The 144179-nt window shown below is 42.3% G+C and overlaps 6 protein-coding genes across 7 annotated transcripts; 4 read left to right on the top strand and 2 right to left on the bottom strand.

The window, feature by feature from the left end:
- Positions 1-4818: 4818 nt before the first annotated feature.
- On the top strand, positions 4819-7192 carry tcap (titin-cap (telethonin)). The gene is made up of 2 exons (XM_079521644.1): positions 4819-5195; positions 5721-7192. The coding sequence occupies exons 1-2, from the start codon at positions 5041-5043 to the stop codon at positions 6109-6111; spliced, it is 546 nt and encodes a 181-aa protein (XP_079377770.1). The 5' UTR covers positions 4819-5040; the 3' UTR covers positions 6112-7192.
- A 3026-nt stretch (positions 7193-10218) lies between these two features.
- Positions 10219-33353, bottom strand: LOC306937155 (proline-rich protein 29-like; the record flags this gene model as incomplete). Its single annotated transcript, XM_079520821.1, has 7 exons — positions 10219-10247; positions 10501-10571; positions 11347-11555; positions 11997-12118; positions 14633-14732; positions 15769-15813; positions 33276-33353. The coding sequence occupies 7 exons, from the start codon at positions 33351-33353 to the stop codon at positions 10219-10221; spliced, it is 654 nt and encodes a 217-aa protein (XP_079376947.1).
- A 14-nt stretch (positions 33354-33367) lies between these two features.
- Positions 33368-33697, bottom strand: rprml (reprimo-like; the record flags this gene model as incomplete). The annotated part of the gene is made up of 1 exon (XM_079520820.1): positions 33368-33697. One exon carries the CDS (start codon positions 33695-33697, stop codon positions 33368-33370), a length of 330 nt encoding a protein of 109 aa, XP_079376946.1.
- A 10258-nt stretch (positions 33698-43955) lies between these two features.
- On the top strand, positions 43956-60352 carry LOC306937712 (integrin beta-3-like). Its single transcript, XM_079521623.1, has 15 exons — positions 43956-44086; positions 45086-45171; positions 45419-45620; positions 46399-46651; positions 47014-47176; positions 49953-50114; positions 50217-50312; positions 50413-50502; positions 50661-50795; positions 51422-51851; positions 56435-56657; positions 57005-57105; positions 58465-58584; positions 58907-59073; positions 59189-60352. Exons 1-15 carry the CDS (start codon positions 44020-44022, stop codon positions 59252-59254), a joined length of 2361 nt encoding a protein of 786 aa, XP_079377749.1. The 5' UTR covers positions 43956-44019; the 3' UTR covers positions 59255-60352.
- A 1126-nt stretch (positions 60353-61478) lies between these two features.
- tlk2 (tousled-like kinase 2) lies at positions 61479-83438 on the top strand. 2 transcript variants are annotated; one of them, XM_079521626.1, is made up of 28 exons: positions 61479-61828; positions 62773-62861; positions 64385-64638; positions 64890-64939; positions 65860-65920; positions 66015-66154; positions 66233-66339; positions 66453-66518; positions 69560-69642; positions 71333-71404; positions 71574-71643; positions 71726-71769; positions 71988-72086; positions 72272-72373; positions 73801-73893; positions 74053-74163; positions 74298-74434; positions 74620-74772; positions 74864-74930; positions 75105-75202; positions 75298-75379; positions 75953-76044; positions 76154-76243; positions 77042-77211; positions 77871-78009; positions 78584-78695; positions 78812-78919; positions 82165-83438. In XM_079521626.1, exons 1-28 carry the CDS (start codon positions 61644-61646, stop codon positions 82339-82341), a joined length of 3051 nt encoding a protein of 1016 aa, XP_079377752.1. In that variant the 5' UTR covers positions 61479-61643; the 3' UTR covers positions 82342-83438. The 2 variants fall into 2 exon arrangements, with proteins under 2 accessions (XP_079377752.1, XP_079377751.1); XM_079521625.1 differs by lacking the exons at positions 61479-61828; positions 62773-62861; positions 64385-64638; ... (3 more) ...; positions 66233-66339; positions 66453-66518 and adding an exon at positions 67715-68387 and having other exon boundaries at positions 69552-69642.
- A 6603-nt stretch (positions 83439-90041) lies between these two features.
- mrc2 (mannose receptor, C-type 2) lies at positions 90042-119962 on the top strand (the record flags this gene model as incomplete). The annotated part of the gene is made up of 29 exons (XM_079520819.1): positions 90042-90189; positions 94764-95177; positions 97752-97925; positions 98880-99044; positions 99986-100099; positions 100528-100671; positions 101549-101740; positions 101943-102097; positions 102242-102346; positions 104729-104844; positions 104955-105103; positions 105977-106194; positions 106665-106798; positions 107045-107138; positions 107310-107439; positions 107633-107665; positions 107821-107987; positions 108293-108461; positions 108588-108730; positions 109020-109134; positions 109769-109935; positions 111146-111254; positions 112156-112394; positions 115029-115194; positions 115382-115531; positions 116160-116273; positions 116868-117050; positions 117283-117306; positions 117408-119962. The coding sequence occupies 29 exons, from the start codon at positions 90042-90044 to the stop codon at positions 117626-117628; spliced, it is 4452 nt and encodes a 1483-aa protein (XP_079376945.1). The 3' UTR covers positions 117629-119962.
- Between the last annotated feature and the right edge of the window lie 24217 nt (positions 119963-144179).

Genomic DNA, 144179 nt, shown 5'->3' with positions numbered 1-144179 from the left:
CAATGTCCGTCCGTCCGTCCGTCCGTCCTCACCTATGTGTCCTCACCTATGTGACTATGAGTAGCAGTAGGGGCAAAAGTGGCGCTGTTGTGCCAGAAACAGCCCCCTTTCCACGCCCACTTCCGGTAGATAGTGGTGTCATTTAACATTAGGCATTTACACTTTTTTTCTCTGGAGAATCTAAGTACATTTCCTAATGTTAAAATGTCAAAGACCGATAATAATATGAAGAAAACACAATGGTATAACAACTCAAATAAGTAGAATAAACCTTACCTTTACAAAACGGTATTTTGTGGCTTGTGAAAATACCTCTTTTAACATGGAAGCCTATGGACTGCAAAAGAAAATAACACCACTATCTCCAAAAGGGAAATGCTGTGAGATAGGCCTATTACAGAGAGAGAGAGAGAGAGAGAGTGGCAGGGGGAGAGGGGAGTTGCACCACTCAGTTCACACAGGTGTTATTTTTCATTTTCCCTTGGGGTTCACCTGTGTTGATACTGTAGCTTGTCCCTGTCTTTCCACTTCATTTACTCTGCCACCAACAAATGTAACTTACCACAAGAAATTTCCCTGCCACCTGTCAGGGCCTCAACCGCCCTCTGCTGTCCAACCCCTCCCACTCTCCTTAGCATGCGTTCCTGATAGTGACAGCTCATTTAAATGTCACTTCTCAGCAGCTGTGACAGCGCAGTTACACAACTCCAGGTGCTTCTAGGCCAGCCAATGGGCCTGAAGGATCACTGGCAGAAATCACCTCATCGCTATTCACCTTTATGGCCCTTCTGCAGCCCTGGCCTCGTTTGAATAGCAGAGACATGACTCACAACAGTACTGCTGTCCAGATTGTGCTTGGGTCTCTGTAATGTAATGCAACTTTATGAGTACTAGGGCTGCCTTACTGGGAATCTGTAATAAAAAATAAAATAATACATACACAATTTCCAATTCAGATAACCCTTTGCTCGGTTCAAAGTCGCTTCAATAAACATCTGATCTCACCACTGAAGTATATACTTCACATAGTGACTTAAGTTTCTGAAATGACATTTGTGGTTGCCATGGCTGCATAACATAACTCGGTAACATAACTGAACCGTCTCTTTCTTCCCTCTCCACACACACACACACACACACACACACACACACACACAGAGATAAATGTCACCCTGAATGTGATACTGGAAAGGTGTGGATATGAAGTTGAGATATTGCTGTTCTCAGTCATCAGAGCTTGACAGGTAGATGGAAAAATAACACTGAATATTTGTGTTTGGAATCTAGGACAATGTTTTAGCAGCACAAGAAGGTCAGCCAGTTGGATCCAAAAATGCAAACGAAATGTGAACTGTGAAAGACAAAAAGCCATAGCCAATTAGCCATAACTGCCATAAGTTAAACTGGATGAGCATGTTTATTTGAATGATCAATCAATCAACTGTGTCTGTATAATGTTAATGCGACTGTAGGTCGCAGATTACTATGAAAACCTACAAAACCTGTCAGTCGTTCTGTCACGCCACCATATATGGCCGTCAGTCCCTCACGCTTCAGGACACGTCATGCCACCATATGGCTGCCAGTCCGTCATGCCTAGATCATCAGCCAGATGTGCATATATGGAGCCGGCCTGCAACTCTACATCTGACCTCAAACCCTTAGATCTCCATATATGGAGCTGACCTGTTCTGACATTCCATATGTTGATATTCCCCCACCCGTCCTTCCTCTTCGATGTCTCCCTTTTGACTGCGTGTCCATTAAAAAACTAGATGGGCCTGCCCCAAAGTTATTAGCGCAGCCGGCGAAAACTAGAGTTCTCAACAGGCCTCTACCTTTTCCCTAACTGGACTGGCCCGAGGCCCCGTCTGGCCTTACTAATATTAGCACACATTTTTCGCCCTACCCGTCCCGAAAACGTGAAAAAAACAACAACAAAAAAGTCCATAATGGGCATTCCCAGACCTGTAGTTTCAGCGCGACTTCGCCCTCAGCGACCTCAGTCGCCCTTTAGGAGGTGTGTGTGTGTGTGTGTGTGTGTGTGTGTGTGTGTGTGTGTGTGTGTGTGTGTGTGTGTGTGTGTGTGTGTGTGTGTGTGTGTGTGTGTGTGTGTGTGTGTGTGTGTGTGTGTGTGTGTGTGTGTGTGTGTGTGTGTGTGTGTGTGTGTGTGTTCTCAATGGATTTTTGCTGTCTATATTGATGTGAGTTGATGACATCATTGGCTGATGTGGATGAGTGAGTCAACACTGGCAGTAGCCTCAGACCCGGGCGGTAACGCCACACCGGAAGACTAGCAGCAGTCAGAAGTTATGTATACATGCGCGCGTGCGTGTGTGTGTGTGCGTGCGTGCGGCACACTCGTCACATTCTGTAACATGAGGTGATTATGACCAACATGGTGCTGTCATTGAAGCAATGAATGATTGCTGGAAGAACTGTCACTGCTGCCTGGTAGTGGCATGTTGACGTTGTAAGGTCATTCGATATAAATGACCCCTCATTTCATATTGGAACCAGCTGGTTCACCTGTCAAATTAACTCTGTGATTTACATTTCTATTTTTATTTTTATTTGCTCCTACATAGCTCTGTTTTTGCTTTTTGTTTCATCACACAATTTAATTGAAATTGTCCAACCAAAATATTTTCTCCCTGATTTCAAGTAATAAAGTAAAGTAAACTAAACTATTATAGAGGGTATTCGCAATTTCGCATGCATAAAGTCAGTGGAAAAGTGAGTTTAACGTCATTTAATGCAATCAGAAAGTTGTTTTTTGCAGTCAGCAATAGGCATTCCCGCATAACTTCTCAGTATGATGATGATGTCACACGCATACCCTACCCTCTATAGGCAGGCGGGATTATGGTGCTCCTCAATCAAGGATTATTTAATACATAGGCTTTGGCTGAAGCTCGATGGCCTTGGGTGACAAAAGGATTGGTCGGATTTTGTGTGTGGCATTTTTATGCTTTAATTCAAGTTAGAGACATAACCAAGAGCAAAGATAGAGGAGGGACAAGCGAGACAAGACATGGGGTCATAGAGTTAAGAGTTTGTACGGCAGACTGTTGCAACTGTTCATGTTTGTGGTAGCCGAAGTGGGCAGAAGTGAAGCTACACTCAACGTGCTATTACAATTTGGGTACGATTAGATGCTGCATTCAATCATGATATTATGGCCACCATGAGGCAATTTGAAAAATGTTAGGTTGCCTGTTCACAAACCCACGGGACAAAAACAGTATTCTCATCATGGCCGTCCTGGCCTAGATGAGATAATAAAGTAATTTGAAGCAAACAACGCACCAGATTGGACAGATTCCACAATCTTTATTATACAGTAATTTAAAAAAAAAAAAGTATTATCACCCATAGGTATTTGTCGTTGCCCAGTTTATCCAACTGGGATATTACCTTCACCCCCTTGCAAATAAAGGCAGAGTATGTGATAATAACGTGACACAGTTACGTTTTCACCGCATGCTGAACTGCCACATTGAGCATCTTCAATGCCATGTCAAATATGGATGCAAACTTTGCATCTAAACACGTACAGTTTCTGTTGATGGTTTGGTAAAATTCACAGCTGAGGACAGAGTTTATCCATGCAGGCACAAAGGAACCAATGACAGGATGTCTGGATAATAATCATATTAATACATTACAATGACAAAATTATGGTAGGAGAGGACTGGAGTAAACTACACCAGTATAGGCCGTATTATATGTTTATAATGGGGAATGTTTTAATTTCCAGGAAAATGGTGGGAGGGGTGCATTTTGGTACATTTAGGATTTTAAGGACCAGTGGCCCGGCATATATCAAATACTTTGTGTTATTACCTAGTCTGGATATACTGACCGGCCCTGGCATTTAGCACACTTTTTTTTCTTTTTCTTTTTTTTTAATATTTTTTATCCCACGATTTTGCAACCCATTTTTTCACCCAGTGTCAATTATCTAATGTAATCCTGGGCACTACACTTCGTTTAGCACTCTCTATTGGAAAGGTGTTTGGTAACTCAACTCAACTGATCCATTAATTGATCCGATTTTTTGTGTTGCATAAACACTGTCTGGATCCCTTCTCCACTTCCAAGTAGTTCATATTGGTTCATGTGTTGTGATGATGTTCATTTGCAGTGGTGTTGAAATCCTGCTCTAGTATGCTGTACTGTACAGCATTCCATACATGCTGTACTGTACAGCATTCCATACATGCTGTACAGGGATTTGTGTGGTATGGGGGTATGGTGCGCGCGTGCATGTGAGCGAGAGAGAGTGCAAGAGTGAGTGAGTGAGTGAGAGTGACTGACTGACTGAGTATAATATGCTATTTGTTTGTGAAAAACAAATGAGCTTATATCTTTCCACATTAGTGAGGTGCCACAAGCAGTTCCATGACATGTACATCAAGACCAATATTGTCTATTAAGATTCCTCTTCCAGGAACAAACCCCTTGTGACTGTCAACTTGTTTTCCATAGATTGTCTCTATTTGTGTGTGAAGAGAGTGAGACAGATCCCTTCACCCCTGACTGAACCACCGGTACGAGGCAGCTGAAGTGGAAATTGCTGGGTCCAGTGGTAATAAAGGGGATTGGGGATTACAGTGTGAGTGTCAGGGGATTTTTGGCCCAATTACCCGTAACCCCTCTTCAGTGTGAGTTCCAGATCTTGGGAAATGAGACAGTGGGGGTACTTGGTGTCGGATGTCAGCATGCACTGATAGTAGTGTGACATCGCTGATCGGGAATAGCAACAGGGCGGCTATAAAAGTCACAGATGGACACGGTCCATGACACAGACAGCGGCAGAGAGAAAGAGAGTCTGAACGAGACGAGGAGAGGAGAAAGAGCATCCCTGATTTGCTGGGCACACATCGACAACCACTGACAGGCTGACAGACTGCAGTAATCACACTCAAAGCCAGAGAGAAGCCACTGACTGTCCTGAGAGGAGATAGACGAGCGCGGAGGAAAAAAGCCAGACCAGCGATAAGACTAACTGACAGATCTGTCCACAGCAGCAGAGAGATGATGCCATCAGTGTGTACCATCATGGAGAAGTGCAATGGGGCTGTGGTGGAGGCCCAGCTGGCCTGTACCCTACGAGAGGAGAACAAGGCCCAGAAGGAGAGCTACACTGCCGATTGGCACAGTGTTACCCTAAAGACTGTGCCCCAGGACAGGTGAGCCCTTACTGAGCTATACACAGTAAAATAATTCCTTTTAAGGTAGTGTAAGTGCGATTTTTCTTCTAGTGTGAAAAGGTTAAAGCCCTATATTCTGATAGTAATCATTGCTGAGTGTTTGTTCAGTAACAGGGTTCTCTCCAGCTCTTTAACAGAAAATAGGTTTTGAGGTGGGTTGCCAATGTAATCGTATCAGGATAGAGTACCTATTTATCAGCTTAAATGTTATAATGTTCCAGCGATTCAGAGGCTGGAGCCAGGCTAATTTAACACTTATTAAAACAAACAATTAATACGGTTAGATTGTATGTAGGCTAGTCTGACACATACTGAAGCCTCAATGTACACATGGTCCTCAATTAGATTATTAATTAAATCAGCCCTTTCATCATCAAATTGAAGATTTATTTTTCGGCGGCAATGGTTTGGCTGTTTGTAGAATTCTGAAAGGTATCCAAGGTCTAATCAAGCAAGTGAATCATTCTGAGATGGTATCTTCTTCTCTTTCTCTGATGCTTGCAGGCAGAACATGAACATGAATGACAGCTCTCGTAGGGAAACTCTGGCCCGACAGTGGCAGGTCCGCTCCCTCGTACAGATCTGTCCTTCCGGTGTCTACAGAGTGGGCACTGTGGAGCAGGGTGTTAGAGAACACCAGCTGCTGCCAAAGAGGAACACCCTGCCTCTGCCCATCTTCACCCCCGCAGAGCTGGGTATCAGGCTGGGCCGCGGAGCCGCACACACCGAAGAGGACCTACGGCCCTTCCCCAAGCCGGATGGAGCCTGCCCCGACAAGAGAAGTGTGGATGAGATCACCAGGGACCTTCCACCCGTCAAACCGATTCGCATGGAATTTGCCAAAGCACCAAAAGAACTGGGCCGCTCCATGTCACTGGAAGTACAGAGAGGCTGAAAGCCAAAACAGACGAGAGGGAGGGGAGTTTGAGCGACGACGAGAAGGATAGCACATGGGCTGGGTTATTAAAGGGGCATAGTTTACCAGAAAAGAGCATGAACAGTGTATAGATTTAATTCATAGTGACATTCACCCACAATCCCTATTAATGTTATCTATATCCTAAAATGGGAAGCGGAGTACCAGGGAAGTGTTATGCTTTGCCATTGTCTTTGACATTTGGTGGGCAATGGTATTATTATGACAGGAAGGCATCTCTGTTAAGATGGACCGGCAGACGTGTTGTGGGGTGTGTTCTTTCAGCTGTGCGATGGGCTAATCTCTGCCTGGAAAATATTGCAGCCTGGCTGGCTGGCCGTAAGCCATTGTCATGTCTGCACTCTGCAGCACACTAAATGGCCACCCCTTGACCCCTTCCCCAGCTAGTCATAGACAGGCCAAAATGTGCATTTACTGTAGAACGGCTGTCAAACAGCATTGTATAGAACATTGCATGGAACAGTGCACATAAGCTCAGTTGCAATGTTTATTTTGCATTAAAAAAGTGAAAGTAATGTATCGTAAGGAAAGTGAAGTGTACTTGAAATTATTGTAGTATTATGGTTTATACTTCTACTGTATATGGTGAGGCCATTATGTTCCGATTCAGAATGTCACAAAGAGAAAACTAAGACAAGGACAAGCAGAATGGAGGTGCGAGTGAATAACATGCCTTGGCATTAGTGGTTCACATTCATAACAATAGCTGGTCAGCCTCCAGGAGCACTAGAAGACCTTGACAATCTTTGATCCTTCTAAAGCATTCAGAATGTTCCAGCATGATTGCACCCCCACCATGCCAAGCCAGAGGAGGTGTGTGTGTCTACTGTCTATGTGTGCATGTTTGAGAGAGAGAGAGAGAGAGAGAGAGAGAGAGAGAGAGAGAGAGAGATAGGACTGACACCTCTGATCAGAAGAAGCATCTAATAAAATGACCTTTAGAACTCTACTTTTGAATCAGAAAAAAATGTATTGTAAGTGTGCAGTGTCATTTCAAATATTTTATTTTTCTATGAATAAAAGATAATGTTGAGTTGCATTTCCCTCTGTTTCCTCATTTTCTTTCTGTGAGGCCATAAGTCATAAACATTATATTCATATTATTGATGGATAATCATTAGGCGAGAGAGTGGAGTTCTTAATTGGCCTCTGAAAACCATGAAACAATCCGACTAGCAACCGCTCCCAGCCTAAAAATAAATAAATAAAAAACAGCTTGCTGATGCGCAATCCTGCTGCAATACACCTAGCATTCATCTTTCAAGTGACAACTAGGCTAGGTGTATCACTGCTTAACTTAAGGATTCCTAGACATATTACGATCACAGACTGTTCCTCCTTCTGGATTGGAGGAGGCCCAGACATAAACAGACTATGAGGTGGGTAGCAAAGAGACTGCCAGACCAGACCAGACCAGACGGTACAAGTAGCTTGGTGTCAGTGCTGCATAGGTTGTCTCCAATCATTTGGGTACACGCTGTGAAAACATCTCCCTCCCTCAACGTTACCGCACCCACTTCACCACTTAAAGGAGTCTCTCATTTATTTTTCATATGTTCCTCTCCAACACGTCTCTGTCCAGTGCCCAGAACATGCCGTCCCTGTTTAACCTGATGATGCTTGTCAGTGTCGTGGCGTCGTCTGCTTTCTAAGCAAACAAACAGGATTGGTGAGGTGCTGCTGACCTAAATAAACAAGTATAAAAGCAAAGAAAACATGCAGACACACAGCACAGCACAGCACAGGACAGCACAGCATTATTTGAAACCCCACCTTTCAACCTAGAAAGGTCTTCTTCAGGGAATGATTATGAAACATACAGTTTAACCTGACTAACCTCCTTTCGGTGGTTCTATTAGTTTTTACTTAACTATAAATGCCTTAAATTGTACATATTATACATAGAGGAGTAGAAGTAGGATAAAGTATAACAATAATGGAAATAATGAAGTAAAATAAAAGTACCTGAAATTGTAGTATATGTACAGTTGAGTGAATTGTCTCTTTTTGTTTTTTTTTATCTCTCTCATGTTCATCTGTCTTACCCACCCCTCCTGGCAGAGCATAGTGGTTTTGGTATTAATAGCTGGGTAAACACTGGCATTGCCCTGGAGACAGTAGAGAGACAGACACGTCGGCACGTTCTTCCATGAGCTCTTAATCTGGCTATTATATTAGAGATTTAGGTGTTCATCCTTTGCCCTCTATCTTAAAAAGAACCCACTCACACAACCTTCCGAAACCCCCATGCAGTCACGAGCATAATCTGCAATACAACAAGTTGTCAAAGTTCTGGCAAATGAGCTGAATCCCCCTCGGTGGGCGACCAGGAAGTTAAAATATTAACCACCAGACCTGGATCAAATAGTATCGTAATTACATTTTTGGAATCTGTTTTACTCTCCTTGGGGTACCAAAGGAATGAGTGACTTAAAGAGGATTATTCATAAATGTATCAGAAATCACACCCGTGTGAAGTGAGTGTTGCAACTCCATGTGGGGGTCCCTGGGGCGTCCCCGGAAGTTCCAGACCTATAGGAACGGCCCGGTTCCGACGAGCCGTCCCGCGTCGAAAATGATTGAGAAATGATTGTTACCGTGTGCCACTCAGCAGGCGTTAGATCCCGGGTATGATTATGTCACTCGCATAGCCTCTATTGTTCAAGTTCTAACAAATCCTAAGAATTGGGCCACATTTACACCAGTTCTCCATTTTTTATACCACACATTTCACTGCAATGAAATCCATCTGGTAACTTTACACTATACCGGTACTTCTTTTCCACAACAGCAACCTTGAATTTCACTGTTTTCTCCTGTCATCACCAGTTTGAGTGGTGCATTGACCACTGACCCCCTAATCCGTCTGTGACTCTGTGTTGTATTTAAAGGAGAAATCCAAACCAAAACATGTGTACCCATGAATCAGCCTATATAATCCTGTCCAAACATACATGTTGGCCTTGAATTGTTTCTCCATTTTCCCCACCGCTCCCACAGTAAAATGCAACTATAATGGTAGAAAGCTAGTTGTCTTCATTCTAATGCAGGTATTTTAGTAGCTCCAAACTGTCACCCTCGAGCTGCCATTCATACAGAACAGTGGTAGAATTCTCAACGGGCCTTAATGTTCAGGCCCGTTGAGAATTCTACAGTACCGGGCCCTGGGTACTGTATGAACAGCAGCTCGAGGATGACAAACCTTCTACCATTCTAGCTCCATTTTACTGTGGGAGGGGTGGGGAGAATGGAGAACAGGGGGCATCTATGAAACAATTCAGGATTATAGACTGATTCATGGGTACGTGTTTTGGTCTGGATTTCTCAAGGGTCAGACAACACCACATTACAAAACAATATGTGGTGTTGATCTGCTCGGTATCCCACAGTAAGTCATGCCCTAACCTAGAATGCTTTAAACACCTGTCAGTACCGGAACGCTGTTTAATTACAGCCTATTTTTGTGCTATTGAGTCAATGCTATTGATTGTAACAGGTCTAAATGATGCTAATTTGGACAACTGCATCAGCATTAAAGCACGCACATGAGATTTACAGTATATACTGTAGGCTATGTAGCCTATCTGTCTAGGCTGGTGTTTTCCCCAGAAATATCAACACACATACAAGCCACAGTGTTGTACAAAAGTGTATTATACAAATTACGTGTAGTCAATTAACACAAGAAACTAAGTAAGCAAGAGAGTCTGTTCTCAGTTTTCAACATGGCAAATCACTTGCTGCTCCCCACTGGATGCATTGGGGCATTGCACCTTGGCAAAGATGAGTAGAAACTGGTATAAAATGAAATTATTATTATATACATCTGTTATTAGCTTTCTCTACTTGCTGTAGATTAACATAAAACAGATAAAGTAGACAAAGAGAAAGATCATTTGAAATGGAGGCTAAGTGACTCGATAAGAGTCATGAACGGAAGCAGCTAAATAAACATGGGATTGATGTTCCTACGTATGATGACATCTCTCCCAAGGCAAATGTGCTCATGAAGTATCATCATTACAACAAGGAAAGCAATAATCAGACTCCCATCTCTGTTGCCACTTATCTTCTCTCTGTAGCATTGTAGTACTCTGTGAGGGAATCAATGAGAAAGCATGAGAGATAAAACAAATCTGATGAATGCATTCCTAGGGCTATACACAATCATCTGTGCCATTATCACAGTAACAGCTCCCCAATCAGCGCCCTCTCTCATCACCATAATTGTGATAATCGCTGTTATCAACGTCATTGCCGTTGTCTTTTAATGATGACATTATTAATTAGCGTACCGCTAACTGGTTGTCGGGCGGGTGTCACTGTATGGTGTCGTTACTGTCGTACCTGTTGCAGGTGGGACATCGGCTCTCACTGTCCCTGTGGCACTGGGTGGGGGAGGTGGAGGGACGGCTCGCCTGGATTGCATTACATCACATATGGAAGCAACGATACAATAAATGTCATACCCTTTGACAAATGCACAATGAATGAGTTTCCATTTCCATGTATACAAACCTGCAGTGCTATGTACTATATGCAAGAATAATTGAAAGCCCTCCAGTATTTTGTGTGTGTGTGTGTGTGTGTGTGTGTGTGTGTGTGTGTGTGTGTGTGTGTGTGTGTGTGTGTGTGTGTGTGTGTGTGTGTGTGTGTGTGTGTGTTTTCCAGTGGTGATAAGTGGGAAGTACAAAATGTAAATCTTCTCTTTGGCGAAAGGTGATGTACGATTAATTATCCTGATCCTAAATACTTATAATAATGCTCAACTAGAAACTGAGGTCAATCTCCCACCTTTTGTTGCTATAACATTGTGTGAGAAACAAATTGAAAGGTTAAAAAAAGGTTATTTAGAGTCCGTCATTTGAATTTCCAATGTAGATTTGTTAGCAGCAGCTGTTCTTGCAGCTGTTCTATAGCAACTACCTTGGATTTTGAACTCCCCTGACATATCGGTAGCCGGATATCTCGGATCGTCTGGCAATGCGAAACTATCCTGATCCTTCTTTTGGGGAGACGGTAAAACTGTGACTATCTAGTTGGTTTAAAATAGTATTTAAATTGTATATTGGTTAGGTAAACGAAATCAACAAAGTCTGCCTGGTTGCCATAGTGGTGGCAAAAACCCCCAATATGCTATGAAAATATGTGCTGTATGAAAGATACTACAGTGTGTGCCTGGCTGTGCGTCACCTCTCTCTGTGTGGTGATGCTGAGGGAACCGGCTGCTGGGCTTGATGAATGAGGTCTTGGTAGACTAGTGTAGGTTGTGGGTTTTGGGGGAACCAGGCTGGATAGGACAGGTATGGGGCAGGTTGGTAATGGTGGTAGTGGATCTCCTCATTCTCCTCTGCATCCTCTTGAATCATCACTGGATACCTGGTTACCTGAGCTAGGGAGGGCTGGAAAACAGCCAAACCCAGGCGTAATTTTCACTGCACATAAAAGGCTACTAGGTGGAGAAAGAAAATGTTCGCTTCTCATTCAAATATTAATCTCCTTTCAGCAGCTGTGAATCTAATTAGACTTCATTCAAGGTAGAAAATTAATGGAATGTAAGGAAATACGCCATGCAGGGTCGCCAGGGACCAAAGCAAATGGAGGGGACTCGTTGCCCAATGTTCCAATACGAACGGGAGGAACTAAGTCTAAGTAAGTAAGGAAATACGTTCACATTGAAGACTTTTGAGGAGAACATTCAAAGGGTGTGTTAATTAACTTTTTCAAAGTTTCAGAGCACCTGAATTTCACTTCTACAGTTCAACTTGAGTCCTCAACTGCCTATAGTACTCAAACTGAATCTGAACCTGAACCCTTCAGTCACGGACTGAACTGTACAGTACCTCGTCTGGACCTCTGGGCGGAGGGTTGTTGTACCCAAACAAGCTGAGGGCTGACATGGTCATGTTGTTCATGATGACCTGATGCATCTGGGCATTCTGGATCATCATCAAATCTACGAGGTCTACATGTTGATATGACGCACGCACGCACGCACGCACGCACGCACGCACGCACGCACGCACGCACGCACGCACGCACGCACGCACGCACGCACACACACACACACACACACACACACACACTTTCTTTGTTAGATATACTGGTACACTGAAAATAGAATATTTACATTATCGATTTATATTTATATTGGATGTATACCGTGCAAATTCACTGCTGTGTGTTTTTCCCCTTTTGAAATATCATGGACAGTCATATATGGTGAGTACAGCTGGTTGAGCCAGAGTGCCCCATTTCTTTGATTTCTATCATATTTCCCTAAGGGAATCATTGATGTCATATATCCACTTCATTACGCTGCTCTTATTTCCTCATGTCCCCATGCGACTGGTGTTTAATCAATTTTGGCCTGACCTCGAAATTTAAAAAAAATCTTCTAAATCCTCCAGTTTTCTGAAATAAATATGTTCACGATTTTTCAAAAATAGCAGACCTACAAGCTCGTAGCGCGCCACTATGAGCTTGTAGTTGTAGATCTGCTATTTTTCAATAGCTAAACTATAACATAATGTTTAAAACACCAAAAGGGGTTCGCGTTCAGAATGGGTTAATTCAAAAGGTGATTCAACTTATTTGATGCCAGCCTGAGGTGATGAATTGAATATGAGATGCGGTCTCCATTCTTTAACCTCTCCTTCACTCAATATCTGTTGGGCAGTGACTCACTCTTCTAAATTATTGATTTCCTTATACCCCTTGACTTCAGCTGTTTGTACATATACCGATGAGTGATGCAATAATCAGATGTGATATTTATCCATCTTGTCAGCTGCATGGATAATAGCCATGCAACTATTGTGCAAAATATACGGCAGTGGTTGAAAAAGTACTACATTTTTTTTACTTAATATAATGTAGAAATACTCTGTTACCAGTAAAAGTATTTGGGTAAAAGTAAAAAAGTATTGACATCAAAATATACTTAAAGTACCAAATGTAAAAGTACTCTTTGTGCAGAATATCCCGTTTCACAAGGCATCATGTATTCAATATTTTAGAAAATAGCAGATCTACAAGCTCACAACATGTATGAGCTTGTAAATTGTAGTGGAGTAAAAGTAAAATTGCCTCTGACATGTAGTGGAGTAGAAGTAAAAGTGTTGAAAATTGGAAATACTCAAGGAAAGTAAAAGTACATCAAAATTGTACTTGCAGTAAACTACTTGAGTAAATGTACTTAGTTACTTTGCACCACTGATAGACGGTCTACACACGCTCATAACATGTCACAGTTTTGAGCTTGTAGATCGCCTATTTTAGTTATACAACGAAGGACAAATCAGGTTTAATACAAACGAATGTCCGTTATTGCGAGTCCCTGAAGCAACAGTCAGAGACCAGTACAGGATCATGACCAGATCCTTTCTCAGCAGGATGGGACATGATGTGGTCAGTGGTGGTTGGGCTGTCAACATGCGTTCAGACTAAATATACTGACAATTTCGTCAACAAATACAAACTAGACTAAAATGTTAGGAATGGACTAGTGGACAAGAGGTCCAGTATAAGTCATTTTATACTTGGTTGCATGCTTAAAATAGCAGATCTACAAGCTCATAACGTTGTGAGCTTGTAGATCGGTTATTTTCATTACGACGGCATCAAGGCCCGCCAAAATACAGTTTAGTCGACTAAATCAACTGTAGATTTAGTCGACTAAAATCTTATGATATTTAGTCGACTAAAACTAGACTAACAAAACATTCCAGGTGACTAAAATGTGACTGAAACTAAATGAAAACTATTGAAGAGACTATAATGACTAAAACTAAAATAAAAATTTGCTGCCAAAAACAACACTGGTTCAGATTGCAAGGTCCCTGTATTTTTCAACCTGTAGGCGTAGCCGCGTAGCTAATGAATATTATGCTAAAAACCCTGCTCACATCTGTTAGATGGGCCACTGGCACTGCTGGTAACAATAGAATACCCGGTAGGTCATCATTAATATGTAAATAAATGTTGTGGGGCCCAAAATGGAAAGCAGGTCATCCAGGAAAACATCTTCAAATTGTTGTTAGTTTTGCTGCTGCTGTCTTTGAATGCTAATTGTTATTTTTGCTGACTCCAGTTTCAAATACAATCCCTCATATTGGACTTATTCCAGGAAACATTTCTTTGACAGGATGATATCTTTAAAAGTTCATATCTAAATATGGATGGCTAAGCAAGGATAAGTGGTGCCTGCTGACAAATTTAGACACATGCGCGCGCACGCACACGCACACACGTCTCACACACACACACACACACACACACACACACACACAGTGACAGAGTGTGCATGCGTGTGTGCGTGCCTATGTGCACATACACACTCTGTGGAGCCAAGAGTGCAGCATAAATAATAAATCTAGTGTGCATGCATGCAAACTTATAATGTGACAGACAGGAAAGAATAACTAGGATTGTGAAATCCTGAGATTTAGTGTGCGTGTGCAGTGACAGCCTGCCATACCTTCCTTGACATGACCACTAGTCCTAATGGAGGGAGCAGAGCCGGGAGCCATCATGGCTGCTGGGAGCATCTGCAAAATAGTGGTGGGTTGTTGGAGAGCCTGGGGAGACACATGGAGGGACTGTCATGAGCGTCTCTGCCTGTCGTCGGCACAATGCCAGGAAATCTACCTGTCCTACTGAACCTATATAAACTCATCCCAAAAACCATTGAGTAATTAACATAGTGATTAAAGCTAAATCATATCATAGAATAGTTTGTATTTCAGACAGTGACACAGGAGTCAATATAATAGGCAGGCTAATAGGCTATACATTTACCTTTTATCGCACCCATGTTACCTGTTGAGCTGACAGATAATAACATGTCATATCCAAGCTAAAATAATGAACAAGCAGTACTTACAGAACATGTTTGCATGCTGTGGGTTTCGTGTGGCTGTAAGTGTGGGTAAGTAACTTCAGTCCATGCCATTATAGCCTACCTATCTAAAAAGCTAAGCTGTTATGATTATTGGTGACATGTTATTTACTGTCACCATGGTATTAATCAAAGAGACGCTCGCAGGTTGCTATGGGTTGCAGGTGCAAACAACAAACACCTCTCTCTCTCTCTCTCTCTCTCTCTCTCTCTCTCTCTGTAGGTGAGAGCTTTCAGGTTTGTAATGTAAATTTTTCCCTTTTCATTTTTCATGTAAGGATTTGCCTACTTTCCATGGAGAGAAAAAGAAAGCTTGTTATAAGTAGAATTATATATGGATGTCAGGCCCTGTCACATCAAGCTCTTGTCATGGCCCTGTCACAGGCCTGTCACCCGTCACCCTAGTAACATGTTACCACATAACATGGTAACATGTTACCTGTCACAGGGATGTCATGGTCAGTCATAGGGCCTGAACGCCAGTGACAGGCCTTGACATACCTGTGACAGGGCTGTGACAGGGTTGTGACAGGGCTGTGACAGGGTTGTGACAGGGCTGTGACAGTCTGTCACAGACCTGTCACAGGGATCTCAAGCCTTGTCATAGCCCTGTGACGTGATACTGGCCAAGATACTGATAGTGATGTGACGCTGCTACATAAATGTGTGAAAGAGTTTATTTCCTGTCCATGTATGCAGTATTGAAAGAAACTTACTTGGTTGGTGATAACAAAAGGAATACATTTTGTCAGGAATCCTCCCTAGACCTGGGCCCTTCAGTTCACGCCCCCTTGCATTCCTAGTAATCAGTCTAGCCAATTGCCTGTTTCTACTCACCTGCTGTCTGTTGCTCTCTAATTAGTTAGGCTATATATTTGAGTGAGCTTCAACATCACCATTTGTCAGTTTGTTGCCATCTTCTGTTCCAGCCTGAACCACCACCCGTTTTCCTGTTTGTTCCTGATTGAGACATTGACCGCCTGTTTTTTTTTTTAATTTAGCCTTATGTTGCCTTGCCCTTGGCTTGCCTGCCTTGTTTTGCCTTTTGATTACATACCTAGGCTATGGTATTGACTTTTGTTCTGCTTTTTGGAATCTAAGTAAAGAATGAGTTAACTGTATTCTGCCTCTTGCCTGCAAGGCCATAAAGGCTAGATGGCTCAAGGCGGAATCTCTGACGTAGTTCACCCGGCGGCCATCTTACTTCGGGGCTACAGTATGTTCTATGGCAGCTCAAACAAAAACAGTCATAGCTCGCTCAAATCTTGACGGATCTTAACGGGTTGGTTTATTACAAACGTTGTCAACGTGGCTATGATTCAGAACGCTTATCTGTTTGGCAGGTGGTGTGATTAATTACCCAGCACCTATCGCAAGGCACCTGCCAATTGTGTGACCCAAACTTTTGTGTTTCCCTGGTCAATTGGTGATGACGTCTGCGATAAACAGGACGTATTCGTAAAATCAGTCCATCGATCATTCCGGGCCCCTTTGCCCGGAGAGAAAGACGTCTGTGTGCATCTCTTGAAAAAGTGGAGATAATTGACTAAATACACGTTTTGTGCCAGAACTTTCACATGGATATAAAACTAGAGGACCATATTTCACTCCACGTCTTTGGAATTATTTAATGGGTGAGTACAAACGGAGCATTTATCTAGGCCGCCAATTTGGAACCCGAACAGAAAGTAAGGACGACCGTTCTATGGCTCATGTATGTGAAATACCGTATACTGTATGAAACAACAAGAGCCGTTCTAGGGCTACTATTTTCTGTGAGATCTGCGCTGCTCAGGTCGTTCACAACCTTGTTGAAGGTACACCGTACTTGTGTTGATGTTTAGGCTAAGGAAGGTATATTTTTTTGTATGTTCTAGTCAGTGCAATTGTGTTTAGAAATAATTGCTGGTGCTGACGGCTGAGTCTTTTTTCCTTTTTTTTGTTTTAAATAATTTAAGTTAGATTCAGCTGTCAGGGCCCACATCTGGGAAAATTTGTGCAGGAGATCAAGTTGCTGCTGTAATCCTTCCTTGATTGGAGACGGCAGCACCACATCATCTGCAACGGTAAGCATTCGACATCTGTGTCTGCTTCGGGGATGCCAGGTGCTGTAGATAGTTCCAATATTTTTCATTAGTGGCAGAAGGTTGGACACAGGCTGCATCCCTGTCTAACCTGCTTTGGGGGGAAAAGTAGGCCTATGTGTGTTTTCTCAACAGTGCATTTGTTGTTAATGTACATTGATTTCATGATGTCATAGGTTTTTCCTCTAATAGTCAGGGAATATTATCAGAATAATGTCAAATCTGGGAATACATTTATTACCAAGAATTTTCTTCACCAATGTGTTTCTAAAGGTGTCTACTAACATATCCCATATAGGTTTCTATTCAACCACCCTAGGGGAATTTTTGACAGCTGCTGTGGTACATCAACATTCAGCCATAGCCACTCATCACATTTGTGATGACAGCTGTGGTCGTTTTTAGCCCAAAGAGTGTTTTTCGTGCAAAACTAGTTTGGCCACAGACCCCCTCGTTTTGCCATAGCCACTTGTCCAAATGTGCCTAAAGGTGCTGACACATTTGTGATGACTGCTATGGCCGTTTTTAGCCCAAGGAGTGTTTTTTGTGCAAAACTAATGCTTGGAATGGATTCAGAATCATGAAAACCCTATAGTTTGACATGTCACATGTTACTTAAAGCATAATGAAATTAGAACATTTTGCCTTATAATGGTTGTTGATGTACAGTACCCCAACTTTCAGCAGCTGTCCCCTAGTATATAGGGTGGTTGAATAGAAACCAGATATGTTAGTAGATACCTTTACAAACATTTTGGTGAAGAACATTCTTGGTAAGAAATGTATTCCCAGATTTTATTAATATCCTCTGACTATAATTGGGCGGCGGTGGCTCAGGAGGTAGAGCAGGTCGTCCAATGATCCCTGGGTCGGCGGTTCGAATACCGGCTCCTCCTGTCCACATGTCGAAGTGTCCTTGGGCAAGACACTGAACCCTACATTGCCTCCAATGGGTTGGTCTGTGTGAGCTTTCCACCATTGGTGTGTGAATGTGGGAAGTGAGGACGCTGGCGTCGACTGTTCGCCGCTTCACCTCCCAATGTATGAATGAATGAACCATTGTAAAGCGCTTTGAGCACTTGGAAAAGCGCTATAAAAATGCAATTCATTATAATGCCACTTTCCAACAGTTTATATAGCAGACCCTTGTGTCAAATTGAATGGAACGCTTTTTAGGGTGACAAAGCTCGACAAAGATCTCTCTCTCTCTTTTTCCTTTATTTTTTTTTAGATCAATGATCAATGTTTTGAGTAAGACGTGGTCAAACATAGTAACATGTCCATATTTGGGATAGCCTAGCCGTATACCATGCAGGTGCATGGCCAGTATACTGTTCTTGTCAGCGTGTTCCAAATTAAACTAATAGGCTATGTTAATCTAACTTTCCTATGGTGGAATACACCAATTAGCGTATAGACTCTTTTACTGCTGCCATTGCCTCTCACATCCCCGTGCAGCCCACCTATTTCACTGTCATGTCTCCACACAAAGGCCCATCTGCCCCCATTGCATTTCAAATGGTGTAATTAAAATACGCTGCGCTATAATCTGGGAGGATCGCCTCTATTTATAAAAACCATGCCGTGTGTGGGAAAAATGAAACAAAGGACAACAGCGACGAGAGACTTGAGAGGAAATGTGGGTGATAATCAGCTTGATGGGAGAGAGCAGAATGCCGTGTAGGCTAAATTAATAAACGGTGCATAATTGGCAAAGCAACCAAGAGTTATCCAATCAAGCCCACACACTTTATATGTGGCTGATGAATGTGATTGTTTGTAGCCAATAGACTACCGATAGATAGACTGAGTAGGCTATGTGTGTGGCAATATATAGAGGGTATGTGCATGCATAAAGTGAGTGTCAAATCGAGTGGCAAAGTGAGTTTAACGTTGTTTAACATTGTTTAATGCAATCACTTTTCTGTTTGGATGTATAGGCTGTCAAGGCCAGAAAGTTGTTTTTTTTGCCACTCAGTATGCGTTCCCACATAACTTCCAGGTATGATGATGATGTCATGCGCATACCCTCTATTCGCTGACCATAAATATTAATATGCTTAATGGCATCCAAGAACCTTTCCTTTTGAGCCAAAGAACTGTAGGGTCCAGGCGAATGAGCCTATGATTAAATAATTTGAATTTCTCAGCATCTTCTTGCAACCCCCCCATGCACACACACACTTATTGCACACACACACACACACACACACACACACACACACACACACACACACACACACACACACACGCATACATACAAAGATGGGTGGCGATAGCTTTGACTGAAAGGTTAGTTCATTGCATTAGAGATCATTTATTCATCATGCCCCAGGAGTGCTGATGGAAGGCCACGCTTAAAGAGGCCCAGCAGTCCACTCTTCATCAAAGCTAACACCATTAGCCACATTAGGTGAACCCTCCAATCATGGATGCATTAAAAGCAAACACAGTGCTGTTTTGAAGAATTGAGGCCACCATCAATCTGATGCTGGCTTGGATATTGGTACTAACTACTAAGATGGAGGATTGGAAGTTAAACCTCTCATCATTAGTTCATAAGTCTGACTCACCTCACACCCCCCCCCCCCCCCCCCCCCCCCACACACACACACACACACACATACACCCCCACACACCCCTCCCTTCTTTTTTTGCCCCTCAACCCTTGCGGCATGAGCTCAAGAACATGGCCATTACCTTTCCTAGTTCCTATGGCAACGCCACCCTGCTCCTGCAGCCTTTATGTGGAGGTTGCAATGTGTGTGTGTGTGGTGGTGGTGGTGGGGGCGGGCGGCATGCGTGTCTGCCAAGATGCACTCTAGGGTTTGTTTGGATAATGTCAGCAAAGAGTATCATCAATTTATTAAAAGTTTAATTTTGTCCTCCTCGCCTCCCTCTCACTCTCTCCGCCTCTCATAAGAAAAACATGCATTGCCTGAGTGAGCATAGATTAGATGCACGACAACCGTACAAAATGAAATGTAACAAATTTGTGTCTGTTTGATATTTCTTCCTTATTTACCCTAGCCCTGCATCTGAATACTAATGCGTCTCTGGATAGGAAGTAGGAACAATGAACATATAACACACATATAACAAATTAACAATAGATCAGTCTTCTCCACAGCGGCCAATAATGGTAACAGACAGACAGACAGACAGACAGACGTCAACTTTTATGAAGTTGGGCACTGAATGGTGGGACTGATGGTGAGTCTCTCATAGAGACAGTAAGAGGAAGACAGATAGAGCCTGTTCTCTCTGTCTTTATTCTTCTCCTCTACTCCCCGAGGATAGTGGCTGACTGACAGATGTCCCCCTCCTCCCCCAAGCCTCATCCCTCCCCCCAACTGTGCCTTTAGTTGGGTGCAGTAACCCACCACCATCCTGTGCCAATTAACACATCTGTCCTTGCCCGCTGAGTTCCTTAATCCATTGAGACCTGGAACGCATCCATGTCACGTTAGCGTTTAACCACATTAACCATTAACCCATTTTGGGGCGGGAACCCGTTTTGGTGTTTTAAACATTGTTATAATTTAGCTATTGAAAAATAGCAGATCTACAAGCTCATAGCGCGCCACCGAGTGGCGCGCTATGAACTTGTAGGTCTGCTATTTTTTTTAAATCGTTAAAATGTGCCTCAAATCTTTCCGAAAATTGTCATGATTTAGAAAACTTTTTTTTTTTTTTAATTTCGACGTCAGGCCTGAATGGGTTAATGCAATGGGTTAACTAGTAAGCCACAGGCACCAATTGTGTATTTAATGTGGTTGAGGAGAGTGAACAAGTGGACACTGTGGGGGCGGGTTAGGTGGCGAGGGGGGGTTGTGGGTGGGTGGGGCACGGTTGTCACAGGCAACGGTGCATGTGGATAGATCGAACACAGCTATATCCTCATGAGTAAATGTTACTTCCTGTCAGCGCTGGTGGATATTCATTACAGGTTATTTTTGTTTGAAATCAATTGGATGAAATGCCCTGGTTCTCCTGAGAGGACGCAGTCATTAGAGGAAGCAACTTTAATGCCAGTTGTCTCAGACAGGCCAAACTCCCACTCTTTGACGCCTGCTCGCTTTCCGTTTCTCATAGGCTTGATTGGTCCCATGGTGATAGGTTCTTCTATTTACAGCAGCGAAGATGGAGACATTGTTTTATCTACTTCTACGAGAGTTTTTATCCTACTCTTTTTTTGACAATGACTGATAACCCAAACTCTCTTCTTCCACTTATCTGACATCTCCAGCACCACACTTCCATCCCCCTCCTTCCTTTGAGTGTAAATCTGTGTACATACAGGTGTGATGTTGACCTGAAAATGATCCTTGGCTAAATACAGAAACATAGGTGAAAGTTGGTTCATTGCAGTGTATGACTGCCCATCCCTCACAAATAGATTAGATTAGATTTAACCTCACCGCCGAAGGCCTGCACAGAAAATGAGATTTGGCAATATCATGCTCCATCTTAAACTTTCATTTGGTTAGTGTTGTCTGATAATTACATTTGGAATAGTGTACGATTTCCCCAATGAGAGGTTGGGCACAGGGTAAAGATGATATCAATAGTGAGTCATGGACTAATTTACCTCTGGTATATTTTTCTTCCTAGCCCAAAGGCACCGTCTAGAATCAGGCTAAAGTGCCACCTGTGTTACAACTGTCAGCTCTAGGGGTTTTCTTTAATGTTCCACTGGACTGAAGGCATAATTTACCTCTGAATATTTCACTGGGCTCTTACACAGGCATACAATTGTATCAGAGATAAACTTGCAAACTCAGTGAGTCTGTCTATATTAAACCACACTTGATGCCCTCAGAAAAAAGTCCTCTAAACTCCTTGTGCAGAGGAGGAGTCTTATTCATTCTCCAAGAGATGAATAAGACACAGGAAAATCGTTTCCCGTTTCCTTTCATTCGCAAGATTTAGTCTATGTTGTCTGCAATGTGTCCATTTCATTTGTTCCTTTTCTTACTTTCCTGTCTCACAGGAGTCACAGCAGTGCAGCTTCAACCAAACACCACATGCAATTATCACAGTGGCTGTCTTGTTCTTGAACTTACTCCACATTCATACATAATTTAACGGTAAACATTTTATGTGTTTGTACTGTGTGATTTCAAATGGGTTTTTGGCTAATGGGTGTCGGAGAAAGAAGATCTCCTGGGAACACAGAAAAAAAGCCAAGATGAATGAATATTCTGCTATAGAATTAGGACCCACTGACAGGTTAAGACGCATAAAACGCAATGTAGACACAGGCTCTAAATGAAAGTCTGCAGTGTTTGTGTGTGAGTGTTTGCCATGTGTCTGTCAAAGTCTCTCAACTCGTTAGAGCCAGCTTACATCAGAGACTCCCTGTTGTTTTATGTTCCTTCACAAGGCCTTACTTAGCTCAGATCCTCTGCAGGTTTTCTAGATATTGCATAACCCTTCCAAAAAGAAGATTGGAGATGCCGCTTCAATTATGCTCAAAAGTATAATTCACCTAACGAGATTATACAGACTTTTACCCTCTTAAAAACTTTATGAAAGTCATTGATGAAACATACAAATTCTCCAATCACACAGTATAAAATGCTGTATGGTAAACTATTCACTGGACAGGTTTACCTGTAATCATTTTGAAAGGGAAGAAACATGGGGAAAAGATAACGGGTTAATGTTAGTTGAAAAGCAAACAATTAATCAACTATGGCTAGCTAATCTTATAGGGCAACTTGCAATGGGTCTGGTCTACAAGATACACTACACCACAAAGACACCCATGTGTACCAAACTACTTCCAAAACATCAACGCCGTCCACAACACCAGAGGGAGCTCCACTAATCACGTTCAACCCAGATTTGGCTCAAACAAGGCATTCAACTGCAATTCAAAACTGGCCACAGTAAAAGGTCAAAGCCAGGATATGGAACAGAGGATTTGGAGAGAGTTGTTGATTACGGTGTCTATACCTTCTTGACATGAGGCCTCCTACACCAGACTGGGGCATAGTATTCAGCTGCAGAGAAGACCAGGGCTTAGTCAAGTGTATTGGCGGAAGCTCCCCAGGTCGTACCAGCGAGACATCGGATATGTCACCTTGATGTCACCTTGGCCCTCACATCTTCAAGTTCAAGGTTGTACTTTATTGTTACATCTTGTGTACAGGTACATAAGAGTACAACTTATTTTTGCTTGGCTTCCAAACAAAAAGGACAGCTCTATCCAAGCATACCCAGAGGTATTTTGGGACTTGGTGGAACTCCAGACGAACTCCAGGCGCTTGTACTTTTCCATGAAGCATTGTTGAAAACATGTTTTGGGGACATTTACACTTTTTTTCAGTGAATGCAGCAGGAGAAATGCAACGCATCAGAGTCAGACCCAAATTGGATCCAGCAGTTTTACCAGATCGGTACCTTTCAGACTCTCTCCATTAATTAATTTTGCCTGATTGAGGGGTCGATTTTGCATTTGACATGATCAAGGCTCCAAACGTTGGACTAGAGGTGGAGAGAAACAGGGTAGCTCAGTGATGCTCACTTGTGCCTAATTAACCCTTGCCCTTCAATAAGGCCTTAGTTGTCCAGATACTCCTACCCAAATTATAACAACAGAATTTTTCATATTCATTCGTCTCCCGTTAATTAGATGAATTGTTGTGGCCTTCCCCATGTCCCTGAAAAATACTGACATGTTGCGCTTGCACAGCAGGTCTAAACCTCTACTAGGCCAACAGAGAGCCCCTAGCTGGCACTTCCACTCTCTTCACAGTTAGCATCTTTGCAATCCAAATAAATAATGTCTCTAACCTGTGTGGCAGCTGGGAGTTTAAAAAGACATCCCTCCCTTATGCATGCCTCCCCATCTGGAACAATGAATATGCACTCTTGGTACTTTACTTATTTACTTAATCCTCCCTTCCCTGTGGAAAATAAGGCTGTGACTATCAGCTTCCATCTGGTCTTATCCTGTAGTGTAGACAACTAGAGCATAATACTACTCTGGGTAAACCTCCCCATAACTAGTCGACAACCATTTGGTCGATCGGTCGGTCTGTCGGACAGACAGACAGTACAATTATTTTGTATGACGTCTATTACTTCTATTATTGTTATTTGTTTGGCTTTGGCGTTGACTTAATTTCTCTTCTTTCTTAATACTTTCCCCGCCGAAAAACGTAACCTACGTTAATCATTAGTCTCGGCAAGCGCCAATAAACGCAAGTTACGTTTATTCACTCACATTAGCTTCGGATGGCTATCTGTTGTTAGCCATTACACTGGACTGAGCCATCTTGATTTGCGCGTGCACGTACGCGCACACACGTACGTTTTTAGTCTCTTTTATCTCCAATTCCCCACGGAACGGGCAGACACACGGACTGAGTGCAAATCATAGGCTAATAGGCTATACTCACCCCATGCCTTCGGCCTGGTGGAGACAATAATATAGTTATGTTTTGTTCTAACTAAAAAACATAAAATAAATAATTAAATAACTAAAATGAATAATTAAAACCAGTGTTGGGCAAGTTAATCTACATGTAGCTGACCCAACACTGCTCAGTAGGGTTACCTCAGGGGTACCTGAGACTGAGAGCCCCTCCTGCTAGTTCACTAGACTCCAGGGCATCGGGTGCAGAAACGAGTTGCATGTTTTGAGAAAAAACAATTCTTTGCAGCGACGGGTTCATTGCTGGGATGATTTTGCACTGGGAAAACCAATCAGAGGCGCTAAGAATCTGGATTGTGATCTCAAAAAAGGATGTGAACTTGTGAAGACATAAATTGTGCCTGATCGTTTCCCTTGTCATTCTTATGAAAGACTTTTATACCAGCCCTAAAATAAAATGACCCGCACACCGTCTGCACTTGCACAATAGGGACAATTTTATTTATGGTCACATAGACCTTCAGATGCCTGAAGAAGGTCTTTGTGACCGAAATTGTGTCCCTATTGTGCAAGTGCAGACAGTGTGTGGCCCAGTGTGGGTAATTTAGTTTTATTCTCTACCCCTGATCCATGCCTATGCACCCGTCTCTGAGCCGATCACGACTTTGTTTCCTGTGAACCAGGCCAGCCCTAAAATAAATTGTTCTATTATATCATTGTATATGTCAATGATAAGAATAGATAAACTCCAAGTGGAAATAATCTGAAGTATGGCTTATTGTTTACAGAATGGCCTCTAGTTTTAAGATGGTAAACTTAACATATTCAGCCAATACTACCCAGCATTAGCCTGGCTAATAAGCCAGACCGAATCAGCCGTTGGCAAAATAAAAATTGCCTGCCGGCGGATACCACACGACAGTGTGATTTGAGTCTGGCTTATTAGCCAGGCTAACCCAGCATTCCACACAGTCGCTACGGAGTAGCATCACTGCTATCTCCCGTCAGGATTCCAAAATATAAGGTCTCAGCCCACCACTGTGGATATGGCATTCCTGACGTGGCTAATGAGTTTGACCAACAAACAGATCATATACAATGGTAAAATATAATGCAATAAATGCCTAGACAGGGATGAATTCGATTTTTGCTAGGTTGCAAATCCAGTCTAGTGAGAATCAGCAGATTCTGAAATGATCTGTACGCATGCATAGGTGCGTGGAAATTACCGGCCTAGCTATTTTTGGAGTGGGCTGGCTCTAGACCGGATGGCACAGGTTAAAGGGATATTTCACTTTCAAATTTTCTTGTGGTCATTTAACTCAATTTAACGTCTACTCATTCTTTTGGGCGCACCCCAGAGTGTTTTTAAGTTGCTTCATTCAGTATTTAGATATTTGTTATTCATTTTATCAGACATGCCACCTTGCTATACAAACCCATTGTAACTTCAAACTCCATTATAACCATGTTAGATTCATCGAAAACACACCAACAACCGTATTAAAACCGTTTTTTAATATTAAAAATAAATAAAGTTATTGAAAAAAACATGTTGTTTAACTTATAAAAGTAAGCAATCAGGAATTGATGCAGTTTTGAAGAGTGAATCGTGTGTATACTGTATACAGTATGTGATTATATTATTTCCATTCCTATACTTTGCCATTGCTGTCCCTGCGGCATCATCTCCTTTGAATAAGATGCAACCCCCATAGATCTGACTTGAATCAGAGAGAGAAAAGCCACTTAAATCATCGCAGGACATTGTTGCTTCCGCACAGAAAGTGAGTTTTTTTTTATACTAGATGTTGTCTCCGTCCCCTTCCACTGCACCTCAATACTATAATGTATTATTTTCGCTGTGTTGTCTCTTGGGATTTTTTGTTTGTTTGTTTGTTTGCTTGTTTTTTTTCTGTAAAGTGTGAAATGCCAATGCTGTTAAATCACCATTATTTCTGTCATGTTTTCTCAGCTCCTGCTCAATTCAATACAGTCGCTGCATGTGGTACGTCTTTGTTGTAAAAGGTCAGTGGTGACTGCTTGACAATGAATTATTGGAGGGCTACTTCAACATAGTATGGAGGGCTACTTCAACATAGTATGGAGGGCTACTTCAACATAGTATGGAGGGCTACTTCAACATAGTATGGAGGGCTACTTCAACATAGTATGGAGGGCTACTTCAACATAGTATGGAGGGCTACTTCAACTTAGTATGGAGGGCTACTTCAACATAGTATGGAGGGCTACTTCAACATAGTATGGAGGGCTACTTCAACATAGTATGGAGGGCTACTTCAACATAGTATGGAGGGCTACTTCAACATAGTATGGAGGGCTACTTCAACATAGTATGGAGGCTACTTCAACATAGTATGGAGGGCTACTTCAACATAGTATGGAGGGCTACTTCAACATAGTATGGAGGGCTACTTCAACTTAGTATGGAGGGCTACTTCAACATAGTATGGAGGGCTACTTCAACATAGTATGGAGGGCTACTTCAACTTAGTATGGAGGGCTACTTCAACATAGTATGGAGGGCTACTTCAACATAGTATGGAGGGCTACTTCAACATAGTATGGAGGGCTACTTCAACATAGTATGGAGGGCTACTTCAACATAGTATGGAGGGCTACTTCAACTTAGTATGGAGGGCTACTTCAACATAGTATGGAGGGCTACTTCAACATAGTATGGAGGGCTACTTCAACATAGTATGGAGGGCTACTTCAACATAGTATGGAGGGCTACTTCAACATAGTATGGAGGGCTACTTCAACTTAGTATGGAGGGCTACTTCAACTTAGTATGGAGGGCTACTTCAACATAGTATGGAGGGCTACTTCAACTTAGTATGGAGGGCTACTTCAACTTAGTATGGAGGGCTACTTCAACTTAGTATGGAGGGCTACTTCAACATAGTATGGAGGGCTACTTCAACATAGTATAGAGGGCTACTTCAACATAGTATAGAGGGCTACTTCAACGTAGTATGCAGGGCTATGGAGGCTACTTCAACATAGTATGGAGGGCTACTTCAACTTAGTATGGAGGGCTATGGAGGCTACTTCAACATAGTATGGAGGGCTACTTCAACTTAGTATGGAGGGCTATGGAGGCTACTTCAACATAGTATGGAGGGCTATGGAGGCTACTTCAACATAGTATGGAGGGCTACTTCAACAGAATATGGAGGGCTACTTAATAATAATAATAATAATAAAACTTTATTTATATAGCACTTTTTTAAACAAAGTTACAAAGTGCTTTGAACAGTCAGACAACAATAACAGAATACATCACAGGTGCAAAAGAAATAACAATAGAATAGAAAATGCAAAATAACAAACACAGATACAAATCAGGGAGATGCAAAGGCTATTCTATAAAAATGGGTCTTTAGGAGGGTTTTAAAATGTGTTAGAGACTGGGTTAGTCTCAGCTCCTCTGGTAGGCTATTCCAGAGCCTTGGGGCCTTAACCACAAAAGCCCGATCCCCTTTAGTGACCAGTTTAGCCTTATGGGTCACCTTCAGTAGACCCTGACCCGATGACCTTAAGGTACGTGGCGGCACATACAATTCTACCATGTTACATAAGTAGCTAGGCGCTAGACTATTAAGAGCTTTAAAAGTTAATAATAAAATCTTAAAATCAATTCGAAAGGATACTGGCAGCCAGTGAAGTGCAGCTAAAACCGGAGTTATGTGTTCATATCTCCTGGTGCCTGTGATGAGCCTAGCGGCCGCATTTTGTACCAGCTGTAGGCGGTGAATGAGGTTTTGACTGAGACCAGAATACAGGGCATTGCAGTAATCCAAGCGAGAATAGACCAGGGCATTGACAACAGTTTTGAGGTTATCCGAAGAGAGGAAAGATTTGATCTTGTAGATGTTTCTGAGGTGCATAAAGCAAGTCTGTACTACCTTTTTTATTTGGGATTCAAAACGGAGTTCCGAGTCAAACTGGACACCCAGGTTTCTCGCAACAGAGGTCACATTTGATGCCAGGGGGCCACCTGTCTATGAAGGTGGTGTTTGAACTGAGAGGACCAAAAATAACTTCAACTTAGTATGGAGGCTACTTCAACTTAGCATGGAGGGCTATGGAGGCTACTTCAACATAGTATGGAGGGCTACTTCAACTTAGTATGGAGGGCTATGGAGGCTACTTCAACATAGTATGGAGGGCTACTTCAACATAGTATGGAGGGCTACTTCAACATAATATGATGGAGGGCTACTTCAACTTAGTATGGAGGGCTACTTCAACATACTATGGAGGGCTATGGAGGCTACTTCAACATAGTATGGAGGGCTATGGAGGCTACTTCAACATAGTATGGAGGGCTACTTCAACATACTATGGAGGGCTACTTCAACATACTATTGAGGGCTATGGAGGCTACTTCAACATAGTATGGAGGGCTATGGAGGCTACTTCAACATAGTATGGAGGGCCGAAGGGCTACTTCAACATACTATGGAGGGCTATGGAGGCTACTTCAACTTAGTATGGAGGGCTACTTCAACATAGTATGGAGGGCTACTTCAACTTAGTATGGAGGGCTATGGAGGCTACTTCAACATAGTACTATGGAGGACTATGGAGGCTACTTCAACTTAGTATGGAGGGCTATGGAGGCTACTTCAACATAGTATGGAGGGCTACTTCAACATAGTATGGAGGGCTACTTCAACTTAGTATGGAGGGCTACTTCAACATAATATGATGGAGGGCTACTTCAACTTAGTATGGAGGGCTACTTCAACATACTATGGAGGGCTATGGAGGCTACTTCAACATAGTATGGAGGGCTACTTCAACATACTATGGAGGGCTATGGAGGCTACTTCAACATAGTATGGAGGGCTATGGAGGCTACTTCAACATAGTATGGAGGGCTATGGAGGCTACTTCAACATAGTATGGAGGGCTATGGAGGCTACTTCAACATACTATGGAGGGCTATGGAGGCTACTTCAACTTAGTATGGAGGGCTACTTCAACATACTATGGAGGGCTATGGAGGCTACTTCAACATAGTATGGAGGGCTATGGAGGCTACTTCAACATAGTATGGAGGGCTACTTCAACTTAGTATGGAGGGCTATGGAGGCTACTTCAACATACTATGGAGGGCTACTTCAACATACTATTGAGGGCTATGGAGGCTACTTCAACATAGTATGGAGGGCTATGGAGGCTACTTCAACATAGTATGGAGGGCTATGGAGGCTACTTCAACATACTATGGAGGGCTATGGAGGCTACTTCAACTTAGTATGGATGGCTATGGAGGCTACTTCAACATAGTATGGAGGGCTACTTCAACTTAGTATGGAGGGCTACTTCAACTTAGTATGGAGGGCTACTTCAACATACTATGGAGGGCTACTTCAACATACTATGGAGGGCTACTCCAACATACTATGGAGGCTACTTCAACTTAGTATGGAGGGCTACTTCAACATACTATGGAGGGCTACTTCAACATACTATGGAGGGCTATGGCGGCTACTTCAACTTAGTATGGAGGGATATGGAGGCTACTTCAACATTCTATGGAGGGCTATGGAGGCTACTTCAACAACGCAAGGTTACATAACATGTACATGTTGCTCAGGGGAGAAGGGTTAACATCCGTGATGCACCACACCACTGCACGTTTCTTAATTTGTTTCTTTGTTTCCTAACTTAACTTGACTCCTCTTAAACATACTTAGTGGACTTATTACCATTGATTGCATCACAATTTATGTTCGACTAGTCATCATATTTCAATTGTTGAGCAGTCAATCAATCAATCTCTGCTAACCTTGCATCCCTGTTAATCCTTCATCCTTTAGGGGAGTGGCTTTCGGTAGGACAGGTCCAGTTTTTATTGTTTGTTTACCACCATGAATAACAATGTTTGGATTATTCACTCCTCTCCTCCTTGTTTCATTTTAACAATGCAGGACAATGTGTGTTTTTGTTTCAATATAATATAAATAGAAGAAATGGTCATACATCTGTGGTCATGTAGTAATTACTGTATGTACATTGCATCAATATGCACCCTCACAGTTTGCCTGACAATAATGGGTCTCTGGTTGTTGTAAAAAAAATAAAAATAACAATTATTAAGTGCAGTAGCTAATATGTTCTGTGTACTTTTTTCTGATGGAGTCAAATTAAACTATGTGTTTGTGTATGTGCACATGGCAAGTGAACGCATGGGTGTGTTTGGAAAGATGGCTACATCTACCCCAGCTGGCCAGCTCTCCTAACAAGTACTGAAATAATAATGAGAACATTCGTTGCTTCTGAGTAGGTTGAATGAGAGGGACAGGGAAGGAGGGCAGAAAGCAGCAGAGGTACACAATTAAATCCAGAGTGTTCATTTAACTAAGAGTGTATGCATGGTAAATCTTTACACTGTATATAGAACATTTAAGTGAGAAACTGTGGCATATTCAGATTTGTTTTTGTTCATAAACTTATTTATTTAGGCCTATTTAGCACAATCTAGTTTGATTTATTTGCTCATACATTCTGTTTAGTTTCTTTGCTCATTATCTGTAGTTGCTCATCCGTTGTTGCTTCTTTAATCATATCTTTAGTTTATTTCTATATTGTTTATTTGCTCATATACATTTTTTTAATCATAGACTACAGGCTATTGTTTATTTGCTCATAGTCTATTTATGTTTTGCTCATCATAGTCTGTATAGTTTTTTGCATTTAGCCTCTATTTGTATCGTTTTTGCTTGTCTCTATAGGTTTGCTATATAGTCTCTAATTTCCATTACCTCATATTCTTCTTTTAACTCAGTCTTGCTTTTGTTTGTTTTACTCATAATTCCCAAGTGTTTTATTTATTTATTTTTTTAGCTCTGAACAATGACAGCAGTTTGGTATAGATTTTGAAAAAGGTGTATTGTACAGTCAGACCATGTAATGAGAACAAGTTCCTTCTCACTTGACAGATGTCCTTGTGTCAGCTTTGTATGACACACACATGCAAAGTGGTAAAATAAAATGGATTTCTGTGGAACCTGTAATAAACCTAGCCCCCCTGGGAAGTGCGGATGCAAGGGTCCTTCTTGATTACATTCACTAAGTCCTTAGAGAGTTCAGCTCAAAAGCTCTAAAATCCAATAATACCCGCATCAAGACCGGGAAAGCATCTGTGTAATTTTAGATATAATCCATATTTTAATACTTTAGCTATTCAAAAATAGCAGATATACAAGCTCATATAGCGAGTCACTTTAGCTTGTAGATCTGCTATTGTAGGAAAAATCATGAAAATGTGTGTACATTTTTAATGCAAACCTTTTAAACTCAATCTTTTCGTATTTCGTATTTCAAAGGTATTTTGAGATCGGGATCGGTGGCCAAATAAATAGAACTTGAGAACCACTGTTTTTCAGAAAACTGTTAGGATTTAGAAGACATTTGTAGAATCGACCTCAGATTTGAATGGGTTAATAACGTATTCCAGCCATCACACTCCTCAACAACAAATTGCTTAGCAATATAGTTCTACAGTACTTACAACTTTCGGAGTATAAAATGAACACTGATATTTACTATAGCTAAATGGAAGACATGTGTTCTAAAATTTGTGTTGATTAGATCCACATGCAGGTATCAGGTTTACGCTGATATGAATGAGATCATTCAGAGGACAAGACATACATGTATGTCTTGTGTCGTCTTTATATAGTCTGAACAAGACAATAAGGTGGATATGCCATGCAATATATATTTGCACTCAAGGGAGTGTGGATAGGCTTTGTTTCTTGTATGCATTTACATGCGTATACATTTTGAATCAGCCACATCTGTCACTGTCAGTGTCATTCAGTCAATGTGGAGAGGTTTTAAATGTCACTTTTGTTGGGGAGGGGGGGTCCAGGGATAACATCTAAAATGTTGGTTATACTGTTTCAGATTAATAAAACTAATAGAAAACGTTTTTTTTTAAATGAAATAGCCTACATTTTAAATTAAAGTGTGAACGAAATAAAAAAGCCCAAAACGGCAAATATGTTTTATTGACGGACCTATATGTGAATTATGCATTCTTAGTATGTAATGGTGCTATTGTTACAATTAACAGATGAGATGACAAAATGTTATAATGTCAATATTTATTAATAGCACAGCATTTTCTTCAAGTTTTCTTGGTACAAAAATCATGCATGCAGCATTTGGTGATTTCTGAAGTGCAAAACTGGTCCAAAGGATCCTCTCACATAGAAAGTTGGACTGAAGCAAGCATGCTGAACAGAAACACTCCAAGAAGCAAAGGTGGAGTTAGTTGATAAACGTGCAACATTCCAGAACTTTGAATGCAGTTATTGTACTGTACATCAGGGGGGAAAGAAATTTGATCAAGAAAAATACTATTTGTTGGAGGATATTCTCCGCACCCATCATCAACTCTACTGATAGAAACGAAACCGCACACAGTCATGCTTTTTGACAGTTCAGTTTTTAAAACATTCATTAATAACTATTTAAAAAATATCAAAATAATTTTAGGTAAACAACGTGTAAACATCTTCGTTACTTTGTTCTGGTTGGCAACAATACATTCATTCAAAAATGTACATATCAAATTCAACCCCATGCCATGAGTAAACAATTGCTGGTTCTTTACGCACAAACTTTACGCACACACGTTGGTCGTTTGACCACTTTGTTGTGGTCATTTCTTGGAAGTCAGTGTAACAATTTGCATATCTTCTTTGCTCACCAAGACGCAGACACCGTATTTGATGCGTGGTGCATGCATGCATGGAGACTCGTGCAACATGTGCCGCTCTCCATCCATGTCCGATGCCTGGTCTATCTGAGTCCGATAATCACCGCCTCCACGTCTTTGGAAGGCCTCCGGTCCGTCACTAGAAAGTTAATCATACTCTCCGATTTGATCATCAGGTTGCAGCCGAGGAAGAAAATGCCGAACACGACAGTCAGCGAGAGCACGCACAGCACCGCGATCTGCACCACGCGCGACACAAAGAGTTTCCGCTCGTCCGGCGGCAGAACGAGCGAGCCGCCGTCGCTGGTCGCCACATCCGTGCCGTTGCAGCAAGTCACCAGAGTGCCGGCGAGAGTTTGACTCCCGTTTAGGATCGCACCCTGAGTGTAGTTCAAGAGGAGAGAGATGTTCATGCTTCCTCGTGGGTGGTCAGCAGCAGCAGCAGCACCAAAGTGCGCGGTTCCAAAAAGCACTCACCACAAAGTACAAACCCTGGATAACTGCAAGCAAAACTTTGCGTCATGTGACTGTCCAAACATGAAACATCCAGCAAGTAAAAGGGTATTAAGCGTGTGTGCGTGTCGATGCTCTTTGGCTAATCCCTAAGCAAAGTACAAACCAAATGCCTCGGGTTCTTATTTTGCATTCTGCTTTTATACCAAATGAAGAAATGTTTACTGCTCAGTCACTGTCCACTTTTCTTAGGCTTCAATGTGTCTCCGACAGTCTAGACGGCGCAAATCGTGTCTCCATGCCATGCCTGCCTTAGCCTATAATAAGAGTGCACCTGTGCTGTGCTCGCTCTTGTGCGCGCTATTGTGCCAAGTCTCTGGTGCGTTTTAAAGTGATGATGGGTTCCCCGTGGACCACACCATCGCTCAGCGCAAGGGGAGGTATAGCCAGGATATACATTTATTGATCCTATATATACGACTTTCTTGTTATATAGAAGAAACAGCATTCTATTTTAAAAACTCACAAGTGTTCCTGTGATATGCCATTCGCCAAAGTTAATTTAGCCAAACTAATTAAGACATCATTGTTATAGGCTACAAACTTAATAAAACGTATTATATTAAACAATAGACCATTAGACTCAATAAGGCTATAGATTCTATTTTTAACACGATAGAATGTGTGATAGAATGTGTGACAAAAACAACATAGGCTTTCTCTCTAGGCTGAATAATAATGAGTTTCATACATTCATCACATCAAAGATATTTATAACTGTTGAAACATGCTCTGGAATCTGTCTGCATGTAGGCGGCAGGCCTAGATTTAATCATGAAGATTGGCTAAATTGCCTAAATATAGCCACAAAATGGCAATTTGGGGGTGAAGGCAAGCACCACCAAAGTTGAAAGCTGCGAGGCTGTAAATGTTTGATAGTTGCTGATACCTATAGTATAGCCTTTTTTTTTGTTCATGACGCTCGTTCATTTATTGCCAGATTTGTTGCAGGCCACATCCTTTTTGAGAGATATGTTTTGATCAATTCCAAAACAATGTTGGGGACATAACAGATTTATAATATCCAAGCAAGTTGTTGTTTTTGAGAAACTGGCATGGACTTTTGTTGCGACCACAGGTCGCATTATATGGAATCGTGCATTTCCGTCAGTTGTTTGTTTTGTTGGTAACAACCCTGTACAGTATATGGTCATGCTTTGTGACATCACGTGATGTCATCAATATTAAGCCCATATAGAGATCCCTGATCTCATCAATATTGTCCAGCAACTCTACATCTGACCTCAAACCTTAGATCTCCATATGGAGCTGACCTGTTCTGACATTCCATATGTTGATCCTTCCCCATCCATCCTAACTCTTCGATGTCTCCCTTTTGACTGATACCGTCATTTTAAACCCTAGACTGGCCTGCCCCAAAGTTATTAGTGCAGCCGCTCCCGGCAGCCGGCGAAAACTAGAGTTCTCAGCAGGCCTGAAGATTAAAGCCCGGCCCTACCTGGGCCCTCGCATTGCAATGCATTGCATTGGAGTATATGGGCTTTAGAGTGACAAACGAGTTACATGAACCATGTGACCACGCTGTTTTATTTTTTATTTTTTATAAAGAATATTTATTGGTTTTAACAAATTTAAGGACAACAAACAGACATTACACAAGAACATAATAACAAACAACAAAAGAAAATAAATAAAATAAAATAAAAACAGCTCAGGCACAACACCATTATAAATAAAAAAGATTGAATATACAAAGACATGGCAAGAACAATGAACCATAATGACAATAAGTGGCTTTTGAGTTTTGATAGACTCCCATTCAGGAAATACATCCATACAGTATATAAATACATATACTAAAAAGGCAGACAATACAGTTATCATAGGCACCAAATCATTACAATAAGAGCAGACCCATGCATACTCCACTCAAAGGCGGCAACCGCCCACCCTCAGTTGAATGAAACGTTCGGTTAGATAGCCCATAGCCTACTGCAAGTTTTGTGGTGATCATGCGAACATTCCTTGAATTTGGTCTATTCGTGTGCTGAGCCATGCCCTTTTGAAGTTTATTGGGCATTTTGAGTGTTTGACTTAATACTTCATTAGGCAGAAATGCAAACAGCATTTGGGCTAAAAGGATAACACAAAAAAGTCCTGGGGACTTGTTTCCATTGTGGTCCTATATGTAAACAAGTCCCCAGGACATTTTTGTTCTATAATATACAATATAGGCTACTAAACTAAATAACATAAGCTGTATGTAAGTTTTGGTAAGCTTTAAGCTTGGGTATCTCCTATTGAATAGGAGATTCCCTCCCTCTGGGTTCAAATCCCAGGTGTTACACTTGGTCCAGAAAATGTGGGTGGTTAGTCTGTAAAACGTATCCTTTAAAAATAAAAAGAATGTATTCGCACAATAAAAACAGTAGAAAAAGGTAACATTATTAAAAGATAAAAATAAGTGCAGGTGAAGAAAAGAAACCCATAAAGGGCTTATACATGGTTCTCACCTAAAATAAACAAATAAACACCACAGCCGTATTCAAATGTGTAAGATATAAAATAAAAATAATACAAATCACAATTATGCACAGGGCGTATATTACGCCATATATAATCAAGAAAATCTCACACACTTATGTTGGCACGGCTGTGGCCCCTTAGTAAAGGTTTTTGGAATACGGTTATTGCCACACTGTCTGTTATTCTGGAGGAGGAAATACCACAATATCCACTAGTCTGTCTTTTAAGCACTAAGGTAGAACATATACCACACCATATCACTTAAACAATACATTATTACATTAGATTCAGTTAAATGCACCATTATGATGAACTGGAAAGAGCGCAAGCCAAACTGATTCGGTAGTGGATGAAGGACTTTTTGAACTTGTTGACTATGGAGCGGGCAGCATCGACCCTCTCGGAATATGACCATGGAGAGAACGATGGACCCTGGACTTCTAGATCATATTTGGAGAACAGACTATATGCCTGAACCACACTAACCTCTCCCTGCAGGAAATAAAAACGTCTGGGTTTCCGAGGCTACACTAACCTAACCTAGCCTGGCTTGGCCAGCCTCATAGCGGGGATTCACTGAACATCAGTGAACCCTCGCTATAAGTCTGGCCGCGCCAGGCTAACACTAACCCATACTGCACCCCCCTCACCCCCACCTCTCAATTGTTTTGGGTGATGTCTGTAACGAGTTGTATGTATCTGTATTGTGTATGAGATCGTAGATCTTTGTTTTGTAATGTTTTGTTTTGTTTGTTTTTAGGGTTGTGAATATGTCAGTGTTAAAATTTGAATTAAAACATTATATGGTAGAAGCAAGTGGAGGGGCTTGATTCATGAGGCTGGCCCTCAATCTATGTTTAAAGTTACAGAGTGAAGATGAGGAGTTGGCAATACGTATGTGTGTATTCCAGAGTAAAGAACCTCTGTCTTTAATCGAGAACTGGCTATGAGTGGTACGGCTAAAGGAAGGATGGAGATTGTCGGATTGTCTAGTATTGTAATCATGAACTTAAGAGTATATTTTTTGAATGGTGTAGGTCAGGAAGCATAAATCCTATCCTGTAAATCAGCCGATTGGTGTCATAATTAGTTGTGGGGACTGCCCTTAAGTCAGAACTTAGTTAGTCGTTAGTCCGACCTGTGCTGCAGGTTTCAAATCACCCGCGGCTTAATTCAGGTCTCATGACAGTACATTAACAAACCATATAACAATTATCTTTTTTAATATCTGTTATCAATATAAATGTATTCTCTCTCAGATCAGGATTCTCCATTTGATTAAGTTTTCAGCTTTCCTCCTGAATCAAACCACACAGTATTATGCTACTTCCTACAATGTCTGACACAATGTACCATTTACATTTCTAGACATTCTTGCAACAGTCCATAACATTCCCCTAAAATTTCCTTTGGGCTCAAGAAAGTCTGTCTGTCTCAATCCACCCAGCATCCGTCCGTCAGTCTGTCTGTCCGTCCATCCGTACTGTATATTGATCATGGAAATCTGTACTTCAGTGCGTAGTTATGACATGTGTACAGTACTTTATGAGGTAGTGCACTTGCCGCTAAAGAAAGTTTAATGTGTGCACCCACAACCTTTGTCATTCTAGTGGTGCGAGGAACATTCCTTTGCATTGAGGACAAAGGCTGAACTGCAAAATTCTCCCCTTTGCTTACCATTTACCATACAGTTCCTTTGACAGTAATAGCAAGAAAATGTCATGAGGTCAGAGAAGCAAAGATGACCTTTAAACAATCTACAGGTCCTGCGGTGAAGTTGATAATAATAATCTTGCCTATAAAACTGAAGTCTCGGACAACACAACTGTAATATCTTACAGAAATATTCTGGGCTAGCAACTTGATAGTTAAATTAGAAAATGTAATAATGAATACTGTGTACAATTAATTATACATAATGTACACTGAAAATGTAATACTAATAATTATGTTTGTGAAACAATACATTAGATACTGTCTCTGTCTGTTATAATATGTCTGATATACACTTATTGCATTAAATAGATGTCATGTGAACTATGAATATTGCAGTGACAATTTATACAACATTCTAATTTTGCAATGATAAATTTATAAAAATCTATCTATAAAACAATTAACCCTTGTTTTGGAAATCCTTCACTAGACTTGACAGGAAAGCCCACCAGATTCTAAGCTTCTGTTTGTCCACAAACAACAGTGTAATTCAATTTTAATGCTCCTGATGCCTCTGTAAGCAGCTTTCAACCACCAACTGAGAAATGCACAAACAAAGATTAGCTCTATACACAAATACTTCTCCTGAGTGCATTATCAGTTCTTTTTCAGATCCTTTAAAAATGTATTAGTTCTATAACGGGGGGTGCTCTTGAGTCAACATTGAGTAAGACGTGAAGTTGCGAGCTCTGCATAACATGTAATCAATTGTAATCATGTAATCAATAGGCTACTAGAATGGCACAAAACCATTTTTCTGCAACATTTGTATTGTATATTTGGATTGTTACTCAGCCTAAACTATGACCTTCAAGAAAGGCAGACGTCAGACTACAAGCACCACGGTCCACAGCGTTGAGGCCTGCTTCACCAGGTGCACCAACTGAATACCTGGCCTCGAGTGATAAGGGCAACGTACGGCCTGGGGTCGCGGCTGCAGCTCTCGCGACGGAGGATTTCAAGTGTGAGTTACTCAAATCTCTCTGCTCAGACTTTGTTGAGTTGATGCAAAAGGAAATGACGCCGCTTCGAAAGGAGGTTAATGCAATCAAGACAGGAGTTGAAGAGTTTAAGACGAAGATGAATACTAATTTGGCCAAATTACGCAATAACCTCGGTGAAGCAGAGAAGAGCTGGTCAGCCTGCTCTGATGACGTCACAGGGCTGCTGCATTGAGGTTAAACGGTTGAGTACTTTGACTGAATCCTTGCAGAATAAATGTGCTGATTTAGATTCTAGGTCTAAACGTAACAACGTAAGGATCGTGGAGGTCCCTAAGGACCCACAGCATAGCTCTCCTCTCTTTGTTCAGAACTTCTACAGAAAGCATTCCAGTTTGATGAGGCTGTGATGGTGGACCGCCCACATACAGTAGGACCCTCCAGCCGGCACCAAAGCCAGGTCAGCCGCCAATAGGACCATCATAGCACGCCATACTGACTGTGCTGAAATACTGCGTCTTGCCAAGGTACATCACCTGGCTATTGAAAGTGCAAATTAACTGGCAGTACAGAAGGCCAAAGCAGAAATGACCAGGCTCATCAAGGAAGAGCTCATACGATTACAAAATTCGTACCAGCCAACCAGCAAGGGCCGATACAAAGTGTTGTAGAGGAAGAAATGTAGACCCAGGGCACGTCTTCAGCTGTCACCCGTTACTTGCAATTTGTCAGTGGATATTTTAACATATTTTAGCATTTTTAATTGTGTCCCCTCATTTACCACACTTTTGTTTATTTTGGGCATTTTCTTATTTCTTAGTTACTTTCTTCCCAGCATCAGTTGAATTGTCAATCATTTACTTGATTGTGAATTATTTTTGAGTAATTTCTCACAGACATCTCTAAAAGTAAGCCTGGACAATGTTTCCTCCAAGTCACCTCCAAGTCACCAAATAAAGCCAAGTGTTGATAAGGAAATAAACATGGTCTTTACTGAATCAATATTATTGTTATTAGGGATGTCGTGATCATGTTTTTTTGCTCCCGATCCGATTCCGATCATTTGATTTTGAGTATCTGCCAATAACGATTTTTCCCGATCCGATATTTATGTTTTTATAGAACATTTATGCCATAGAATAATAATAATAAATAGAATAATTATATTAGCTTTTGGAAGCAGTTAATTAATAGGCAGTGCCACAGTGTGTAAATCACACTGCGGCAACTTCTACGTTTTCAACTTAGAAGTTGGGATTTCTAAAAGCGCCTTGTCTGAGGACCTTAAGGTGCGCTGTGGGACATAGGGCTTGAGTAGGTCAGAGATGTAGGATGGGGCCAGATCAGAGATGGCCTTAAGTTAAAAGTTATTAATTATATTTTAAAATCAATTCTAAAGGTGATTGGGAGCCAATGCAGGGATGCCAGGATTTGTGAGATGTGGTCGTATTTTCTTGTACCGGTCAGGACTCGGGCAGCAGCATTCTGAACTACCGGTAGTTGTAGACGTTTGATGGATTTGTTGGAGAGATGAGTACAGGGAGTTGCAGTAATCGAGACATGAATAAATTATGGCATGGATTACTTTAGTTAAGTCAGGGGTGGATAGGAAGGGCTTGATTTTGGGGCAAGAGAGACCAGGTTTTGCGCCAACTTGGCTGACCTGTACTTTCCTTGAACTGTACCCATTCTGCAAACTGCTAATACAATTTTCAATCAATCAATCAATCAATCAATGGTCAATGCAAATATTTAACGGAACAAGAAACCAGTCCAGAGCAGCTAAAACGTCTGTGTTTTCTCCTCTTGGTCCTGGTTAATAGCTGAGCTGGCAAGTTTTGAAGGAGCTGAAGTCTCTAAGAAGTGCATTGTGCATTGTCAAGTCGACTTAAAATAAAGGCACAGTTTTCCAGCATCTTTAGATGTGGGACTTGTTATGAATAAGATTACATGTTATTATCTAATTATATAAGATAATTTCCCCAGAATATTAAACAGCATTTTTTTTTTCTTTTATAGGGCCGAGTAGAATTTCAGCTTCTTCCTTGTTTATATGAGGACATATATGGAGATACTTATAGACGTGAATACGTGTCCCTGACTTGTTCCTAAGCAACAGTAGACCCGTGAGCATAGTAACAGATGGTTGGTGAAGTTATTTTGGTTTAGAGAAGAAGGAGGGAGGGAGACACAAGGCGCCTCGACTGAGGATATGGGAAAATGCTTCCACTTAGCATGAGGGAATTGGCAGCCTAGCAACACTAACTAAGTGAAGACATCCCCTAGCAACAGGGCGGTGGTGTTTGGCCCCGCCCCTCCTAACCCCTGCCTCCACTTGTTTCCAGGGACTCCATCCATAAGGCATGACATCATCTGGACACACAGACCCCTTCAACTAAACGCCTTCATCCTATCCTGTCCGGTGGGGACGCACCTCCTCAGAACTTTCTCCAGTTCCAATTAGTCTAACAGATTCCTCTTAATAACATCTCTTTCTTTAGCCGATCAAAGCGCACAATGGAGTGTCAGAACAGTGAGCGGAACAGCTAGTCCTTTCTCGATCTCTCTCCCTTTGCATGTGTGTATGCATGCATGCACATGCTAATGCTGAACTGAACGGTGACAGTGGCAAGGGGGGAGTGACAGATAAAGGAAGATAGTTTTAAGAAATAGGACAGAGTGTTCTTTTAGATTTTAAACGGTAGTTACTGTAAGCACAAACTGTTGAGGCAGTAGATGGAGGTCCCGTTTTGTCTTCAAGGGGTTTGTCACCAATGAGACTATTAATCACAGAGAGGCAAATACAGTCCTTAATTACACACTGCCAGATTCCAGGGACACACCTCCACAGCAGAGCACCACACTATACCACAGCACCCCACCACAGCACTCATCCATCAGTCGTGTGTGTGTGTGTGTGTGTGTGTGTGTGTGTGTGTGTGTGTGTGTGTGTGTGTGTGTGTGTGTGTGTGTGTGTGTGTGTGTGTGTGTGTGTGTGTGTGCGTGTGCGTGTGCGTGCGTGCGCGTGTGCGTGCGTGTGATTACTTGTTTATATATTCAGGTAGTGATCATACATTTTCTGTATCTATTTAGAAGTAACACCAACTCTTGTGTCATGCCATTACAAATGCCGTCATCCTCCTTTGCTTCCTAACTAACTAGGATTATCTCAGTAACAGATCTCTGACTCTGTCTCAATTGTTATTTCTTTCTCAACTGACTACATTCAGACAATTTGCCTCATTAGCTGCCTCCCTGTTGTTCTGTGTTGCCAGCTCTCATTGTAATGTTTCACAGCAGGCTGCACAGCATGATGTAGCTATCCTTGCTATATGCACTTTATTGAAAAAACAATTGGTGAGGAAATGAAATAAATATTTGCCTGAGGAGCCTGAGAATCTGAGAGCCAATCCAATGGGAAAGCATCACAACACAGATACCGGACGTCCCACACAAGAGAGGATCGGGCATAAGCCTACCTCAGACAGATACTCACATCCCCACTTGACCCCTTCCACCTCCATACCACTCTTCAGATGATCTGCATTAATTCAAAACCATCGAGCTTATGGGGTTGAGCTGGGCCTGGTTATCAAAATGGCAAGTTGGCGGCGAGTCATGAATGATTGCATTGTCAGACATAGTGAGAAGCTCGAAGGACCACAAATAGATCGGAAACACGGGTCAAGGCCTCCCTCCTGTCACCCTCCCTCCAGCCTCCCCCATCCATCCTATTCACAGTCTTAATTGGCTGCCATCTGACCTAGACTGCAGTTCTTTACTCGGCACATCCAGCCACATGCCCTGTCCAAAATGCCATTGTTCATGGGGGTGGAAGCTTCAAAAGGCAACAGGGGAGTCAGAACTGAAGTAACAATCATTAACAAAGATGCCAATACTGCTGTGTGTGTGCGTATGTGTGTCAGTGTGTGCATGGGGCTTAATTTGTCCGTGGGGTATACATTCTCTACCTAAACTAAACGAATTAGCAATCAGAGCTTAATACTACTGAAATAGCCGAGTATCAGCTTGTCTTCTTTGTTCTCATTTTTTGTCATTTGTACTCCACAATTCCTGAACACTGGAGACAGTAGCTTAGCAACCAACTAGAGAATGACAGAAAGAGTTGGAAAGAGGGAGGATAATGATTCAATAAATGGTCAAATACAGAGATCAGAAGCATTGCCTGCTATGCCTACCTCTGCCCCCTCACCACCACCCGGGTCTATTTCTGCACAGCGATGTCCAGACAGAAATGGGAGCGGTGAATTTAAATGGATATGATCTTTTTCTTTTGCTCCCTTTTCATTTCATCTGCTTTCATGACCCATCATGACTTTATTTATTTTTTCCTGTTTTAAAAGCCACTACTACCATGGGACTTCTATCACTCAATTAAAGAGTGGAACTGCTTCAGACACATATATTGACATGTCCTGCCTAGACTGGTTCTCATGTCTGTCAGTTTTCAACAAAAGTGATTGAATCTGACAAGGAAATGGTCCCTGATCACAATTTTGCAGCCACTGTCCACATTTGTCCACTAGAGGGACTTCCAATACTACTTACCTGAATTTGAGACATCTACATCCTTATTGCAAGCTGGCAGCTCTCTTGATACAACTCTGTCAGACAGTCTGTCTGTCTGTCTGTCTGTCTGTCTGTCTGTCTGAGAATCTGACAAAGGTTTTAGTTGGGTCTAAACTCTAAAATGATATTAAACTAAAGCCTGATTTATCGCATTGCTTAGTAAAATAAATTACTGTCATTTGAGAATAAACATTTATTTATGTATTAATGAATTAATTAATTGATTAATCAATCAATCAATCAATCAATCAATCAATCAATCAATCAATTAATGGCACAATAATCCTCTGAATAAAATTAAGGGGTTAATTTCCAAACGGATAGGCAAGGCTATAGGGCTAGGGCTAGGCTATGACCCAATCATGTATCCACAGGCGGTACATGGATTTTGCAACTTGCAAGAATGATCAGAGGTAAATTGTGGTGTGGCAACTTCAGCAGAGTCAGAACATCCGACGCACAACAGGCAGGAGAGTTGTGTTCCAGCCATGGGAACTTTATTAGACAGACTAGTTATATTGACGATATTATTATCAGTTGCTTCAAATGCTTTCGGTAAGTGGGATTTTATTCTTTCGGTTGTGATAAAATAAAAAATAAATAAAAAACTTTTGTGCGAATGTATCTAGGCAGGCTACTAAAAACTTTTAAACGGTGAAGTATTAGCTGCAGACTGCTATTATAGCCCAAGTTTATGTTTATGTTTATGTATGTTTCTTTATCGTTTACAAAAACGTTGTGAGTACAAGATTTATCCTCTTCGCTAATCTCGCTAACTTTTTTTCGTATTACCTTATAAGGGAGTGAAAATACACGGGATCTGTAGACAGACTATCCCACTTGTTTGCCCCATGGGACACACCTATTAGCCTGCTGCACATGCGTTGCACCGACAACACATTCTGTTTTGGGAATCATATCATAGGCTACAATGGAGTATAGCTTATGAAAATGAACTCTTACAATTACTTAGGGTTAGGGTTAGGTTAGGACATTCCCTTGGTCATGGGCTACTATAATTGGTTGTATAAATTGCATTTAAGTATTTATTTAAATGTCTGCTCTTGCAAGGCTCTTATGGCAGAGGTTCTCAAATTAGGGTCTGGGGACCCATGGTGGGTCTCCAGCAAAATGCATTTTAATTTCACTATTATTTCACTGGCTAGAAGTAGAAAATGCAGACTCGCCCCACCTACACATACTACAGTAAGATAACTGTCATAAATGGAATTTTACAACAAAATTCTCTAATGGGGGTCCTCCCTGGCACAAACATTTCAAATGGGGGTCCACAGTTTGTTAAGAGAACCCTCCTTGTGCGGAACATTATTTTGTGACCTGCTTTATCTGTTGATCTAAACAGGATTTCTCAGTCAAAGACTAAGGAAACCTCAAATGAAATGTGGTTAATGGATGACATGCAAAGTGCTGCTTGTCTAAATGCTAGTCTAAAACACTAAAGGAGAAGTAGTTATTAAATTATTATGGGTTGTTAATGCATTATCTTTGTGTTTTCATGTTTATTATGCTATGTTATGTTTGTGTTTATCTCAGGCTCCAACATCTGTACATCAAGAGGAGTGAGCAATTGTCGTCAATGTTTGGCTATTCACCCTAGTTGTGCTTGGTGCTCTCAGGAGGTGAGAATATCATGCACGCACACACACGCACGCACGCACGCACACACATGTCCAGGCTGTACCTCGTTCTTAGCTCAGCGTTGCGTGTTTGAACATGACCCCCCTGCAACATTCCATACTGTTGCTTTCTCCTTTATCCATTACACACCTTACCTTCTCCGCTTCCATTGAACTTAATTAAGATGTAATGTGTGTCATTGCTGATAATGCTGTGCCAACATGACCTGGCTGTGTTTCATGGGTGCAGGAGTTGGGAAAGGGGGGCTCCAGTGTGTCGCGCTGTGACCTGAAGCAGAACCTGCTGGATGGGGGCTGTGCTGCCACGGCCGTGGAGTTTCCCCTCAGTTCCCTGAATGTCCAGAAGGACACGCCTCTGAGTGACAAGGCTTCGGGGACAGCTCATGTCACTCAGATTAGGCCTCAGAAGGTCCACATGGTGCTGAGACCAGGTACCAGACACTGCACGGCACGCACGGACGCACACGCATGATGCACGCACGCACGCACACACGCACACACACACACACACACACACACACACACACACACACACACACACACACACACACACACACACACACACACACACACACACACACACACACACACACACTTAGCAGCTCCTGCCTTGTTTGAACAGTTTTTAGTGGGCGCATAAGTCTATTATGAGTGAGAACGGCACTTCCATATTCTAGTGGGCGAGTCCTACTGGGAATGTTAAAAAGCAACGTGACAGCAGAGTCCTGTGGCAGGGGTGCATACGTTGGTTAGACATACTAACAGTGACAGGCTTTAGTCCGACAACACCTTCGCTCCCGACATGCATGGCAGGTTAAAAATAACCTGTGGCAGGTTAAAACTAACCCGTGGCTCCCGACATGCGCAGCAGGTTAAAACTAACCTGTGGCAGGTTAAAACTAACACGTGGCTCCTGACATGCGCAGCAGGTTAAAACTAACCCGTGGCAGGTTAAAACTAACCCGTGGTAGGTTAAAACTAACCTGTGGCTTCCTGCGAGGTTAGGTTTAGGGTTTGGGTTTTGGGTAGGGTGTCGGACTAATGCCTGTCGGACTGACGTTGGACCAAACACATGCACCTTCGCCCCCAACTCGTCATTGTATTACGACCTGAGAGTGACAATTTGTTGATCATAACTCTAATTTTAATCTTTAATTGTAGCTATAACATGTTATTTTACCATTTTCCTCATTGTTATTTCTTTCTCAGATGATGCCAGGCATTTCACTGTGTCAGTGAAGCAGGTTGAGGATTACCCAGTAGATCTCTACTATCTGATGGACCTTTCTTTCTCTATGAAGGATGACTTGGTTAGTCTTCGCACCTTGGGCAAAGGGCTGGCTGCAGCCATGGCCAAGAAAACAAGTAACCTGCGCATGGGCTTTGGAGCCTTTGTAGACAAACCTGTGTCACCATACATGTACCTCGCCCCTAAGGAAGCAGTCACAAACCCTTGCTATGGGTAGGTGTTGATCATGTTTCACACATTATGTAGAGTAGGAGTAGGAGGAGGATTTGAATACTAGATTTCATAATATCCTGGCCACTGCAAATGATCATTAAAATTGGCTAATGGGAGGGCGGGCCGGCCGGAAGACCACGGTCGCATCACTCTGACTCAGACATAAACAAACCGATACACCCATACAGGTATATGCAGGACCATGGCTACTTCACTACTGTAATTTCCAACCATGACACATTTTTATCTCAAATTATATTTTCATTATGATCATTATGCATTTATGTGGAGACTATTCTATTCAATCTATCTATGATGTATAGATATTTCACCACCATACATACCCCTGTCTCTTTGTATAGAATTTCGACTACATGCAGGGCTCAGTTTGGATTCAAGCATGTGCTGTCACTGACAGAGAAGGTGGAACGCTTCACTGAGGAGGTGAACAAGGAGCAGATATCCAGAAACAGAGATACACCAGAGGGTGGCTTTGATGCTGTCATGCAGGCAGTGGTGTGCAAGGTATGAAAATGTGTGCATGCAGAGTTGCACATGAATTGCGCAGTACATTCACACTTAAATGCTCATGTATTCATATTCACAAATAAGCAAAACAGATTTGTGCACTTGCACACAGTGTTATCATTTCTGCGTGTTATATGGCAGGTAAAAGTTTGCCATCCAGATGCCAACATTTTTGGAACTACAGTATGTTGCAGACAGCAACCTTTCGCACTACGTTAACATTTTGCATACTATGTTGATGCCAAAGGCAACTGTCTGCATGCTATGTTGATGCCAGAAGAATGCAGATGTGTACACTATTCCAAATAAGGTAACCTTCTTAAGGTTAGGTAAGGTGGTGTATTGTTATGCCTAGTCTCATGTTGCCTCAGATCAGACTTACATCTGGCAAAAATAAATTCATTGAATGGGCTTGGATAGTGGAGAAAATCAGCACTAACAAGCCTAACTGCTTTGAAAACCAATCCAGATACCGTCCCAGTAAATTAAACTACTGATGCACAAACTTGAACACATCATCAGTGTTGTAAACCTAGAATCGTTGGGTGTTTCTGGGTCTTACAACATACACCTACTGTCTCTTGCGACACTAAGAGGCTTCAGGTGCTGTGGGCGTCCGGGCCTGGCTCCTCCTTCGTCTGACCAGAAGTCCTGGCAGAATCCTTCTGTGCGGCAAACAGCACACATCTCAGCCTCGGCACCATACGAGGCTGATTTTAAACCCTCTTTACAGGTTTTACTGCAATCTGTAGCTTTTGGTTCCTTCTCACGGAGGAAGTGGTTTGGGCTGCCAACCATCACCACCAGCCCCAGATTCTCAGATTCTCAGCCCCAGATCTCTCCGTCCGTCCTCTGTCTCTCCAGATGTCACCACACTCTTCGTGGTCGTCACGTCACCCAGTCCCTCATATGTCCAGCTTTCCGGGTTTGTGTAAACACAAATATTGGCTTGTGATTGGCTGGTCACCCTATAGCGATGATTTGATTGGCTGAGCAAAGTACATATTGAAGATAAAAATGAGGGCCGAAAAGTGAAGACGGATTTTGTGATTGGCCAGAATAAGATGATGTATGATGATAAGAGCGCCCCTCACTTCACACAGGTGTGAATCTTTGAGGGGCGCTAGCCACTCCTATGTCCAGCTTTTAGTGTGCGTGCACAAATTTGTCCTACACAAACATTAAATTCCCATTGACAATGAAGGGACAATTTTACGTCATAGTGTAAACACAAACATTGCGTAAGACAAACATTGATATGTTGTATATATAGGAGTCTTTCAACTCTCAAGTCAACTCAAGTCCGTAGGAAGTCGGCGATGATGATGTACGATGATAAGAGCGCCCCTCACTTCACACGGGTGTGATTTTTTAAATCTCTGAATTGTTCCACCCAGTTGTAGCCCATTCATTGAATTCAGATGTACAGTACCAGATGTATCAGTAGGCGAGATCTCTGAACGTCTGGCTACATGAGACTAGCTAATGGTTAAAGTAAGGGTTTGGGTTGGGACAAGGTTTACAGTAGGTGGACTACCACGTAATCTTCATTCCATCTGCAAATTATCTGCATTCCTTCAGCGTCAACATGGAATGCAAAAGGCGAGGGAGTCAGCATGTGTGCACCAAAGGTACAGTACAGTACCTGCCCAAGTTGCAGCTTAGGGCAACTCACAGTGGTTCCCAAACTTTTCAGCCCGTGACCCAAAACAGAAATTAGATATTCGCCCGGAACCCAAACTAGTGAAAATAGCCGATCTACAAGCTCACAACGCGCCACGCTGTTACTTCTTAAATATTTGTTCTAATTTATGGAATTTCTTAGATTTTTCTTTTATTTCTTCATGACATCAGTGGGATTTTTTTTAAATTGTAATAACAATTACAATTCAAATGTAGGAAACAAAAACTAAGGGTGCCCATAACAATGTGTCCATGACCCACACATGTTGGGAAACTTTTGGAAACAGTGAACTAGAGAGGTTCATGCTCTGAATGGAGTGCATTGCAGCTCCGCCAGGCTGTCTGGTTCAGTGCCAAATCAACCCCTCCGATGGCCCTGGCGCTACACCAAATCAAAAGGCCCCATGCACACGCGCAAAAGTGATTTGCGTGCAGCCGTGCACGTAACACAATCAAGAACGACACTAGTCAGTGAATGGACACGTTCAGCGCACCGCCAGCACTATCGCCGCTGCTCCCAATAGAGTTATAAGGCTGCTCCCCGACGCTGGATCTGCTATTTTTTAATGTACTCCCACCGAGTGGTTAAGAAACTGTTTGACAAAAACACTAGCTGGGGTTCCTCCATTCCTGTGTTGCGTTACATTGAAATCGGTAACCTATGAATACGGTTTCGACGGAAGCAACAGCTGTACCTATTTAAATTAGTCATCATCAGGGCCATGTAAACTGCGGGCCCTGACGCTTAAACTCCAGTAAATTCCATTGTTAATCCGGGCCTGGTCCATATCATATCTTTGATTTATGAAGTATTTTCACATGATTTCAGGCTGATCCGCCTGCTATTAATTTCCATAATAAAATGGAAGCTACATCTTTAAAATGATACTAAACATAAGGTTAATGTGTGGAGGTACTGGCAACGTCTACAAGAAATGTGACACTGATCGGTGATCGGCCCAGCGTTTGTGAGATTAGCTCCGGACAGATTAGCCACCAGCCCAACTGCCTTTGGGCTGGTGGACATAACTACGGCATGAGAAGAGGCTGCTCATGGTTTTCTCTCATCCCTCTTTTCAATCTCTTTTAGGACCAGATCGGCTGGCGTCCAGATGCATCCCACCTGCTGGTGTTCACCACTGATGCTGATACTCACATTGCACTGGATGGACGCATCGCTGGGCTGGTCCAACCCAATGATGGCCTTTGTCACCTTGATAGCAACAGCAACTATAACAAGTCTACTGTGCTGGTCAGGAATGTTTGCCTCAGAAATTCAGAATCCTTTTTTAGGTGTTGTCTTGAATTACTTTTTGAGGACTAACAATGACAACACTTGCTTCTTTCTTCTCAGGACTACCCCTCTCTGGCACTCATGAGTAAGAAAATGTCTGAAAATAATATCAACCTGGTCTTTGCTGTGACCAGCATTATGATGGACCTCTACCAGGTAAAGATGATTTACAGCATGTGTCATAGTATGTGTTATCATTAAGAAAAACAAAATGATCTCTTTGTTCCTGACATGCGTCACTGATCTCTCTGTTCAGAGCTTCAGCCAACTCATTCCAGGCTCAACAGTGGGGACACTCCAGTCCGATTCTGGGAATGTTATTGAACTCATTCAGGAAGCGTATGATGTAAGAAAATCAGAAAATCTTACTCAAAGTAATTGTCTACCTATACATTTCTAGTAAGATTAAATGTACACTACATTGTGGCTACATTTAGCAAAACATTGCTGAATTATTACTTGACAACTTCAGTGACCTCTCACTTATATCATTTGTGTGAACAGAGGATCCGCTCTAAGGTGGAACTGGAGCTGGTGGATGTCCCAGAAGAGCTATCCCTGTCCTTTAACGCATCCTGCCTGGATGGAGTGGTCACCCCGGGGCTCAAGTCCTGCTCTGACCTCAAGATTGGAGACACAGTATGTATCCAAATTATTTTGTTTCTGTTAGCAAACACCTCCGGTGTGTTTATCTTTTTTCTTTTCTTTTTTTTCCTTTCTTTTAGGTAAAAGTGAAGGTGAAATTCGTAACCACCTAACCATAGCTGATCACAAGCTCACATTGTGTCGCATTGCTGTACGCTGCGATCCTCAAGATATGCTATTCTTGAAAATGTTTTGAAAATATCTGGGACGCTAGGCTTAAAGTAGTTAACATTACATACATCCACACAAAACACCCAGAGATCACTAGTCTTGCGTGGCCACTGCTGGCCAGTTAATTTTCAAATGCTTCCGTCATACAGTCTGGAGAACGGAAGCTCTGATCATGAGCAATCGATAAAGCGGAAGTGAAGCCTCCTCCCCACTTCCGTTTCGTCTTTACAGTTGCGCACATTTATCCTAATATGAATAGAAATCATCTATGCATAATATAGCTTTCTGCTTAGCAGAAATGGATATTAAAAAGTTAAATGTAAAGATATTTCTTCCTTGTTCGGATTTCGGGAGGTGTAGTTCAAGACTTTATATAGCATTCGGGGATTGTGGAATAGTTGTTTGGCTACACGAGACTAAGAGATCACAAACACATTTTGTCCTTACAGGTGACATTCAGTGTGGAGGCTCGGCTGCGTGGCTGCCCTAAGGAGAAGAGCCGTACGTTTACTATCAAACCTCGGGGCTTCAAGGATGCCCTGGAGGTCACCGTGGAGTTTGCCTGCGGGTGTAACTGTGAGGCTCAAGCTGAAGCTGATAGCCCCATCTGTAACCAAGGCAATGGAACATATGAATGCGGCGTGTGTCAGTGTCACCAGGGGCGTCTGGGCCCACGCTGTGAATGCGCTCATGGGGATTACAGTCCGTCTGATGACGCTAACTGCAGCCCAAAGTCGGAAAGTCGTGTCTGCAGTGGGAGAGGGGACTGTGTGTGTGGAGAGTGCTCCTGCCATAGAAATGAGTTTGGAGAAGTCTGGGGCAAGTACTGCGAATGTGACGATTTCAACTGCCTGCGCTTCAAAGGGGAACTGTGTTCAGGTGAGCAGATGTTTATAAAAAGGTACCTTGGTACTAAACACTGTCTTGTTCCTATTGAATGACCTTGTATAGAACACTTACAAAATGCAGATGCCAATAAGCAGAGTTGTGTTATTATTATTACCATTGTTTGTACCCAATTCATTCAGACAGTCGCATGATCAACATGAAAACCATCTATTGCAATGATCAATATGAGCATTATATATTATGTGGCTCTGCTCCTGTGATGCAATCTGTGGAAGCATGACACGGTCTCTGAAATCACAACAATCCGGAAGCAGGGCCTAAAGATACATGGATATCACATGGACATCATAGACATATGAACTCCTCATAGGGCAGAACCTAAAGACACTCGGATACTAAAAGAACATATTAAATCTATGTGATCCCACTTTGAATGTCATGCTGACATAGTGAAGACCTAAATGCTACTACAGAAGGAGGCTGGGTAGGTTGAGGGAGTTTAATCACTGAACAGCTGGCAATATCAGTAGCGGCGAGATGGGCTTTTTTCCTTTTTTTAAAACAAATCCTGTGGCAGATTCGTCTGGCTAGTGGCGAGATATGTTGAGCATATTAGAGTGAGTGACCGGTCTGCTTAAATAGTGTAGATTAATCAGGATAATGGCCTCATGTAATTGGAGAGTGTATGAGCATTGGGACTACCACGATGCTCCATGCTCTGTAGAGCCTCTGTACATGCTGTTCAGTGTTAGCATGGAACATGACTCATCCGGCTTCCTTTGCATACGTTTTGTGTGTTGTGTAAATTTCTAAACAAGTATCCGAGTGGAAAACAGCAACTGTTTCTTGTTGCTAGAGCTTTATCTTAATTGGCCTGAAAGAGCCCTATTATTTTCTTGGAAATAGAGGGGCTGAACAAACTAGCGCTGGAAACTGGCGGTGACTTCCTATTGGTCCCCCCACTCCCCTCCTCCTCCCCTCCCCAGTAGGACGCAGCGGATAACACTGACGTCACCACATTTGGAGAGACGCGGCGCCCCTCTGCACTAGCTGTTATTGGTTTAGCGAAATACACCACTGCTATGCCACTTTTCCTTCCTCGCTCGCCCAGGCTCCCCCCCCTGAAAACAAAACGCCTGCGGTTTCCGAGGCTATATATCAATGTTCTTAATCTTAACAAACTGTGATGAGACATGAGTTGGCATCACTCCCTGTTATTACATTACACCACAGTACAGTTACTCAATCACAACTATTACATTTAACTGTTCTTGACTCTTGCCTTTAAGCAATTTGATGCAATAGTGTTGCACCTGTGTGGACCTTCTGGTATATTTAAGGCGTGAGAGGAGCGAGCTGATCGATCAATATCGATCAAACAGAAATAATCCCCCTAAACCGGCCAAGCTTTGATGTTTGTACACGCTGTCTTATTTCATCGTAGTTGGAAAATGTAGCTGATTGAGTCTAAAACCCTGGCTGTTATGACTCACAATATCATGCATGAATAATAGTGGGAAGGGAGTTGAAAGGGAGTATCTTGCACTATGATTCACTACCTAAATAAATTTCCACATTTGGTATGAATCTTAGTTAAGTTCAAACAAAGAACCAGCGTCATGCAAACATAATAACAGTGTGTATGTGCATGTGTGTGGGGGGTTTGGGTCTGCATTGATGTAAAGGGAGTAAATAATAATCTCAATGTGTGTTGTTTTCTTAAAGACTGGATGATATGATATAGATATGACAGCTATTTGCATTAAGATCGCACAGAACACTGTGACTTCCTGTATGACTGAAGTTGTACGGTCACAATGTGATTTTCTTTCCCTATGGGCCCCAGCTCCCATGAACCCTGAAGCAAAAAAAACATAAATAGTCGGCGTTTTATTCTTTCTCTACAAGGAGAGAAAGGGAGGAGCATGATTCAACAAGCATGTCCCCAGGGTCCATAAACAGGACGCAAGAGAGAACAGAAGTTAGCATTCCTCTGTCTGTCTGTCTGTCTGTCTGTCTGTCTGTCTGTCTGTCTGTCTGTCTGTCTGTCTGTCTGTCTGTCTGTCTGTCTGTCTGTCTGTCTGTCTGTCTGTCTGTCTGTCTGTCTGTCTGTCTGTCTGCCTGCCTGCCTGCCTGCCTGCCTGCCTGTCTGTCTGTCTGTCTGTCTGTCTGTCTGTCTGTCTCATACACACATACTTTAACAACCCGGTCTCTCCACAACACGGTGAAATAACACGGATTGGCAAACTGCATTTCCGTACATACACTATACACTATGTCCCCATTAACATGATGCACAATGTGGCGCCGGTGTCATTATAGCCAAGTTGGTGTCCGTGCATAACAGCCTACTTGGTCTGCGATAACAATACAAATGAAATTATATACTGTAGATATATCGCTACTAACGCACTTTTAGGTTCCAACACTGTCAGGCCACCGTGCATCGTATTGAAGCTAATAGAGTGGATTTCAGTGTAATACGTACAGATTTGGGGGGTTTTGTATGTACAGAATTGTAGAATTGAGAGACCGGGTTGACTGCACACACACACACACACACACACACACACACACACACACACACACACACACACACACACACACACACACACACACACACACACACACACACACACACACACACACACACACTCTCCTAATTTATTTACAGTATCGTTTGCTATCTAAATATTTTCCTGCTCTTCCCTCTTTCATGGACCCCAAGATTTACATTCCCTGACGTCCAGGAATGTAATTAATGGGAAGGATTATTATGCAGCCTCAGAGACAGGGAGGTGATGTTAGCCAGAACGCTCCCTCATATGTCTGTGACTCAACGTTACAACAAATGAGGCAATGCGAGCAGGACTGGCTAATGTCAAGCTTTATCTTTATTTGGCTGAGATAACTATGCAGGTCATAAAAATAATCCATACACTGCTTAAACATATGCTAGTGAATTCATGTTTTCTTTGGTTTGTGCTATATTATGCTTCAACCACTTGCTGTGATATGTAAAGGTACTGTTAACCATTAACCAGTGAGACTACCTAACCTGTAGCTACTTGTACAGTAGCTGGTTTCCTCTGAAAAGGACTCTCTTAGCTCAGAGAGACAGTGAGGGTATATGAGAGGGAGGTAACTGGGGGAACTGGATGATGGAATTGGATGGAGGAGTTTGTTTAACGTGACATTAACAATGCCAGAAGCAGTGGCGTGCACAGATAGACACTAGGGGGTGCTAGAGCACCCCCTGCCCTTTTGGCAATGTGCCCTTTTGAAAAAAAATGAACTTTTTTTTTTGTTTGTGGCGCGCTATGAGCTTGTAGATCTGCTATTTTTCAATAGCTAAAGCATAACATAATGCTAACACCAAAAGGGGTTCCCGCCCCAAAATGGATTAAGGCAACCGGCCGGTTCCACGCGCTGCACAAGGTGCCCTTTTTTAACTTGCACAAGGTGCCCTTTTTTTCTAAATGTCTGTGCACGCCACTGGCCAGAAGATTCCCCAGAGCTCTTGGATTAGTGGCCCTTTAACCCACCACTCCTCCACTCTGCTCCAGCTCAGCTGTGTGTGACTCAGTTATGTCGCTCTTTAGTCATTCATTGCCAAACATTGTGTTTTGTTTCCTGTGAGAACTGGGCTGCTGTGTGGCCATTGTGTCTGGCACATTTCTTAACATGCCAACGTGGGCAGTTTGACCGTATCCTTGGTATAAGAGCACACCCAGATCCTGTGATGGGAGATTTCTCCCTGTGATCCTGTTTATCTACTACAAGTATGGTTCCTGCTACAAAGGCAGAGTTTCCTTCAGGAAATTCTTTCAGAGAGAGTTGTTCAGTGTGTGTGTGTGTGTGTGTGTGTGTGTGTGTGTGTGTGTGTGTGTGTGTGTGTGTGTGTGTGTGTGTGTGTGTGTGTGTGTGTGTGTGTGTGTGTGTGTGTGTGTGTGTGTGTGTGTGTGTGTGTGTGTGTGTGTGTGTGTGTGCGTGCGCGCGCGCGCGCGCGCGCGCGCGCGCGCGCGTGCGTGCGTGCGTGCGTGCGTGCGTGCGTGCGTGCGTGCGCGTGTCTGTGGTGATGGGGATCCCACTTTACATGGATTATCAGTGTGTATTTTTCACAACAGAATATATCGTTTGTCTGAATTTATGGGTGATTCATGTGCGATGACGACAGCCTTTCGTAAACACGGCTGCCTCTAGACATGCACAATACATTATAGACATGTTTGTGTTAATAGGGAACTGACTCAGCTAGGCTCAAGTGGTCAGACCGACCTGTTACATCATCAATTCCAGAGATTGAGGGTCTGAATCACAAAAGGTCAGGTAAACCTCTGATTGGCTGGACTGTAACGGAAGTCTGTGGTTTTCCAGTCTTCTGGAAAACTCACTCTCAAGCAACGATTCACTGTTGCAAAACCGTGAATAATGTGTATACGGAGATTTTGCCTGTCCAGCTCCACCAAAGTGATTATGTTATGTACATCAACAAACCTGGTCAGGTGCATAACAAAAGACCAAGAAGACAGAGGGGGAGATCAAATTAAGTCTTGTATAAGCATTAGAGATGACATTGTATTGACCATAACATGCCTTTCCATCCTGTGCAGGCCATGGAAAATGTGACTGTGGGTTCTGTCGCTGTGATTCTGGCTGGACAGGAGAAAACTGTAACTGCACAACACGTACCGACAAATGCGAGTCCACTATGGGCATGTTGTGCAGCGGCCGGGGCCAGTGTGTGTGTGGGATCTGTGAGTGCACCCAACCTGGAGCCTATGGGAGCACCTGTGACAAATGCCCCACCTGCCCTGATGCCTGCACTATCAAGAAGTAATTCCATTACTTTATGCTCAAGATTAATTTATCAGGATTACTTAACCAAATGAACTCTAGCGTAAGTAAGTAATTAAGTAATTAAGTAAAGTACAATGGACCACAATTTAAACAATCAAGTTAAAACAAGGCACATAAGAACAAAACATTGACCTACACAAGTGAGTCAGGTAAAAACTTACTTGGTTACTTTTTATGATTTGGGGCAAACACTCAACAAAAATAGCCAATCCACAATCTCACAATGCGTCATGTGTTGTGAGATACATTGGATATATGGGTATATGTGACTATGGCTAATGGTTCATGGATATATGGGTAATGGTTTGGTGTTGTGTTTGCAGGGACTGTGTAGAGTGTAAGCACTTCAAGAGAGGACCGCTCAATGATGCTAACTCTTGCACCAGAATGTGCAGAGATGAAATTAGCCTTGTGAAGGACCTGGGTGAGAGATTATGTTTCTATTATTATAATACCTCTATATACTTCTTATACTATTACATAACATCGTTGTTGTTGAATGAATAATGTTTTGATCATTCTAAAGTGCTGTTTAAACTTTGAATTGTGCTGTAGTATACCTCAGATAACCAAGATAAATGGGGTAGGTCAAATCATTCAATCTGATTGGGTGTTGATAGTATGGTATTTTAACTGCATACACCATGTACCATGGCAATGAAGCCAAATGTGTTTCAGTTCTATATCACCGTGGCTGAGGAGAAACACTTGGCTGGAACCAAACAAAATACAAACATTAAGGGGAACTGCAACTGCTAAAAAGATGTAGAGAGACAGGAAATCAAGGGTTTGCGGTGCGAATGTCTCTCATCTCTCTCTGCCCTTGATTTCCTGTCAAGACAGTCACATTCTAAACTGTGTCGTGCTCACAAATTGGCTGAACCACCAGGCACTCCAAAAAAAAATCGAAAAGTTAACATTTGCGCAGGCAATGAGATTTAATATCTATGCCATTATATCACAGTGCTTTTCAGCATGACAACCAAGCCTGACTGAGTTATTGCTTAAATAATCCATGAGAGGCTGTGGTATCATAATTACAGTAGCCTATATCACAGATAGAGGTTTCGCTAAATAACCAATAGCCATGATTTAATACCACAATAATATCACAGTCTCAAGTGCATTTTTGCACAAGACCTTTATCAGTGATAAAAAGCAAGACTCACTTGCAAAATGTCAACCAAAAACTGTATGTTGCAAGCCGACCCGTAGTGTGTTTATGGTATAGACTCAGAGAATGTAAGTGTGGTCCTATTGGGACCATATTAGAATGACCTATGTGGTCCAACTCTGGACCACCTCCTCCAATCTGGGAACCCATCTGCAGAAAAAAACAAGTCTCAATGTGGGTGGTCGTTTTGGCTTCTAACTCCTCCAGTGTTTCATTAAACGGCTTCAGTGCCAAATCAATGGCCTTTTTCAGAGTGGTGGTAAGCGTGGAAGTTAACTCCGCAATTAAAATATACCAGAGTTTGTCCAAATCAGGTGGAACTAAGGGTATTGTCAGCTGGCGTGGTCAGGGCATATTTTGAAGAAAATACTGAGTATAATTTAAAAAATGCCTGGGTTTTAGTCCAAGTTATAATAGTATCCTCGGGAGCGTTTCGTTCATGCGTCTCTCCCGATCACATGTTCAACTGGAAGTTCCACGGTGTTGGACTTTTAAATCTGTCTTGAGAAATTAGTGTGCCTCAGAAGGAACTCAGTCAGTATAATCACTTTAGCTGCCTAATTTGTCTTACTTTCCTGTCTAATCCATATCCCATTTTTTTCCCCTTAGAATTCCGTGATAAGAATGCTGTCAACTGCACATATAAGGATGAAAATGACTGCATAGAGCGTTTTCAGTATTATGAGGATGAAAGCGGAAAAGCATTTCTGTATGTGGTAGAGGAACCAGGTAAGTGTGTGTGTGTGTGTGTGTGTGTGTGTGTGTGTGTGTGTGTGTGTGGGGTTCTCATATGAACACACATATGAGAACAATGTGTGTTCATGTCAGCTGGTTAGACACTTAATTAGTTGCTTGTCAAAAACAAGCAATTAGTTAACTTGATGAGAACACTGTAGAATACATTAGTACTGTGTAGGACTGTTGATTTTCACTTGACTCTTCCTTTTATGCTACCGTCTGTCTGTCTGTCTGTCTGTCTGTCTGTCTGTCTGTCTGTCTGTCTGTCTGTCTGTCTGTCTTTCGCTGTCCCTCCTTGTCTCTGTTTTGTCAGAGTGTCCTAAGGGTCCTGATATCCTGGTAGTGCTCTTGGCAGTGGTTGGAGCCATTCTGTTTCTGGGCCTGGCTGGCCTGCTCATCTGGAAGCTACTGGTCACCATCAATGACCGCAAAGAATTTGCCAAATTTGAGGAAGAGAGAGCCAATGCCAAGTGGGACACGGTGAGATACAAATATTGACAGCATAACGAAACACAAAAAAAGCTGTTTATTAGTGTGACATTGATTCCAAGACAACATTCACTTTATGTTTTATGTTTTGTCTTCTTGTTTACAGGGAAACAATCCATTGTACAAAGGAGCCACGTCTACTTTTACCAATGTGGCATACAGAGGAAACTGAGGACTCATTGTTCGTCTTCTTGTTTGCAAGGAAACAATCTATTGTACATAGATCCAGTGTCTACTTTCACCAACGTAGCACACAGAGGAAACTGAGGACTCATTTTATAAACAATTTCAACAAGAAAAACTCAGGGGTCTGCGACGGATGCAATGTAGTTAAACATACAAATGTGGGAAGAAGCCTGTACACTGTCATGTGACCAGCTACTGTAGATGCATTCTGAATATTTGTCAACAATATGCTGCAATTGTACATATTGTAAAAAAGAAGAAGAAAAAAATAAAAAGGCTCATAAAAGAGCTGCTTGGTTATAGCCTGTGGGCCTAATTTGATTTGAAAGTGTAGCATTCTATGATTGAACATTATGGCATAACTGTACTCAAATCGTCCAGATGCTATGTGGCTAATAGTTAATAATAAACATGCAGTAATCCTGGTCTCTAAACTGCCTCCCCCTGGCCTGATGGAGGGCGCTACGTCCAACCAGGGAAACTCCCCCCTGTCAGGTGTAAAGGAGCGACTTGGACAGTCATGCATGAAGGAAGCATGAGTTCAAGTCTGTTGCTCTCCCCAGGTTGGCGGAGGGTGTGTAGAGCCCAGGATCACATTAGATAATTGACACATGGGTGAAAAATGGTTACAAAATCGTGGGATAAAAATTTAAATAAAATAAAACAATCATCATCATCATCATCATGAACTTCATCATAGTAATGTTAATATTAATGAATGTTTTGAATCTGTTTGTTGGATTGTGTTTGAATTTGTCAGGTACTGTATGTTATCAAAAAAAAAAAAACATTGACTTTGTGATGTTTTCAAAAACATGCTGTGGAGTTAGGGAAATGTGTTTCTTCTTGAAAATCTATCATTTGGGGATTTGTTTAGGGATGCTATTCCATCGTTGGCAATGCTCATGGCCAAGTAAGAAACAAATGTGCACTTGTTGCTTTTTTGATGCTTTTATTATTTACTGTTTTCATTCAATCACATTTGTCTGTCTGTTTTCAAACGGAGCACATGTTGAGATATTGTTGTAATTGTGTGAAAATGTTTTGCCAATTCATATTGAAGGTATTAAAGATTATGCCAGGAGTACGGTTCATTGATCATTCTTTATTTACAGCAGCACCTGAGAGAAGTCCTAACTAAAACTGACAATCTAATGCTGACCTAGGAGGAATGGCACCAAACTGACCTCATCCCGGTGAAGGGGTTCCATTGCATCTGACACTTTAAACCAGTCTGCATATAGAGCTTACAATTGTTACACATTTATCATTTATCACATATTTTTTATTTTTCTCTTTCAAATTTCAAAACCAACTATAGTATCACTAGTATCATCCCCTCCAGGTGGACCTACTGCGGCATGGTCATGCTGGACCTCCAAAAGGATTTTGACACCGTGAACCACTCCATACTGGTTAACAAGCTAAAAGCAATTGGTTTTGATAGCACATCAGTAAGCTGTATGCAATCCTACCTGGAGGGGAGAGAACAGATGGTGGAGGTGAACGGAACACTGACTCCTTCAAAACCGTTCTCAAAGGGCACCTACGGACGGCTGCAATTCGAAACTGGCCCCCGTAAAATCTGAATCCCCACCCACCCCTTTCCCCCCTCACTGTATATGTTTTCCCCCTTTTTAGCTCCTTTATGATGATTTCCTGTTTTTGGCTATATAGAAGTGTATATTTGTATGTCTTTAAATGTTATGATGAATTGAAAATGATGGACCCAACAAGTGTAATGCTTTATGGTGTCCACTCACAGTTAACAGTTTTTGTATTGAGTTGTGCTTGAAATGTACCGTAATTCTGCAAACTGTTAATAAATACGTCAATCAATCATTGATTGATTGATTGATTGAAATATTTATTAACAGTTTGCAGAATTACAGTACATTTCATGCACAAACTCAATACAAAGACTGTTAACTGTGAGTGGACGACCCAATTAAGCATTACACTTGTTTACAAGAGGGTCCACCATGTTCAATTCATCATTCAGTCAATCAATCAATCAATCAATCAAACAAACCTAACTGACCCCCTGGGCCTGGCTCGTTACTACTGTCCAAGTTAATATTGGAGTATGTCGCCATCTGCTGTGAAAATAGCGCACTGATCCTCAAACCTAACACATCACGTCATCATACATAACATTGTGCCTTTGGTTAGGTAATTTTACAGTCAGACAAGTAACTATAAATATGAAAATATCTGGTGTTAACAGTCTAATCGAACATAGTAAATCCCAAGAAGCACAATTAAATATTCGTTAATTAAGAGCTCATTTGTGAATGAACGCGTTCTGTTTCGTTTAGGTCTATGCTTAGCTCTCTCTCTAGTCTCTAGCTCTGGTTTCTCTGGTCTTTCGTTCTATGGTCTTCCGCCGCGTCAGTCAATCCAACATGGCAGCGCCCGTTGATGCTGTGATAGCAGTGGAGAAGGAAAGCATGGAAGCTGGGCAAATTGTACCAGAATCTTCGAGTGTAGATGTGAAACGCCCTCAGTTCGGCACGCGTTTCTTGACAGACCCACGTCAAGTCTTCCAACACAACGCATGGTTTGTAAAAGAGCTCCACAGTAAGACAGATGTTGCTGATGTGGATATATTTAGGCTATCATGGATCATGCTATTTATGTCTATCAGTGATAGCAGATATACATTTCATTAAGATAAACTTTGACGTTATTTATTATTACATTTTGGAACCAAATAGGCCTACTTGTTTGGCATGGTTTTTCAATAATACGTTTATGGCAACATGTTTGAGAGTTCATTGTTGCACAAACAGCTAAGTTGCTGTTTCCCATCCAGTCCCTTTTTACCAGCAGGTAATAACTTAGCCGCAATTTGCAACTCTAGATTTTTTTATAATGGGATGAATCTAGAGTTGCAATACCCTCCATTGACTCCCCACTCATCATTTTGCGTTTGCGATCTGCTTGTCTTAAACAACGTTAAAATCACCAACATTGCAGCTGTAGTCCAAGCTTGAATTATTCTCTTTCAATCTGCAAAGCTTGTTTTTCATAAAAATCCCCCGTAGACATGTTATGAGCTACTTTCTGTCAAGAAGAAGAAATGTTGGAGTTTGGAAGCGCTCGTTTTTATTAAGGGGTCGCGCTGCTGCCTCCTGCATTATGTGCAAATGCGAAACAGATGCATGCAGGGACGTTCAGTGACTTACGACGAGCGCTTCCAAACTCCAGCACTTAGAAAAAGAATCACTTGCACAGAATTTCTTGACAGAAAGTAGCTCATAACATGTCTACGGGGGATTTTTATGAAAAACAAGCTTTGCAGATTGAAAGAGAACAATTCAAGCTTGGACTACAGCTGCAATGTTGGTGAGTTTAACGTCGTTTAAGACCAGCAGATCGCAAACGCAAAATGATGAGTGGGGAGTCAATGGAGGGTATTGCAACTCTAGATTCATCCCATTATAAAAAAATCTAGAGTTGCAAATTGCGGCTAGTAATAACTGCTGAATTCTCTATCTACAGGGACAATGTGGAATGGACAGATGAACAAGAGGCAGCTGCTAAGAAGAAGGTTCTAGAGAACAGTCACCCACTTCCTGCAGAGAAACAAGGTTGTGTTTTGGTAGTTCAGAGCTTAGAATATATACTCTAGGTTCAGAGTCATGGCTAGCCCGTCTCCGGACCCCCCGGGTTGAGCTCCTTTGGACCCCTAACCCGTAGGGTCCGGTATCACCGGCTTCAAGCGACATGGGATGCAATCTGATTTACCCTGATTTACCCCTGTGCTGCGGTGTGGGTGTCACGCTGACATATTCCAAAAGAAGCATATGAACGCTATAGGAGACAACGCACCTTCTGACCCCCCCCCCGCGAACGGCTCAGAAGCCGTTAAGTATTTTTAATGTTTGTACGACCGTTTTGGCAGCTCTGAAATTCTCTCTTCGGTCCCTCCTTGTTGACATCTCGGTTGGCTAGCTGCGCCTACGAGGCGCGTAGGGAGGCGCAGCTAGCCAACCGAGATGCTGGAGGCGGTACAATGGGATGTCAACAAGAGAGAATTTCAGAGCTGCCAAAACGGTCGTACAAACATTAAAAATACTTAACGGCTTCTGAGCCGTTCGCGGGGGGGGTCAGAAGGTTCGTTGTCTCCTATAGCGTTCATATGCTTCTTTTGGAATATGTCAGCGTGACACCCACACCGCAGCACAGGGGTAAGTCAGGGTAAATCAGATTGCATCCCATGTCGCTTGAAGTCGATGATAAGGAACCCTACGTAAAGTCATCAAAATGTCAGAAACTTTAACGTAGGGTTCCGAAAGGAGCTAAGTCATGGCCCACAATGACCATTAATATCTCAGTGAGATTGTTCAGGAGTTTAGGAGTCAAGCACCAAGTTGTACTGTCTGTGATGATCAGTATAAATTGGGTAGAACTAGAAGCTAGGGATGTCCCGATCACGATTTATTTTTCCTCACATCCGATTCCGATCATTTGATTTTGAGTATCTGACGATACCAAGCCGATATTTATATATTTTTATAGAACACGTTATAGAATCACAATAGTACAATATCCAAAATCACAGACAATATACAGTCTAATATTATGATGTTGATACATGTCCCGATCAAGTTTTTTTTACTCCCGATCCGATTCCGATCATTTCAAAATGATATGATCGGCCCCAATTTCCGACCATGTGATCGGATCCGGACAACCCTAGGTAGAACCCTAGCCCTAGAATGTCTGATGTTACATATATTTCATATATTCCACAAAACACAGCCATCTGTTTACGGTTCGCTGCGTGCCATAAATGTGATCGGTGCTCCGTGTGTAACTGTGTACTCGCCCATTCAATAATTCCTAAGACTTGGAGTCAGATATAGTCCTCTAGTTTCATATCCATGTCAAATTGACCAGGGAAGCACAAATGTTTTGGGCACACAATTGGCAGGTGGTGTGATTAATTACCCAGCACCATTTATGACATGCCCAGAGTAGGGATGCTGCTGTGGTCCATGTAGTTAAATAGTATTAGGATACTCAACGCATGTTATTGCTATGGGGTTGGTTCATATGAGGAAATAGTTTTGTCTCAAATTCAAACTGGCTTACTTTCTTACTTTTACAGAAGAATATGACTCCCGGGCAAATGAGTACTGGAATGACTTTTATACACTCCATGAACATCGCTTCTTCAAAGACCGTCACTGGCTCTTCACTGAGTTCCCAGAGCTGGCCCCAAAGTGTTGTCTCAACCATGAAGCCCATCCTGAAGTCTCCATTGACGATCACCAGGACCAAAGAAAAGGAGAGGAGGTCACTTCTCTGTCTCCAAATGCTGGTGAATTCCCAGGCTCCTCTGCGACATACCGCATTCTGGAGGTTAGAACATTGTTTATTGCAGATCTCTTAAACAAGGCACAGTGATCATTAGTTATACAAACATGGTGAACTGTACACATTGATGGTAAAAAACTCTTGAATGGCAAGCTGTGCCACAGTGTTGCTCAAGTTAAGATTACTGATCTATTATTGTGAAAATGACAGACAATTGGTACATTGTTTGTTATACTGTGCAACAGGTTGTGTTGTAATAAGCATTAATACTTCCCAAATTGATGTTCATCGGGCAGGTTGGCTGTGGCGTGGGCAACACAGTTTTTCCGATTTTGAAGACTAACAAGTGAGTATGTCAGTATGAAGAGAATAACAGGACATAATGCGTTCAGCCCTGTCTTGTGTGTTTGTGTATTGACCTGTGCTTTCCTCGAACTGCTTACTCTGCAAACTGTTAATACAATTTTCAATCAATAATACCAACAATGCGAAGGAGGAGGTTCTAAAGAAAGATAATAGCTTGGCGCAGCTCATTTAATAAAAACAAGAAATCAAAGTGAACTCTTGTGATTGTGAACTTTCAACACTGTGTGTGTCTGTCTGCAGCTAATCGTGCATACTACTAGGCTGAGTAGTATTTCTTGTGCCCCGCACCACAGACAGTAGGCCAATATTGTATTCAATTCTTGAATATTTATCAAAAAGGTTGACGAATATATAATTTGTCTATTATCGCAATGTCATTTTCTTTCCAGGCTATGGGATGTGTACTAGAAATAGCCAATCACACATAAACTATGCAAGTTTTGAGTCGACATTAAATTAACACCAAAAACACATTTATAAACTTGACAATATACTCTCAAACCCCCAAATTTCAAGAGTTTTATTGAGTCCGTTTTTAACCCCATTTACAGGGTGTAGAGCTCCTCAGCAAAGGTATGCAACATAATTAATATACCCTAATACAGTGCCATATGGCCCATATCTCTTGAAATCACAGTTGCTGCACGAGCATGTGCTGTATTTGTGTGCATGTGCTCATTGTGACAACCTGGGAGAAGAACAGTAAAAATGACAACTGGTAATCACATGCCGTGCTATGGTTTCACAGCTGTAGGTAGACATGTAAATGCATACATCGCTATTATTAGCGCATATCACCTGATAGGGATTTGCGCTCGACTGACACACCTTTCTAGTTAAAATTATACTCGCAGAATTTCAGTGATTGAGTAGCATGTGTCTTATGATTGTCTTTCGCAGTGACCCGGGACTCTTTGTTTACTGCTGTGATTTTTCCAGCACTGCTGTGGAGCTAGTTAAGGTAAGTTAACGGAAGTGGGGAGGGTGATGTGGCGATAAATGATCAGAATAATCTTGGGTGAAATGATAAATGAACATAGCCTTTTTGTCACTAGAGTAATACGGAGTATGACCCTGGGCGCTGCCATGCCTTTGTTCATGACATGAGTGATGTGGAAGCCTATTACCCTGTCCCTGATGGAAGCCTGGATGTTGTGGTACTAATCTTTGTGATGTCAGCCTTGCATCCTGACAAGTAAGTGCACTCTCTCTCTCTTCTCCTTTTTGTGTCATTGAATGTAGTGCTGATATTTTCAAACCTTCTCCATCTCAGAATGCAGGCATCAATTAACGGATTAGCTCGGCTGCTGAAGCCAGGGGGAGTGTTGATGCTCAGGGACTATGGACGCTATGACATGGCACAGCTGCGCTTCAAGAAAGGTTACAGAAATACATATCCAATGCCTCAAATGAAACATTTGGTTTAGAGGTCTCAATTTTGTTGTATATTAGTCTGATGGTGTTTTTTTGTCTTTTACTTTTCTGTCTTTTAGGGAGATGTTTGTCAGAAAACTTTTATGTCCGTGGTGATGGAACACGAGTCTATTTCTTTACTCAAGGTAAAAAATAAAATTAAGTTAGCGACTTGTCACATGTGTACATGTCCATGTCGCAAGGATGTTTTTATAATAAAAAAAATGTGTTTTATTTCCAGATGAGCTCCATGACATGTTCACTGATGCAGGGCTTGAGAAAGTACAGAATCTTGTAGACAGGAGGCTACAGGTGAACAGAGGCAAACAGATAACCATGTACAGGGTTTGGATCCAATGCAAGTACCGCAAGGCTCACACTGAGCAACCTTAAACACCTGAAGAGGACTTGGGTGCTTTACCACCTCAACTACAATAAAAGCTGGGAGTGGATCTCATGGTGGTGCTGTCCATTATGAGTCAAGAGAGTTGCCACAGGGATTGTCACCAAGAATTGAAGAATGGCTTTGGTATGGTACTGGTCTTAAAACTCAGTCGCTCAAATGTTGATGGATGTGGTTTATGGCCAGTGTCCTAGCCCACTCAAAATGGAAAAGGACTAAGCTCACAGAAATGTTTATGATCAACCAACTGATATTTCTAATGACCTTTTTTAAACTTTTAATTTAAATGTGTTTTTTAAGATGTCTCCATTTTGGCTTATGTTGAAAATGAATAATAAAAAACAGCAATTGCAAGTCTGCTCCATTGTTTGCAACTTTGCATACTTGTAAGGTAGGCCTACAGTCACAATTGTGGCATAGTACACAGATCAGAGGAAAGACATTTTAACCCATTTAGGACTGGCCTATTCTAAAAACGCTGTCTAATTCCTGATCTAAGTTTTATTTTATATGCCTTGGCTGAAGCCTGATCAAATAGTCAAAGCACATTCACTCGTCAGTGGAGAGACACCATGCAGGATTGAACGCTACTATACTGTGTCTTGTGCACTGCTGTCCCAGTCACGATATTTGACCAAAAAAATGTAACACCCCATAATACACAGCACATATTTTGTTTCATATCTTTTGCTTTAGGCTTTAATATGAGCATCTGTGGGCATGTAATAATGTCATTCTTCTTTCAGGGTGATGTCACAATTTGCCACTTGCCAGTATGTAGACTCATGGTATTACATTGACTGCAGATAAATAAAATGGTCACTTTATAATATGGGGGGGTTGGGGGCGTTGTTGACTTGAATTATATGCTTGAATTGTAATTGGCCCATACAAGATATTTGGGGGCAGGCGTGGACTGAATGAAGGTGAGGAGCCAAATACTTGAACTTGAACAATCTCACGAGAAAATATGAGATTTACTGATTATTGTTTACATTGCAAAAACATGAGAACCGAACCGAATCGATCCGGATTAAACTGAAATGATTATAACAACAGAACTTCCGTAGCAGAATTATTTTTCCTGGGGCGAGGAGGGCGACTGGAACCGAACTTTGTTTTTGATCGAGCACAAAACCGGACCCGAATCCATCATCTCACAAGACACCACGGGAGAAAGAAAGATAGGAGTCGCTTAAAAAAATAAAGTCAATCTATGCCAAATTACAACGGCTAACTAGATGGTTGGTGGCCATTGTGTGGCACAACAGCCGACATTAGGGACGCTATGGTCTTCCATTAAAGGAGTGTGATCATGGGGATACCCGCATGAGGAGTGCAGAAAGGCGGGTTATAGGGATACCCCAGGTTCTACTCCGCGGGCCTCGGAAGGGAAATCCTCCATCGTGTGACTGTGCAGCGCTGTGCTCCTCGGATCCGGCTCTGCAGCGGTGACGATCGGCAGGCAAGAGGCGTGGACGTGAACGCGGCCTCGCTGCCTGGGACGGGGAGTGTCTGCTTTAGCAAAGCGGAGACAACGGGGACTGTTATTTTTTTCCGAGGGGCAAATACTAGCCCTCGGGAGGACCGTGGAAGAGATTGTATTATTACAGTAAGTAGTTGACGGGCTATCCGATAAAATGCCAGCGTTGATAACTTGGCTACAAGCACTTCACCCCAGACGCAGTGTCTTTTGACAACACTGGATCGAAGAGATGCTTTTGATATTATACACCGTTAGCAACTAGCGGTAACGTTAATGATGGCTGGATCTCCTGGCTGTCTAGTGAAATCGTTGCTTTCTGTGAACCGTGTGAAATGTCATACTTTCTATTGACCACCTTTCGTGAACTGACCCTGTATGGTTAACTGACCAGACATGATTAACCTTTAACTGAATGAGTTAACGTAACTTTAGGACGCTAATCAACCTGCTAGCAGTCGTTAGCCACAGTACTGGAATGCTAATTGTTGTTGGCTAACATTGACAAGCTGGTTGGCAGATTTCCACTAGCTTAGCTAACCCAGCTCGTCAGTTTGTTTGCAGATAATTGACAGAGGATGTTGTTGGTGGCTAGAGCCACCACCATGCCCAATGCTGTTTTGAGAAAACGGCGATAACGAAAAATCATCATGAATCTCTAAATGTTCTGTAACTCTATAATGGCACATTTGTGGCTTTAAAAGACATGTCTGGCATCAGTCACTAGTCAGGCTTGGGTGTGTAAGCTCTGATCAGGCTATAACGACAGACAGGCACTTTAACGTACTTATAGGCTATATATATATATATATATATATATATATATATATATATATATATATATATATATATATATATATATATACATACATACACATATATATATATTTGTGTGTGTGTGTTTGACAATTCCATAATAGTGACTTATAACTAGCGCCATAATGGTAGAGCATCAGATGATGATGATGCTACAATTTTGCCAGGCATTGAAGAATTCTGCCTGCATCTATGATAAGAAAAGCAATATACTGGCTAAAACTTTATACCGATTTTATGTTTACACTGCTGTGAGTGCTTTTGTGAACAGTCCTTTATTGGCCATGTATAATATTGGGGAAACATTTTGCAGGACTATGGATGAGGAATTTTCCACATCCATATAGCAAAAACCAAACATGACTCACTCATCACAACCAGTAGTACATACTACTACATTTGAAGCAGTGATCTGTCACTCCCACTTAAATATTGCAGATGCCACAACATTTAATCTTCTCTCTTTTGTATCTGTAGCCTAGTAGCCATGATGGAAGAACTGCATAGCCTGGACCCCCGGCGGCAGGAGCTGTTGGAGGCTCGCTTCACTGGGGTTGGCGTGGCCAAGGTTTGTGTTACACTTGTTGTTGTGGAAGCGAAGGACCTTCCTCCTATCAAAGAACTTGTCGCCACTGAGTCGACTCTCCTGATCACAGATTTTCTTTTGTGTCTGGCACTGTCTGCCTTCCTCTCTTTGTCTTCGCCTCAGTGTTATTTTGCTGCTTGGTCTGCCACATGCAATACCCCACTCCTGTTCTCTCTCTCCGTCTCTGTCTCTGGAGAAGGTTGAGCTGTGTCTGTGTTTTTGGCTGGTATGGCATGGGTATCATCTCTTCTTGGCTCATGATGTAGTGGCTGCATATGCAAGTGGCGATGCCTGCCAAAAGGCCACAGACAGACGGTACCAAATTGGGAGGAAGAGGGAAGGCCAGGGCAGGAATGTAGAAATGGTCCTTGTCCTTGACCAGGTGCAGGTGGCACTATTATATTTGTCTTTTACATCTCTAGTCTAGTACAGGGATGACAGAGCTTCCTTTTATGGAAGGTGATCTTGGAACAGTGAGGAAGCGAGAGTCTGTGCCAGGAGTGGGCCCTGTGCCAGCCATAGGCAGAGCTGAGCCAGAGCATGGCATGGCTGCTGCCGCAGAGAAAATGGCGGATTTCACTATAAGGCATCGTGCCACAGCCACCCTTCTATGACAAGGGATGCAGTGTAGAGAGAAAAGTGTATTAGCGGCAGAGCGAGGTATGGGTTAGTGATCTAAAAGCCCCAGGATACCATAGAGCAACGCTGTTATTCCCCTTGACCTTGAACAGCCCAAAGGCTCTGCTGCTCTCTTTTCAGTCACTAGAGTTTGCATAAAAGTAGAGAGAAAGGAGGGAATTGATATCCTGTGAGGACAAAGAACTAGCTCACCTACAGTAAGTTGGTGGAATTTGCAGGTCCTGCTCAGAGTATTGGCAAACGTGTTTCCTTTTGAATACGACTGATCAAAGACCCTACGAATGTGATCAGTTAAAGAACAACCTGTCTGTCTTTCTTGGCTCGGGCAAAGCATCTTTCATTAGCTCTCTCCAGAGAGAAAAGAACAGTGAGACAATGGTGAAAGGGAACAAAATGGATGACATTATCTAAAGGTGACAGCCAGGGGGATGAATATACCCCCACCAGCATGCCTGATGTTCGGCCATTTTGGGATGGTTCAACGAGAGCGCTCTAGTGTGCTCTGAATGACTAAGTGCGTTTCCCTGACGGGACAGAGCCCACTGAATTCTGATGTAATTCATTTGACTGACAGCCAGGCATCACCTAAGGAACTGACCTTAGAACCGATTTATAGTTGTAGATGCATTGTGCCGCTGATGGTGTAAATAAACGAACCTCCTCCACTCTAACTCAAATTTCTCACTTTTCTGATTGCTCTCTCAAATTAGGTTGAAATGCACTGCATGTTCAAATGCCCACGAGGTACAATTTAGTGTAAAACCTGAAAGTTAAAGTTGGTTGTGGTTTGTAAATTCAACATTAAAACTCAACTGCCTCCTCGACCACGGTTCAAGGATGCCAATGCTCACATTTACTGCCCAATGTACTCACCCGCATCTACTGCTCAATGGTTGATGTCCACCACACACTTATAACATACTTTTGTATGAGTCTAGTCTATACATAGGTTTTGCCTTTATGTATTTTCTAATTGCTCTGTTTTTGTGTGTTGCTTTTTTCCTTTTTCCTTTTCCTTTTTGGTCTTTAACAGGGTTCAGGGCAGAATGAGTCATCTAATCAGAGTCTATGCAGCGTGGGCTCTCTGAGTGACAGAGAACTGGAGGTCAGTCGATGGTCTGCCGCTTCCCGGAAGTTTCGATTTCACAATGCATATATTGTGACTTTGACTAGAAATGTGCTAATATAAATGAATGCATTATCTCTTCACTTTGTCGTCTTATTGTGCATTCAGTGGAGTCGGTTAATTTATTCACCGTTGATGTTCTTAACAGACTCCAGAGAAAAAAGCTAATGACCAGAGAGCAAGAAAACGGAAAGTTGACCCCTTTGACGGAAGCCAAGGTGATTTAGACCATTCCTCCACTGACAGGTTTTCATCATGTAAAAGCCAAACCCTTCCTCACTCCCTATCTCTGTATTCCAGGCAAAGCAGGAGCGAGGGGACTCAAGATTAGCGATTATTTTGAGGTGAGTTGCAACAGATTCAATGTATGTGCTTATTTGTCCGTTCAGCGTCGTTGAAGCTCTTTTGAACGTTTGCTTCAGACTTTGGCACGTAACATTCCATTCTTTCGTCCTAACAAAAACACAGTATGTCCTCCTTTTAGTTTTAACTCTAGTTTTTAGTCTTTCCATTAAAAGTGCTTTTCACCCTCTCTTCCTGTGTCATTGGTCTGATCTGTCAGTTTGCGGGAGGTAGTGGTCCTGGTACCAGTCCTGCCAGGGGGATCCCTCCAGTGGTTCGCTCTTCCCCACAACATTCCCTCTCCAACCCACCTGTCACGGTGAGCATGCTTGGCTTCCTTGTTTTCTGTCTCGCTTTTGTTGTTTGTTCTATTTATACCTCACAACACACTACTTCGCACCCGTCTACACTACTGCGCACCCGTCCACTACTGCGCACCCGTCCGACTTTATGAGATTAGGTGCATGTCATAAAGTGTCATTAAGTTATTTTGTTTTTTTGCAGGTGCAGCAGGGAAGCCCCTCTTCTATAAGCTCGGTCAACACGGAGCACTCATTGTGCTCTTTGAAGCCCACCTTGCTCCATTTTCTACACAAAGGCACACAGGTACATCACACCCTATACTAGTATTTATTTCTAGCAGTGTGTCTGTCTTAAAACCTGAAAAACAGTTATAGGCTCTATGGAGAAGTGTAGCAGAAGGTGGCATACCCATTTCCTGTTCCGGATAATGACGATTGACATCACACTGCATTCACATGTTGACTAATTTAGACTTCTGTGCAATATCCGTCACACTTAAAAGGATCGCTGGCTAATAAGACTTGTATGCCTTAAAACATTATACTTGCCCTCTATAACTAAAATCAGAAATGAAAAACACCTTAAATATTTTATTTGTCCTAGAAATAGTATGTTTTTCACTGAATAGGAGCCGCTCCTGTCGCAAGTTGATGATGTCATATGTCCATGTGTGGTCCAGCCTATGGAATGCATGTGCTAATAAAAAAAACGACTTAATATGTCCTACGGTTAATATGAGCATCAAAGCAATATTTTAAATACTTTTTATTAACACATTTTATTAGCACAATCCATAGGGCTGGACCACACATGGGCAAATGACATCATCAACCTGTGACAGGAGTTTTTCCTATTGAGTGAAAGATTAACTTTCTAAGATAAATAAAATATTGAAGGTGTTTTTAATTAAAGAGTGATGTATTTAAACTGAAAAACAAGCACATTCCAGTGTGGATGGAATGTGTCATAATTTGCAAGCAGTGCTTTGGCATCGGCATCGTTCTGAAACCTAACTCTACGGCTAACTACAACCACTAAGACTTCAATTCAAACGTCACCATAAATCCAATATGATATGATTTAGCATTAACAAAAATAAATAAAAATAACGACATCACAAAACACCAGCCACTAGATCACTCAGACCTCAATAACGTATTTAATAAAATGCATCACCATATATGTTTCCAAAGGCACAAAGAGATTACATAAGACAATCAACGATCACTTTCTTGATAAAGAGTGGCTCCAATCAACACCATTCAAAACAAGGACTTTATGTTTATGATAATGATGAAGAAGGTGGGCATGTGCTAATGCCCTCTCGCAAGTTGCATTATTGCCTGCTATGTACGTTGAACAATTAAGTTACCTGATTAAGTCGAACCAAAACGTTCCTCCATAAGTCAACATTTGTAAGTTAAGACAGTTTGTGGGACCACTCCCGTTTTATTCAATTATTGTGGAGAAAAAAAGATTTGTGTGAGAATCGTCAGTCATGCAGCCCTACTGCCGAATCAATCAAACTAAGCTATAGGAAATTTAACCGGAACAAGAAACGGGTATGCCATGAAACCTGGGACTACAGTTATGCACAGACCATATTGATACTTGATTGTATCTGTACTGTATATAAAGCTTTAGCCTTGTGTAATCTAAAGTTTGATCCAATCTTTTTCTGCTTTGATTTCACTGCTGCCCTTCCCCTGCCTCTCTTCTGTACCCTATAGTCCGACCTTACCATGGAGAAATTAACAGCATTGGAGAACAACAAAAACTCTGACTTGGAGAAGAAAGAGGGCCGAATAGATGACTTACTGCGGGTACTGATGGCGTTAATAGACGCCATAATTATTCTCTTCCCCTTGGGACTAACAAGTCTTTTTGTTTCCGCCAAAGCATGGTAGTTTTCATGTTGGATTTTTATATCGGCATACCTGCTGGTTTGTAATCCACATTTGTACTTGTATGTTTTGCTTCAGGCAAATTGTGATCTGCGAAGACAGATTGATGAACAGCAGCGGATGCTGGAGCGATACAAGGAACGCTTAAACAAATGTGTGGCTATGTCCAAGAAGCTGCTGATTGAGAAAGTATGTTGTTGCAATAATAATAATAATAATAATATAACATTTAAAACGATCAGTTTAAAGAGAAGGGATTTTTTTGTAACTTTTAAGACAAATATATGCATGGGATTTGACACATTTTATTTATTTACCCTCAGTCCAAGCAGGAGAAGATGGCGTGTCGGGATAAGAGCATGCAGGATCGACTGCGACTTGGTCACTTCACCACAGTAAGACATGGGGCGTCTTTCACAGAGCAGTGGACGGATGGATATGCCTTTCAGAATCTCATCAAGTGAGCATCCGTGTTTTATGTCATGCTTCAACTCCAGTCACAACATTGTATTTTAACTTTCCTCCGCTCTGTCCATTTCTGTTTACCAACAGAAATTCCCTTTTTATTTCCTCTGTGACTTGTTAGCAACTTGAACTAAACTAGAAGACTCCCCCCTCCTCACCTCTCTGTTTGTGCATTTCCAGGCAACAAGAAAGGATAAACTCCCAGCGAGAGGACATTGAGAGGCAGAGGAAGCTGTTGGCCAAGCGCAAGCCACCGTCCATGGCTCAGACGCCGCCTCCAAGCCTAGAGCAAAACAAGCGCAAGAGCAAGACCAATGGAGCAGAGAGCGAAGTGTATGCATTCATATTATTTCCTTGATGTTGGGTGTCTTTCTTTCCTCTCCTCTCTCTTTCTCTCACACACTGTTTCTGTGTGCCCTCACAGGTTGACACAGGCAGAGTATCACGAGCAAGAAGAGATTTTCAAGCTAAGACTGTGTCATCTTAAGAAGGTAATGCTTTCATTATCCATATAATATAATATAATCAGTCCAAGTAGGGCAGTTCCCACAAGCAAATATTGTTTATTTTGGCTCTGATCGTGTGTATCTAATCAACCATCAATTTTGGTTTTGGCATTAGTTTAACTCTGTCTTTTGTCCATCTATCAACAATGTGTTCTCCAGGAGGAGGCAGAGATCCAGGCAGAGTTGGAGAGGTTGGAGCGAGTGCGAAACCTCCACATTCGTGAGCTGAAGAGGATCCACAATGAAGATAATTCCCAGTGCGTGCCCTTCTTACCATCACAACACTCCTACAGTATTGTATGCTGGAGAGTTCATGGGTTCTCATGACTACACTGTTTTGATTTCTACACAGATTCAAAGACCACCCTACGCTTAATGACCGCTACCTGCTGCTCTATTTACTTGGACGGGGAGGTTTCAGTGAAGTTTACAAGGTATGTTGCGCAGAGCCCCCTCAAGGTTCCAGGGGGGTCCCCAACAAAATGACTTAACATAACATAAAAATCTGTTTTTACCACTTATACCATATTTTATGGTTTGGTCATTCATAAATAGCTAAGCTACGAGCTCACAGTGCTTCATGTTGAGTTGTGACTTGTACATCGGTTATCTTTGAATGTTTTTGAGAAATCTTAAAAAATTGTGAAACCTTTTATTCTTGCAGCCAAATGTGTATCAGTTTTGGATACAATAAATGTTCATGGGAGCATTAATCAGATTCCAGACTTTGTTTCCGTTTTAATGATGTTATCATAATATTTAAATATCTGTTTATTTATGCATGTGCACACACACACACACAGCCTGCATTCCATGATTTCCGCAAAATGGGAAACATGGGCTCCTTTCAACATAAATATTTAGAATTAAATGGTCGTGCCAAATTTTAAGAGTAGTACAAAACCAAAAGTTTACTTTAATCTCTGTATGGGAAATATAAGATGAATGAACCTAGAACTTTGAAATCACATGTATTTCTTAACTTGGAAGTGATGCTCTCTTTCCAGGCCTTTGACCTAACGGAGCAAAGGTACGCTGCAGTAAAGATCCATCAATTAAACAAGAACTGGAGGGATGAGAAGAAGGAAAACTACCACAAGTGAGTTTTTCTTTGTGCAAAACCCTTCTGGGTTAAGTGAATTCTCTCTCTTTTTGTTTTTTAAACCATCAGCTTGAGCAAAATGTGTGCCATTTTCTCTTTGTTTCAGACACGCATGCCGGGAATATAGAATACATAAAGAGTTGGACCACCCACGGATAGTCAAACTCTATGACTACTTTTCACTTGACACTGACTCGTAAGTCCTTTCTCTTTTTCCGCTGCATTCATGGGTTCAGGCAGTCGGTGGATAATAATCTGCATATCGTTTTAGTGAACGAGAGCAGTAAGAGAGGCCGGCATAAAATGTCATTGGGCTGATGTAGAAGGGAAAAAATGGAGATGCAGCTAACGCCAGGGCTCCACCGGACGCGTTGCGTCTCCGTCGCGTGCGTCAAAAAACGCACCGGTTCAATTTTAATGCACGCGTCGCGTCTCCGTCAACGCAACGCAACGCGGGCAGTGGAGCCACCCTTCATTGATTAAAAAGGGAACATTCCCTGACGGTGACGGAGACGTGACGCTGACGCGCCCGGTGGAGCCCTGGCGTAACGGTACAAACCAGGAAATTATCAATACTGTATCAACAATATAGTACACAGTAAAATATGCTGTACCAGTATACTGAGAAAAAATGACCAATCTATAATGAAAGGCTAATGATCTTAGTGAAATAACACCTGGAAATTTGGAATTATATAACACCACCTTGAAAAGCTTCTGAAATGGCATGCCTGCCATTGTCTTTGTTTGTTTTTCCTGTGCTGTCCAGAAGGTGGTATCTGTCTGCTGTCTACCATTTTCCTGAATCCCTTGTGAATGCATTTTTCTTCTTCCTTTGGAAACATGTACCTGCTCATTACAGTGAAAAGTTATTTCGGGTGGAAGCCAGCTTGCAGATCTTATTCCACAAGCATAGAATGTGACTTGTCTGTTTTAAGCTAGCTGCGGTGAGCACTGCTGACTCCTGAGTTTTTCCTCCCTGGTTTTGGAGCAGGTTCTGCACAGTTCTAGAGTACTGCGAGGGCAACGATCTGGACTTCTACCTGAAGCAACACAAACTGATGTCGGAGAAGGAAGGCCGCTCCATCATCATGCAGATTGTGAACGCCCTAAAGTACCTCAACGAGATCAGACCGCCCATTATCCACTATGACCTTAAACCTGGTGGGTGCCTGCATGCACCAGAACACAACTATTTTTGAGTTGTGCCCTAGGTCTACCTTCCTGTTCATTATTAATACCATGTGATCAGTGATGGTTTGTTTCAAATATTGCTTTTTGAGCTATTTTAAATGTAACGGTTACATGCAATGACTGTTGTGTTAGTCCCCGCCCACTTTATACATTGCTGGAGTGGATCTGGAAAACATTTCACTTTGTTTGGAGTATGCTGCAGGCTTAATTCTCAAACATACCTTCAGGGTATATGCATATAGTTCATATATGTATACATGTACCCCCCACACACAAGCTTGAATCAATGATACTTGATGGTTTTTATGTGACAAATGTCACATTTGAGCAAGTTTTTGTGCAAAACTAATGCTTGAAATGGCTTCAGCATCATGAAAACCCCCTAGTTTGATATGTCACATGCTACTTAAAGCATAAGGAAATTTAAAAAATATTGCCTTATAATAGGATGTCAATGGTGGCCATACTGTACAGGCCGTTTTCAACACTTTCCCCTCAGACAATTCCAGGCAACTTTTTTTCTGTTATTCAGGATATATTGAAGATGCAAAATCAGCTGAGTTTGGTTTTTTTGCAATTAGATTGAGGTCAAATTACATTATTACTGGACTAATTCCCATCCTCTTCAGGTAATATCCTCCTGGTAAACGGCACAGCCTGTGGGGAGATAAAGCTCACAGACTTTGGCCTGTCAAAGATAATGGACGATGACAGCTACAACTCTGTGGATGGTATGGAGCTTACGTCGCAAGGTGCAGGGACCTACTGGTGAGCTTCATTGTACATAAACTCTGCTCATTTTGATTTGTTTGATTGATTTGTTTGATTTGCTATCTTCATGTTAACCACTTCAACCTCGGCATCCCAAAATTGGGGTACAAGACCAGCCTACTTGGGTTAGGTATATTTATACATAAATTATACCTATAAATTATATTTATAGGTATATTTTAAGAGTTTAATCCTTGACGGGCAGACCATTCAATTTGAAAAATAAAATGACAAATATCGCCCCCAAAAATCGGACCATTATAAAAACAAACAACGATTGGACTTATCCGCAGATTGCCAATATATTTGCCATATCGTCCAACCTTACCGCCTATCCGACCGACTCGCTGCTGGCACTCCCTCGGGTCCTCTGCGATACACACACCAAGTTTGTAGTCGCTAGGTCTCGATATATGTGTAGAACAGACACTCACACAGATATTTGCGTTATTTATGATTGGATGTCATTATAGGCAAAAATAGGTTGGATGTCATTATAAGCCAAAACATTTACTGAAAACCTAAAATAGCACATTTTTAAGTGGTTAATTTTGTTCCCTGTGACTTTCAGGTACCTGCCCCCAGAGTGTTTTGTCGTTGGGAAGGAGCCTCCCAAAATTTCCAATAAGGTGGATGTGTGGTCTGTGGGGGTAATTTTCTACCAATGTCTCTATGGCCGCAAGGTAAGAGGGCACTTGGCCTAATTAACTTGGTTTACATTTTTAAAAGGGCACCTTTCTCATAACTGGCAGATGTCTGTGTTTTTGCTGACTGCCGTTTTGTCTCTCTTGCTGTCCAGCCCTTTGGTCATAACCAGTCCCAGCAGGACATCCTGCAGGAAAACACCATACTAAAAGCCACAGAAGTCCAGTATCCCCCCAAACCAGTCATTACACCTGAAGCTAAGGTATTATGATCTCTCTCACTGCCTTCATTGCCATTATAAGCGCAAATGTCTCCTCCAAACGTTTGCTGAGCTTCCCATAATACATTACACTGCACACAGGTGTAGGGTTTGGTAAAAGCCATTATCTTGGTAAAAGCCATTATCAAACCTGTAAAGATAAGTTTGTTTTCTGTATGTTTGCGTGTAGCTAGAAGAAAGTCAGGGCTCGGGTGGGATATTTCCTAATATGATTGGAACTAATCAGGGAACTATAAAAGTATCTCACATCTGTTAGGACAGACTAGTTTGATGCTCAAGTGACTACAAGACATTTGACTTTGTGCCTTTTTTAAACACACGAGCAGGAAAATCATCTGGTTCCTCCTACGTTAAGTCAATTTCAGAATTGCATTGAATATTATGATATAATTGGTGTTCAGGAACTGCTATATATTACTTCCTGCCCAGCACATTAGAAGACAACTATTTAAGAGCAGGGAGATATCGTATACAATACATGTAATTCATATAGTTTCCAGAACCCTGGGAATGTCATGATTCCCAAATCAGCCCCCATCAAACAAAGACACTTGTCCATAATGATTTCACGTCATATTCACATATAATCTCAGTTTATATGGGGACAGAGCCCTCTGTGTTGTCCATCAGACTGCAGATGGACTCTTCAGATATCTTCCCAAATCTTACAAGTGTGTTGCTAGCATAGAGAAAGTTCCATAACAAAGTTAATTTTCTCCTCATTTGCCATTTTAGTATGAACATCTTGGAATGTTTTGTTTTTTTTGTGGCTTTTTGCCTTTATTGATTTTTATAGTTACAACAGGAAATGGGGATAGAGATGGGGGGGGGGGGGGGAGACATGCGGCAAAGGTCGTTGGGATCAGGACTCTAACCTGAGACACGCCGTCAGGATGGATTACTAGCCTGGGTGCCTGGACCGCTCGACTGCAGCCCAGGCCCAGCTTGGAAATATTGTGTTTTTTTTGTTTTTTTTTCAAAGATATTTTTTGCGGCTTACGCCTTTTATTGGTTTTTGAAGGGACAGACAGTAGGCTGACAGGAAACGGGAGAGAGATGGGGGAAGACATGCAGTAAAGGCCGTGTCGGGCTCGGGAGTCGAACCCGCGGCACACTGCGACTGGATTACCAGTCGGGTGCCCAGACGGTTACGCCACCGCCTGGGCCAATATTGTGTTCCTTATGGTGATTGGGTCCAGTATTTAGTTCAGTGACCATGAGGCTAAGGAATGGTTCAGAAGCTGTGTTCATGTGCATGCGCACTGCCATTCACTTCCTTGTTTACAGCCAAACTAAACTGTCTCTTCTCTCTAAATCTATGGTGCTCTCCATGGTTTTGATCAAAACAGCAATGTTCTGTCCTAATTTCTGACATAACCAAGCTTCTTGTTTGGAATATAAACGCTTCTAAAGAGAGATGAGATGGGACAGCGCGAGGTAGTAACAGAAGATTATGCCTCCCGGTTTTGGGGGGTAATGGAAGGAGGGGCTTTTCAGAGTAAAATCTGCCCAATCTGCTTGGCACTATAGAGTCATTATTTTTGAAAGATTCTGGCGCATTCAAGATGTTCATTCTCCCATTGATATGAATAGACTCCAACCTGCGTCTCCTAAAAAGGCGTGTGACCACGTCACGCAGATATGGGAAGTAAATCGGAGATCGTGTGTCTTGCTATTTCCATCTTGGGCGTTACCTAGCGACGGGGACGCTGCTATGCGGTGGATATCAGCGAGACCATTCTGAATCAATAAAAATATAAAAAGACGTCAAAAGACGATCTTGGCACCGAGCGCCATTGGGGGAAAAAAAGACGTCAAAAGACAATCTTGCGGCGGGTGAGTTAATAAACTTTCAAAGATTTGTGTGAGAGATCCCTTCACTGAGGTTGGTTGTGGGATGATTCCGAGGATATTATGCCACAAAGTGATTTCTCCCCACTTTGTGGATGCATGTTATGTAACTTCTACAGGTCTCATTAAACCATTAACAGGGTTGCCATTTTCCCACAGTTGTATTCCTTAAGTCCATGTGCTAACCTCAAAACACATACATATGGCATGTCTGAAAATTTGATTACAAATGGCACACATATTTGTAATTTGTAACAACAGATTTGATTAAATCTCCTGTTCTAATCCTAAACATTTTCTATAAAATAATGGGAGAAGAAGCATGACATGACATTACAAACCTTATCAATGTTTGTGGCCAGAAGAAGTGACATCACTGGGTGTAGGTCACACACTTTATAAATAACTGCTTTGGAGATTGTTTTGCCTTTTATAGAACCTGTAACAGAATTGTGCATAACATATAACAATATATATTTTGTCTTTCTCCATATTGCTAAAGGTACACACATAATACAGAAAATGAATGTAATTGATTTGAGTTAATGGCGTAAGCACACATTTGACTTGATTATTTCATGTTAATTCAAGTTTAATGTATAAAATTGTAGCTGGGGAGAGTGGGAGTCATGTCAAGTTTCATATCATTTCTATTCAATAATTCTTTTTTTTATAAAAATTGTTAATCTTGAAATATTCTCGCCATTATGGAATGAGCCACATATATAGAGTATATTTGGCATATAATAAATGCCATAGTATAGTAGGTATGTACATAGGTTACAAATGTACAGCATATATTCAGATCATGTGTGCATAAAAGTGCAGTCCATCGTATGTACATACATAAGATGGAGAACTGGAGCAGTAAACTGATATAGGACACAGGTCTCTGCAAATAGTCTGTCTGGAGTCTAGCATGCAGGTGAGGTGAGACATAAGGGAACGTAGTCCCCATGGAATATTGTAGTCCACATAAGGAATGTACAATTTTAGGAACAATGAGTGAGGTCTGAGGTGAGCTAAATTGGGCAAATTCGTCAGCTGCTTGACCTCCACCCACTGACAAACAAATTAAATTAAATAAAAACGGAACAATAATAGTAAAGAAAATAATAATGGCGACAAATACATACTTTATGTTAAAACAGCAGGCCAATTGTGACCAGTGAATTCGTCCACACCGTCACTAACCATAATTTAGTATGCCCACTGTAATTGAGTGCATCTACCTGAACTAGCTCGGAGGCTATGCATCATTGAGAGGTTGCCTGCATTACTCTGGTCTCCATTGAATGTATTTACTTCCACCTCTGGCTTCCGCTACAAGTTTGTTCTCTTGCCTCACCTAAGTTTCCCTTTCTGTCTTCTTCTAGGCCTTCATAAGGCGCTGTCTTGTCTACCGTAAGGAGGACCGCATTGACGTACACCAACTGGCCAGTGACCCCTTCCTGATGCCCCACATCCGCAAGTCGGTGGCAGCCTCTATCACCTCGGGCATGGCCTCGGCCTCCACCTCCAGCTCCACCTCCAACAGCAGCGCTTCAAACTGAACCCACACCCCTTAACTGACTGACCTAAGTACTTGTAAGGGCAGGTGGGAGGGTGAGGGAGGGAGGGCAGATACCTGGTCAAGCCCCCCAGCCCCACCCTCACGGAAGCCCAAGAGAAACAGCTGGGACAAGGGCAGGGGGTGGGTGAAGGGTCATTGACTGGGTGAAAGGAGGAATGCCAGTAGCCTTCCATTTCCCCGCCACGTCCACCCACCCAGCTCTCCTGTCCTTCTCTCCCAAGAGGGGGTGGCATTGTTCTGGGGGTCAAAGCCCTAGAAGACTAACCCACAAATCATGGAGTCAGGCGAGGCACTGCTTTGAAAAGTGGGGTTCAGTGTATGGGACATTTCTTCTGCGAAAATAAAGGAAGTATAGAACTGCTTCAGCTTGGCCAGATGGAATAGACTGGTGAAGGCCCTATAACCAGATGCATACACACACACACGCACATACACACACACACACACACATACAGTACACTCATGAAGCATTCTGGTCTAAGGTAGTGTGAACTCCTCAAGTTCAAAGCTTTGGTTTGTTCTCGCACCCCTCAACCCAACCGAGATTACCAGTCGGTGTACTGAACCTAAATATGTATGGCACTTTGTCATCATCCAAAAAACCCAGTTCTGCGTTCCCTTAACCCTACTCAAATTCCAGACCCAGATACTTGTTGACAAGAAGGCAAGAAGCTACCCCCCCTCCCCATATCTCCTTGTCAAGCTCCTGTGACCAAAGCTTATAACTTCCAGTTGGTGGCAGTGTTCCACCTCAGTTTTTATAATGAATGGTTTTAGAGTCGTGTTACTTGATAATGAAGGGGAAGCTGTTGATGAATGATCCCCTTAGCATTTTTTAACTTTTCAATTTAGCCAGTTTTATGGAGGGATATTCCGTTTTTTGTGTTTTTAAAGTTGCCTTTAATTAGAACTGTTATTGTTTTTGATTGGCCCCTTACCATAACACATATTTATTTAGGTATGTTTGAATTTTATTTTTTGGCCAATTAAATGCAAAGGACTGGTTTGCATAGTACTGTTGGGGGAGATTGGGCCTTGTCAGAAAGTTGCTTCAACCATTAAATACTATTTGTTAAAGTTTGTGTTTCATCTTAATTTATATTACATTAACTGTTAGTGGTGTAGTCGACTTCAAAGTCAAGAAAAAGTCTGAAGTGGGACGGGATCGAGTCGGACGGGAGGCGAGACCAGATTTATTTCTTTCTCAGATACAGGTACAGAAAACACTGCAGGAGCAGGCAGGTGTGTCAGCTGCACGCCGTTACTTCAAAAGATAGCTGTCTATAAGTGCCAGACAGCTCTTATTAATGATAATGTGAATGGGCTCCTCATTGGGTATAATAAAATTATTCGTCATCGTAGTGACTCATGACTCGAGTGGACTCGGCGGGGGAAGAGTCCCGAGTCCCTTGGTCCGAGAAGGTCCTGTGTACCGTTCCCCGGAGCGGATCACCCATCCATTCCTGGGACCGCATGGAAGTAGTCTTAAGTTGGGGCCGATTGAAGTGTACTCGGATATGGATCGATGCAATGTTAAAGCATTGAATAGTGAATCCAGTAAGTAGAATGAAGTGTACTCTGGTCTGGTGCGGAAGAATCAAGGCCAATGTGAATCATGGCCAAGCAGCGGCGACCAGGCAATTGTATTTGGGAACAGTTTGAATCAAACAAACTCGGTGTGAATTTGCCCTTAAATGGGACAGTAATTCAGAGATGTGCAACCAAGCCCAGGAGAGGGAAGTACATACAACACAGGTCTCACTGGAATCACAGTTGGGACATTAATCTACTGGTGCTGCTGTGCTCTTGTACCACCTGGGAATCGTACCCCGGTCTCCCGCGTGAAAGCCAACATCTTAACCACTAAAGCCAAGGGCCTATAGCTGTATTACTACTGAGGCCATCAGGCTGTGGCTGTGAGCCACTCTGCTACACTCACCCCCATTTTGACCTACGGGGCAACCCGATCCGGGTCACGGAACCATTGTAACACCTGGGAATCGTACCCGGGACTTCCGCATGGAAAGCCAACATCTTACCACTAAGCGAAAGGCAATTGCCTTTTGAGGTCATCAGGCTGGGGCTGTGAGCCACTGCTCAGGGTAAAGTAATGTAGCCTTGCATGGCCATACTATATCACTGCATTTTTTTTTCTGGTGATACTAGGCTAAAAGAAATGCCCCCCACCACCAATGCATCACAACAAGTCCGTGTAGGAAGTTCTATTTATCTGAGACAGTCCACTCAGTCATTTGCAGCAACAATTAAATCCCTTTAATTGAAGACCCGGTGTACCAAGACTATAATTAGTAAACCCACATCATATATATCCTGGCTGGAGCTGCTCTTTAGACATTGAATAGAAAACGAACTGTGTTGATCAGCCCCACCAGAAAATCCTCATGGGTAGCCTAGGCCTCATTCACACGTACCAAACACCAATCAAGCAATGTTTGGTCGTTTTTTTGTTTTTTTGGGCCACCACAATGCTTTTCCAATGGGAGTCACATGGTTTGATCAAACATTTGTGTTTGATCGCTGATTGCTGAATGCTCCCCCCTCATCAAACTAAAATGTTTGGTCAAACCATGTGACTCCCATTGAAAATGAATTGGAGCAGCAATCAAAAAGCAATCAGGCATCACACACGGACCGAACATTTGTTGTGTAGGTGTGAACTAGGCCCTACTTTGACACCTGATTGATTGATTAATCAATTAGGTAGTAGGTATACTAATCAGGTCAATTGATTGAAAAGGTTTTTTAACAGTTTGAAGAATAAGCACAGGAATGTGCAGTTCAATAGTATACAAGGTCTGCTAAGAGGATTACAAAATAATAAAGAAAGAAAGCACTAAGGCTTGTTTCCATATTAGGATCCTTCATTTTCAATTCATCACTTGGTTTCTCGCCCCCCTAGTGGCGAAAAATAAAACTCCTGGGAACTCAGATTAATCACTTGGTATAATTACCCCGCTGTTGACCGTTTTAGTACAAACTGAGTCCTTGTTAAATAAAACGTGTAGCCAAAATGTATAATTTGACAAGGAAATGTAGCAGAAGAACGTTAATGTCTCATGCATCGTCACATACTGTACACGGCACGCCAAGAAGCTCTCACATTACACAGATATCCACGGGGGGGGGGGGGGTACTTTAGTTCTAAATAACTGGACATAAAGTCGTTTATTTTCTGTGGCCACTGGCCATAAGATTTTTTTTTTTGGGGGGGGGGGCAGTTCACAGTTGAACTTTTAAGCTTTAACCCGATAACATTTGTGACTTTTCTGACACAAAATGCGTGCAGCCTACATCGTGGCAGATGTTGGACATATCCATCGTTGCAAAGAGTACAAACACTGACGTGAGACTGGTGACGCAGCGGCTACCCCATTCATTTAGGACTGAGACAGACATTCATGCTGCTCTCACTACTGCATCTATCCGTCCCGAAATAAGCACTCCAGTCGCTCCGGCTCACTGTTTTTTTTGTTGCAGTTGTGAGCATGCAAAACAACGGCCGTGATCGTTACAGGGATTCAAGGAAAACATGGAAAAACTGCCTACATTTTTACCAATGCACTTTATATTTATTCATCTTTAGTCTGGAACTTAAGAGGACCGTTTCAGGTAGGAAAATGTTGAAAGTACTGTATTTTTCATTCATGCAAACTCGAAAAGTAGTGCAGTCTAAATCTGGCTGGAACGTCATACCAACTTTCAGTCATACTTTGCATATGTTGCTAAATAACACCGTCAACTGTTAAACTGTACATTTCAGATTATGATGCTTTGGTATGCCACGAACGAAAGTCCGAATTCTGAGTGGAACCAGATGTGGAGAGGGGAGGGGGGATGGGTCTGTGTGGGCTTATGTTTTTACTAATGTGTTTTTGTGTATTTATTTATTGTATTCTCCACAACGCATTATATTTGTAAGCCAGCTGATTGGGCAACTCGTTTAGATTTCTTTCTTTGTACTATTTTTAGTGCCGGATGTTAGCCTACTTTGCATTGTTATACGGCCATCATGGACTGACGCTGCATTTGGCACCCTGCGGGCTGGTGTGACCTTAACATCCTGTGCAATTAACTCAGTCAGTCCATGTTGATGCAAGTAGCGAATGGGATCACAACGAGAAACTATGCTTGTGTCACCGGCGCTAGGTGTGAATATTCTGCAATGCATCGGGGTTAAGAATGAGACATTTCATCGTTTTCTTCTTTTGTGAAGCCTCAGTCAGCGCCTGAATCCATGGGTCAGGAGACTCAGGACTAGAGTCGGACTCAAGGGGATGAATTAGCCTATATCATAAGCACTGCCAAAAAAAAACAACTATAACTTACATGCCACTGAAGTTGTGTTTGAATTCGGTCACCTATTGACAAACTACTGTATGGTTACAAAGGAGAGCAGTTGAGAAAGTTTGTTTATTCCAAGTGGGGTTCAACGGTGTGTCTGTGTGTGTGTGTGTGTGTGTGTGGGGGGGGGGGGGTATATACATTTTATACACACAGACACCTCTTTTGTTTACCCATAGAATGATGACATTTGTTGAAATGAATATGTTAAAAGCAATCCGCTTATTTTGGAGCTTATTTCTGAGTAGGGCAATAGAATCTTTGTGTTATCATGCACCAGTGTCTGTTAAGGCAAGATACCAGACTATCTCCTCACATCAGCATAAACAATTGGCACTGCTTTGCTTTGACTGTCTTTGAATCCTCATTCCTCACAGTCTGTCTGACCTTTTAACGTGTGTGTGTGTGTGTGTGTGTGTGTGTGTGTGTGTGTGTGTGTGTGTGTGTGTGTGTGTGTGTGTGTGTGTGTGTGTGTGTGTGTGTGTGTGTGTGTGTGAGAGAGAGAGAGATGGACAGACATGGACAGACTAGAGTTTATTGTCTGATATCTGAACAGAGGAACCGATCAAAAATAAATGTTACTCTTGTCTTGTGTACCTGTACACATGAAGACGTAACAATAAAGACCACCTTGAATCTGCTTTTCATGATCACACTAAAATGCCTGGCCTGCTTGAAATCTTAAATTAAGTGGATGTTCCTTTAAATGGATTGACTGAAAACTAATTTCAATAAATTTCATCATTCTATGAGTAAATAAAAAGTTGTGGTCTGCAATCAGTTATGAATACAATTATACCATGCATGAATAACTTTGCAATAATTTACAATACGGTATGCAGTTGTCACTCTTCTTTCACACATGCACCATCTGTAGCTATAGGCCTATGAACGTATCTAGACATTACCCGTAGGGCCTGTCTGTCTGTCTGTCTGTCTGTCTGTCTGTCTGTCTGTCTGTCTGTCTGTCTGTCTGTCTGTCTGTCTGCCTGCCTGCCTGTCTGTCTGTCTGTCTGTCTGTCTGTCTGTCTGTCTGTCTGTCTGTCTGTCTGTCTGTCTGTCTGTCTGTCTGTCTGTCTGTCTGTCTGTCTGTCTGTCTGTGCCTGCCTGCCTGCCTGCCTGCCTGCCTGCCTGCCTGTCTGTCTGTCTGTCTGTCTCTCGCCCCCTTAACTCTCTGGCTTCTAGTGAGATAAGCGGTTAGACTGTGGTTTGGCAGTGAGCAGTGATCAGTCACATCATCCAAGTTAAGTTTTGTTGCTGATGGCAGCAACAAAATGATTTTTCTTATAGGAACTCTTATTTGCTACAACTCAGATAAAGTTAAACCCACTTAATCTCAGAGGTTAAGACCACCATAGAACAGAAATGAAACAAACACAGGCTGGAATTTCCTGTCTATTTGTTAGTTGCTTTTATAACATTTTCCAGTTAATGGAATGTTGTTGTTGTTTTTATCTCCAACATATGTCAAAATAAAAAAGGATTCCCAGATTGTTGTATAGCGTGAGAGAACAATTTCTAATTTCTAAAAGCCCCACTAGCAACCCCTAGAGGCTTTGCTGCTCTTTACACCCAATTGGAGATTTGGCAGAAGGGTGGTAGTCTAGACTTGAGAATCTATGAAGGCATACTGTCATATCGTTTTCATCCTGCACTGTAAAACCCCAAAGTACTCAGATATGAGAGAGGTTCATGCAGGGCAAGAACATTTATTTCCCCTAAAGAATCTTCCAGATCTCACTTCGCTCAGTTAGCTGAGACGTACTTCTCTGTGTCATCACATCAGTGGGGGTTCCATATCAAGTGGGTGCTGATTCAGTCAAAATGAAAATCCTCACATCAACTTGGACCCAGCTGCAGTTACAATTTACAATTCAGGCATTTAGCAGACGCTCTTAATCCAGAGAAAACAAAAACATGGCAATACATCATATCATGAATCACGTAACAGTGGAATATCTATATAATGAAACTATGCATATATTATATATAGTGCTATATCTACATAATGTAAGCCTTTGCATATGCCTGTAAAGGTCGTTGGGGCTAGGGCAAGTGCTACGGCAAGAGCTACAGGCCACGATGGAGTCTGAAGAGGTGTGTTTTCAGACTACGGCGGAAGATTGGGAGTGAGTCTGCAGTTCTGATTGTAATGGGAAGTGCATTTCATAGTTTTGGAGCCAGAAGGGAGAAGAGTTTGGGACGTTTGGAGCGTTGTCCCGGTGTTTTTAGTGAAGGTACTTCCAGCTTCCCTGCGTTGGCTGATCTGAGTGCGCAGGAGGGTTCAGATTGTCAAGTCAGAGGGTTCAGATAGTCAAGTCAGAGGGTTCAGTTAGTCAAGTCCCATGGTCTTGCTGTTTATCAGTCATCCAAACCCTGTTCTTCACCCATCCCCTCTGTACACACCCAACACCCACTCCTCCCAGCAGGGAAACCTGGCCCAGAAGCTGACCTGATTATGAGGTGGAGGTTCTGGGAAGATCAGCCTCTCTTGGCTCATTTGCTGGTTGTTCTTGGCTGGAGTTTAAGCTTCTCTTTTCAGCAGGAAACAGCCTTTAGTCTGAAAAGGGGTGACAGGGCATAGAACAGAGTGTAAGTCTGGATGAGATCACAGCAGGGGAGATGTTGTGTCTTACATTTCACAGGCCTAATGGTTTAAGGGTAATCTGGAATCCTCCACTCAATCTGATTTTTCTAGAGTTGGTCCATATCAAACACCAAGCCGACAATTAAGGATACATTTAGAAATAATTATGATGCTGTACTGTTGATATTTGCTTTTCTTTGTCTCTTGAAGTTGAGTTTAAATTGAGTATTGGTTCAAAGACAGTTCCAGTGCCAGCTCTAAATTTCACAAAATATTATTGCGACCGGAGGTTGCAGTGAACTATGAAACCTTGCGTTTTTGACACCTAACCCACAATTCAAACATACGTGCTACATCACAAGAAGTGTTGCTTTTCTGTTTTTGTTTATTGCTTTGAAATGTTGTATTATGTGTATCTCGACGACACTGAAAATGAGGGTGACCTCAATGTCTTTCGAGAATAAATAATGGTTTGAAAGAATCCCTGTCACGTCACCTAACTCAAAGCCCCCAGGTCATCGTGACATCACGTGACATCAGCCCCCAGGTCATCCCAGGCAAGCACCCACCAGGTGCCCAGGGCATCGTGACATCACGTGACATCAGCCCCCAGGTCATCCCAGGCAAGCACCCACCAGGTGCCCAGGGCATCGTGACATCACGTGACATCAGCCCCCTGTATATGGTGCCCAGGTCATTGTGATTTATTGGTCAAAGTTCATCCCATGCCAATGCGACTGCACTCGCCCAGCAGTCTGACGTCACCCAGGCGGATGTACTGCCCCAGCAGTACAACCTCCACACTCTCACGGAAGAGACTGCTGACGAGCGGTGCTGTCATCTGGCCAGAACTGGAGTTCAAACTAGAGTTCTCAACAGGCCCGAAAATTAAGGCCTGGCCCTACCCCTGGGCCCTTTATTTAAAGTCGATATTTTTATAAGATATAAAGTACTCCGAGTCCAGAATGCTATCAATGCACCAAGACAGACTCGAGCGAACAACAGCTTTTCTTAAATGTTTTTTGTCACATGACATCCTGTATACATTAGGCCGCAGTCACACATCTCGTGCAACACACTTGCTGTTTGCTGCTGTTGGAAATAACAATTTATTTCAGTTGCGAAGTGCGAACCCTGTTCACACACTTGTTCTGTGTGTGGTTTTGCTGCCTTTGTAATTTGGCTCAGCACGGAAGTTGGAGGTTGTTGGTTGTCTTTTCTTGCACCCACAAGTTGTTAGTTTCTTTTCCTCCTCTTCAGCGGGTCCTCTCGTCTGATCTGAGGTCGTTGGTGAGTCGGTAGGGGAAATCTGGTTGTCTCCACAAGATCCCGATTCCCAAGTCAGAGAGTGTGTCCATCCACGGGCCAACCCCAGCAACACCAAATGGTGTTGCATTTTAGTAAAATTGTTCCAATGCAGTTTGATTCTGAAGTGGTGGTTAATATTCTGTGGCCATAGAAACACAATCCCGGAAACCGGTGTGCAAAGCAGAAACCGTGAAAGAAAGTCAAAGCTTGTATGGTCCATTTGACACGAAATATGAAGTTTGGAGGGTCAGCTGGATGACGGCTCTCAGAGACTCAGAGAAAAACAAAAAATACAAAAAACAGAAGAGGCTATTGGAGAACCTGATTTGAATAGGGACATATGATCTGATGCAGGACAATGTCACTATGACAGAAAGAGACAAGATGGGTCTGTTCCAAACCACATACTATATATATTCCTCTTCTAAATCATGAACACATAGCCTTTGATTGCCCTGAAACAATCATTCCCGCTAGGCCAAGGAAGAAATGCCACCCTACATTTTTCACATCTGCCACATCGTGGCACAATAACAGGCAGATTTCTGTGAGCAGCAATGTTCAGCAACGTTGGACCGACCGGCGTAAAACGTTGCATGCACACTCTTTAAAGGCCAATGGGGAGAGAGAGATGGGGAGTGACACGCAGCAAAGGTCGTCGGGATTGGGACTCAAACCCGTGACACGCTGTCAGGCTGGAATGGTTTGGCAGTCTAGGTGCTCGGACATCTATGCCAGCCGTCCGGGCCATTTAACAATTATTTTAAGAAAAAAGGTCACTTGCACCATATAATAGAATTATGGAATTATATGCATGTCATGTCAGAGATGCTTTCTGTCAGTTACTTTTTGAGATGGGATTTAACACGCAGCCACGCACGCAGCCACGCACGCAGCCACGCACGCACGCACGCACGCACGCACGCACGCACGCACGCACACACTTACACACACAGTATAGTGTATCCCTGGCAGGCAAAAAGTTGTTCTTCCAACTTGAACCTTTCTGGCATCACAATTAGTGGACAGTAAACAGGCCTAACAACAGGGTGCTACAGTGAGATGGGTGGCTATGTAGCACAGCAGGGCGGTGATTATATTTGATTACACTGTACAAACCACTGGCAACGGGGGCTCTCAAGAGTGATTTATACTCGGTTGTTGTGTACCGAAAATAACTCTATAAGCTCACGACGTGTCATGCTGCAACACGTTGTGAGCTTGTATATCTGCAATTTATGCTGTGCAGCACCAGTGTGCAACTAAATATAAATCAGGCATACTGTTTTGCTGAACCGCACAACCATTGTGTTTTGTATTGTAACTACATCTACAGAGTAGTGGCGCTCAAGCTTGACACTGGTTCTCCAGAAGCCAACCACAGATGTTGAGTGAAAGAAGAGGGCTACAACCGCTACATTGATTATTGTCTGTTCAAGATTACAGGGAGCTTGTAGTGCTTTGAGAGGACACTCCATTTTCTCACCATCTATAAAAGGATATAGCTTATTAACTGCATTAACCCTGGCGTCCCTGTTTTGGGCATGTGCCGAAATAAATCAAAATGTTTCATTCAACAAAAAACGTTTTTTTCCAATTTCTTTGGCCAGGCTTGGGAACTGAATTCAGAACTTGCTCTCAGGCTGCTTCAGAGCCTAACCACCCCCAAATTATTATTATTATATTTTCCAAAATAGTGAAAACAGCAGATCTAAAAGGTCAAAACGTGTCGCATTGTGACCCGGTTGTGTATAGGGTTAATACAACGTGGGAGATTAGTTCCACTGTATGAGTGTATACTAAGGCAGTGGTTCTCAACGTGGGGTAAAAGGACCCCCAGGGCAGGGTTCTTGAGGGGGTTCCAGCCCAGGGTGTCCCCAGCAAAATTAGTAGTAGTATTAGTAGTAGGTAGTAGGTAGTAGCATAAAAGTCATTATAGCAATGTGTCACATTGTGACACATTGCATGCTTGTAGATCTGCTATCTTCAAACAATCTTGAAAATGTTTGAACATTTTGGAATAGCCTACCTTTGATACATCTTAACAACACAAATAGTGTATGGAGGTCACAAACTGGCACAAACCTATAGCCTGACTTTGGCCATACTACTGATAACGTGTATTCACTCATGCTTCCTCCCCAAAGGCGTGAGTGAATTCACATTATGTTTCTGGTCAAAGCCAGGCTAGCACAAACCCTTTTCAGATGGGGGTCTGTGGGCCAAATAAATATTAATGGCATGAAAGAGTTTGAGAACCACTGTACTAAAGTATCCCCATACTCAGAGGTCCTGTTTTCAACTAAATACACAGTGATATTTCCCACCTTCCCCACTTCCTGGCCCCTTGCAGGAGCCCGTGGAGTTGGAATGCGGAGGGTCTCACTTTCTCTCTTCTAAATCCCAGATCTGTTTGTTTTGGGGCTTTTCGTTTTTGCACTTCTAACGGCACCACAATTCAGAGCCACAGCTGCTCCCTCCATATACTTGTCTCTCTCTCTCTCTCTCTCTCTCTCTCGCTCACGCACGCACGCACGCACGCACGCACGCACGCACGCACGCACGCACGCACGCACGCACGCACGCACGCACACACACACGCACTCTCTCCCAGTCCCTCTCCCTCCCTCCTTCTCTCTTTCTATTTCTATTTGCTGCAGATTTTCTCTTACAGAGGGCATATAAACATGCGTTACCACATTTACACTCCAAAGCTGTTTTTACTACAGTGCCAGAATTGTTCCAGCAAAAACATTAGCCACGGCCCACAAAGACCGTTAGAACACTCTCTGACTCGACGCTCTCTCTTTCTCTTTGTCAACGTCATCATCACACTATCCCAGTACTTTGATTTCTAACGTTTTCACTACAGGGACATTTTTATTTGCCAGTACACTGTGGAAAAATTACTAGGAAGCTTGCCGTAAAATTCCTATCATCACCAAAACTTCCGCCAGACAATATCGAGTGCCCGTTTTGAGATGAATTAAAACATTTCCACTATAGTTCCTGCACTTTGGCTATGTGAAAACGGGGTATAAGACTGCTTGGTTTTTAACTGCATTGTCCAGTGTCTTAAAGCAGGTTAAACATAGAAGAAAAAACAAAACGGGTGATGAGAGAAAACCACACAGTTTTTGGGAAGTGTTGGTTTTTGTTCCCGACATTCCAGTCACTCTTGCTTAAGTTCAGCCATTTTTTCCCAATGTTTTTACGTGTGTGTGTGTGTGTGTGTGTGTGTGTGTGTGTGTGTGTGTGTGTGTGTGTGTGTGTGTGTGTGTGTGTGTGTGTGTGTGTGTGTGTGTGTGTGTGTGTGTGTGTGTGTGTGCGCGCGCGCACGCACACGCTCCGTCTTTGCTCAGTCATCATTTTGTTAGTGTTATATTTATTTTGGATAATAAAAGTCTGGTTGAAGTGCACTGTGTATGTGGCATGGCTCTATGACTGAAACCATGCAGGCCACTATTGTTCAAACTACTGCATTTTGATGTAATGTCTGCCAATGAGGCCTCAGCTGCCTCCAGCTGCAGAATGAAAAAGGGTAATCAGGGGCTGTTAAAATATATTTAGCAAAGCCTTTTCTCACCAGCAGAGACTCACTAAAAAGTTCTCATGTATTAAGTTCCTTTACACTTTACAATATTGGTCCCTTAAACCTCCAACCGCTGCCTATCCACAGGCAAACCCTGTTCAGATTTAGACTACGAGGAGAGGCCATTCCAGGTCAAATGTCTGGAATAGTGCAAATACCGTAGACACGGTGCATTGCGAAATATTCTATTGTGATTTCTAAACTTGGATTAATTACCGCATAAACAAACATGTGTAACCACTTTTCACATCTCACTACATAATACATCCCTCCCATTTACACTTTTGGATGGGCAGATGGAGTTTATTCGTCAACAGTTGGTTAAAATGCTGCAATGTTTATAATGCAACTTGACACTCTTATAAATTATGTCAGAGAAACAAAATAAGTTGTGGTGTGTTATCACAGGAACTGAAAAGCCAGCTCTAACCCAAGGCTAAATCTATTAAATTGATTGTTCTCCTGGCATTTTCCCTCCTCACACCAGAAGCTAATGTGGAACACTTTGAACAGCATTATTGACTGACGCCATTGTTCATCTCTCCCTGCGCAGGGCCACTGGACTCGGATGTATTTTCTTTCTTTCATGAGGGGGCCGCCGGCTGCCTGGGGGTGCGGGATCACTCCGTGGACGTGGTGGCCTCTTGCAGTGATGATGGCCAGCTCTGGAAATGGGTGAGCCGGGGTCGCCTCTTCAACATGGGTTCCTCGCTGTGCCTGGGCCTGACCACAGAGAGTGATGGCTCTCCGGGGCAGGGGAAGTCTCCGCTGGGCATGTATACCTGTGACCACCAGCCCCCCGGAGTGCGCTGGACCTGGTACTGCGGCCAGGTGCTGGAGAACCTGAACAACTACATGCCCGTTCCTTTACCAACAGCAAACGCCTCTGCGGGCTCTCCCGCTGTCACGGAGCACAAGTGGCGGCTCAACAGGGAAGACCAGGACCTCTGCAGTGAAGCATACCGTGGTGCGTATGTTATTGTATGCTACTGACCATATTTGCATGCCCCCCCCCCCCCCGTTTCCCACCCCCTTAAACATAAGAGCAAAATGGCCGCCATGTGAATATGGTCAATACAGTAAAGATTCAATTGTATTTTGTGGTGGTTGATAATGAAGAAACTGTGAATCCTTATTCATGCCTTGGAGAATACACCTCAGAGACCAAACTGACAGAGTTCAGAGGGAAGAGCATTAATACTCTCAATAACGAGGCAGGCAGTGTCAGCATAAGTGCTGTTTTATGGCTTTTATTAATCCTTTAAGCATGTACAGTATGTTACTACTCAGAGTGAATAGCCAAAGAGTCTAGAGAAGAGAGTTTGTTTATTTTTGTTCATGTAAAGCGCTGTTGGGTTTTTGAAAGGCATTATAAATTTAAGTTATTATATTATTATTACTAGCCCTTACCATGCCTTGTGGCCGCGGGGGGCACTGTGGCCGCAGGGGGTACTGCGCCCTGGGTGCGTTTTCGCATTTTTAATTCACTAATAAATTAATTATTAATTTATAATTTGTTAAATTGGAAAAAGGGCTTCGTTAAGACCTCCATATTATTATGGTCAATGCCTGTGTGAAAAGTGGGAGTGATTGGTGCAGGCAGTGAGGAGCTACGGCAGTCACAGTGACACACAGACAGACATTCAGACAGACATTGTCAGAATTATAGTATGATTATAGTATGATTATAGTATGATGATTATAGTATGATGATGATTTACAGAACCACATAGTTTATACAGGTTTATACCAATAGACCTGACATCCAGATGACAGGTCAGAAATTCTATCAGTGTTTGTAAACAAGAATAGACTTTTCTCTTCTACGTATATGACATTTCCACTAGTTCTCCATCTGACAAAGCCGATACGGCTTTGTCAGAAGATACTACTGACATAAGGTAATGTCACCAAGGCAATGAAGAAACACTTGTTTCTTTTCATCATATGATCCAGACTATGTTGTACTTCCCTTATTCCATCTATTTTCAGCTGTGCCCTGCTGTGGCTCTGGGTGAGGTCTCCTACGAGGCAGGTGGTGTTTTTGTTGCGCATGCCACAGCTGTACAGTATGTTTTCAGATGAATGCAGCAAATTGTCATCCCCAGGGCATTTTGAGGACAATTGGCTGCCTGCCGTATCCATGCCTCAAGTGTATTTGTTTTATACTAGGCCTATATGTGTGTGTGTGTGTGTGTGTGTGTGTGTGTGTGTGTATATATATATATATATATATATAGTTAACACAGTGGTTCTCCTCGTGTCCAATGTCAGCATCACTACTCCTACTCACGCAGTCTTTAGTTCACAGGCTCCCCCTGACTACAATTAAAACCAGATCTGCTTTTAACTTAAGACCAGAAAATCTCCCTCTACTTTCTTCTTTATCCTCTCTCCTAAGTTTAGCGCTTTTGCTTCTTCTTTTTTGCGGCAGGGGAATGGGTATGATGACATTTTTACTTTTAAGTGCCAATCCTCGCAACTTTCTTTGTGAAGTAAACACAGTTGGAGCAGAATGCCTCTGACATTAGTCAGCCCAGAGGCTGTGGAGCAGCTTAACTGCAGCAGCCATTCTGTGGTGGAGTTAGAGAGGGAAGTCAAAGAGGATATTTTATAACACTTTCCCCTGCATTTAACACATCTGCCCTACTTTCCATAGGGCCTTAGTGGAGGTACTGTGTGTGTGTTTTGGTAACATTACAAACCCTCTTCCAGTCTCTCTCGGTCTCTGCCCCAGGCTGTGTCAAGCCTCTCGTCACACCCTAGGGCCTACTATGGTACCAGTGGAATGCAGAGGGTGCGGTGGCAACCTCTGGGCATTTTGTCAAATTATAGCAATCCAATATAGTTCATTAGTTCATTTAGCTTTTCACTTTTGCCTGTTCCCAATTTTCATGTCTTGGATTTTGTTTTCATACGTTTATATCTGCCACGTCTGTGGTTTCATAGCTAGGATGGAATTAGCTTTCTTGAGAAATGTTTTAGCTATTTTTGCGGGCCTTTTTTCATATAACTTTAGTTTTACTTGTTGCATATGCCTTATTTTATGAAAATATCCCCTGCTGACAAAAGCCCACACATTGATTTGCTTTCTATTTTAACCGTTACATCATCCTCTGTTTTTCACTGTGTTTGATTGTACAAGCAATTGAGTCAACAGAAGTCAACATGAGGTTTTTCAGTTCAGCAAAGTTCAGTCTGATAACTCAGTGGTTCTCAACCTTTTCTGTATCAGGTCCCACTTGAAAATCTCGAAAGTGTTCAAGTCCGGCCCATCTAACCACTTAACACTAAGTGGTCAGATGGGTGGACACGTGCATTTTCAGAGCATGTTTGGAGATGTTTACTTTTTACATTATTTTTGTATGTTATATTATCATTAAAGTCTTAATGTTTTGTAAATTATTTTGGGCCCCACTACTGGCATCCTCACAGCCCACCAGTGCCCACAGGTTGTGAACCACTGTTATAACTGGAAGCTAGTAGGCGTCTTTGCTGCTGCATGATGGTAATTCAAGTTTGTCATGTGCCACCTCCCCAGACATCTACACAATCCAGGGGAACTCTCACGGCCGACCCTGCTACTTTCCCTTCTTATATGATAACCAGTGGTTCCACAGCTGCACTAGTATCGGTCGAGAGGACGGCCATCTCTGGTGTGCCACCACCTACAACTATGGCAAGGACGAGCGCTGGGGCTTCTGTCCTGTTAAGAGTGAGTCATCGCTTCAATGCCAATATCTGTCTATCGCACAGGGCTGTTATTAACCATTGATTATTTTCATAGCGATTATTCTATTGATTACTTTTTAGATTCATAAAAAATAATCGAGAAGCACGTTCTTTTTAAACGAATCAATAACCCACTATAACCCTAGTGAAAATGTAGATCAGCTCTTTTCCATGTTTGTGAAAGTTTTTGATTTCCTTTACATTTATTTTCACCTATAATGACCAAAATAGGGATTGATTATTTTATTAAATTAATGTTTATTTTTCATTGAGACACTTCAGCTCAGGATTAACCATTTATTGCAATGATATTGCATTTAGTTAGGCGGTGTGGCTCTGCTCATGTGATATTACAGATTATCTGTGTAACATACACAATCTGATTACAACCCCCCCAGAGCAGAGTAAGATAAAGATCATTACATGAACAACTTTCAATTGTATGCCATATACCACATAGATACATAATGATACATATCAAATATAGAACAATCCATAAATCACATTATAAGCACAGAATCGTCCCTTACAGAACTGAATATCACATATCATAGAACAACCCATTAATCACATTATAATCACAGAATCACCAAAAACGAAATGCCACAGGGAGGAAGCCGGGGAGGTGGAGGGAATTTGAACGCCGATATCTGAACAAGCTGAGACTGCTTAAATGGAACACCTGATGTACTGTGGGTGGGTGTGAGTCAGCTTGAAGCGAATGAGAAACAGACAGACTGATTTGTGGGAGTATATTATGAATTAACTATTAGCGAATTAATGGGGGGGGTCAGGGGAGAAATAAAGTAGCTTGCCGGTGGCACAATGCCATCTCTCGCTTGAGACTGGTTCAAAGAGTCATACTGTACATATAGTACGCTACTGGTCCTCTTCTCACTCACTGTCGTTATGATCACTGCTGACCTCTGACCTCCAGCCAATGACTGCGAGACGTTCTGGGACACTGACCCGCTGACAGACAGCTGTTACCAGTTCAACTTCCAGGCGACGCTGTCGTGGAGCGAGGCTCGCCTCAGCTGCCAGCAGCAGGGCTCTGACCTGTTGAGCATCACCAAGCTTCATGAGCAGACATACATCAATGGTATGGGTACACACACACACACACACACACACACACACACACACACACACACACACACACACACACACACACACACACACACACACACACACACACACACACACACACACACACGCAAGGCATTGCCTAGCAACCGGGCCAGTGTTAAAAGTTGATGTTCGGCGAAACATCATTTCATTTTTGATATAAAGCTTTATGTACGAGATATCTCGTACTTGGCATACAACCGGTGTAGAGGGAAAGTACGAGATATCTCGTACTTGGCATATAAAGAATTAAGTACATATTGATACCAATACTTTTGTACTTTTACTCAAGTACATTACAGTATTTTTACATTACAGTATTGATACTTTTACTTAAATAAAAAAAAGTGAGCACTTTTTCACCACGCACGCACGCACGCACGCACGCACACACGCACGCACACACAAACACATACACAGCTTCTTTTACATGAGGTCGCATGGAAATGAACCAGCTGTGAACTGCGTGTGCATTCTACAGTACTAATATATCTGATGGATATACTGTCTGTGTATGTGATGTTGCTGACCTCTTCCGGACCACACATAGTCAGTATAGGAAAATGGTGGGAAACCCTAACCCTAAAACCCTAAAAGCCTGACTTATACTTTGCCGTACGATAGTGTCCTGCACCAAAATAGCTGATCTACAAGCTCTACAGCGTGCCGTGATGAACTTATAGATTGAGCTTGTATCTTTGGTGTGGGACACTAACCAGACGGTGTGCTTTTTTAAAATAAATTAGGCATAACTTTCTCACTCCGTCTCCCTCAACATGCAGTCATATAAATGACATTGTACATTATGTTTCTACTCACAATATCAACCAAAACCAAAATACATTTATTCCATCTTCAGGATCTTTCGCTCTTGTGATAATGTGATGATAATTTGGAGGATGTGACGTGTTTTAGGTCTACTGACTGGTTACAGTGCTGCTCTGTGGATTGGTTTGAATGACCTGGACATCAATGGTGGCTGGCAGTGGGCTGACTCCTCACCACTCAAGTACCTCAACTGGGAGACTGGTGAGACTACTATCCGGCCTACACAACCTGTTCTATGTTCAATAAACATTATGAAATTCAATCCCCTTGCATAATATGATGTTTTTAAAACTCCTGGAATGTTGACCGAGCACGTTTAATTTCAGTTTTTCTTTTTTCTTTAATTTTTTACTTTAGATACTGTAAAACATATAATTTGGGGTCCTTGACCATGAAAAAGTTTGAGAACCACTGATTATAGCAACATACGTATTTCAGAAAACGGTTAGGATTTAGAAGACATTTTTAGAATCGCCCTCGGGTTAAAATTCATTCAGTTCCACCCTCTGACACTATCTCGCAGCCTTCAACTGCTGACTGAGAAAATCTGAAGAATCATATGTACAGTAGCTCCTTGGCAGTGAGAGAATGCTTTGAACAATCTTGTCTGACTGTTGACTCCATCCCAGACCAGCCGAACCATGCAGAAGAGGAGAACTGTGCTGTGATCAGAACGGAGTCATCAGGCCGCTGGCAGAACCGTGACTGCGATGTAGCATTGCCTTATGTGTGTAAGAAGAGGCCCAACGCCACTCTGGACCCATTCACCACAGGTCAGTCTGTAGGCTGTCATAATGGTCCATTTAATGGTTAATGTGGTTAAACGCTAACGTGACATGGATGCGTTCCAGGTCTCAATGGATTAAACCATCTATTTTAACATATCATTATCTATTAACCCACAGGTTTTCAAATTGGGGCCCAGGGGGGCAAAGGGAAAGGAAGGGAGAAAAATAAACCATAATAAAATTTGTACTGTACGTGTATATAGAAAATATCATTTGGATTCAAATTAATTTCATATGACTATTGCACCAGTTTAAGTGTACAGTATAGGCCTATATTGGGCATGTCATTATTGTCACATAATGCCGCAATGTGAGGGTCTGTGTCCACAAAAAGTGCTTTTTTGAGCACTATGGATATCATGTCCATAGCACTTGCACGTAGCGCTTATTGTTGCCTGCAACATTCTGCATTATTAGCACAAATAGCTTAGCTGAAACAATGTAAACATGGACTTCTCATGGTTGTGCTAACGATTCAACACTGAGTCGTAAATTACCGGGTTGTCAGACACAATCAGGAGGGTCAAATGACTGGCGCTCCTCTCCAAATATTGAACTATTGTCTGCTTGAAGCTCCTGAAATGCTAGAAATGCATGGCAGACAGATACTGTCAGATTAAAAAAAACGCTTTCTGTGGACACAGCCCCTGACCCTAACCTGTGATTTTGTAGATCAGCTACAAAAGTTTGCCTTCCCCTGTACCTATCAGAAGTTTTTTTTTTATCATCACAATGAATGTTAATAACATTTGCAGTTACATGACCTTTTCCGCTATTGATAAGTGAGATTTCCATAAAGTATTAAAACATTATTATTATTACATTACATACAGGTCATTTGGTTTATCTTTGTGCTTCACAGACTCATGGGCAGACAATGACAAGTATGAATGTGACGTGGGATGGCAGGCCTTCCAGGCAGGTTGCTACAAGCTGACCTCGGACAAGATAGATTGGGACACAGCTCAGAAGACCTGCCAAAAGATGGAGGCCAACTTGGCCAGCATCCACACCTTGCCTGAGCTAGAATTCATCATACGGAACCTGAAGAAAGGTGATTTGTTGGTGCATTTTCTTTCAACTCTCAATTTTGTCTTGTCTTGTGATAATGTCCTTCTTGCATGTGGTTACTTTCTGTAATGATATTGGTTCTAAGATCGGTTCTCTCTCTCTCTCTCTCTCGCTTGTATTCAGAGCACTGCGACAACCTTCTCGAATTGTTATCTCAACTCTTATCCATGAATGTCTTCTTTCAGACATCGAGGAGCTGTGGATAGGGCTCCATGACACTGATATGCAAATGGACTTCCAGTGGACCGACCACACGCCCGTCATCTTCACATTATGGCACCCCTTTGAGCCCAATAACTTCCGCAACACCCAGGAGGACTGCGTCACCATCTGGGGACCTGTGAGTGACCTCTGAACCCTCCTTGACGGCGACCCTCCTCGATCTCACAGCAACAGACCCTCACAGCGACGTCTGCTCTGTTTGTTTGGATTAAACAGCTGTGTTCTCTCTCTCTGTTTGTCTGTGTGCTGCTGGCATGCACAGGACGGCCGTTGGAACGACAGCCCTTGTAATCTGACACTTCCCTCCATCTGTAAGAAACCAGGAACAAAAAGTGATGGGAAACCACAGCACCAAGACTGCAAAAAGGTATTGTTATATTTCTGTCTTTCTATTTGTCTGTTAAAAATGTTTCCCCTTTAACCACTTAAACCCTATATCCTTTATTGGCCAGGGTCTCCAACGCATCTGTAATTGGTCCCCTCCTTTATCCCTCTACATCAAATCTCTTCACCGATCTACAAGCTCATAGCGTGTCACAACGTGACTTGTTGTTAGCTTGTAGACGTTCTATTGTCATCGAATGTTTGCCTAACATGATATGCTTAGAATAGTGGTTCAAGTTAATTATCATCTAAAAAAGGATAATAAGAGTAATGCTACGGGGTAAATGCAGAGTACCATCAACACAATCTGTGTAAAGATATTACATTTAGAATGAAAAATGACATGACACAGAAGCAGCACTGCAGTGGCACAAGGGGGATAACTGTTATTGTAAAACTCTGAGCTGTTCTTTCACCCCTGTCCCCTGAGACGCTCTGGGTCTCCTATCTTCCACCCGTCCACCCCCAGTCTGAAACGCTTCTATAAATCACCCCCTCAGGGCCAGGAAGGTCAGCAGACGCCACAGCCCCAGACAACCCTAACCCCCACCATACACACTCCCTCCACCCCCCTTAACTCCCTGTACACTTTAACAGCCTGGGGAAATGCAGCACGCGTTACATTTACTTGTATCTGTTTAAATGTTTAAACTGTGTCTAATCACACGACACACACACATACATTTACTTGGGCACTGTCCTTTTATGCTCTCCGGTTTTACCCACATGCTTAATCCAATCGCATCTGGTGGATCCATCTCCTTGTGTGATTTCACAGTAATTAACTCTCCATTTTTGACGTTCAGCCTTATACTGCTTTTGACCGAACACTGGTGTTCACTATTCACAGTGCCAGCCTACGTGTTTGTTCCAAATATATCAAAGGCGGAATGTTTATCTTTAATTTATGCCTCCCACGAGGGGTTATCAGTGGTCAGAAAATAGGTTTTCTCTAATGCAAGCAACAAGCGTCTTTGCTCTTTTTGCACATGTGTGCATGCAATGCATGAGCATGGATTTGTGTGTGGGTCATAGGTCGGTGTACTGTAAGTCCTATATGTTTGCTATGCTTTGATTTATATCTGACTGTTTCTCAGCTGTTATTTTCAACAATAGGCTCTGTATGGTTCAGGACATTTGTTTAGTGTCATGTAACTATACCTCTCTCCCTGGGGAGCATGGGCATCCCGGGTGGTCATGTGATAGGGGTCAGTTGGCATTGCACAGTATGGCATTGTGTGGCCATGTGGTGTAGTGGTTTCACCTCGAGCGGTTGTTGAGTCTCCCTCCGAAACACTTGACGCAACATGTGTGAAATGCCTTTGATGTAAGAGAATGGATTATTAGAGTCACCGCACTGTCCCCAACACGTTGTATGCCGCTTTTACAGCATTGTCACTGTGACTGAGGCAGTAGGAGACAGGAAGAGAAGGGAGTGCTAAGGGGGGTCATATGAATTTCAACAAAGCAGCAGCTGGAAGTCTTTGAGGCTTCTATCAGGCAGCCAGACGCAGCCAGTTGACTCAGTAGCCAAAAAAGTGTGCAAAAAAGCTTGAGGTTGGGGCCGATTCACCCAATCGGACACCCATGTGTCTCTTGCACGCTCTCTCTCTCTCTCTCTCTCTCTCTCTGTGTTTCTCTCTCTCTCTCTCCCACGCAAACACATGCACACACACACAGTCATAGACACAATCTCACCTCTCATGGTATTGTGAGTGTTCGCTGCATTCCTCGTCCGTACATGTCCACCACTATGTGAACGGGTAGAAGAAATTGAGGGCAGGCAAGTTTAGGCGCAGACAGGCAACTTGCCTGTCTGCGCCTAAACTTGTTCTCTTGACTATTCTTCATTGTGATACAGTAAGTACAGTGCAGTTGGTACTTAAAACATTGGTGGACGATTTTCGTTTAGTCTTTTCCTTTTATTTTCTGAAAGACTATTCATTGTATTGAACTTCTTTCAAACCACATATTTAATTCAGCATGTTTTAAAATTACCTTGGGCGGGGGGAGGAAGGTTACACATGTACGCGCGCACGCATGTCGCACGCATGTTGCACGTATGTCGCACGAGCACACACACACACATGCACACACACACACACACGCACGCACACACGCACGCACGCGCACGCACACACACACACACACACACACACACACACACACACACACACACACACTCACACACACACACACACACACACACACACACACACACACACACACACACACACACACACACACACACACACACACACACACACACACTCAGCCTACTGAGTCACTGAGATTGTCTGTAGTTTTTTATCTTGACAAGAGTGTCTGACTCCTCTCCTCTCCTCTCCTCTCCATCTCCCAACAGGGCTGGAAGTGGCACAGTCCAGCCTGCTACTGGGTAGGAGAAGACCAGGTCACATTTGATGAGGCCAAGAAGGCCTGTGAAGATAGCGGAGCTGCACTTGTTACCATTACCAATAGGCATGTGATACAGCCATTATATATGCATAGAAATGCAGTCCATTAACACAATTGTATTACAGTGAAATGTATTGGCCCAGAATCCCTAAACAATCCTTTACATTTTGAAGGTTTGAGCAGGCCTTCGCCAACAGCCTAGTGTTTGGTCGCTCTGGAGACTCTTTCTGGATCGGCCTTCATAACCAGGGCAGTCCTGGGACTTTCCAATGGCTCGGCGGGGATGAGGTGTCGTACACCAACTGGAATCGAGACCAGCCAGGTTAGCATCGTTTCTTCTTCTTCAAGTATTACGTTTGAATGATGTTCTGTGACATAGTATGAAACACAAGGTAGTAGGTACAGAATGTGAGACCCACTCTAAAGATGAGCAGTTGCTGAACGCCTTAGTAAAAGACAAATCTATACCCTAGATTCGTCCCACTTGTTTGCAAATCTGTACCCAAAAATAGCAGGTCCTTATACAGATTTGGCCCAGTAACAGCCCTACTTAGCTGGATGTATGCGTTTCTGAGAAATCATCAGTTATCTCAATGTTTACAGAGGTTAAAGTCAGCCAATGAAGCATGAGTTCTTTTCTTTTTCTCTTTTTACAAAAATGGGCCAATATGTTAAGGAAGTTGTAAACATTTTTCTCCTTTTAACAAATATGTTTTGCAGCAGCACATTATAACAAGGCAGCAAAAGGCAGCAAATGCTTTGTGTAATATCAATCAGGGCCATCATGCAATTTCCAGATATATGAGCTCCATGATGTTAAAAACAGGCTTGGTCGAGGACTGAACGACAAGTCAAATTCCACAGTCAAAATCCAGCTAGGAGCATTGATGTCACCTCTTATGAACCCTATGCTCCCTGCACAAATGGCTAGCGCATTATTCGGTATGTTTTTGTAGTGGACTTTCTCATTAATTGGGTTAACAATTAATTAATGGAAAACAAGTAATAGAAAACTTGCTATTTAATCATTCGACATTTTAATGGAAAATTATCAACTCGCCGGTGGACCTTTCCCTCAGACATTGGCTCAACTGTACTATTTCCACCAATGTCTGCGGTCCAATTGAATTGAATTGTCTGCGGTCCAGGCTCCTTTTGGCTAATGGGATGCCTCCCCCATGTCTCTCTCTTTCAGTCCAAATTGAGGGTGGCTGTGTCTCCATGGCTACGGGCTTCGCAACAGGTTTGTGGGAGGCTCAGGACTGTGCGTCGTCGCGTGCCAAGTTCATCTGCCGTCAGACCCAGGATACGTCGCTGAGTCCTGAGCCTCCTGCCCCACAGCCCACCCCGAGCCTCACCGGCTCCTGCCCTGCTAGCTGGAAGAGCAGCAGTGACCTGCGACACTGTTACAAGGTACATTTCAGTACTGGAGTTAAGGCCAACTTGGCCCTGTTGGGCTTCAAACTTTAATAGCCTTAAAAGTCATCCATTTATAAAACTCGACAATTGTAGCACACTTTCCATTTGGATATGTATGCTGAAAACATACCAAAACTATATAGACAGTCAACATAAAAAGAAGCAGGGGCCCGCAACTCACTTTAAGATGCTCCAAACCTTTATTCAGCGACAGGCAGGCAGAAGAAATACGACGTTTCGACCTCACGATCTTTGTCAATTATATGATTTTTTTTGTGTTGGCTATTCAAAAGTAGCAGATATACAAGCTGTACATCTGTATTTTAGTTTGGGTTTTTTTCTTTCTTTTTTGGGGGGAAAAATCTTTGTGTGAACTAACTGATTTAGAAGGCATGATTGTGTAGATCGGCCTCAGGTCTTAATAGGTTAAGCTATTATTGTATTGCTCATGTATTACTGTGTAGGTATTTCAACTGGAACAGAAGCTCAGCTGGCTGCAGGCTCATCTGTTCTGCCAAAGACACGGGGCCAATCTGCTCAGCATCAGTGGCCCCGAGGAGGAGCAGTTTGTCCTGAAGGTCCTCCATGAGACATTTGGGTGAGTAATGTGCACCTGACTGGATATCGTTGCTGTCGGGCAGAAACCTCATAAATCCAAATTCTCCATTTTTCTCTTTTTTTTAAATGCCCCACAGTATTTTGAATCTTAAATAGTAATACAAAAAGGAGCGGTTTTGGACATATGTGGTTTCCGCCCGACAACAACTACATACAATAATGTGGAGAGAGATGACCATAATGAAAATCATGATGAAGATGAAGATGATGATGATGATGCCTGCAGATCGGAGGATCATGAGCAGCACTGGTTCTGGATCGGCCTGAACCGCAGGAACCCTGTGGACAACGGCAGCTGGAAATGGAGTGATGGGCTGGCTGTGAGTCTGATCTTACATTCACATGCATGCTTGAGGGAATTATAGAATAGTTGTTCGCCACTACATCATCGTTTGATACATCTTTCATCTAGTGTGCTTATAAAAGGATCCATGTGTTAAATACAGCTGTTTTTCATTGAGTCTCTTCATTCATATTTCTCGATTTCGTAGTACACATACCAGAACTTTGGGCGCTACAACTACAACATCCGCCAGTGTGCTGCAGCCGATCTGGGTACAATGACCTGGTTGGCCATGCATTGTGACTCTGAGTTGGACTGGATCTGCAAGATCCCCAGAGGTAAAATGACACTAAATAAATTACACCAGGGGCATACAACTGACCACAGAGTGCAAATGGCTAAAACATTTAAGGAAATAACCGCTAGGTGCAGGAACTGTATTCGTTTTGGCTATAGATTTAAATAATACAAAGCTTGCTGTTTGAATTATTCATCATGTAACATATACATGATACATGTTTATGTTTTCAGGTAGCGTGGCCAAAGAGCCAGAAACCACTGAAGGTCAGTCTGCCAACCAAAGCTTTTGTTTTCAAACACACACAGCTCAACTCAACTTTACTTTTATAGCCGTCCATCACTGTTACAGTCTCCAGGGGCTTCAAGTTCACAGAGAGAAACAAACAACACACTCTCAAGTCTTTTTTGTCCTCTTGTAGTGTCCACTTCTCCAGAGTGGATTGGCTTTGAGGAGGCAGAGTACAAATTCTTTGACCACCGCTCCACGTGGGACCAAGCCCAGAGGATCTGCTCCTGGTTCGAAGCCTCACTGGCCTCTGTCCACTCGGTGGAAGAGGAGAACTTCCTTACCAACACTTTGCGCAAGGTACTCAACAGTGGTTCAACTAACTAGTTGATAATCATTATACCTGCAAGCAATGCTGGGCAATACAGTGATGTTTAGCTCCTTTGTCTGTAGGCTTTGCCGCTGATCCTACTGGTACAGTAGATATACTGATTCAGACTAATGTGCTTTGAATATTATGGTTGTTTATTGCATATAAAATACATATAATTAAGTACATTACTCACCCCATGGCCTGCATACAGTTTGCCAACTGTCTCCAAACATTGACATGTCTTAGTAGCTGTGGGCCAGAAGTCATGTCCATAGCTCTCTCTCCATGGCAGATGTCCAAGATAGAGGGTGACAACTGGTGGCTGGGACTTCATACCTATGCATACGATGGCCGCTTCAGCTGGTCGGACCACTCCGTACTCAACTATGTGTCCTGGGCCCTGGGGAGGCCTCACGCACTCAGCCGAGATCGCAAATGTGTCTTCGCGTCCGCCGGCAAAGGTAGGAAGGGAGCCTGAAGCCAAAGCCTGCCTTTTTATTTGTCACCTTAGCAATTTGTCGTATGAAAGCCACCAAATACCACCACGCCTGATATGAAGATACTACAATGTTTCACTCCGGTAATAGGGGACTGGGCGGATCAGAAGTGCCACTCAGACCTGCCGTACATCTGTAAGAGAGTGAACGTCACGGGGACTATTCCGCCGACGCCGTCCTCACCCCTGCCCCCATCAGGATGTCCTCCTGGCTGGTCCTCCTACCAGCATAAGGTAGGCCCTCCTAGTTTAACCCATCAAGACCTGAGGCCAATTCTAAACCAGTAGTTTTCAAAAATGTAAAAAAAAAGCTGTACAAGTTTGCAGCTTTGAGCTTGTACGTATATTTGCTATTTTTGAATGGCCAACACAAAAATCTAAAATGACACAGTTGCTTTCTCGGCTTTACTGAATTAAGGTGGATTTATGCTTATTTGCGTGCCGGTGCAACAACATATCCCAGCGTATCTTATAATAGCACAATGATTCCAAATGTGTGTGTGTGTGTGTGTGTTGTGCTTAGTGTTTCAGAGTTCATGGCCTGGAAGAAGCCAGTAGGGGTACGTGGTCTGCAGCCAAGCTGATGTGTGAGACAAAAGGAGGCGTCCTGGCAGTGGTACCCAATCATTTGGAGCAAGGTACTACAGCCTACATAAACACACGCACGCACGCACGCACGCACGCACGCACGCACGCACGCACGCACGCACGCACACACACACACACACACACACACACACACACACACAGAGAATCATACTTGCCACGCATACAGTACACACAATCACACATATGAACAAGTCAGCATGCACAGTTGCACACATACACACTCATATACATACATAAATACACACTGTACATACATACATACATACATACATACATACATACATACATACATACATACATACATACATACATACATACATACATACATACATACATACATACATACATACATACATACATACATACATACACACACACACATGTACGGTGGCTCATTGCTGCCATGTGGGATTATGGTAAAGAGGTACATCTTTATGTGGTAAAAAACGACATCTTATGGTAAAAACGCCATCTTTATGTGGTAACAACATAGCAGGAAAATAAATCGCACATGGCAGCAATGTGCCACCGTAAATATGATTATGAACACGCCAGCATGCACAGTGCATTGCACACATACACAGATGAACACATTAGCATGGCACGCACGCACACACGCACACACTCACATACTGATAACATTATCGATGTTGTCACACACAGCCTTTGTCACCACTCTGCTGTACAATGTCAGCGTTGACCTGTGGGTGGGTCTGACGTCCGACTCCAAAGGCCATTTCCAGTGGGCCCAGCCTGGCCTGCTCAGCTATACCAACTGGGCTCCAGGAGAGCCTCTGGACAACAGCGGACCTCACCACAACAAGAACCCGGTACACACTGTTCTCTGGCAGCACTCAGCACACACATTAACCTTTTAAAGCGCTATGACATTTTGGTAGAGGTTTGGTGTGTGTAGTTATCTTGCCGTGAACTCCAAATATTAGCGAGATGTCTTCAATAGTTGCTCTGGTGATTAGATATTGATATTCCAATAATATTCTCCTCATTGATTTTCCATTGCATAGTGAAACAGCTCTCTTTTAACACAAACTTACCCTTTGAATTGAATTGAATTGAACACGTAATGGATCCATGGATCCAGATCTAGATGTTCAAATAGTAAAAAATAAAATAAAGTAATAGGTTTTATGACATTATATATTGGCAGAATCGGTTTTGTTTGCTTTGGTTTATGTGCTAATTGCTAAAAGAGTGATTTGGTAATATATATTTTACTCAACGAAGCAACTATTGAAGATATGCTAATATTTGGAGTTATCATGGCATATCATGGCAAGGTAACTACACAACCCAAACCTCTACTAAAGTGTAATTGTGCTTTAAACACAATTGATCAGAGTCCGCCAGGGCTCTGTACTATAGGACGTCTAGTATTTCCCTCTACACTGAATCTCCAGCAAACATAGACGATCTGTAAGCTCACAACGAACGCGAATGCCCACTTGTTGTGGCCTTTACTTGTAGATCTGCTCGCTTCGCCAAATTTTGTAACAGCGTAATTGGTAGGTGGTTAGAGTTTGTGTAGTTACAGTTGGAGGCCATCGATATTGTCCTTTTCTTTTTGCTGAGGTTTGCGTGATCTGCGCAAAAGGACAGTTAACCCATTTTGGGCGGGAACCCCTTTTGGTGTTTTAAACATTATGTTATAATTTAGCTATTGAAAAATAGCAGATCTACAAGCTCATAGGCGCGCTACGAGCTTGTAGGTCTGCTATTTTTTTTAAATCGTGAAAATATTTATTTCAGAAAACTGGAGGATTTAGAAGGATTTTTTTAAATGTTGAGGTCAGGCCTAAATGGGTCAAATGATAAGGGACAATATCGGTGGCACCCAACTGTAAGTGTGTTGAATTGCGCTTGTGTCGCCCATGTCCTGATCTGATGGCTCACTGTCACTGTGCAGGTAAACTGTGTGGTGATGGTTCAATGTCCTGATCTGATGGCTCCCTGTCACTGTGCAGGGAAACTGTGTGGTGATGGTTCAATGTCCTGATCTGATGGCTCCCTGTCACTGTGCAGGGAAACTGTGTGGTGATGGTTCACGGGAACCCACAGAAGAATACCGGCAGGTGGGCCTCTCGTCCCTGCGAAATGGAGAAACATGGTTTTATCTGTCAGAGGAAACAAGGTGATTTTGTTGTTTTTTACAGTTCTTTTATCCAACTGCACAAGTTAGTAATTGTGCGCAGAGAGGTTTTGGTTGTGTATATATCACCTTGCTGTGATATAACTCCAAATATTGGTGAAAGCCGTTGCTCCTTTAATTAGAAATTGACAATTCAAAATATACTGTCCTCATTGATACGGTCAATTTAGGGTTTATTGATTTTTCTTTACAACATAGTATTTTCAAAGCAATTATTCACATATATTTTTCCCCCCACAACCACATGGCAGCACAAATATTAAACAAAATCTTCAAAGAAACATCAGGAAATGTCCATAAATACAAAGCAAATTAACAAAAAATAAAAAATAATAAAAAGTATGGCATTTTCTTTTAAAAGAAAATGTTGATTTTGATATTTGTATTAGGAAGAAGACCCATCGGAATCCGGCTCTTCAAAAAGTAAAATCAATAGGAAGTTGAAAGAAAAAAAGAAACGTACTGAGTTTTGTGGTGACATATAAGAATCTTCATTGTTTTAGTACTTTTATTTGCTGTTTCACTGTGCAATTTATGCAAGTCAATGAGGAGACTATTTTTAAAATTGTAAAACTTTCAATTTCTAATCAATGGATCAACAGAGCAAGATATCTTGCCAATATTTGGACCTACATCATGGCAAGCTCAATCTCTACCTACTGTCATTGGACTTTAAGTCAGCTCTAGCTGTTTCAATAACCTTTTTTTTCTTCTTCTTTTTACTTCTTCAGACTATCATTTGACATTTAAACTCGACAAGAGATTTCAAATGTTATCACAGACGCAATTCCTGCTACAACAGCTCAGAACATATACAAACCTGTCCAGGTAGACTAGAGGGAATTAACTCGTCTCCCCGTGTCTAATTGTCCTGTTTGTTCAGACTCAGCGTTCCCCCCAGCCCCCGCCCTCATTCCCCCCTCCCTCTCCACGCCCGTGGAGTTGGGTAGAGTGACGTACCGTGTGGTACAGAAGCGTCTGGATTGGACGGGGGCGATCCACCTGTGTGAATCTCTTAATGGGACCCTGGCCACGGTGAAAGATCCATACCAACAGGGCTACCTGACCCTGCTGATGAACAGCTTACACCGCTCTGCCTGGATTGCACTGTACAATTATGGGGTGAGATCATATTTTAATCTCTTTCATCTTACATTATACTTAACGATATTAACTCTGCAGAGTCCCTAACTTGGGCAGACTTCTTTTTACCCCCCTTTTCTCCTCAATTTAGCCGTTATGCCAATTAATTCCTGCCCACGCACATTTCTGTGTTGACACTGCGTTGTATCTCCTACTAACTCACCTGCCAGTGAGGAGCCCCCGCCAGGAGGATGTCCTGCTCCTCACCATAGACATAGGGTAGCCGCAATTTGCAACTCTAGATTCTTTTATAATGGGATGAATCTAGAGTTGCAATACCCTCCATTGACTCCCCACTCATCATTTTGCGTTTGCGATCTGCTTGTCTTAAACAACGTTAAACTCACCAACATTGCAGCTGTAGTCCAAGCTTGAATTATTCTCTTTCAATCTGCAGAGCTTGTTTTTCATAAAAATCCCCCGTAGACATGTTATGGGCTACTTTCTGTCAAGAAGAAGAAATGTTGGAGTTTGGAAGCGCTCGTTTTTATTAAGGGGTCGCGCTGCTGCCTCCTGCTTTATGTGCAAATGTGAAACAGATGCATGCAGGGACATTCAGTGACTTACGACGAGCGCTTCCAAACTCCAGCACTTAGAAAAATAATCACTTGCACAGAATTTCTTGACAGAAAGTAGCTCATAACATGTCTACGGGGGATTTTTATGAAAAACAAGCTCGGCAGATTGAAAGAGAATAATTCAAGCTTGGACTACAGCTGCAATGTTGGTGAGTTTAACGTCGTTTAAGACGAGCAGATCGCAAACGCAAAATGATGAGTGGGGAGTCAATGGAGGGTATTGCAACTCTAGATTCATCCCATTATAAAAAAATCTAGAGTTGCAAATTGCGGCTAAGACATAGGGTAGGGTGTCGGACTCATGACTGTAGGACTGTTGGTATGTCTAACCAAACACATGCACCCGTGGCAGCGTGCCTTCCGCACTTCCGGCGCACTTCCACCCTCACGCATGGCTGAGGGAAGTAGGGGTGCTGGGGGGGCTGTAGCACCCCCTCCCCCCAGGCACAGCCCCCCCTCGAACAGGAGGGGAAGAAAAAAAAAAGATAAATAAATATGCTGTATCACAGTATTGGCACCTTATCCTGGTTAATTGCCTGTGTCAGTTCGTTCATATAACTTGCGTGTGGAGAGGGAAAGTAAAGGCCACGTTTCCGCGTGAAAATGCGCAAAAATGCGCGTGCATGATGCGCGTGCACGCGCATTTTTGCGGCGCGCGCTATGCGCGCGCACCCCCTACTAGACGCTCAGCCCCTGCGAGTGTAAAGTACTTCCCGCGGGCCTGCCCTCACGTCGATACACGTCGCTCCAATGAACTGCAGCGGCCAATGAGGCATCAATTTGTTTTGCTCCTCACGCCCAGCACTCCCTGCAGGGCCAGACTGTAGGAGTAACTTGTTGTGACAAATATCACCCTCCCCATATGAACACACGGCCAATTGTGTTCATATAGACATTAGACACTCGACAAAGCCGGATGCACCACGGTGGATTCGAACCCCCAGACTCTGTGGTGGTGGGCAGCTACTTTACCACTGCGCCACCCAAGTGCCCAGTATACAGTGTACGCATTAAGTATATAAGGCTTAACTACGTGAACCCTAGCATCTATATTCATTCATAATAGGCAAAAAAATAAATAGGTGAGCATTAAGGTGAGAATAGGCAAACATTTCGCAAAAATAGCTGATGTTCAAGCTCACAACGTGTCGCCAAGCGATACATTGTAAGCTTGAAGATCAGCTATTTTAGATATTTGTTGGATGACTAATTATATGGGGCTTGAGTGGTTAATTTCGAACACTTTCCTGTGGTTAGATATTTAGATTTTAGCAGTGAGCCCAGTGTCTCTGATGTCATCGACACTGGGCTCACTTACTTCCTGGACTACATCAAGGTTAATTAAATAAGGTTAGGAAGCGAAGACCGCACGGTGGACTCCATGTTGCTCCCTGGAAGGAAAGAAACATGGGCTATATGCAGCCAACACTTCCGCGTTCAGCTTCCTTGGTCTCAATTGCGCATGTTTCTTTCCTTCCAGGGAGCAACATGGAGACCACCGTACGGTCTTAGCTTCCTGTCCTATTTAAATAGTCCTTGGACTACAGTCTCAGTAAAGGCTCATTCATAGTCTGGATTTTCGGTGGTGAGGTGACCACCGCTCTGGTGGTGAGCTGACCACCGGAGCTGAAATAACGTTGAGCGGTGGTGAGTAAAAACAGAGAGAAGGGCTGGAGCGGTGGCGGTGGTTTGCTCTTCACCACGGCTCGTGACGTCATGTTGTAGTTCGGTGGTCACGTCACCACCGAAAATCCAGACTATGTATGTGCCTTTAGACAGCTCTCCCCCTATTCACAAGGAGGAGCAGTGCACCAAAGCATTATGGGAATTGTAGTCCAGGAAGGAAGTGAGCCCAGTGTCGATGACATCAGAGACACTGGGCTCACTGCTAAAATCTAAAATATCTTTTAGTGTTCTACTTCATCTAAACGTCATTAACATACAGGGTGAAGTGTCCCTTTAAGTGCCACCAGAACAAAAGATGAAAGATATAAGATATCTTTTTAATGTTTTTACATATGTGTGTGATTTTCAGGGGCGGACCTTCACCTGGTTGGGGGAAGAAGAAGTGGTATATTCTAACTGGAAAGATGGGGAGCACAATCTACTGGCAGGATGTGGTCACATGGCCACTACTGGAGAATGGACTACAACACCCTGTGATGATAAACTGGAGGCTGCTATCTGTGAAATTGGTTCAGGTAAGTGAGCATGTGTACATGTGTGTGTGTGTGTGTGTGTGTGTGTGTGTGTGTGTGTGTGTGTGTGTGTGTGTGTGTGCGTGCGTGCGTGCGTGCGTGCGTGCGTGCGAGCGAGCGAGCGAGCAAAATTATATTGTTCAGAGTAAATAAACAATTGTTACAACAACGTCCTATCCTCCCCTGTCAGAAGAGCCTGCGGTTCACCAGTGGACTTACCCGGGACAGTGTCCCCACTCTCTGGGTGACTGGTCCTGGGTGCCGTTCAGAAACCACTGCTATGCCTTTAACCTACAGAATCTCAAACTGCAGCAGGATGCACACTCATCCTGTAGGAAAGGTAACCTAGTCGTTTTTGCTTCACCAAGTCACACTCGATTCAGTCTCTCTCCCCACATGTGTAGCTCATTTCACTGTACAGCAGGGTTTTTCAAGGTGCGGCCCTTTGGGGGTGGGGGTGGGATGGGGTTACTGGGGGGTGGGGGTGGGATGGGGTTACTGGGGGTCCCCAGAAAAAAACATCTTAATATACTGTAGCATCAAAATCAGTTGAACGACTTTAACTCTGTTTTTTATTCAAAATAGCTAATCTACAGTCTATTTTCTTTAAACAATGTGGACATTTTTTTAAATACTAAAAGTATATGAATAATCTTCTCTTACGTGGTCCCTGGCAAAATATACACTACTGCTGTAATGACCCAGTGCAGCACTTTTCGACCAACTCTGCCATAGACAACAATCACATCAATATATCTAAATTTAGACTTGTTTCATTAAGATCACTTTGGAGTGTACTGTCATTATTCCTCCACACACTGTAAGGAGGAATTGCTTTGTACTGTGTCAATGGATTTGACTAAACTCACCATCCAATGGCCTAGTTTTACTGTTTTTGTATCCCCTGACCCCCCTTTCTCTTTCTCTGTCTCTCCCCATTTTTCGCTTTGCCTCTTTCTCCTTTCTAGTTGGGGCAGAACTTCTCTCTGTCTTGGATGAGACGGAGAATGGATTTATATGGGAACACGTTCAGAGCTATGCAGAACAAGCACATGGAGCTTGGCTGGGCATATCCTTAAAAGGTACAGGACACTTCAGACAACATTTCATTTCAAATCGACTCAAACCATTCCACCTGACAAACCATTCTGACTGAACGGAGCCTTGATATTCACTGAGTGAGTCTGTAGTCTCATGTGGTCAGACCCACCATCCTATGCCATTACTTCCAGCAACAGGAGATTTTAATCACAAGTCAGCATGTCCAGGTTTTTGCCAGAGAAATTCAAGTACGTAAGTAAGCCTCTGTTTGGCTGGACTGACCGAAAGTCCATGTTCGGCCAGTGGTTGATCTAAGGAGGCCTGTCTGTCACGCATATATATATATTTTTTGTCTTAGGTAGCAGTCCTTAACAACTTTGTAATAGTTTGTCTGGCTATTGTGAGACTATAGTGAGTCTGTGGCTAGTGGGTGTCCTGTATTAGGACTTGGGAGTGCAGTGCACCATGAGCCGACTAGTGCATTATTCCCAGTTAGAATCCAGTTGGAGTCCTGTGTTGCATGTGTGTCTGCACTCAGCTTCCTATCTCGCCATTATCCAACAAGGAAAAAACAAACAAAACAACAGTCACAAAGTAACACAACTAAAAACTGGGTATCCTGTGCTGTCCTGTAGGTAGCAATCTGGTGTGGAGTGAGAGCACAGAGATGTCGTACACCAACTGGGAGGTGCAGGATGACATCCTGAGCAGCATGCTTTCTGCCAATACCTGCTTCTGGATCCAGAGCAACACTGGCCTGTGGAAGCCGGGCTCCTGCAAGAACCGCACACACGGGGTCATATGCAAACGGCCGCGCAGTAAGCAAGCCTGAATGTTGCATTAATTCATTAGTGTGTTCAAATGCATGTCCTGCAAAGCAAGGCTTCATTTGTGTATGAGGTTAAATTGAGATTTTGAAGTAGGCTTGGGTCTTGATAGCACCATCAACAATTGCAAGGATTATTTGCATGTTTATATGAATTCAGAAGAAGTCTCAGATTATATACATGTCTGTCTTATACTAATCATTCATTTGTTTTCTTCTTTCAGGTGCTGATATTTCAGCAGTAACTGGTAAGTTGCTGTTACTACTATGCTCACTAGTAATGTGTTGGCATCATGGAATGGGATATGTTTACTGTACCAATCCTAAACCTCATTCTGTCTTTACCCAGGGGACCCAAACCACCTTCCCACTCTGATTGTGATCGCGGTGACAGCGCTGCTTCTGTTGATGTTGATTGTGGCAGTGATCTACCTGTACCGCCGGCGAGGTGTCGGGTCCCGGGGGTCTTATGAGGGGGCCCGCTATAGCCGCAGTAACTCCAACCCAGCTGAGCAGGCAGAGAAAAACATCCTGGTGTCCGACATGGAGCTGAATGAGCAACAAGAGTAGCATAGCCACCCTGGACTGACCTGGGACAAGCCTGGCCCCAAAAGAGACTGATTTCAGTGTGCTGACTCAGATTGTGACTTTTAGCTTTTATTTTTATCCCTTTTTATGAAAAAGAAAAATATTTGTAAATGCTGAAGGGCTGTGTAGAGCACAGTGGCTGTCAGTGAGTCCCCACCGTCACAATCTGTGCACGCCAAGACTCAACAACAGATCCATTCCCTTAAAGACAGACTTTTCCTAAAAGGGCTCCATGAAGCCTATTCATGGATGTAATGGAAGCTCTGCGGGGAGCAGCTGGAAAGGTTCATTATTGAATTGCGTGTTGAAAGGTGTCCCAGCTGTCTGCTGATGTGCCAAAGTCCATTTTCCGTATGGTGTAGCGTCACCATCCCATTTCTTTTCTTATTTGTATTTAAAGCAGATATCAGAAAAGTCAACAACACATTTTAACCGAAGCCATTCTTCTGTCATAAATGATCCACTCACCGAACCAAACGCATTCTTTACTTTTTATTTTGCACCGTGACAGTATTTTTTCCCCCCGAAATGAACTTCTGTTCATTTTGTTCATTTTTATTGGATTAATTTGCCTTCTTTATCTGTGCAGCTGTAGAGGACTGTTGATGACGATGCATACACTTATAGCCCTTTGTGAGTCTGCCTCTCCCCTCTCTGATCTGACACGTCAGCACCAGCTGTGCTAGAACCAGAAGAGGATGACGTCCAAATGTGAATGTGTGGAAGGTGACAGGGACTCCGAAGATGTCCCAAGGACCACAGTGACAAAGTACGGCAATACACTACATTTCCGCACATACAGTAAGGGTTGAGCACGGTTGTTAAATATACAATTGCATTTTCAGTTATCTTGAGCTGTTTAAACATTATTTCGGGTAAATTATTCTCTTGTCCATAGACATCATTAACAAGGTACTCTACAGTGTTTGTCGCTTCCGTGATTTCAAAGTTTGATACCATCGATTCAGCATTTTTACTGAACATTTGCCTGCGTGTTTATATGCATTGAACTCTGAATGTTTGTTTTTGGCACTTGATGCCATGATTTACGGCTGTTTCAACAAATTTATAATGTCATTCACTTGTCTGTACGCATTATTAATGGTACTTTTTATGATTCAGGATTTTGTTAAGTTTTGACTGGTAAAGATAGCCTATGTGAAAATTCACCCTCTTATTTGACCTATTTTGCCAACAGTGCAACTAGCATACTCACTGCCTTGCAAAGGAAAACATCCTTCTTGTGAATGAAGGAAATAGTGCTGTGAGAATCTTGAAAGAATCTTAAGCAACCTTAAAAGTCAATTCACTCTTTCTCATTAGAAACCTACATAGGCTATACCTTTGTGTGTCATTCAGGATTTTGACTTATGTTGAATACAGGCAGAATAGTAACTGGATTTTAGAGGGGAAAAGTTTTTTTTCTTCTCTCCGTACCTTCCTCATACATTCCTCATCCAAACGTTCCTGCTTGTGAGTGAATTTCTGTACTCCTCAGAGAAATGCCTTCAGTCTGACGCTGTTTCACTGAAGCTTGTTTAATACTTCATCGTACGGCGGTGTCGGGCACAGAAAATAGTTCTACAAGCTCACAACACAGTGGCGATGCTTGCAAATCGTCTGCTTTCTCTGCACGACACCATTGTACGATGGCACATAGGCATGTCTCTATGAAAAAAGGAGGAATGAGAGAGGGGGACATATAGGCGTGTGTGCGTCTTTTGTGTGTGTGTGTGTGTGCGTGTGCGTGCGTGCGTGCGTGTGTGTGTGTGTGTGTGCAGCCTCCAGCTGTGGAATGTTGAGTCGGCAAGAAGAGCTCAGTGGCACGTCTGGAACCAATCAGAGAGAAGGAGGGCTCAGGGCCGGTGGGGGTTAGGAAGGGGGGGGAAAACACTACAAGGAGAAAAGGAAAAGAGAGAGAGAGAGAGAGGGTGTTATGCACATATGAGGAATGGGGGTTTTGGCAGAGAGAAGGGTGGGAGGAGTTGAGGTGCAGGGCAGTGATAGTGACATGTCCTAGGCTCACCCTGTCCTCTGCTGGTGGCTTACTGTACAAGCCTTTCCTACTTATTTTGCAGTTGTCAGCTGGAAGGATGCACGTTATGATGAGGTAGAACTGTCTTCTATGGACGTATTCAGCCCTGGTAGGCTACAGTAGATTCCCAGTGAGATTACTTTTGTTGAAGTACGTGTGTGGGAAGGGTTGGTGGGGTTTGGGTCTAATCCCTGTGAAGATTTTAAAAAGCACCTGTTCAAAGTTCTGAAAGTATTTTTTGTTGTTTTTATATGAAATGAATAAAGTCTATGTTCACAGCAGTGTTTCCTTGGAAAACAAATCTGTGTGTGTGTGTGTGTGTGTGTGCGTGTGCGGCTGTGCGTGTGCGCGTGTGTGCGTGCGTGCGTAACTGAATAGGCAAGGTGGTGTAACCTGTGCGTGCGTGCGTGCGTGCGTGCGTGCGTGCGTGCGTGCGTGCGTGCGTGCGTGCGTGCGTAACTGAATAGGCAAGGTGGTGTAACCACCATTCGGTGTCCAAAACAACATACTAACTAACGTACTACATAGGCACACAGTATTTTTAGCCTATACTGTAGTTAGTATCAACTAACCTTTAGTTAGTACACCTTTAGTATGTCACTTCGGACATACTAAAAAGTAATTTGGCATACTAAATAGCATGCTAGTATGTGATTTTGTACATGATGTGAGCGACACATTGTGACTTGTTAGCTTGTAGATCAGCTATTTTCAAATTGCCGAATCATAGAGCTGAAGTAGTTCATGTATGTTTTGTAATAATCAAAATTTACGAAGTAAACTAAAGTAAACTAAAGTAAACTAAAGTAAACTAAAGTAAACTAAAGTAAACTAAAGTAAACTAAAGTAAACAAGTCTTCAATTAATTGTAGTAGAGTAAAAGTAGCTACGATATTGACCTCTGAGATATAGTGGAGTAGAAGTAAAAGTATTGAAAATTGGAAATACTCGAGTAAAGTACAAATACCTTTGATTACAGTAAGTACAATACTTGAGTAAATGTACTTAAGTTACTTTCGACCACAGTGTTCATGTTTTGTTCCACTTCCAAAATGTTATGTTCCACTTCCAAAATGTCACCTTCCACTTCCACTTTAATACTTTCCAAAGTAACACATTTTGCTGATCGGGCCAGCGGTTTGCAAGATTATCTCTGGACAGGCAAACACACAGACCCATTTATTCCCAGCTCGCTTAATCCTAAAGAGCCATGTTGTAAAAGTAGGCCAAGCTTTACTATGTCATCAAAAATAGGCCATATTGGTAGTACCTGTTTAGATGGTTTAACAATCATACTATAGCCTACATAGTATGACTTTCTTACATGGTTTAACGTCATTCTGTTATGGAATGACCTTTTGTCATGGTTTAACGTCATTCTGTTATGGAATGACCTTTCTTACATGGTTTAACGTCATTCTGTTATGGAATGACCTTTCTTACATGGTTTAACGTCATTCTGTTATGGAATGACCTTTCTTACATGGTTTAACAACACACTATGACAATTGTACATGACCTTTTTACTCGATCAATGAGTGAGGTTTTTTTAATATTTTTATAAATTTCCGATCCATTGGGCCAAGCAAAGCGGACTGATCAGCTTCTTCTCCCATGGCTGGGGTTCTGTGGTGCAAAAACTAAGCGTGACTAAAATGTGTTAATTTCTTTTAATCGTGTTATTGTTTCTGTAATTAATTAATCAAAATGAATCAGTTCCAGTCCCAGGCCAAGGCTGCCTATAGTACGTGCTTCTCTGTGTCATCTATGGCCAGTGGTGTAAAGTAACTAAGTAGCCTACATTTACTCAAGTACTGTACAATTTAGAGGTATTTGTACTTGAGTATTTCCAATTTCTAATACTTTTACTTCTACTCCACTACATCTCAGAGCCAAATCTTGTTACTTTTACTCCACTACAATTATTTGAAAACTACTAGTTGTGCAACGCATTGTGAGCTTGTGCATCTGCTATTTTCAAAACATTTTGTGCACGTTTTGAACTTGTGAAATGGGACATTCTGCAACATGCCTACTTTTACTTTTAGTACTTTAAATACATTCTGATGCCATCAATTTGGAATACGGGACTTCTACTTGTAACAGAGTACATCTACATAAGTAAAACATTTCAGTCCTGTCTATGCATAGAAACACCTGCACTATATTAGGAAACCATGGTGCTTCCTAATATAGTGCAGGTGCTTCCCGGGCTTCTATGGTGCTTGGTTCTCACGCTGCTTCATATAGTGCTGCTCTAGGTGTCATCTTCTCTGTTATCTATGGTGCTTGCCTGTCTTTTATGGTGCTATGTAAAAAGTTCATACTATAGTATAGTATTCCCTTTTACATCTTTTTTTTACATGGTTTAACATCACATCATACTGTATAGTGTACACTGCACATGTGTCAAAATTATACATACAGTACAAATACACCATACAATACGGTACATAAATAAAAAAGACATACTTCAACAAATATAGCCTAATAGCCTAGTGTTGGGAGCTGCTGCATGAAATTATGAATAAGGATTCATAATATTCATCAGCAATGATGAAATTGCCCTTCAAGTGTCTGAATTACTAACCTGCTTGCAAATTAACAGAAATCAAAACAAATGTGTGATTCTCTGCAGTTGTGCAGGGACACTGGGAATATCTAGGCCTAATACAAACGATTAATGTGAGTTGTGATGTTGAACATAATCCACTAGAGGGCAGAACTTGCTTGATGTAAATTAAAATATAGCCTGCCTTACGCCACTCACTGGGTATGATAGCATACCGTCTCTGCCCTTGCAGTAGCCCATGTTCATAACAAATATTTTATTGTTATTCACACTTTTCACTGTGCATGCAAATCCCCATCCTTTAAGTTATTCTCACATTTAGACTTATTCAAGATTGCTTTATTTGTCATTTTTGTCTCCACCAGGCCGAAGGCATGGGGAGAGAGTATGTTTTGCTAATCTCCGGCACCGTTAACCCAGTCGATGCCAAACTTTGCACACACACTCCCTGGATGCCAACGATGAACCTCTGCCCCGCATTTTCCAGAACGGCCTGTTATAGTGCCACCATGAGGCAGCTTTTCACATTTTTTACCTAAAACTGCACCGATCTGCGTGAAACGTTGCATGCACACTCCCTAGAGGCCAAGGACAAACATTTGACCTGCATTTTCCGCATCTGCCTTTTATAGCGCCACCAGGAGGCCGACTTTTGTAAAACACATTTTTTGATATTACTCCTCCAGATTCTGTCCAAACATCTCACAAATCGTTACACAGTATCTCTATGGTCATGTGCTCAAGTCGGATCTGTCCGATATTTCATATTCCATCCTAATTGGCTATAATTGGCTTTCACAGTTTGCAAGATTGCCCCGTTTGAACAAAAGCCTCAAATCATGAACGCAGCATGCAATTTACGTGAAATCTTTCACACATTTTCTTACTAGGCTGAGGAATATATCCCACCCTTTTCACATTGGCCTGTTATAGCGCCACCAACAGGTTGATTTTTGCAAAACACATTTTTGGAACAAAATGCCTCAAATCATCCAATTGCCATCAAAGGCAAACATGTTTATATTACTCCTAAACATTTTGCCAAACATCTCACAGTCCTATCCTCCTGGTGGAGACCTGTGCCCAGAAGGGCACTTTTTCCAACTGCATCAGCAGAAAAAAACGACATTATGTTTCTCCTAGTTAAAAAGACAGCACAGACGTCACAAGAATAAATATATAAAATGCAAAACAATACAATTTACCGGTAAATACGTCCTAAAAAACTACAGGAATTCTTAAGAAAAAGCATAGCCAGATAAATAAAATAAAAACATTTAAAAACTGAACATAGAGTTCATGTCATCGCTTCTCTTGCATAGGAATGCCCCCCCGAATTCATGTCCTATCTACCAGGGAGAAATCTAATCGCTTGGGGAAAGAAACTCCTCCTCATCCTTTTCGTCCTGGCACTGATGCTCCGGTACCGTTTCCCAGACGGCATAAGGGAGATCAGACTGTGAGAGGGGTGGGTGGTGCATGTCCTTAATGATGCCATGCAGTTGCAGTCGCTCTCCTCGTGCATCTCTGCTGGTATATGTCCGCCAGAGGGGGGCAGCGAGGTACCGATGATCTTGCTAGCTGTTCTCACCGTCCTGTCCAGCTCCTAGTCTCCTCAACTGTGCTGTTGCCATACCAGGAGGTGAAGCAGTAGGTGAGAATGCTCTCAATGGTGCCTCTATAAAACATGGTCAGGGCTGGGACAGGCAGGCCGACTCTCTTCAGCTGACGGAGGGACGCTGCTGGGCCTTTTTTATGATGGCAGTGGTGTTGCTGCTCGGGGCCAGGTTGTCCGTCAGTAGTACTCCCAATAATGTTGTGCTTGTTACCCTCTCTACGGCTGAGCCATCGATGGCCATAGGATGGTGTTGTGGCCTGGTTCTCATCCTGAAGTCGACAATCATTTCCTTTGTTTTTTTGGTGTTGAGGGAAAGATTGTACGCCTTACACCAAGCTGCCAGATGTTCAACCTCCTCTCTGTAGGCAGCTTCATCCCCCTTGGTTATGAGGCCGACCACGGTGGTGTCATCAGCAAACTTTATTATGTGGTTGATTTTGAACCTGGCCTTGCAGTCATGTGTAAGTAGTGAACAATAGGGGACTCAGAACGCATCCTTGAGGAGATCCTGTGTTCACTTCAACGACATTAGATGTTTTGTTGCCTACTTTGACTGTTCTGACTGCCTCCTCTGTGTCAGGAAATCCAGGATCCAACAAGTCAATTGTTAAAGTTCCAATGTGACTCATTCCAGCAACCTATGCGTTCCATGACCAGCCTCTCAAAGCATTTCATAACGACTGGGGTAAGGGCCACAGGGCAGTGGCCAAGGAGTGTTTTTTTCACACAGAATCATGAAAAAACCCTAGTTTCATATTTCACATGCTAGGGTTTGGTCACATATTATGCTAATAACTCTAAGTATATGTTATTAGACACCTTTAGAAACACATTGGTGAAGAAACGATTTAGTTCCCAGATTGGTCAAATACCTGATAAAATGCCCTTACTATTAATGTATTTGCGGCCTGTCATGATCATACCAATAAAAATAGAATTAGTTATTTTCATTGTTTTGAACAAGATTGTAGGTATTGTATTGTTTGTTCCAAGAGAAAAGTGATATGTGGCCTGATGTCAGATGAGTATTAACCACTTGTTTATTCACCTGTGAAAATCTGCACATTTTGGGATTGAAGCCTCATTTTGTAACTTCATCATTAATCACAATGTTTTTGTTCATTATTGAGGTTTGGCATAATAGTTGGAAATGTGGCTTTTTACTGCTTCCTTAATTTTTAGACTAGTCTGTTACCAAATACATTTGTCAACGTTTCAAAAATAATAGTGGACCCTTAAGAGTGGGCCATGTTGGATGATGCTGTTCAGAATAACCTGTTGTCTTTTAGCGTACCTACACTGCCATCTAGTGGTGTAAATGACTCATTGCTCACACATTAATAAAGCCAAATAGATAGATAATAACAGAAACGCCAGAGGCTTGTTGCCATTGTGATTCATAAACATTCGAACGTCTAGGCAAAACAAACGATTGATAGACAAAGCTCCTGGCAAGGAAGACTGTGCTGTTGCAGGTAGCACATAGCTCAGTGACTTAGGTCATTGGCTACATGATCTGGAGGTTGTGGGTTCAAACCCCACTCAAGTCTTTACTTTCACACCGATTTCTAGAAGAACAACTTCAAAACTAAAAAAGCAGCATGAATTGACTGGTACCAATGGTGCAGTGGGCTAGTCAAACGGGACACCACAGTATACCTTGACGTGTTGGTTTTGTAAATAACACAACGTTTCTGCCTCTATGGCCTTCGTCAGTCAATATACCTGACGAAGGCCACAGTGGCCGAAGCGTTGTGTTTTTACCCCGCCTTGGTAAATAAAGTTTTTGGGGAGCTTTCAAAACGGTGTGCAGACTTATTCTTCCTTTTTCAGTCTGTTCTTTTTTGTTCGAGCACCCGTTGACTTTACCCGGGATGAGCGTGCACCTGCTGACCACTTTAGGGTTTGTAAATAAACCATCAATATGTGAGCATTAGTAGCGTGATTATTTGAAGTGCCAAAATCTGCCATTGAGCCCCATTATAAATGTCTCAAATCTGAAAGCACTATATATTTCTAAAACTATGAAACATTTCAAAGATTCCTTTTCAGGCAAACATGTCCACCGTAAGATGAACCTAAATAGGTTTGAATGGGGTTTCTAGGTGTAAGTATGTAGGACTAGTAGCATGCCAAAGTTTGTGCTATTGCCATTAAGAATGCATTGGGCGTTTAAGTTAAATAACTCAGAAACTACAAAACATTTCAAAGTAAAAAGTTCCAGCATGTGTGCCCACAGTAAGCTGAATTATAAAAAGTGTGAATGGAGTTTCTAGGTGAAAGTGTTTTTGACGTGCCACTATCTGCCATTATAAATTTCTCAAATTTAAAGCACTATATTTCTAAAACGATGAAACATTTCAAAGATTCCTTTTCAGGCAAACATGTCCACCGTAAGATGAACCTAAATAGGTTTGAATGGGCATTCTAGGTGTAAGTATGTAGGACTAGTAGCATGCCAAAGTTATAATTTTTTTCGGACGGCATACTATAGCATGTCGTTTTTCGTGATTTTGGACTATTTGAAAAAAATATGAAAATCATGAAAAAACGACATACTATAGTTCATGGTTTCGGACGGCATACTATAGCATGTCGTTTTTCATGATTTTGGAGGATTTGAAAAAAAGATGAAAATCTTGAAAAAACGACATACGTCCATGGTTTGGGACGGAATAATATATTTTGTCATATTTTCAGGACACTATGTCAGAGCCAGGACTTGAACCTGCAGCCTCCTGATTCCCAGGCAGGCTCTGTACCCAGTGAGCCACTGTGCATGCTGTTCTTAAAAGGCCGAATAGATAATGACAGAAGAGCCAGAGACTTGTTTCCATTGTGGTTCATAAACATTCGAACGTCTAGAGATAAACAACAGCAAAAGAAACAATAGACAAATCTCCTGTTATTTTATTTTTTGAATTTTATTTTTGTATCAATGTTGTACTCAAAGAGAACAGCAGACTGTGTTGTGGCAGGTAGCAAGTAGATCAGTGAATATAAACCTTGAAGGTTTATAGGTCCTTCTCAGCTCAATCAACAGGACCAGAACACACCTGGGTTGGCTGCCAGGATCACATCCACCAATGGGGAGGCTGTCTGTGTCCTGTCATGGTTTCTCCTCTGTATTATCTGATTAACATCCACGATAACACTTAAAAGCACTAAAGACACCTTTGATGCACAGCACCATTCAAATGCTCTGTACATGATCCCAATGCCCCATTTGAAAAGTGACACCAAGAAGAACAACTTACAACCTAATAATCACTGAGAGCTCAGTGGCACCCTTGTTAAGATGACGTCCATGTGAGCCAGAGGTTGTGAGTTCAAATCCAGCTGAGTTCCTCCTACTTTCACACTGCAGCATGTTTTGGAGAATAACATCCAGAAGAGAACTGGAAAGAGATGAAAAGCTGAGGAGATTCTCAGAGAGCATGGTGGCACTCTGTGATAAGCTGCTGTCTATGTGAGCCACAGGTTGTGGGTTCAAGTTCAGCCCATGGCCTCAGACGGCATATGAAAAACGGCATGCTATAGTATGCCATTTTTCATCATTTTTGAGGATTTGAAAAAAAGACAAAAATCACTCCGAGATCATGGGCTATAGCCCATCGTCTCGGAGTGATTTTCGTCTTTTTTTCGAATCCTCAAAAATGATGAAAAACGGCATGCTATAGTATGCCGTCCGATATGGGCTATAGACCATGGTCATAAATGATGAAAAACGAGGATTTGAAAAAAAGACGAAAATGACTCCGAGACGATGGGCTATAGCCCATGGTCTCGGAGTGATTTTCATCTTTTTTTCAAATCCTCAAAAATGATGGAAAACGGCATGCTATAGTATGCCGTTCAAGACCATGGGCTATAGCCCATCGTCTCGGAATGATTTTCGTCTTTTTTTCAAATCCTCAAAAATGATGAAAAACGGCATGCTATAGTATGCCGTCCGATATGGGCTATAGCCCATGGTCATAAATGATGAAAAACGAGGATTTGAAAAAAAGACGAAAATGACTCCGAGACGATGGGCTATAGCCCATGGTCTCGGAGTGATTTTCATCTTTTTTTCAAATCCTCAAAAATGATGGAAAACGGCATGCTATAGTATGCCGTTCAAGACCATGGGCTATAGCCCATCGTCTCGGAATGATTTTCGTCTTTTTTTCAAATCCTCAAAAATTATGAAAAACGGCATGCTATAGTATGCCGTCCGATATGGGCTATAGCCCATGGTCATAAATGATGAAAAACGAGGATTTGAAAAAAAGACGAAAATGACTCCGAGACGATGGGCTATAGCCCATGGTCTCGGAGTGATTTTCGTCTTTTTTTCAAATCCTCGTTTTCGTCTTTTTTTCAAATCCTCAAAAATGATGAAAAACGGCATGCTAAAAATATGAAACATTTCAAAGATTCCTTTTCAGGCAAACATGTCCACCGTAAGATGAACCTAAATACGTTTGAATGGGGTTTCTAGGTCTAAGTATGTAGGACTAGTAGCATGCCAAATTTTGTGCTATTGCCATTGAGAATGCATTGGGCGTTTAAGTTAAATAACTCAGAAACTACAAAACATTTCAAAGTAAAAAGTTCCAGCATGTGTCTCCACAGAAAGCTGAATTATAAAAAGTGTGAATGGAGTTTCTAGGTGAATGAATTTTTGACGTGCCACTATCTGCCATTATACATTTCTCAAATTGAAAGCACTATATTTCTAAAACTATGAAACATTTCAAAGATTCCTTTTCAGGCAAACATATCCACCGTAAGATGAACCTAAATAGGTTTGAATGGGGATTCTAGGTGTAAGTATGTAGGACTAGTAGCATGCCAAAGTTATATATTTTTTCGGACGGCATACTATAGCATGTCGTTTTTCGTGATTTTGGACTATTTGAAAAAAAGATGAAAATCATGAAAAAACGACATACTATAGTTCATGGCTTCGGACGGCATACTATAGCATGTCGTTTTTCATGATTTTGGAGGATTTAAAAAAAATATGCAAATCATGAAAAAACGACATACTATAGTCCATGGTTTGGGACGGCATAATATATTCTGTCATATTTTCGGGACACTATGTCAGAGCCAGGACTTGAACCTGCAGCTTCCTGATTCCCAGGCAGGCTCTGTACCCAATGAACCACTGTGCATGATGTTCTTAAAAGGCCGAATAGATAATGACAGAAGAGCCAGAGACTTGTTTCCATTGTGGTTCATAAACATTCGGTCTAGAGATAAACAACAGCAAAAGAAACAATAGACAAATCTCCTGTTATTTTATTTTTTGTATTTTATTTTTGTATCAATGTTGTACTCAAAGGGAACAGCAGACTGTGTTGTGGCAGGTAGCAAGTAGATCAGTGAATATAAACCTTGAAGGTTTATAGGTCCTTCTCAGCTCAATCAACAGGACCAGAACACACCTGGGTTGGCTGCCAGGATCACATCCACCAATGGGGAGGCTGTCTGTGTCCTGTCATGGTTTCTCCTCTGTATTATCTGATTAACATCCACGATAACACTTAAAAGCACTAAAGACACCTTTGATGCACAGCACCATTCAAATGCTCTGTACATGATCCCAATGCCCCATTTGAAAAGTGACACCAAGAAGAACAACTTACAACCTAATAATCACTGAGAGCTCAGTGGCACCCTTGTTAAGATGACGTCCATGTGAGCCAGAGGTTGTGAGTTCAAATCCAGCTGAGTTCCTCCTACTTTCACACTGCAGCATGTTTTGGAGAATAACATCCAGAAGAGAACTGGAAAGAGATGAAAAGCTGAGGAGATTCTCAGAGAGCATGGTGGCACTCTGTGATAAGCTGCTGTCTATGTGAGCCACAGGTTGTGGGTTCAAGTTCAGCCCATGGCCTCAGACGGCATATGAAAAACGGCATGCTATAGTATGCCATTTTTCATCATTTTTGAGGATTTGAAAAAAAGACAAAAATCACTCCGAGATCATGGGCTATAGCCCATCGTCTCGGAGTGATTTTCGTCTTTTTTTCGAATCCTCAAAAATGATGAAAAACGGCATGCTATAGTATGCCGTCCGATATGGGCTATAGCCCATGGTCATAAATGATGAAAAACGAGGATTTGAAAAAAAGACGAAAATGACTCCGAGACGATGGGCTATAGCCCATGGTCTCGGAGTGATTTTCATCTTTTTTTCAAATCCTCAAAAATGATGAAAAACGGCATGCTATAGTATGCCGTCCGATATGGGCTATAGCCCATGGTCATAAATGATGAAAAACGAGGTTTTGAAAAAAGACGAAAATGACTCCGAGACGATGGGCTATAGCCCATGGTCTCGGAGTGATTTTCATCTTTTTTTCAAATCCTCAAAAATGATGGAAAACGGCATGCTATAGTATGCCGTTCAAGACCATGGGCTATAGCCCATCGTCTCGGAATGATTTTCGTCTTTTTTTCAAATCCTCAAAAAGATGAAAAACGGCATGCTATAGTATGCCGTCCGATATGGGCTATAGCCCATGGTCATAAATGATGAAAAACGAGGATTTGAAAAAAAGACGAAAATGACTCCGAGACGATGGGCTATAGCCCATGGTCTCGGAGTGATTTTCATCTTTTTTTCAAATCCTCAAAAATGATGGAAAACGGCATGCTATAGTATGCCGTTCGAGACCATGGGCTATAGCCCATCGTCTCGGAGTGATTTTCGCCTTTTTTTCAAATCCTCAAAAATTATGAAAAACGGCATGCTATAGTATGCCGTCCGATATGGGCTATAGCCCATGGTCATAAATGATGAAAAACGAGGATTTGAAAAAAAGACGAAAATGACTCCGAGACGATGGGCTATAGCCCATGGTCTCGGAGTGATTTTCGTCTTTTTTTCAAATCCTCGTTTTCGTCTTTTTTTCAAATCCTCAAAAATGATGAAAAACGGCATGCTAAAAATATGAAACATTTCAAAGATTCCTTTTCAGGCAAACATGTCCACCGTAAGATGAACCTAAATACGTTTGAATGGGGTTTCTAGGTCTAAGTATGTAGGACTAGTAGCATGCCAAATTTTGTGCTATTGCCATTGAGAATGCATTGGGCGTTTAAGTTAAATAACTCAGAAACTACAAAACATTTCAAAGTAAAAAGTTCCAGCATGTGTCTCCACAGAAAGCTGAATTATAAAAAGTGTGAATGGAGTTTCTAGGTGAATGAATTTTTGACGTGCCACTATCTGCCATTATACATTTCTCAAATTGAAAGCACTATATTTCTAAAACTATGAAACATTTCAAAGATTCCTTTTCAGGCAAACATATCCACCGTAAGATGAACCTAAATAGGTTTGAATGGGGATTCTAGGTGTAAGTATGTAGGACTAGTAGCATGCCAAAGTTATATATTTTTTCGGACGGCATACTATAGCATGTCGTTTTTCGTGATTTTGGACTATTTGAAAAAAAGATGAAAATCATGAAAAAACGACATACTATAGTTCATGGCTTCGGACGGCATACTATAGCATGTCGTTTTTCATGATTTTGGAGGATTTAAAAAAAATATGCAAATCATGAAAAAACGACATACTATAGTCCATGGTTTGGGACGGCATAATATATTCTGTCATATTTTCGGGACACTATGTCAGAGTCAGGACTTGAACCTGCAGCCTCCTGATTCCCAGGCAGGCTCTGTACCCAATGAACCACTGTGCATGATGTTCTTAAAAGGCCGAATAGATAATGACAGAAGAGCCAGAGACTTGTTTCCATTGTGGTTCATAAACATTCGGTCTAGAGATAAACAACAGCAAAAGAAACAATAGACAAATCTCCTGTTATTTTATTTTTTGTATTTTATTTTTGTATCAATGTTGTACTCAAAGGGAACAGCAGACTGTGTTGTGGCAGGTAGCAAGTAGATCAGTGAATATAAACCTTGAAGGTTTATAGGTCCTTCTCAGCTCAATCAACAGGACCAGAACACACCTGGGTTGGCTGCCAGGATCACATCCACCAATGGGGAGGCTGTCTGTGTCCTGTCATGGTTTCTCCTCTGTATTATCTGATTAACATCCACGATAACACTTAAAAGCACTAAAGACACCTTTGATGCACAGCACCATTCAAATGCTCTGTACATGATCCCAATGCCCCATTTGAAAAGTGACACCAAGAAGAACAACTTACAACCTAATAATCACTGAGAGCTCAGTGGCACCCTTGTTAAGATGACGTCCATGTGAGCCAGAGGTTGTGAGTTCAAATCCAGCTGAGTTCCTCCTACTTTCACACTGCAGCATGTTTTGGAGAATAACATCCAGAAGAGAACTGGAAAGAGATGAAAAGCTGAGGAGATTCTCAGAGAGCATGGTGGCACTCTGTGATAAGCTGCTGTCTATGTGAGCCACAGGTTGTGGGTTCAAGTTCAGCCCATGGCCTCAGACGGCATATGAAAAACGGCATGCTATAGTATGCCATTTTTCATCATTTTTGAGGATTTGAAAAAAAGACAAAAATCACTCCGAGATCATGGGCTATAGCCCATCGTCTCGGAGTGATTTTCGTCTTTTTTTCGAATCCTCAAAAATGATGAAAAACGGCATGCTATAGTATGCCGTCCGATATGGGCTATAGCCCATGGTCATAAATGATGAAAAACGAGGATTTGAAAAAAAGACGAAAATGACTCCGAGACGATGGGCTATAGCCCATGGTCTCGGAGTGATTTTCATCTTTTTTTCAAATCCTCAAAAATGATGGAAAACGGCATGCTATAGTATGCCGTTCAAGACCATGGGCTATAGCCCATCGTCTCGGAATGATTTTCGTCTTTTTTTCAAATCCTCAAAAAGATGAAAAACGGCATGCTATAGTATGCCGTCCGATATGGGCTATAGCCCATGGTCATAAATGATGAAAAACGAGGATTTGAAAAAAAGACGAAAATGACTCCGAGACGATGGGCTATAGCCCATGGTCTCGGAGTGATTTTCGTCTTTTTTTCAAATCCTCAAAAATGATGGAAAACGGCATGCTATAGTATGCCGTTCGAGACCATGGGCTATAGCCCATCGTCTCGGAGTGATTTTCGCCTTTTTTTCAAATCCTCAAAAATTATGAAAAACGGCATGCTATAGTATGCCGTCCGATATGGGCTATAGCCCATGGTCATAAATGATGAAAAACGAGGATTTGAAAAAAAGACGAAAATCACTCCGAGACGATGGGCTATAGCCCATGGTCTCGGAGTGATTTTCGTCTTTTTTTCAAATCCTCAAAAATGATGGAAAACGGCATGCTATAGTATGCCGTTGGAGACCATGGGCTATAGCCCATCGTCTCGGAATGATTTTCGTCTTTTTTTCAAATCCTCAAAAATGATGAAAAACGGCATGCTATAGTATGCCGTCCGATATGGGCTATAGCCCATGGTCATAAATGATGAAAAACGAGGATTTGAAAAAAAGACGAAAATGACTCCGAGACGATGGGCTATAGCCCATGGTCTCGGAGTGATTTTCATATTTTTTTCAAATCCTCAAAAATGATGGAAAACAGCATGCTATAGTATGCCGTTCAAGACCATGGGCTATAGCCCATCGTCTCGGAATGATTTTCGTCTTTTTTTCAAATCCTCAAAAATGATGAAAAACGGCATGCTATAGTATGCCGTCCGATATGGGCTATAGCCCATGGTCATAAATGATGAAAAACGAGGATTTGAAAAAAAGACGAAAATGACTCCGAGACGATGGGCTATAGCCCATGGTCTCGGAGTGATTTTCGTATTTTTTTCAAATCCTCAAAAATGATGGAAAACGGCATGCTATAGTATGCCGTTCGAGACCATGGGCTATAGCCCATCGTCTCGGAGTGATTTTCGCCTTTTTTTCAAATCCTCAAAAATTATGAAAAACGGCATGCTATAGTATGCCGTCCGATATGGGCTATAGCCCATGGTCATAAATGATGAAAAACGAGGATTTGAAAAAAAGACGAAAATGACTCCGAGACGATGGGCTATAGCCCATGGTCTCGGAGTGATTTTCGTATTTTTTTCAAATCCTCAAAAATGATGGAAAACGGCATGCTATAGTATGCCGTTCGAGACGATGGGCTATAGCCCATGGTCTCGGAGTGATTTTCGTCTTTTTTTCAAATCCTCAAAAATGATGGAAAACGGCATGCTATAGTATGCCGTTGGAGACCATGGGCTATAGCCCATCGTCTCGGAATGATTTTCGTCTTTTTTTCAAATCCTCAAAAATGATGAAAAACGGCATGCTATAGTATGCCGTCCGATATGGGCTATAGCCCATGGTCATAAATGATGAAAAACGAGGTTTCGAAAAAAGACGAAAATGACTCCGAGACGATGGGCTATAGCCCATGGTCTCGGAGTGATTTTCGTCTTTTTTTCAAATCCTCAAAAATGATGGAAAACGGCATGCTATAGTATGCCGTTCGAGACCATGGGCTATAGCCCATCGTCTCGGAGTGATTTTCGTCTTTTTTTCAAATCCTCAAAAATGATGAAAAACGTCATGCTATATAATCACTGAGAGCTCAGTGGCACCCTTGTTAAGATGACGTCCATGTGAGCCAGAGGTTGTGAGTTCAAATCCAGCTGAGTTCCTTATACTTTCACACTGCAGCATGTTTTGGAGAATAACATCCAGAAGAGAACTGGAAAGAGATGAAAAGCTGAGGAGATTCTCAGAGAGCATGGTGGCACTCTGTGATAAGCTGCTGTCTATGTGAGCCACAGGTTGTGGGTTCAAGTTCAGCCCATGGCCTCAGACGGCATACTATAGCATGCCATTTTTCATCATTTTTGAGGATTTGAAAAAAAGACGAAAATGACTCCGAGACGATGGGCTATAGCCCATGGTCTCGGAGTGATTTTCGTCTTTTTTTCAAATCCTCAAAAATGATGGAAAACGGCATGCTATAGTATGCCGTTCGAGACCATGGGCTATAGCCCATCGTCTCGGAGTGATTTTCGTCTTTTTTTCAAATCCTCAAAAATGATGGAAAACGGCATGCTATAGTATGCCGTTGGAGACCATGGGCTATAGCCCATCGTCTCGGAATGATTTTCGTCTTTTTTTCAAATCCTCAAAAATGATGAAAAACGGCATGCTATAGTATGCCGTCCGATATGGGCTATAGCCCATGGTCATAAATGATGAAAAACGAGGATTTGAAAAAAAGACGAAAATGACTCCGAGACGATGGGCTATAGCCCATGGTCTCGGAGTGATTTTCATATTTTTTTCAAATCCTCAAAAATGATGGAAAACGGCATGCTATAGTATGCCGTTCAAGACCATGGGCTATAGCCCATCGTCTCGGAATGATTTTCGTCTTTTTTTCAAATCCTCAAAAATGATGAAAAACGGCATGCTATAGTATGCCGTCCGATATGGGCTATAGCCCATGGTCATAAATGATGAAAAACGAGGATTTGAAAAAAAGACGAAAATGACTCCGAGACGATGGGCTATAGCCCATGGTCTCGGAGTGATTTTCGTCTTTTTTTCAAATCCTCAAAAATGATGGAAAACGGCATGCTATAGTATGCCGTTCGAGACCATGGGCTATAGCCCATCGTCTCGGAGTGATTTTCGCCTTTTTTTCAAATCCTCAAAAATTATGAAAAACGGCATGCTATAGTATGCCGTCCGATATGGGCTATAGCCCATGGTCATAAATGATGAAAAACAAGGATTTGAAAAAAAGACGAAAATCACTCCGAGACGATGGGCTATAGCCCATGGTCTCGGAGTGATTTTCGTCTTTTTTTCAAATCCTCAAAAATGATGGAAAACGGCATGCTATAGTATGCCGTTGGAGACCATGGGCTATAGCCCAAAATCTCGGAATTATTTTCGTCTTTTTTTCAAATCCTCAAAAATGATGAAAAACGGCATGCTATAGTATGCCGTCCGATATGGGCTATAGCCCATGGTCATAAATGATGAAAAACGAGGATTTGAAAAAAAGACGAAAATCACTCCGAGACGATGGGCTATAGCCCATGGTCTCGGAGTGATTTTCGTCTTTTTTTCAAATCCTCAAAAATGATGGAAAACGGCATGCTATAGTATGCCGTTGGAGACCATGGGCTATAGCCCATCGTCTCGGAATGATTTTCGTCTTTTTTTCAAATCCTCAAAAATGATGAAAAACGGCATGCTATAGTATGCCGTCCGATATGGGCTATAGCCCATGGTCATAAATGATGAAAAACGAGGTTTTGAAAAAAGACGAAAATGACTCCGAGACGATGGGCTATAGCCCATGGTCTCGGAGTGATTTTCGTCTTTTTTTCAAATCCTCAAAAATGATGGAAAACGGCATGCTATAGTATGCCGTTCGAGACCATGGGCTATAGCCCATCGTCTCGGAGTGATTTTCGTCTTTTTTTCAAATCCTCAAAAATGATGGAAAACGGCATGCTATAGTATGCCGTTGGAGACCATGGGCTATAGCCCATCGTCTCGGAATGATTTTCGTCTTTTTTTCAAATCCTCAAAAATGATGAAAAACGGCATGCTATAGTATGCCGTCCGATATGGGCTATAGCCCATGGTCATAAATGATGAAAAACGAGGATTTGAAAAAAAGACGAAAATGACTCCGAGACGATGGGCTATAGCCCATGGTCTCGGAGTGATTTTCATATTTTTTTCAAATCCTCAAAAATGATGGAAAACGGCATGCTATAGTATGCCGTTCAAGACCATGGGCTATAGCCCATCGTCTCGGAATGATTTTCGTCTTTTTTTCAAATCCTCAAAAATGATGAAAAACGGCATGCTATAGTATGCCGTCCGATATGGGCTATAGCCCATGGTCATAAATGATGAAAAACGAGGATTTGAAAAAAAGACGAAAATGACTCCGAGACGATGGGCTATAGCCCATGGTCTCGGAGTGATTTTCGTATTTTTTTCAAATCCTCAAAAATGATGGAAAACGGCATGCTATAGTATGCCGTTCGAGACCATGGGCTATAGCCCATCGTCTCGGAGTGATTTTCGCCTTTTTTTCAAATCCTCAAAAATTATGAAAAACGGCATGCTATAGTATGCCGTCCGATATGGGCTATAGCCCATGGTCATAAATGATGAAAAACAAGGATTTGAAAAAAAGACGAAAATCACTCCGAGACGATGGGCTATAGCCCATGGTCTCGGAGTGATTTTCGTCTTTTTTTCAAATCCTCAAAAATGATGGAAAACGGCATGCTATAGTATGCCGTTGGAGACCATGGGCTATAGCCCAAAATCTCGGAATGATTTTCGTCTTTTTTTCAAATCCTCAAAAATGATGAAAAACGGCATGCTATAGTATGCCGTCCGATATGGGCTATAGCCCATGGTCATAAATGATGAAAAACGAGGATTTGAAAAAAAGACGAAAATCACTCCGAGACGATGGGCTATAGCCCATGGTCTCGGAGTGATTTTCGTCTTTTTTTCAAATCCTCAAAAATGATGGAAAACGGCATGCTATAGTATGCCGTTGGAGACCATGGGCTATAGCCCATCGTCTCGGAATGATTTTCGTCTTTTTTTCAAATCCTCAAAAATGATGAAAAACGGCATGCTATAGTATGCCGTCCGATATGGGCTATAGCCCATGGTCATAAATGATGAAAAACGAGGTTTTGAAAAAAGACGAAAATGACTCCGAGACGATGGGCTATAGCCCATGGTCTCGGAGTGATTTTCGTCTTTTTTTCAAATCCTCAAAAATGATGGAAAACGACATGCTATAGTATGCCGTTCGAGACCATGGGCTATAGCCCATCGTCTCGGAGTGATTTTCGTCTTTTTTTCAAATCCTCAAAAATGATGAAAAACGGCATGCTATATAATCACTGAGAGCTCAGTGGCACCCTTGTTAAGATGACGTCCATGTGAGCCAGAGGTTGTGAGTTCAAATCCAGCTGAGTTCCTTATACTTTCACACTGCAGCATGTTTTGGAGAATAACATCCAGAAGAGAACTGGAAAGAGATGAAAAGCTGAGGAGATTCTCAGAGAGCATGGTGGCACTCTGTGATAAGCTGCTGTCTATGTGAGCCACAGGTTGTGGGTTCAAGTTCAGCCCATGGCCTCAGACGGCATACTATAGCATGCCATTTTTCATCATTTTTGAGGATTTGAAAAAAAGACGAAAATGACTCCGAGACGATGGGCTATAGCCCATGGTCTCGGAGTGATTTTCGTCTTTTTTTCAAATCCTCAAAAATGATGGAAAACGGCATGCTATAGTATGCCGTTCGAGACCATGGGCTATAGCCCATCGTCTCGGAGTGATTTTCGTCTTTTTTTCAAATCCTCAAAAATGATGGAACACGGCATGCTATAGTATGCCGTTGGAGACCATGGGCTATAGCCCATCGTCTCGGAATGATTTTCGTCTTTTTTTCAAATCCTCAAAAATGATGAAAAACGGCATGCTATAGTATGCCGTCCGATATGGGCTATAGCCCATGGTCATAAATGATGAAAAACGAGGATTTGAAAAAAAGACGAAAATGACTCCGAGACGATGGGCTATAGCCCATGGTCTCGGAGTGATTTTCGTCTTTTTTTCAAATCCTCAAAAATGATGGAAAACAGCATGCTATAGTATGCCGTTCGAGACCATGGGCTATAGCCCATCGTCTCGGAGTGATTTTCGCCTTTTTTTCAAATCCTCAAAAATTATGAAAAACGGCATGCTATAGTATGCCCTCCGATATGGGCTATAGCCCATGGTCATAAATGATGAAAAACGAGGATTTGAAAAAAAGACGAAAATCACTCCGAGACGATGGGCTATAGCCCATGGTCTCGGAGTGATTTTCGTCTTTTTTTCAAATCCTCAAAAATGATGGAAAACGGCATGCTATAGTATGCCGTTGGAGACCATGGGCTATAGCCCATCGTCTCGGAATGATTTTCGTCTTTTTTTCAAATCCTCAAAAATGATGAAAAACGGCATGCTATAGTATGCCGTCCGATATGGGCTATAGCCCATGGTCATAAATGATGAAAAACGAGGTTTTGAAAAAAGACGAAAATGACTCCGAGACGATGGGCTATAGCCCATGGTCTCGGAGTGATTTTCGTCTTTTTTTCAAATCCTCAAAAATGATGGAAAACGGCATGCTATAGTATGCCGTTCGAGACCATGGGCTATAGCCCATCGTCTCGGAGTGATTTTCGTCTTTTTTTCAAATCCTCAAAAATGATGAAAAACGGCATGCTATATAATCACTGAGAGCTCAGTGGCACCCTTGTTAAGATGACGTCCATGTGAGCCAGAGGTTGTGAGTTCAAATCCAGCTGAGTTCCTTATACTTTCACACTGCAGCATGTTTTGGAGAATAACATCCAGAAGAGAACTGGAAAGAGATGAAAAGCTGAGGAGATTCTCAGAGAGCATGGTGGCACTCTGTGATAAGCTGCTGTCTATGTGAGCCACAGGTTGTGGGTTCAAGTTCAGCCCATGGCCTCAGACGGCATACTATAGCATGCCATTTTTCATCATTTTTGAGGATTTGAAAAAAAGACGAAAATGACTCCGAGACGATGGGCTATAGCCCATGGTCTCGGAGTGATTTTCGTCTTTTTTTCAAATCCTCAAAAATGATGGAAAACGGCATGCTATAGTATGCCGTTCGAGACCATGGGCTATAGCCCATCGTCTCGGAGTGATTTTCGTCTTTTTTTCAAATCCTCAAAAATGATGGAACACGGCATGCTATAGTATGCCGTTGGAGACCATGGGCTATAGCCCATCGTCTCGGAATGATTTTCGTCTTTTTTTCAAATCCTCAAAAATGATGAAAAACGGCATGCTATAGTATGACGTCCGATATGGGCTATAGCCCATGGTCATAAATGATGAAAAACGAGGATTTGAAAAAAAGACGAAAATGACTCCGAGACGATGGGCTATAGCCCATGGTCTCGGAGTGATTTTCGTCTTTTTTTCAAATCCTCAAAAATGATGGAAAACAGCATGCTATAGTATGCCGTTCGAGACCATGGGCTATAGCCCATCGTCTCGGAGTGATTTTCGCCTTTTTTTCAAATCCTCAAAAATTATGAAAAACGGCATGCTATAGTATGCCCTCCGATATGGGCTATAGCCCATGGTCATAAATGATGAAAAACGAGGATTTGAAAAAAAGACGAAAATCACTCCGAGACGATGGGCTATAGCCCATGGTCTCGGAGTGATTTTCGTCTTTTTTTCAAATCCTCAAAAATGATGGAAAACGGCATGCTATAGTATGCCGTTGGAGACCATGGGCTATAGCCCATCGTCTCGGAATGATTTTCGTCTTTTTTTCAAATCCTCAAAAATGATGAAAAACGGCATGCTATAGTATGCCGTCCGATATGGGCTATAGCCCATGGTCATAAATGATGAAAAACGAGGTTTTGAAAAAAGACGAAAATGACTCCGAGACGATGGGCTATAGCCCATGGTCTCGGAGTGATTTTCGTCTTTTTTTCAAATCCTCAAAAATGATGGAAAACGGCATGCTATAGTATGCCGTTCGAGACCATGGGCTATAGCCCATCGTCTCGGAGTGATTTTCGTCTTTTTTTCAAATCCTCAAAAATGATGAAAAACGGCATGCTATATAATCACTGAGAGCTCAGTGGCACCCTTGTTAAGATGACGTCCATGTGAGCCAGAGGTTGTGAGTTCAAATCCAGCTGAGTTCCTTATACTTTCACACTGCAGCATGTTTTGGAGAATAACATCCAGAAGAGAACTGGAAAGAGATGAAAAGCTGAGGAGATTCTCAGAGAGCATGGTGGCACTCTGTGATAAGCTGCTGTCTATGTGAGCCACAGGTTGTGGGTTCAAGTTCAGCCCATGGCCTCAGACGGCATACTATAGAATGCCATTTTTCATCATTTTTGAGGATTTGAAAAAAAGACGAAAATGACTCCGAGACGATGGGCTATAGCCCATGGTCTCGGAGTGATTTTCGTATTTTTTTCAAATCCTCAAAAATGATGGAAAACGGCATGCTATAGTATGCCGTTCGAGACCATGGGCTATAGCCCATCGTCTCGGAGTGATTTTCGTCTTTTTTTCAAATCCTCAAAAATGATGAAAAACGGCATGCTATATAATCACTGAGAGCTCAGTGGCACCCTTGTTAAGATGACGTCCATGTGAGCCAGAGGTTGTGAGTTCAAATCCAGCTGAGTTCCTTATACTTTCACACTGCAGCATGTTTTGGAGAATAACATCCAGAAGAGAACTGGAAAGAGATGAAAAGCTGAGGAGATTCTCAGAGAGCATGGTGGCACTCTGTGATAAGCTGCTGTCTATGTGAGCCACAGGTTGTGGGTTCAAGTTCAGCCCATGGCCTCAGACGGCATACTATAGCATGCCATTTTTCATCATTTTTGAGGATTTGAAAAAAAGACGAAAATGACTCCGAGACGATGGGCTATAGCCCATGGTCTCGGAGTGATTTTCGTCTTTTTTTCAAATCCTCAAAAATGATGGAAAACGGCATGCTATAGTATCCCGTTCGAGACCATGGGCTATAGCCCATCGTCTCGGAGTGATTTTCGTCTTTTTTTCAAATCCTCAAAAATGATGGAACACGGCATGCTATAGTATGCCGTTGGAGACCATGGGCTATAGCCCATCGTCTCGGAATGATTTTCGTCTTTTTTTCAAATCCTCAAAAATGATGAAAAACGGCATGCTATAGTATGCCGTCCGATATGGGCTATAGCCCATGGTCATAAATGATGAAAAACGAGGATTTGAAAAAAAGACGAAAATGACTCCGAGACGATGGGCTATAGCCCATGGTCTCGGAGTGATTTTCATATTTTTTTCAAATCCTCAAAAATGATGGAAAACGGCATGCTATAGTATGCCGTTCAAGACAATGGGCTATAGCCCATCGTCTCGGAATGATTTTTGTCTTTTTTTCAAATCCTCAAAAATTATGAAAAACGGCATGCTATAGTATGCCGTCCGATATGGGCTATAGCCCATGGTCATAAATGATGAAAAACGAGGATTTGAAAAAAAGACGAAAATGACTCCGAGACGATGGGCTATAGCCCATGGTCTCGGAGTGATTTTCGTCTTTTTTTCAAATCCTCAAAAATGATGGAAAACGGCATGCTATAGTATGCCGTTCGAGACCATGGGCTATAGCCCATCGTCTCGGAGTGATTTTCGCCTTTTTTTCAAATCCTCAAAAATTATGAAAAACGGCATGCTATAGTATGCCGTCCGATATGGGCTATAGCCCATGGTCATAAATGATGAAAAACGAGGATTTGAAAAAAAGACGAAAATCACTCCGAGACGATGGGCTATAGCCCATGGTCTCGGAGTGATTTTCGTCTTTTTTTCAAATCCTCAAAAATGATGGAAAACGGCATGCTATAGTATGCCGTTGGAGACCATGGGCTATAGCCCATCGTCTCGGAATGATTTTCGTCTTTTTTTCAAATCCTCAAAAATGATGAAAAACGGCATGCTATAGTATGCCGTCCGATATGGGCTATAGCCCATGGTCATAAATGATGAAAAACGAGGTTTTGAAAAAAGACGAAAATGACTCCGAGACGATGGGCTATAGCCCATGGTCTCGGAGTGATTTTCGTCTTTTTTTCAAATCCTCAAAAATGATGGAAAACGGCATGCTATAGTATGCCGTTCGAGACCATGGGCTATAGCCCATCGTCTCGGAGTGATTTTCGTCTTTTTTTCAAATCCTCAAAAATGATGAAAAACGGCATGCTATATAATCACTGAGAGCTCAGTGGCACCCTTGTTAAGATGACGTCCATGTGAGCCAGAGGTTGTGAGTTCAAATCCAGCTGAGTTCCTTATACTTTCACACTGCAGCATGTTTTGGAGAATAACATCCAGAAGAGAACTGGAAAGAGATGAAAAGCTGAGGAGATTCTCAGAGAGCATGGTGGCACTCTGTGATAAGCTGCTGTCTATGTGAGCCACAGGTTGTGGGTTCAAGTTCAGCCCATGGCCTCAGACGGCATACTATAGAATGCCATTTTTCATCATTTTTGAGGATTTGAAAAAAAGACGAAAATGACTCCGAGACGATGGGCTATAGCCCATGGTCTCGGAGTGATTTTCGTCTTTTTTTCAAATCCTCAAAAATGATGGAAAACGGCATGCTATAGTATGCCGTTCGAGACCATGGGCTATAGCCCATCGTCTCGGAGTGATTTTCGTCTTTTTTTCAAATCCTCAAAAATGATGAAAAACGGCATGCTATATAATCACTGAGAGCTCAGTGGCACCCTTGTTAAGATGACGTCCATGTGAGCCAGAGGTTGTGAGTTCAAATCCAGCTGAGTTCCTTATACTTTCACACTGCAGCATGTTTTGGAGAATAACATCCAGAAGAGAACTGGAAAGAGATGAAAAGCTGAGGAGATTCTCAGAGAGCATGGTGGCACTCTGTGATAAGCTGCTGTCTATGTGAGCCACAGGTTGTGGGTTCAAGTTCAGCCCATGGCCTCAGACGGCATACTATAGAATGCCATTTTTCATCATTTTTGAGGATTTGAAAAAAAGACGAAAATGACTCCGAGACGATGGGCTATAGCCCATGGTCTCGGAGTGATTTTCGTCTTTTTTTCAAATCCTCAAAAATGATGGAAAACGGCATGCTATAGTATGCCGTTCGAGACCATGGGCTATAGCCCATCGTCTCGGAGTGATTTTCGTCTTTTTTTCAAATCCTCAAAAATGATGAAAAACGGCATGCTATATAATCACTGAGAGCTCAGTGGCACCCTTGTTAAGATGACGTCCATGTGAGCCAGAGGTTGTGAGTTCAAATCCAGCTGAGTTCCTTATACTTTCACACTGCAGCATGTTTTGGAGAATAACATCCAGAAGAGAACTGGAAAGAGATGAAAAGCTGAGGAGATTCTCAGAGAGCATGGTGGCACTCTGTGATAAGCTGCTGTCTATGTGAGCCACAGGTTGTGGGTTCAAGTTCAGCCCATGGCCTCAGACGGCATACTATAGCATGCCATTTTTCATCATTTTTGAGGATTTGAAAAAAAGACGAAAATGACTCCGAGACGATGGGCTATAGCCCATGGTCTCGGAGTGATTTTCGTCTTTTTTTCAAATCCTCAAAAATGATGGAAAACGGCATGCTATAGTATCCCGTTCGAGACCATGGGCTATAGCCCATCGTCTCGGAGTGATTTTCGTCTTTTTTTCAAATCCTCAAAAATGATGGAACACGGCATGCTATAGTATGCCGTTGGAGACCAT

This window comes from Electrona antarctica, assembly GCF_951216825.1.
Source record: "Electrona antarctica genome assembly, chromosome: 14".
NCBI lineage: Eukaryota > Metazoa > Chordata > Actinopteri > Myctophiformes > Myctophidae > Electrona > Electrona antarctica.
This window is presented reverse-complemented; position numbering and strand designations above follow the sequence as displayed.

Excerpts from the sequence above, each read along its gene's own strand:
- tcap (XM_079521644.1), top strand. The coding sequence starts at position 5,041 with ATGATGCCATCAGTGTGTACCATCATGGAGAAGTGCAATGGGGCTGTG. Across the intron at positions 5,196-5,720 it reads AAGACTGTGCCCCAGGACAG|GCAGAACATGAACATGAATG; the intron begins GTGAGCCCTTAC and ends TGATGCTTGCAG.
- LOC306937712 (XM_079521623.1), top strand. The coding sequence starts at position 44,020 with ATGGGAACTTTATTAGACAGACTAGTTATATTGACGATATTATTATCA. Across the intron at positions 47,177-49,952 it reads TGCAGGCAGTGGTGTGCAAG|GACCAGATCGGCTGGCGTCC; the intron begins GTATGAAAATGT and ends AATCTCTTTTAG. Across the intron at positions 56,658-57,004 it reads GATGCCTGCACTATCAAGAA|GGACTGTGTAGAGTGTAAGC; the intron begins GTAATTCCATTA and ends TTGTGTTTGCAG.
- tlk2 (XM_079521626.1), top strand. The coding sequence starts at position 61,644 with ATGGTCTTCCGCCGCGTCAGTCAATCCAACATGGCAGCGCCCGTTGAT. Across the intron at positions 65,921-66,014 it reads CTGCTGTGGAGCTAGTTAAG|AGTAATACGGAGTATGACCC; the intron begins GTAAGTTAACGG and ends TTTTGTCACTAG. Across the intron at positions 74,773-74,863 it reads AATGGAGCAGAGAGCGAAGT|GTTGACACAGGCAGAGTATC; the intron begins GTATGCATTCAT and ends GTGCCCTCACAG.